Source organism: Primulina eburnea, chromosome 10 (assembly GCF_022965805.1).
Source record: "Primulina eburnea isolate SZY01 chromosome 10, ASM2296580v1, whole genome shotgun sequence".
Classification (NCBI taxonomy): Eukaryota; Viridiplantae; Streptophyta; class Magnoliopsida; order Lamiales; family Gesneriaceae; genus Primulina; species Primulina eburnea.
The window spans coordinates 32541788-32685966 of NC_133110.1; the positions used below are offsets into that span (position 1 = coordinate 32541788).

Here is a 144179-nt window from a genome sequence, read left to right on the forward strand (position 1 = left end):
TTCCAACGGTGTATGCATATGACCCCCTGTCCACAGTCAACGTCCCGGGCCGCCACTCTGATCTGCATCACATGAAATAACTGAAATGAGAATAAATCTCAGCAAGTGGAACTCTTACATAGCAATGACAATAAACTCTGTAAAACATAGCTTTGAAATCATAAATACCATCAACTTTGAATCATAAACTCTGAACATGAATATCATAGCAATAGCATATAAATGAGATGGTATTTCTCTTTACTCTGGTTGGATTGATATCAATAGTATCTCTGCTCTGGGGTGCTCGTATCCCAAATCGATATAAACCGATAACTCTGAGGGATATAAGCCTATGGTCGTTGATCAACTAATTGCATGCAATCTCTGACTATGTATCTATCAATCCAATAAAACATTTAAACTCTCTCTTGGCATTAAAAACACTTTGAAACTCTATCTTTTCTCTTGTATTCCCTTTGAACAATAATTGAGACATAAAAGTCTCCAATATGCATAGCAATGGAATCAATACATAACAATGAATCAATTGAAGGGAATAACACATTAAAACCTTTGAAACACAATACATATAACATCATGTGAGCACAAAGGATGAAATTCCACTTAAAAACCAATAGAACACCTCAATCAAAGCTCTTGAACACCACCTACAACAATAATCCATAAATAACACCAACATCAACTCTATATCCAAGAATCCAAGCAAAATAATCCATAAATCCACAAGAACAACAAACCCAAGTCAACTCTTAACTCAGAACCTTAAAAGAATCGCACCAAAAGCTTACCTTAGCTTCCTAGCACCAAGGAGAACCACGATCTCAAGTCGAATCGCCAACTAAACGCTTGAATCGAAGATAGGAAATGAAAGAAATGGATGAAAACCCTAAGAAATGGAGAGAATTTCGAAATGAAAGAGGAGGAAAAAGAGTAAAGTGAAGCCAACCACTCCAAAAAGTAACTAAATATCTCGCCCATACCTCCACCGCGGGTGCGCTGCCACTAGCACCGCGGGTGCGCCTAGCTCACGGCACAACACAAAATTCTGGAACACTCGGACCGCGGGTGCGGCGCTGCAGACACCGCGGGTGCGGTCATCACCGCGGGTGCGGTCCTTACACTACCGCGGGTGCGGTCATGCTACGGCTTCCCAACTCCAAAATCATGAATAGTACACCGCGGGGGCACTCCTCTAAGAGCGCGGGTGCACTCTGGTCACGACCAAGATCAAAACTCAACCAACTAAAATCGATCCGAAACTCTGAAACGAACAACCAACAACAACTAATACCTCAAGACAATAATAACCAATAATACTATGGCCCAAAACACAACTCTAAACATCTAATCACATAACCCAAATAACAAGCAAATCTTAAACCGTACCTCTAAACATCTAATCACATAACCCAAATAACAAGCAAATCTTAAACCGTACCGTACACCGGGCTCGGCTATTACAAGTTGCACGGACAATGAGCGGCTCCTGGCAGACTTCTAGGTGGAGGGAACATGAATGAACCGACCCACACGAGAATAAGAGGTATTTCGAGACTGTTCAATGTAATGGACTGTACAGTTGAAGAGGGCTTAAAAGATTTGATTGGTACTACTCATATCACGAAGGTGCATCTTCCTTTCGGTAGCTTATTACATAAGAACTCCGAAGTGAAGCGTGCTTGACTTGGGGCAATTTTGGGATGGGTGACCTCCTGGGAAGTTTTCTAGGGTGCGTGTGAGTGAGGACATAAGCACGCTGTAAAGACTCGTCTTGATACAGTGAGGATAGTCGTCGAATCTAGAACGTTACAAGTGGTATCAGAGCCGACCTCTCTTAGTACGGTGTGGTTCGGGGATGAACCAAGCAGAAGCTGGTGGGCATGTGAGGCCCGAAGCCGAAGAGGGCGGGGGTGATCGCCAATGCCATCAGTTGCACGGACAATGAGCGGCTCCTGGCAGGCTTCTAGGTGGAGGGAACATGAATGAACCGACCCACATAGGAATGAGAGGGATTTCGAGACTGTTCAATGTAATGGACTGTACAGTTGAAGAGGGCTTAAAAGATTTGATTGGTACTACTTATATCATGAAGGTGCATTTTCTTTTATGTAGCTCATTACATAAGAACTCCAAAGTTAAGCGTGCTTGACTTGGGGCAATTTTGGGATGGGTGACCTCCTGGGAAGTTTTCTAGGGTGCCTGTGAGTGAGGACATAAGCACGCTGGAAATACTTTGTTGGAAACCAGATTCTGGAGTTTGACAAAACATAAATCAATCGATTAACAAAATATGAATCAACTGATACGCGCAAGCAAATTCGGCAACTGAACTTATCAACTGAAGTCAGTTGATACAATGATACAAAGTAAACTGATCAGTTGGAACTGATCAGTTAAAAACATTCAGCCGAATGTCTTAAAGTCTCTCAACTGAATATGCCTCGGGAAAGAACAAAGAAGACATAACAGAGCACAAGAACGCCGCACAACAACCAAGACTACTTAAGACAATGCATTCCGGACAAAGCAATTAAGACGCCGAACTACAATGATTGAAGAGAACATTGCCCAAGGAATAATGAAGTGGCAATCAACGGATACTAGAATTCAAATGCATATCAAAGTTACCATTGAAAGAGAAGTATAAATATGACTGAAGAACAGCAGAAGAAGTAGAGTCGATCACTCAATCTTAATCTTGTTGTTACTCTACCAAAATCTCAGCTCACTTTCATTTGAATTACTCGTAGCAATCAAAGCTACAATCTGAGCTTGTTAGCACTCTCTAAAAGTTGTTAGATTCAATTGTGCTAATATCAGTTACGCACTGAGAATATTGTGTAGAACTAAGAGTTTCAGTTTTGGCAGTTGTAAGTCCAAACTGAAGTGGGTCTGTACAAGTGTTGTACTTGATCAAAGTATTTTAGTGAATATCTTATCCTTGTGATAGAAGGGTGACGTAGGAGTAATTAAATTTTTCGAACATCCAGAAACAACTCTTGCATATTTCTTTCAGTTTCGTATTCTATCTTTCAGTCAGTTACTTTCCGCAACTACTCTAGTTTAACTGATTGTTATTGACCAACAAGATTCCGAGATTCAGTTTGTCACTAAACTGAACTCAAATATTGCTAAAGAACAATTTTAAGTGTGAGTGTTTATTCAACCCCCCCTTCTAAACACTCTTGTTACGACAATCGATCCTATCAAGTGGTATCAGAGCAGTTGAATCTTGTTTTTGAATCTGGTATGTCATAACAGACAGACCCATGAAGATTCTAAAAGCAAACACAGCAATTGCATAACTGAAGGGACACCACAGAGAATTCAAAAGCCCAGAGAAGAGTGGACAATTGAGGACAAAAGAAAAGCCAATCTTGACAATGTGGCCAAAGATACTCTGTACAAAACACTGGACAAAGCAACATTCAACAAAATAAAGATGTGCAAAACAGCAAAAGAAATTTGGGAAAAGTTGATTCAGTTATATGAAGGAAATGACCAAACAAAAGAAAACAAACTCTCTGTTGCTGTTCAGAAATTTTACAATATCAAAATGAAGGTTGGAGAATCAATGAATGAGTATGATGAAAGGGTAAGCAGTATTGTAAATGAATTAAATGCACTCGGAAAAGTGTATACCAACAAAGAGGTTGCACTAAAAGTGATGAGAGGTCTTCCAAAGGAATGGGATGTCAAAACTATGGCTATGAGAGAATCTAAAGACTTGAACCAGATCGAACTTCATGAACTATTTGTTGATTTAAAAGCTTATGAATTTGAATTGCAGAATAGAGAAGGAGAACCATCTACTCCTACAACTACAACTGCTTTAGCAGCTGTCAGAACTGAACCAACTAGTTCAGCCGAGAAATCTGCTGATCAGTTAAGCAATGATGCTATGTCATTATTCATCAAAAAGTTTGGGAGGTTCATGAGAAAGAACCAAGGAAACTTTCAGAAGCAATACCAGAGAAATAATTCCAAAGAAGAAACAAATGCTTGCTACAATTGTGGCAAAACAGGTCATTACATTGCTGACTGTCCTAAACCTAAAAAGGACAGTCAAGGATCAACTGACAGAAGAAAGAAACCATATGAGCATAAGAGAAGACCCAGAGATGATAAGAAAACCTACAGAAAGAAACACGAAGTTCTATTAGCTGAAGAGAACAAATCCAAATGGGCAGAAACTGATAGTGAAGAATCAGAACCAGAAAGCTCATATAGCTCAAGTGATGAAGAGGGAGTCAAATGTCTAATGACAAATGATACTGAAGCAGAATCTACAAGTGAACAGGTATTTGATTTTAGTTCAACTGATTTTACACGAGAAGAACTCATTTTAACATTGCATGAAATGGTAAATGAGTACCAAAAACTTGCATCATCATTTGAGGAAATAAAGTCAAAGAAAAATGATCTCATGGACAACAAAACCAAAACTGATGAATCAGTTGATGGGTTGAGTCTAAAAAGGGAAATTGCTGAGCCTAAAGCAGAGAGAAAGAAAGATCAGTCACTGATCCAGAAATTGATCCTTGAAAATTCAAAACAGACTGAACTCATCCAATCTTGGAATAAGTCGTCCACTACACTGAATGAGATGCAGAATTCACAAAAATCAGTTTCTGATAAAACTGGTTTAGGGTTCAGTAATCAAGGAGAAACGTTTTCAAATGATAATCAACCAAAGCTGACAATGAACAAAGGGAAGTACATTCACTTTTTCAAATCAGCAATGGTACAAGAACAAATTGAGCCCAATAAACTGATTGAACAACCTACTGAGAAGTTGAACAAGGCTAGAAGATATGGGATTGGCTATAGTCAAAAGCTTTCAACTGATTCACAAAGCGGGTCATCAAAAAGATTTCACAAAAACTATTCGAATGGCTATATCAACTACTATAACTGCAAGCCACTTCAGAAGAGATACAGATTGAACAATCGGTTGAATAAGACTAAACCACATACTGTATCATTTGTACACTATTCACCAAGCACACAAAAACCGAGAAAAACCATTTGGAACACAGCTACTGAAAAGTCAGTTAGACTAATCTAAGTATGGGTTCCAAAGGGACTAATAATCTTTGGACCCAAATAGATATGGGTACCAAATCATATTATGTGTGTGCTTGCAGGTAACAGGTACAAATAAAAATTCAATATGGTATTTGGACAGCGGTTGCTCACGACATATGACAGGAGATGCAAGTATGCTATCTCAACTGACCAAATATAGTGGTCCAAACATCAGTTTCAAGGATAATTCCAAAGGTAAAACCGTGGGTAAGGGTAAGCTTATCCATGGTAACTTTACTATTAAAGATGTTTTATTAGTAGAAAATCTGAAGTATAACTTGATTAGCATCAGTCAGTTATGCGACAATGGATTCTCGGTACAATTTGATAAAAACTCATGCTCAGTGAAAACATCAACTGATGAAATCATACTAACTGGTAAATGATGTGGAAACACATATAAAGTCAGTTGGAATGAACAGACTCATGCACCAGTATGCTTTATTGCTTCAAAATCATCTCAAAACTGGTTATGGCATAAAGGGTTAAATCATTTAAACTTTAAATCCATTGCTTATCTGAGTAAACATGAACTTGTAACTGGTTTGCCCAAAATAAATTTTTCAAAAGAAAAACTTTGCTCAGCATGTCAGTATGGAAAACAAGTACGATCTTCTTTCAAAAACAAGGGCTGTAAATCTTCATCCCGATGCTTAGAACTATTGCACATGGATTTCTTCGGTCCAACACCAATCATGAGCTTATGGGGAATGAAATACACCTTGGTGGTCGTAGATGATTTTTCAAGATTTACTTGGGTTATATTTCTCAAATCCAAAGACCATACGGCTGCACAACTGATTAAACTCTTCAAAAGACTTTTAAATGAAAAATCAGTTGGGATTGATCGAATCAGATCTGATCGAGGAACTGAATTCATCAATCAAGCACTTTCAAGTTTTCTAGAAAATGCTGGAATCAAGCATGAGCTCTCAGCAGCAAGAACTCTCAGCAAAACGGTGTAGCTGAGAGAAGAAATCGGACCCTTAAAGAAGCTGCTAGAACAATGCTTGCTGATTCTGGCATTTCTCAAAGATTTTGGGCAGATGCAGTAAACACTGCATGATATACTCAGAACAGATCAATGATTAATAAGAATCATATGAAAATACCATATGAGATCTGGCATGGAAGAAAAAGTATAATCACTTATTTCAAAATATTCGGCTGTAGATGCTTTATTCATGATAATAGTAAAAATTACTTAAAAGCATTTGATGCCAAATCTACAGAAGGAATATTCCTTGGATATTCATCAGTTAGTATAGCTTATAGAGTCTTTAATAAGAAAACTTTAAATGTTGAAGAATCTGCGCATGTTGATTTTGATGAAACTGTACTAACTGATGAGCCAACTGATCAAGTTGAGCTAGCTGATCGATTTACAGATATAAGTTTGGAAGATGATGACAAAGATGAAAGTCATAACAATCAAGACATCTTTCAAACACCAGAACCAGATATATTGGATCAATTAAATGAGCAGGAAGTTAATGCTGACAATCAGTTATTAAAGCAAACTGATAACATTCAAATACCAGCTGACATAGCATCAACTGAAGCTGAAAATTGCATTCAGTTACCAACTGAAGAAGTTGCTGATACAACAAATGCAGAATACAGATGGAAAAAATCACATCCACCACAACTGGTAATAGGAAAACCATCTGATCCAGTAAGAACTCGCAATCAAATGATAAATTTATTTATTCATTCAGCATTTGTTTCACAACTGGAACCAAAGAAAACTGATGAAGCTCTTGCTGATCCTAACTGGGTAAATGCTATGCAAGAAGAGCTGAATCAGTTCACTCACAATAACGTCTGGAACTTAGTTCCAAGACCAACTTCAAAAACCATTATATGTACAAAATGGGTGTACAGGAATAAACTAAACGATGACGGTTCAGTTATACGCAACAAAGCAAGACTAGTAGCAAAAGGATATAGGCAAGAAGAAGGAATTGACTACGATGAGAAATATGCTCCAGTTGCAAGATTGGAAGCAATCAGAATATTTCTTGCTTATGCATCTCACAAAAACTTCAAAGTTTACCAGATGGATGTGAAGAGTGTATTCCTAAATGGTCAGTTACAAGAAGAAATATATGTCGAACAACCTCCAGGTTTTGTAAACCACAAACTTCCTGATCATGTATACTATTTGAACAAAGCATTATATGGTCTTAAACAAGCTCACAGGGCTTGGTACGAAACTCTTTCAAAATTCTTAACTGATCATGACTTTACAGTCGGATCAGTTGATAAGACCTTGTTTAAATTTACTAAAAATAATCATATTCTACTAGTTCAAATTTATGTTGATGATATAATTTTTGGGTCAACTAACCCCAAATTGTGCTAAAAATTTGCTAAGTTAATGCAGGATAAGTTTGAAATGAGCATGATGGGTGAACTGACATTCTTTCTTGGACTGCAAGTGAAGCAACTGGAAAATGGTATATTCATTAGTCAAACAAAATATACAAAGGAATTGCTAAAGAAATTTGGTATGGAATCATGTTCAGCTGCAACAACTCCCATGAGCTCATCAGTTAAACTAGACACTGATGAAGGGGGAATATCAGTGGAGGCGACATTATATAGAGGGTTAATAGGTTCATTATTATACCTAACAGCCAGTCGTCCTGATATTGTTTTTGCTGCCTGTATGTTTGCCAGATTTCAAGCAAACCCTAAGCAATCACATTTCTCAGCTGCTAAAAGAATTCTGAGATATCTTAAGGACACGCAAAATGTTGGGCTATGGTATTCCAAAGACTCCACCTTCAATTTAGTTGGATACTCAGATGCAAATTATGCAGGATGTAAGCTTGATCGCAAAAGTACAAGTGGATCTTGTCAGTTCTTAGGAGACAGACTGATCTCTTGGTTCAGCAAGAAGCAGACATCCATAGCTACCTCAACAACAGAAACAGAATATCTTGCTGCTGGTAGCTGTTGTGCACAACTGATCTGGATTCAGCAACAACTGAAGGATTATGGAGTAACATCAACTGAATCGCCCATATTTTGTGATAATACCAGCACAATCGCCATCACTTACAATCCAGTTCTTCACTCAAGGACCAAGCATATAGATGTCAGGCATCACTTCATCAGGGATCATGCGTTAAAGAAGGATATTCGACTAGAATATATTTCAACTGAACAGCAAGCAGCTGACATCTTCACAAAACCATTACCCGAGGCTAAGTTTTCTTATTTTCGAAATATTCTTGGTTTAATTGATTTATCTTAGAAATTATTAGTAAGATTGCTTCACTAACAGAATTATACGAAGAAAATAAGAACACAACAAATTGAAAATAACACTTCATTAAGAATACCAACGTTCCCATTTTACAGAAGATATCATGGAATCAAATGAATCTAGCCACGCCCTAACCCAAGCATTTAACTCATAAATTCTAACTCTAGCAAATGCCCTAGATTTCGAAATCTTATCAAAAACATGCCACTCCTTCCATAGCATCGCCTCCAAAAGACATTTGTCTTCAACCAAATCCCTAACATGTCTAACTTCAAAATGTTCAAGGTATTTCAGTGCTCTTGCCTCCTGAGCACGAGTATGAATATCACCACTGTCACTCACCCTCTTCAACTCATGAATCTTTTCCCATGTTGACTTCACCTTCTGAAAGACATATATTTCCATCTTTCTCTTGATATCTGTTAAACGAGGGGTTGACTGCTCAGTAACATGAACATGAGTGCTGCTGCATGCATCAGAATCAGACATATTGAAATATTTTTAAACTGATATTGCATCACATTTTTATCACTATCATCTTATTTATAGGAAAATGACGTTGGAGAAGTTGAAGAGTCTCAAGACAATTAATGCGTCTTTCACATTTACCAAGGACTTTAAGTTGTCAGTTGTTCATTGTCAACTGACACCAGTTTGAATTCTGTTAATAATTATTTAAATAGTCTCAGTTCATGATCAACATATGACAGTTAGTTTCTCATCAGTTTATGTCACAACTGATGAAATATATCATTTGCAGAAAAACAAAGTTAAAATCAGATAAATATTTCATTACTTATAAATGTTGGTCTGGATTACATCATCATACTTCTTCTCTACAACAATTATCCAAAATTTCAGCCAAACAGATAAAGAAGAAGGAGCAGTCATCAGAAAGCTGTGAGAATGAGCTATGCGCCTCAGGATCTTCAATTCCTTGCGGAGCATCAGCTGATACATGTGACCATCCTTGAAGACGTCCACCCACACAGCAATATTCAAGTGCTCGCGCACTTGATTCAGTTCTGCCACCAATTCAGGAGTGGTGGTCTCCCCAGAGTTATATAAGAGCTCAAGCTCCAGCAATCGCTCCCAGTAATGCAGACTTTCATAGAAGACTTCGTCTTCTATCTCAGCCTTCCTGGCCTCCAGAGAAAAGGGAGAAAAACTCGAGTCGCCCGTATCAGACATTTTTGAATATTTTTGGATGATATGTCTAAAACTAATTGAGTCATTTCTATTTACAGGAGAATATCAAGAAAGCTGAAGAGACGTCAACGGTTCAGCAAGACCAATAACTTCTCTGACTCTTAAAATTATTTTGTAGCACTACTTTAATTATTATATGCACCAATCTAGGGGGAATGTCAGTTTTTATAGAAGTTAACTGAGAAGACAATCGTTTGTGAATTCTCAACTGATTTGAATCAGTTTCCCAACTGATCGTTCAGTTTGAAAATTGTACAAATCATCTCACATAAGTTAACCAATTAAAAACTTATTATATTCCAAATCAAGTGACGTGACTAAATTCTTATGACGTGGCATATTTTAAAACTGCTCATTATTATATACACACGATTACAGCACATGTGCACACGTTTTTATTCAAAAATTTTCCCGGGCTGACACGTGTCCAGAATTTGAACAGTCACAAACAAAACCATTTTGCCCGCTCCACTTCAATTTCATTCTTCACAATTACAATCAGTTTCTAAGAGTATACAAATTTCAGAACTTATTCTCTTCAATTTGCAGATCACTACACTTTCTGAAATGGCAAACCAGATCCCAGCCCATATTTTGAATGCGATGGTCATCGATTTTAACTCGGTTCTATCAATTCAAGAAACAAACGTTAAGAATGTATTTCTAAAGCTTGAGTCAGCAGGTCTCAGGATGTTCTTAGGACAATCTTCTCAGAAGATATATCTCCAGGAGGTCAATAAATTCTATCGGAAGGGATTTATCACTGCTAATGACACTATCTCTGTGACTATCAATGATCAGTTGCTACTCCTTTCTGAAGAAGCTTTTGGAGAAATTTTTTCTTTGCCAACTGATGGTTATGTCAACTTTTCTGAAGTAAAAACTCAGGACATTGAAGAAATGCAGTCTCGATTATCTGCTTATGGACGGAAAATCAAGGTTTCCGATCCAAAGAAAGAATGAAACCAGAAATTCAGTTGTTAGCTGATATCGTGGCAAAGGGAATATTAGCAAAAGCCGGTTCTAATGTTGCTCTTACACTCGAAAAATTCCAGGTAATGACCATAATCATGGGTGAAAAGAAAGCAAATTGGAGATATATTCTTTTTAACATCTTGAAGAATATGTTCAAGTCATCCAAACAGTCATGTGGCTTTGCCATTCAAATCAGTTGTCTGTTAAAACTGAAGGGTTTAGTAGCTGAAAATGCTGAAACATCATCAAAATTCAAGGTATTTACTGCCAAAAACACCTTGCAATCAAAAACCAAACTAGAAGTTGGGCCATCACCAGTCAATAAGGCCAAAACAGTAAAAAGGAAACTGATTCTCAGTGAATCAGATTCAGAGAAAACTCCTTCCCCTAGGCTTGTCAAGAGACCAAGGACTAAAAGAACCAAACCAATAACAACAGTGGAAGTTATTCAATCAGCTGCTGAACAGCCCATTCAAGCTATCCCTTTGCAAGTAATCTCACCTGATGATTCATTTACCAAAGCAAAGACACCAGCTAAGGTAAGAGCTCCCTTGACTCTTGTAAATCACCCTACCATCTTGCCTAGAGCCAGATCTAAAGGTATAATATTAAGGGAACTAGTGCCACCTACACACTCTGGAATGGATCTTCCTCACACTCTCTTAACTGACAAAGGAAAAGGCAAGCTGGTTGAAGAACCCCGGCCATCCAATGTCATTCAAACACACATTGACCTAGTTTGGGAACAGGCCATGCATTTGCCACATCACAATCTAAATCTTTTGATTGTTGGAAAAGATTCAGAACAGAAATCTTTGCCAAAGAACTGAAGCATAAATCTCAACTGAAAAAGTTCATCAAGCTAGATGCGATTGTGATGAAAGTAGTCAAAGCTGGTACAATTCCACAGGCATTAGAAATGCAGAAATATTTCTTTGATCAGATTCGCGTCAGAAAGCTAGCAAGAATGGTAGCAAAACTGAAGTCCAACTACAATCCCTCAAGTCCAACTGCATACAATGATAGAGTTGTGTTCACTCAACTGGACACAGATCTTAGTAATCTGGAGAGGGAAATCAGATTTTGGGAAGAAGATCAGGAACTAGTTCTTCAACACAAACCACTCAACCCAAATACTGAAAAAGATTTATCCTCCTCTCCACAAAAAGAACCATCTCCACAACAGGCAACTGAAAATCCAGTTCAGGGAATACCTCAATCCTCTCAGACAGAACATCAGCTATATTCTGAAGCAGAACTATCCTTGGCAAACATTGATGAAATCATTCAAGCTGTTGCCTTGGAAGCTCAGCTAGGGGAAATACAGTATGACTCAGTTACCCATTCAGCTGAACAACCAGAGCAAGACATTAAGATATCATCTGAAGCACCAGCTGAGTCACTTATTGCTGAAAAATTTATATCTGCTCAAACTGAAGTGCCAAACCAAACTTCAGAAAAAAAATAACTGAATCGGAAAAAGCTCAAAATGAAGCACCAGTTCAGTCAGAAAGTTCTGCTGAACAAGTTATTCAAACTGATGAACAAGCAAAATCCTCAGAACAAGAAACTGCTGAACATGTAGAAGGTCAGTTGCTCACTAAATCAAATGAGCAAGAACAAATTTCAGTTAACTCTCCACAGGAAGCTCCTATGGATGAACCATCCATCTCCATCATTCAGCCAGACAGTCAAATCCTTGATCAAAACCAACCATCATCATCTCCAATTCAAGAAAACATTCCAGCTCAGCCTATGGCTGGAACAATGGAAACTGATCAAGCATTAGTCCTTTTTGAACAACCATCAAAGCATTCAGAAAAGCCCAGCCAGCGACCTCCAATTCAATCCACAGAAATGGATGTTGTTCTTGAAGAAATTCAGAACATACAGTACAGCATGCAGCAGATGCTAACTGACATCAAGAAAATTCAATTCGAACAGCTGTCACATACTGTCAAATTAGATTCTTCGATTGAATTTGACTCAGCAAAACTAAAAGCTCTTCAAGCCAACATGGACTCTCTTAGCAGAACTGTGCATGAAATAAAGAAGGGGCTAGTTAGCTCACTCTGTACAACTCAGGATGTAATCAGTCAGAGAGTTGAGCGACTGGAAACCACTGTTTCAAATCAAATAGCATTGCTACAGACCTCCCTCACAACTGTTGCCTCAAGTATCTCAGCAGATGTAAAACTTATATCCATTGACGTTCGAAAGTTATCAGACAAAATGGAGATGTTTGACAAAAAGGGGGAAGGACAGTAGCTGAAGAAGAATTAATCAGATTATTTATATTCTCAGATTTTATGTTATCTACAAGGAATCCAGATATTATATTCTCAGATTTTATGTTATCTATAAGGAACCCAGTTATTTTATGATTCAGTTGCGTAATCTACAAAGAGCTCAGTTATTCGATCTTAAATCACTTGGTTTTGTCAAACACCATAAAGGGGGAAATTGTTGGAAACCAGATTCTGGAGTTTGACAAAACATAAATCAATCGATTAACAAAATATGAATCAACTGATATGCGCAAGCAAATTCGGCAACTGAACTTATCAACTGAAGTCAGTTGATACAATAATACAAAGTAAACTGATCAGTTGGAACTGATCAATTAAAAACATTCAGCCGAATGTCTTAAAGTCTCTCAACTGAAGATGTCTCGGGAAAGAACAAAGAAGACATAACAGAGCACAAGAACGCCGCACAACAACCAAGACTACTTAAGACAACGCATTCCGGACAAAGCAGTTAAGACGCCGAACTACAATTATTGAAGAGAACATTGCCCAAGGAATAATGAAGTGGCAATCAACGGATACTAGAATTCAAATGCATATCAAAGTTACAGTTGAAAGTGAAGTATAAATATGACTGAAGAACAGCAAAAGAAGTAGAGACGATCACTCAATCTTAATCTTGCTGTTACTCTGTCAAAATCTCAGCTCACTTTCATTTGAATTACTCGTAGCAATCAAGGCTGCAATCTGAGCTTGTTAGCACTCTCTAAAAGTTGTTAGATTCAATTTTGCTAATATCAGTTACACACTGAGAATATTGTGTAGAACTAAGAGTTTCAGTTTTGGCAGTTGTAAGTCTAAACTGAAGTGGATCTGTACAAGTGTTGTACTTGATCAAAGTCTTTTAGTGAATACCCTATCCTTGTGATAGAAGGGGTGACGTAGGAGTAATTAAATTCTCCGAACATCCAAAAACAACTCTTGCATATTTCTTTCAGTTTCGTATTCTATCTTTCAGTCAGTCACTTTCCGCAACTACTCTAGTTTAACTGATTGTTATTGACCAACAAGATTCCGAGATTCGGTTTGTCACTAAACTGAACTCAAATATTGCTAAAGAACAATTTTAAGTGTGAGTGTTTATTCAACCCCCCCTCCTTCTAAACACTCTTGTTACGACAACCGATCCTATCAGACTCGTCTTGATACAGTGAGTACAGTCGTCGAATCTGGGACGTTACAATATGAATTTATTTCCTTATCAGTTTGGGAGTCGGATCCTCATTCGTTATAAGTAATGAATTTTTCTAAATAAAATTTCTAAAAAAATTGAACTTTTTTATAAATTAATTCTAATTAATTTTTTAATATTGTTCAGGGATGTGGTAATGATAATTGAAGGAAGACCTTTTGTGCTTTCACAATGTTTCAGTAGTCTCATGTTATAGTCTCTTGTTTTTTTGTTTATGTAATTGCACACCAAGACAAGACAATAGTTTCAGTAGTACCATGTTGCAACTCATGGCCATGTATTGTTTCTGTATTCTCATGTCTCTGTAATTGCACACCAAGACAATGTTTCTGAATATTTATGCAAACTTTTGGTGTGTTGTCATTTATATTCTACAAAGTTTGTTTGTGGAAGTGGTCGAGATTGTGAAATGAAATGTGTTTTGTATCCAAGGTTACTGTTTGAAATCGTGCTTGCTAGATAATTTCCCTAATATTAAGCAGTCAGTCAATTTATTTGATTGTTAGATCATATTTATTTTATTTTCATTTATGGTACAAGTATTGAAACTATGCAGACATTGTTCTTTTGATACATGTCTATTTCTGGAAATGATGAAGATATGCAGTAAGATGTAAATGGGAGAATGCATTGAGAAAAAAATATTGTTAATGAATCCATTAAAAATTTACAAGATAAATCCATTAAAATTCTTGAAGATACATAAATCTATTAAAAGTCTATGTCATATAATTATGCCATAAAACATCTAATCATCACTATTATTTTTCAAAGATTCAATTTGTTTTTTTATCTCACCGTCATCTCTACTATATTTGCAAGTGGAACTTCTCATTTAACTATCTTTTCAGCTTGAGTGAGCATTTACACTAGAAGGAGCGTACGACGTTTCTTCAACACTAGGGGTAGAGGAAGAAGCTGCAACTCGATTGTCCATATATGAACCAAAAGCTTTTAATGCATCATCCCTAGAGGAGAATGACCTGTGAGACACATCGCTAAATTTATTGATTTGTTTTTGTGTCTCTTCCCAAGTCTCCTATACACTAGGTTTACGTCCAATGAAAATTACATATGTTTTCTCCTATATCACAAGAAAAATAAAAGAACATTAAAACTTTTACACAAACAAGATAATATAATTAATAGAAAAAAAAACGAAGGCGCTCACCATTTACGGAAATAGAGGTATGCCAAAGTGATTTTTTGCTTTAATGCAACAAAAAAATAGAGAGTCACTACATATATTTCAGATCTTATACAGTGAACATCTTATAAATAAATCTTGACAACAAGTACGGGGAGAAAACACATACATTAGAAATCAATCATGTACATAAATGTTGCATATACAAAATGAGACTAGTGCAGTAAAAAATTGTTGACCTAACTACATCACAACAAGCCACAAAGCTTAAGATTGAGATCCAAGTTCGATAGATGGAGAGACACCAGTCAACAAATAAGGACTCAAAATATAATCCGCCATTTTTTGTGATACACTTCAATAGCTTTTCAATTTTCTAAAGATGTAAATGTGGTCATGCTTTGAGGGTCAAGTAATCATGTCATATATGTTACTATACACATTGGTGTTGTTTCAAGTTGAAACACAATGTAAGTAAATGGAGTTTTGTGCTTGTGGCCTTCGTTGGAATGTTAGCCTTTGTCAGAATCGGTGCGGAGAAGATACCAATCAGAACCAACTCCAATCTCTGAAAATAAGTATACAAGGGAGGAAAAGACAAACATGAGAGAATAAATCATGTAAACCAGTAGATACTGCACAGAACCAACTCCTACCATGAAAATAAACTAAGAAGAACAAAATATAACAGTAGAACAAAATAGAACTAGACCGTCGAACATATATCCATCAAGGGAGGAAAAGACTAAATTTTCAAGGTTGAGTTATATATATATATAATACTCTGAATTCCTTTCTTTTTTGTTAACAAATATTTTTTTTAACATTACCTAAATGACTAAATTCCATTTTGGTCAAATTTAACTTCAACAAAGAATTTTATTTTTCGGATGTTTGTTATAATTGAATCTTGTGTCTCGAAATAAACGGTTAACAACATGACAACCTGAAACTTCTTCAGAAACTTGAGATGTTTGTGTCATTTGAAAAGAGTTGTTATGATTTAATTGAACCTCAGATTTCGTCATAAATTTGGAATTTTTGTGTCAGATGACATAACGATCGATATATATTTTTAAACACGACTTTCCAATTCTTTTTTTTAAAATCAAATCCTAAATAAATCCAAATTTGAACTTTCAAATTCTTTTTTAAATCAAATCCTAAATAAATCCAAATTTGTGGACAAATGAAGATATTACAACAAAGAAGATAATCTAAAGTTCATCCTAAAAATAACACTTGTTAAAGTGCAAACAAGATTCCCCTGTTATCACACCACACACCACCACACCACTTGTGGGGCTCACGTAATTGACAAATCCCATGTCTCTTCTCATTCAAGTTTTTATGCTCTTCCTCCCCACTTTCTTAGTAAACTGTGTTCCGATCCTCTGACCCCATCAGATCCAAAATCTTCATTTTTTCTTCTCACTGAGCTACACTTTTCCATTGGCATTTGCGTGTTCACCAATTCAAGCCTTCTTTCATGGCCTTCTTCCCCTTTTCTTGCACCAACCAAAGCCCGGATTCTTTTTCTCTCGTTGTATGTCAGCTTTCTCGAAGCCTGTGAGCTCAATTTCTGAGGTTTTGTTTGTCATGGGCTCTCACCGTTTCACATTTTTTCTAGTTTACCTCTGAGAAGGCCACCCTTTTTGTCTTTTTGTTGGTCTAGCTTTTAATGTTCGAGGTTTCTTGAATTCCCAGTGAAAATAAGTTCTTGTTTCTGCTTGTGGTTGTGTATTCAGGTGAGATTTTTGGACTTGGACTTTTTGGTAACTCTCCAAAGTCTCTTCATTTCTCGAGTTAATGAATCGTGTGTTTCGATCTGTTTGTTTGTTTGTTTGTTTGTTCTCATCTGGAATAGAATAGTTTTTCTATTGGGATTTGTAGACAGACGTGTTTGTGGGAAAGCTTGATGCTTTTCTTCCTTTCCATTTGAATTTGATGGTCGGCTGTCGTTTTGATGATGGGATCCATCCGTTGTGACAGAAAATTTCCCCATGATGGAAAGAAAATTTATGCTAACGTCTTATTTAACTTTTTCCCATTTTATTCCATTTTTATGTAATAATTTCTATGTTCTTAGCTTGCTGATGTTTTATCTTCTCTTTTATTTTCTCAATATTGGTTGCTTCTTGCTTTAAACTTCTTTTTTGGTCATAGCTGGAAAATGCGGACTTGGTAATAAGGGGACAACAGGAATAAGAGATTCTGATCTTGAATTTGTGGATGACTATTTGTTTTGGCAGATTTGTTGTTTACATTTGAAAGATTCCCTTTCTTTAGTGTTAGTTGATCATAAAGTTGTATTTTTTATGGCCTTTTGGGCTCTATGCATTTGCGTAATCAATTGATTTTTATCTATATGTACTTTTCTCTTGTTTTGATCTTTCGGTGCTTTTGATTTCTTATGTTATTATCCTGTTTTCCTGTTGTATTCATTGACATTGAATTTCAGAGGCTGACCATGTTTCCTTGAATAGTCGGTTCACCATTTCAGCTCCCCGTTTCTTCAGTATCATACATATTTTCTTACTCCCCAAAATTACAAGGAATACACTATTATTTGTTCATGGTTATATGATAGTAAAATGATTTGAGTTCCTGGTTGCACGTAATGACTTAAAGTTTTCTTTTTGGGCAAGTAGGAGGAACTATGAATTGTACAAGCTACGTCCCTTCATGTTACCAACTGCGGGATCTTAATAAGTGTGAAAGTAGTTTTTCTTCACACCCATTCGTCTTTGATGGTAAGAATGGAGAAGAACAAGGGAATGGGATTTCTTTGCTACCGTTTAATATGGATCAACGTTTGGGTTATGACAAGGTGTTATTGAGCCAGATAATGCAGAAGCATGAAGCTACATTTAAATATCAGGTACGTATACCGTCTGAGGATTTAATCCCTATCTTTTTTGTACCGGTGACTGTGCTATCTTTTGAAATCATTATTGACCTTCATTTTGTTTTTTCAACGTGTATTTCTATTTGATTTTTTTGCATTCAACGTATCTTTTTGACAGGCTTGGTACATGGTCTGAATGTCCCTATAGAATAGATTTATCAGTTGATCTTTTATGTTGTTCTTTCAGCTCCAGGAACTACACAGATTGTATCGAAGACAGAGGGAGTTAATGGATGAAATCAAGGTGAGAAAAATGTATGCTCGGCACATACAACTGCCCACATCACAATCTAATAACTGTTTGTCTCAAACCCGGTCTGAAATTTCTCAAACATCACATACAACTAGCTGGATCCTGGGAGATGGATTCGATAATAAGCTGTCTGTGCTGAGCACAGATAATCTTCGAGGACCTTCAGATTTTGTTGCAGAGAATTTTCAAGAAACCACAACTGCACATCCTGGTTTTCTGCTGGCAAGAAACTGTTATAACAGAGTCCAAGCTCTGTCATTCACAAGTAAAGGACATGAAATGAGAATTTTGAATCTTCGACTTCCAGATTCTGTGTACCATGATAAAGAAGAGAGGGAGCGGTTTGATGAGGTAAATGTTTCTAAAAGGGATTCAGCACTTTGTCCTTTTAAGACAGGAGATTCTAATTCTTTTGATGCAAGATGCCGGAATAAAAAAAATTTGATCGACTTAAATGAACCCATACAACTTGAATCTGTGGCTTCAAGTTCAACTAGTCCTTTGGAACCTTATCCATGCAACTTGGAGTTTTCACACCAAGATCCTCATGTTTCGGCCGAAGTAGAAACAGGATGTGTTGTTCCTAAACTCTGCGGGCATGTTAGCTATGGTAGGGACTATGCTGATAGGAATTCATCCGTGGGGATCGATTTGAATTCTATGCCTCTCGGTTGTTCTTCGGAGACAGTAATTACTCAAGTAAACCTTCTTAATCCGAACCAGGAATACGAAGTAGAAGATCCAAAAGAACATTTACTTTCCTTGGTAGAAAAATCAGATTATAGTAGTGGGGTTCGTTGCTCTTTCAAAAGTAAAATATCACATGCTTCTGTTGTTGAGAAAGCTGTAATTTTGAATACTAGCTCTGTTCATCATGAACTGAGTAAAGAAAAGTGTGTCAAAGTCGACCCTGACACAAGTATGGGTGAAAAGTTAATGGAGTTTGAAACTCTCATAGACTTAAACATTGGCGTAACCGCCGATGAGACATTTCCATCTCTGTCAAGTAACAATGTTGGGATTAAATCTGCTGGAGAGACAGACATGGAGGCTCCTGTGAGTCCAGAGAACAAGGAGGGTTTTCCGCCAAGAGGAAAATCCAAGGATATGCTACTTGGTACTCCTAGTCTTTTATTTGAACGAGGAGAATCTGAACCTGATGGGATTGCTGCCGAGACTTTACTCTCGATATCCTCAGCTATAATGCAAGACTTTAACTTAATTAACTGTCTGTATTGGTTTGCTGAAATAGCTACTGGTAATGCCGAGGACCAAGAAAAGACGGTTATGAAACTGCAAAACGGTACAACCAACAAGGATGGATGCATGCTTTCGTCGGATGGGATTGATGATGAGTTTAAGGATACGACACTGAGGCTATCTCAGAAAAGGGCCCTAAATCTCTCTCACGATGTCAATAAAGAAAAAGAAAGGGTTACTTTGTCCTGTAGATCTGTGAAGGGCCGTGCAGCTAAAGACCATCACACGGTTAAACCATTCCAGAGAACATGTTCATCTAAGAGAAACGTAGGAAAGAATTCGAGCGAAAGACCCAAAACCTACTCCAGATCATGTCCTTCAAACGTCAAGAAACCGATGAGCTCCATTCTGAAAGAACCGGCGACTCGCAGTAAAGTAGGAGTTCTGCAGAGTTGGGGAAATATAAAGAAACGGCAAGGTGGTCATCGACGCCGTGCTACTAAGTTTCTTATCATTTGCTGAGTTGGTCCTAGAGGTATGAAGTGTAATTTTGTTTCTTTATAGGCGATCTCCGACATGGTAAACATCATATATGTTACTGATTAAACTGTGAGGCCTTAGAGCCATGAACAGCTTTGTATATATGAAAATTGTTGTATGAAAACTTGTTTGATCGTAGACAATTTTTATCAGATGCTTTGAAGTTTGTTCTTATTTGAAACTTGAAATGAAAATATTTGTTCAATAAACTTCGCAAGTGGGATTCCACTGTAAAAAAATTGGACTCATGCAAGTTAATTTGTTATTGTTTTCTTCATCATATAACTACTCATAATTTAGTTTAGATATTATAACATATATAAATAATTACTAAAAAACTGAAAGATTATGTAATTTATCCTCAAATATTTCATTTTATCATTTTGTTATAATAAAAATAATATCAAAAGAATCAGTTACTGTCATGAATTTGGTTACTATAATCAATGTTCTAAGACGCTCGAGTGTGAAAATGTTATAGGCTTATAGCCAAGCTTCATTATGTGAATTTAGTACAAGATTAAATATTTTTTTTAAAAAAAATGTTATTTTAGTTTTTATGGAGTGTTTACAAATTCTAAAAAATAGTTACTATAAATTTTTTTTTTCATAAATTACTTTAAGTTTCAATTATATTAAATCAATCAATAGATTGAATATATCAAATTTTTTTAAAAAAATCTATAAACTAATATTTTTGTATTATCAAAATAAATCATGGAAAAATATTTCGATGTCAAAAGGTTTTATTTAAAACTTTTATATTATCAAATATAAAAATTATCTTTTATCAAAAAATAAAATAAAAGATGTCTCAAATTTGAAAATAAAATAAAAGCTGCCTTAAAATTCTATCAAAAAACTTACAATTAATAGTACTCTTTCGCGATATAACTCCATTTTCTTTTGTTTTGGTCGGAATCAAAAAAATTTCTTTGAACATTTTTTATTCGCATTTTTTGAACGCTGACCATAATTAGTTCGTACCAACATCAAAATGGTATTCCATCATCGTCACTACCATTATTTTTATATATATATATAAAAAAAGAGACTTGAACGGACACATTCTTATTTTTATAATTAATAACACTGTTTTCTATTTTAGTATCTTGTAATAATCGTACATGATTATTACGTGCATGGATTAAAAAAAATCATAATTGCCATAAAGACCCTTGATTTTATTCAAACAATGACGTTCACAAAGTTGGCCAAAACTCTTGGAACATCTCATCAAATGATATATACATTGGTTGAGAGACACTACGCTACATGCTATACACGGGGGCTTAAATATTGTTAGAATCAAGAAATATACATAAGACTCGGAAGGAAGTTGCATAGTATCCAGGTGATTTTTTTTTATGATTCGAAGATAGTCAGGCCATACGAAAGATGCTCAACGTAGCATAGTATGAACACGCTATCTATTCCCAGTCGGTATCGAAAAAACCTGCATCTTTCATCTCCGAGTAGTATGCACTATCCAGAAGCCAATCTTCCTCCTGTAAATAAATTAATTTGATTTTAATATCATTTTCATCTGTCGAAACACCACGCTACACTATGGATCATATACAAACAAGAGCACAGTTACCTGGAAAAAGTCGGCCAGAAAAGTGGCGTACAGGAAAGGAAGATAGAGGGAATGGCGACAGATTACTATTATATTATACAACCTGGAAAAAGAGCCGCAATTTCATAAACAGAAAGGACAAGGATAAAAAAATGCAATCACATATCTGTCAAGGGGTATTGGTAGCGAGCATGCTACGTACCAAAGTCCAAAGCCAAAACCAATTCCACTGAGTCCATTTGCAAACAATCCTATAACGTTTGTTGTGAACATGACAACCACGTAGTTGTAGAATGACGGCCTTGCTGCATTTTGTTCCCATTATTTTTGGATACAGAATAGTCTAAAAGGTTAGTCCGAGGAAAGAAACAAAACTATGGAAAATAACTTATGTAGCATGGATACCCCAAAAAAAATAATTCTGAAATATCAGACACGGATACGACACGAATACAGATGTGACACGCTGATACGCGTGGCAAATATGGAAAAATCCGTGCCATTAACTTTTTGTAGGTTTGACAAATCGGATACTTCTTGGACACGGCTAAGATACAACATGAACACGGCGTGGATGCATTTTCTGTATATATTTGGGCAAATTTTCAAATAGTTAAAAGTTTTAGGGGTTAAATTGCAAAAAATGGAATGGAACTTGCCTGCTCTAACCTAGCCAGCCTCGCGACCCTAGTCTCGCAATGAAACCTAGCCACGCGCGACTCCAATCAGTGAACCCTAGCAACGCGGGCGATTCCAATGGCGAACCCTGGCCAGCGAACCTAAACCTAGCCTCGTGACCCTAGCCAAAGATGAACCCTAGCCGCATTCCCTAGCTGAGGTGAACCCCTAGACCTGCCTCTCAACCTCAAAGCTCTGTAACATCCGCTATAACTTTTAATACTAAATTTATATAAATATATAAATTATTTATATATATTTTATAATTTCCGTAACTTTGCCGTATCGTGTCGGATATTTTCGAAATTTGCCGTATCTCCGTATTCATATCTACAATACGATACCCGTATCCATGCAACATAGGAAATAACTCAATCTTGAAGTTGTTTAAACTCACGTGGCAACCTATCTTTCCACTTGGAATAGTGCACAAAGAGTATGTAACTATAGACAGCTGTAAGCATCAAAGTGTGAACAAACAGAACGGTCCATTTCCCCCAATGTGAAGCATCAGCAATATTGAAAAGTGGCACCTCAAATCCAAAGACAACTATTGCCTGTCCATTGACAAAAATGCTCACATACCATCAGGGAAAATAATCAACAGAAAGAGTGTCGAAATAAATATTTTAAGCTCATAAGATAATAAGATAAAATATTGAATCATATTTTGCATTTTGCTGAAGCGTTTGATAGTATTATTTAAATCCAAGTCAGAAGACTAAGAATCTATCAGAACTTTCTATACATGATTGGGAACATGCTATTTCCATTATTCTCCTCAACGCCAGTTCAAATTTTCCATACATTCTGCATTCTTTTCATCTTTTCTCCTCAGGATAAAAATGAAACCTTGTAAACTTTGTTCAGGTGAAAGCTTAAGAAATTAAAGAGTGAAGAAAACTGATATCTGACGTCTCCATCATGATACCTGGATGTTTCTGCCATTTCATATCACAAATGGGTAGATACTTTGGTTGCATGAATCTGACGACATTGTCGGTGCCACCACGCATTAAAGTTAACATTGCTAGAAATAAGTGTCATTCAGTATATTGCCTAAAACAAGATGTCAAAAGTACAGGAATTTTGTTGAATTTTCTTTGATGAACTTTATGCGATCATTTTTTAGGTTATGTATGAGATGTGTTGTTTTTCAATGGAAATTGGTATTGCTAAAATTTTCAAGCATTCAAATAGTTCTACGGATTCTTGTCACCACACATGTTATCGCTTTTGAATGGCCTTGAGCTAGAGGTAAAACATTAACTCGATAATCCATTGGTAGGAGACAAAAGAGATATTGTTCAAAATTAAAAGGTTGATCTGCTAGGCGTAGGAGATGCTTTCAGTTTTATGCGAAGTTGCGAACAATAAATTCCCATTTATTTGGAAATCCGTCACATGTGATATACTGTTGGGTAATTTAAAACCAAATCAATAAAATTATAGTTGGTACAATTTATCTGAATGCGGTGTGTAAATAAATGAAAAAATAAAGGCAAAATATGAGCAAAGATGCATATGGAAATGTGACAAGAATGGTCCAGAATAGAATGGTCCTGACAGATGAATAAAGTTGACAAAATGAAACAGTCGGGAAAAAATAATGGGCTGCGATGGGATGGGCCAATCATATGAGATTTGAACTTTTAGCTTTTAACTTTCAGGAAGGACATTCACAGACAAAGTAAAACCAGAGGATCCTTTGATAAACTAGGAATATGATTATGTTAGGCTGGTTTCAAATTTTAATCATTGTTTCAACACTAGCAATGATATAACGGAATATAAAAGGTCATTACACCCAAACTCAAAATAGGAATTTTAGGTTCAATATTGCTCCATCATGTAATAATCCAATTTTAGGGACCTGATTGGCTTAAGTAATCAATACGATTTCCAAAGGGTTTTATGCTGTAATAAGGTATTTTTCATTCTACTCTTTCACTTTATCTATAGAAGTATATGTATAAAATTGGAATTTCTAACAAGGAACTATATTAAGAGTCTTAGACTCTCAAAGCAATCAACCACTTTAGAAGTGATGGTCACTACCAGAAGGTTGTCATTGGCTAGAAGTATTTTGTAGCAATAAATCCTATCAAATTGTTTGAGTCATGTACCAATCAATAGATTTCCATAACTTCTAGATTAAGCTTTTTTTCAGTCAAAACAATGAATTTGGTTATTGGAGTCACATGAAACTGAAATCCATGATTCCAAATTTATTACTCAAAAACGTTTCAATCCAAACGAAACCTAACAGAATATTCAAATTCTTGAATTACGATATTAAGAGGAACAAAAATAAATTGAGCTAAGACGTGGTAAGCTAGTACAATACTATAGAATTGTGCATGAAATTGAACTCATTCCAAAAGCTTGGATCAAGGATAATAAGGAGAAGAATAAGGGGGTAACTAAGTTAACAAGGAGTGAGCTAGGAAACTGAATAATGTACATATCTATTTAACAAGTTAGTAGGCATACAATAAGACAGATGTTACCTGAATAAGTATATCAACTGCTACTATTGAACCTGAAACCATGAAAGTGTGGGCTAGGGCCTCCAATCCACTAGAATAATTTTCCTGGAGAAGAAAAGGAAGTAGGCTAATTTCTAAAGATAGCATTCCACATTCTGTGGACAAGGATAACAGGTTCCAAGCAATTGTCTTCCTAGGAGCACACTGCCATGCCTGTTCCATCACAATTCACACAAGTTAATACCATAAAAACTAGAGATTTGGTGCCTATAGTGTATCACAATTTCATTGGCTAGGTTGTACAAGAAAACTTTGCTTGGGAACAAGAATAATAATTTTATCAAAGGCAAGTTCTTTTTTATCAGGTTATATTCTATGAAACAAGTGAAACTCGGACAGGAATGTAGCTTCTAAAAGTAAAGTTTTCGGTACAGTATATTAATAGCTACGAGCGAAATATAGAACTAAACACCATTCACTCAGAAAGAACGCAAAAGCTGGATACGTAGTACTATGACAAACTTCATACCGGTGGAATTCAATTTCCCGAGAAATGAAGCTACAGAAAGGATTTTTAAAATACATAAACTACATACACCAAAGTAATCACACAAAAAATCCATGCACTTAGGTTTCCATTGCCTCAAAAGTGGAAACATTTAAGTACGAAAAAGCAAAACAAGAAAAAAAAAAAAAGACAACTTTTTTCACTGTATGCACAATTCAGTACTAATGATTCACACCAAACCCAAGGAATAGGAGCACAAACAAACAAAAATCGAAAATATACCTGAAGAATGGACCACGCCAAATTAAGAACAGCTGCGAACCAAAGGAGAGCGTAGAACGCAATCATAACGTAGGACTTCCGGTGCCTGAGTTTCTTAACACTGCGATTCGCCTGAAACCCAAGGTACAGCACCAACAAAGCGGATGGTACAACCAGAGCTGCATCGCGCCAAAACCCGCCGCATCCAGAGCTGTACCATCTGGAACCCTTCTCAGTTGGGATTGCAAAGGGAGGATCGGTGACATTTTGCGCTGATATGGTGGAATTAGGGCTCGACATTCAAATCATCCAATTTAGAAGAACGGGGGAGAATTATGATCGGAATTTATCGGAGAATTAGGTTAAAATCGCAGCTTTGATCGTAGGCTTTACAATTAACCTGATAATATTATGGGTGTTTTTTTTACCAAAATATTAATATGAAATAAAAAAAAAAATTAAACAAAATCATATGAAATAAAATAATAATGTTAAAAAATTTAAAATTAACAATTGAAATCAATTTTTAGCATAACAAATAATAAAATCAGAACCTAATAAACCGATTCAAAAATTTATTTTTAAAAAAATCAGATTTCTGAATAGTCAGACTGAATTTTTGAATTATATCGGTTTTCACCTATCATTTTGCATTAACCAAAATTTTATACATCTCTAATTTTGATAATATTTTTTTATTAATTTTTTTAACATCGTTATTATAATTTGTTTACTTCATATGTTTTACTGTCATTCTTTTTCTCAATATTATTAGGTTTTCTTGTTTAATCAATATAAAATAATTATAATGGCCTTTTTTGGAAATTAAGTATATTAGATGATAAAAAAAAGTATTAGTAACTATAATGAATTTGAGAATTTCTAGGTTAACTGATAAAAATCTTAGGCTCCATTTGTCTCGGTGGATGAGAGAGTGATTAGATGACACATACTCTCTCATCCCTTGTTCCTTTGTCTTATTGAGATAAATAAAATATCCAGGGGCCCGACATTGAAAAGTGAAATCTGAGTACAAGACATCACAGTAGACACTTGAGATGTGTTCTCACATCTGCTACAATATTCAAGATTTTCTTGCACTATCCCCATATTGCCCTCATTAAGAGACCGAATTTACATAGGAGAAAAAAACGACATATTAAAATAGGGAAAGAACCCTACATCATGAAGCTTCTCGGGGAAGGAAAAAGCTGAAGAACAAAGAATGTGGACAAAAAAATATGACTTACAGTGAGCCAAGAAGAAGATTCAATCGATTTCCGATTAACGGGTGCACCGAACCACGCGCTTTCGAACAAGACTTTGTGGAAATACAACTTGTCTCGTCATAAGTACCGGTGAGATGATCATATGTTAGAGGAACAAACTACTTTCACTGCTACGCTTTTTTATTGTCTCTGGTAAAGAATGTTATATTTGGCTTCAATTGTGAAAGTCCATGCTCCCTGTTGAAACCTTTTCTTGTATTTTTGTACCCTTTTTTTTTCTTACTCGTCCGCATCATGAATGTACAACCAGTTGTGTTCTTTCTCATGTGCCACATACTTAACCTCCACGGTTTGATAGAATTTTTGTACATTTTCGTATGTGCCGATGTGTACCTTGACTTCTTCGTTTTTACTGCATGGTTAACCAGATTTGGACCTTTCTATGGATTACATATAAACTTTATATTACTAATTTATGATGTGACAGACATCTATCTGTTATGGGAGAAGAAGATGGATACACACAAGAGTTGCTAGTCTTGCAACAAATTCTTATATTTTCCTTTGTGTTCATCACCATTGTGTCGCGTTTCTACACCAAGTTTTTGTCCATAAAAAAGTGTAGGCCACATAGAAGACGTGTAAGGCATGATGATCCTGAAAGAATAAATGCTCAAGTGAACCACTTACGTAGGATTATTGACATAGGAGATGTCCAATGTATTGTCAATTTGCGAATGACTCGTAACGCATTCGCACGTCTATGCTATCTCCTAACCCATGTGGGTGGCCTAGTGGAATCTAGGTATATACGAGTTGAGGAGAAGGTTGCCATGTTTTTGTCTATTTTAGCACACCACAAGAAAAATAGAGTTATTGGCCATGACTACCTACGTAGTGGGCATACTGTCAGCACTCATTTCCACGAAGTGCTTAGATGTGTTTTGAAACTACACCCATTACTTCTCGTGAAGCCAGATCCAGTGACAGAAGACTGCTCAAACGAAACTTGGAAGTTTTTCAAGGTACGATGATATATCCTTGTTTTTACAGTTTTTGTAGATACATGTCCTTTCCTTTGTTTTGAAACTACACCCATTATCGTTAGATATTCGAATTGTCGTCGATACTGTGTTTTCACAATCTCTGCAGAGTTGTCTTGGAGCATTGGATGGTACGTATGTTAATGTTCAAGTACCTAATAAAGACAAGCCAAGATACCGAACAAGGAAAGGAACAACAGCTGTGAACGTATTGGCCGTGTGTGACCGTAACATGAATTTCATTTATGCACTAACAGGGTGGGAAGGATCGGCGGCAGATGCCAGGGTTCTTAGAGATGCAATTCACCGAAAAGATGTTCTAAAGGTTCCGCGAGGTATGACCTCAAATTTTTTTTTGACTTGTAATATTGTATCAAGTCATTGTGCGTACGATACGATTAAAACCACAAATGGTTACTGAGCAGTGTGTATCACACTCCAAATCTTTCCTAACTTTGGGACAACCTTGCAGGTACCTACTATCTATGTGATAATGGTTATGCAAACGTCGATGGATTCTTAACACCTTACAGGAGAAAAAGGTACCATATGGACGACTGGGCAATTGGAGCTAGAGCTCCACAAAACTTCAAAGAGTATTTCAACTCAAAACATTGTCGTGCACGTAATGTTATTGAAAGAGGGTTTGGTCTGTTAAAGAGACGGTGGGCAGTACTACGCAGTCCGACATTTTATCCTTTGCAAGTTCAGAACCATATCATATTGGCATGTATGCTGCTACATAATTTCATCCGTGTTGAAATGCCTGAAGACCCACTAGAAGGGATTGATGAAGTTACTAATGTCACAACGGAAGCTGGTGAAGAGGAATTTATTGACAATATTGAGTCTTCCCCATCTTGGGATTTGTGGAGATATAACCTTGCAATCTCGATGTATAATAATTAAGTATCATCCGAATGTAGAGCATAAACTTTATTTGATTGTAATGCAATTATGTGCACCAAAAACTATTACTAATATCTGTGTTGCTTGCAATGAAGACTTCTTCAAGTGGTTGTAGTTGAGTTCTTGCACTCTTTCTGACACGAGCATTTGATATTTTTGTGTTTAATTTCATTGTGCACATGTTTATGTTATTGATAATGTCTGAGACAATCTGGTACTTTAACTTGTGAGTATGTTTCTTATTGTCAGGTACTAAATCAACACAAGTGAGTATGGACATTGGAACATGTAGCAGTACAATGGCTAACAAGGTGAAGAAATCTGAAAAAAGTCTGCGGGTGTGGAGTGCTCGTGAAGAGGAAGTATTGATACAATCATTGAAAGAAGCCATTGCAAATGGCTGGAAAAGTGAGAACGGTTTCAAGTGTGGCTACTTGAATTTCCTTGAGAAGGAAATAATGAAAATATTCCCAGCGACCGACTTACTAGGCTGTCCACACATCAACTCGAAAATTCATGTATGGAAAAAAAAATCATGGAACATTGGTTACCATGTTGAGTAGAAGTGGAATGGGGTGGAATGATACACAAAAAATGATCGAGGCGTCGGACGAAGCGTGGGACGCATTTGTCAAGGTACCGTTAACTTCAAAGTAACAACATTGTTAACTTTTAAATTTCTCATTACATATTATGTCTGTAATATAATAGATTTGGCAAAACTGAAAGTATTTTATTGAAAATCAAATTGACAGATTGATAGTAGTGTCAAAACATGGCGATTGAAGTCATGGCCACATTATACAGATTTGTGTGAAATATTTGGATTTGATCGTGCAACGGGGGGAAGAACATCGACTTTCACAACTGCAGTTCAACAAGTTCTACACATTGACGATGTCATAGGACCTGAAATGAATATAGGATTTGAAGACATACCTCTGAACATGGAGGGGGGTGGTGAAATGAATTCTGTTGCAAATACAACCTCATTCACAGCATCGGATAACCAAAAGGTTAATAAAAAGAAACGAAAAAAAGCAACACAAGGTGAAGAATTATTTGTTGATGCCATCAATAACTTTACTGCTATGACAAAAGAGGCAATAGCTGAGCTTGGTAAACATCTCAGTCACGACTACGAGATTGCGATGCCTGTTTCAAAGGATATACTGGATGTGTTAGAAAAGATTCCTGGACTGAGCAGGGATGAGAAGCAAATTGCAGCAGAGATATTGATAGAGAAACCAAAGAAGTTAGCATTGTTCTTCAGTCTTCACGATGATGACAAATTATCGTTTGTGCGAAGGATTAGTAAAACAAACTAACAGTGTTGTGTTGGTTATATCTTGTTTCTGTCAAAGTTACTTTCCCATTTTGTTGATGTGGTATTGCAGGAGATGTATTTTGCTTTGTGGAAGTAACTTTGCTATATCATGATATGTGACTTCCACTTTTGTTCAACATATGTATGGACTTATTAGGGGAAGATATGTGATATGGTATTCCAAATTAATGGGTTGTTGATATAATTTTCTGGTGCTTTGTTTATAGTAATATTTGTTTAGCTCTCATGCCGTCTTTAATTTTTGTGTTTCCCCCAACCTTAATGCATTTACTTAGACGTGCTACATTGAAGTGTTGTTTCCAAACGAACTTTATGTCCATGGTAAGCAAACTTTTAGGCTTGCACGTACTATTTCTGCAAATTGTGCTTGTCAATGTGGTTTGGAAGATTTTAATTAAATGAAGAAGAAGAAAATGAACTTGTACAAAATGTTTAAAACTGTCTTGATGATATACATTAACAACTCAATTCTTCTCACTTCAACGCACTGAATATGAATGTATAACGTTAGTCTTTTGAATCACTTGTTTTTGACCCCATGAGAAATGATAATTTCAAGGTTGCAATCAAATATACTTACATAAAAAAACATTAATGACGGCTAATGCTTAAAAAAACAGTATATCAAATACATTTATCATTAAATATTACTAAGGTGTGAACAAACCTTACCATAAGCTTCACAACAATTTGACAAAAGCAGCACATCATTCTAATTAGTGCCATCTAAGTACCATAACATATATTGTAACGACCCATTACAGGCCCAGTGGACCGCCCATACGGCACACTGCACCTCATAATTATTCACCCACAAATATTTCATCGAAATAAACAAAGACGATAAAATAAGGAATAACTCCATATTAATTTTATTTCGTGCAATTAAATTTTGAAATGATCGAATTTAAATTTCACAAATCAGAATTACGGAAATCAAAATTTAATAAAACGTCAAAATTCTGGATTTCAAAATTTCTATAACCAAACAAGTCTTTAAATCACCAAAAAAAAAAAACCAACTCCAAACCCTAAACCTAAACGCGTAAACCGGCGCCGCCACCTCCTCCGACGATACCACTCGGCGGCGACCATTACCAGAAGTCGCCTTACCACGGACGACCACCACCCTACCATCTCCGACCAAAAATCAACCATAAATCGATCAGAATCGTCCAAAAACGGATGGAATTCGCGCGGCCAAATTTTCCGAGATTCAGTCGAAAAATCAATCCTTACATAAGCTTTTACAGCTAATTAATTGAGGGTTATGGAGCGCCTGAGTGTTGCAAACAAAACGCCTAAGATTTAGTCGCCGGAAAGTGGCCGGAGAACGTCCGATTTTCCCTTAATCCGACAGCCTATCCCGAATCCGAAAATTTCGATTTTTCAATTTTCGTTTTTTTATTTAATTCAAAAATAAATCTGAGTTTGGATGAAAAATCCGAAAATTCTAGATCCAAGGAATATGAATTTATTCAGATCCATTAGAAAATTTTAAGAAAAATCAGATCTGAATCAAAAAATTTATAGATAAGAAAATCGTCTGAGATCTGAGAATAAAACATATTTTTCTGTTTTGATCCATCAAAAAAATTCTCATAATTCAACATGAACGTGGCTCTGATACCACTTGTTGGAGATTTAATAATATTAAATCTATAAATCATGTGATTAAATCCATATATCACAACACGCCAGTAATTCATGTCGAATTATCAGAAAATATGAATAACAGTAAACACGTACCATAATCCATTGATTGATTTAGCGTCAGAGTTATGGATCTTCCAAGACAACATAGAATCGACCACCTTATTCTTGCCTTTGATGGGAGAAGGAGAGAAATCTAGAATACGTGTGTCGTATGTATTCTGTGTTTATTCTCTGTGCCTTGTGGACCATAACCTTATATAACCTTAGCAGTCTTCAACCCATCATAGAAGACCTAATTGGGCTGGGATTCTACACATAAGGTGGATCATACCAATTTATTTAATACTTTTTAAACCCGTAATTAATTAGATCACTTTATTGGGTCCTTTATTAGATAGCTTGTTCATGTACAATTAATTAAATTATGTGAGCCCACAAAATAACTCCAACATTGTACACTTTCCCAATAATCCTTTCAAAATGTACATGGCTCCAATATTAGAGGTCATTATAATGACGGTGTTCATTAAGTCAATAGTTCGGCCTTGACCATCAGTCAATCTCCCGTCATCTAAAACTTGAAGTAACATGTTAAAAACAGAACGATGTGCTTTCTCTACTTCGTCAAAAAGAATGACACAGTACAGCCTTCTCACGGTTTCTATTAGTCGCCCGCATTCGCCATGCCCAACATAGCTATCAAATGACACGCACAAGAATGATAAGAAAAAATGTCATAATGATTAGGCAGACAACTGAATAAAAGGGTTCTCACTTACCACGGAGAAGCTCCTATTAGCCGAGCGACAGAGTGTTGCTCCATATGCTCGGACATGTCAATCCTCACCATTAAATTATTATCATCAAAGAGTTGTTCTGCCAGAGCTTTGGCGAGCTCCGTCTTGTCAACACCAGTTGGACCCAAGAAAAGGAAAGAGCCTATTGCTTGTTGAGGCCTTCCAAGTCCAGCTCTTGACCTTAAAACAGCCTCAGCAACAGCTGTAATGGCTTGGTCTTGTCCTACGACTTGTTGGTGCAACCTCTCAAATAGACCAATCAACCTTTCTTTTTCATTTTGTCCAAGACATGTGCAGGTATACGGTCCAACGTGCCACGATTTTGTCAATTTGATCAGGGCCTACTATCTCTGTTAGCATCACATTCTCATTTGAACTTGATTCTAGTGTTGCAATTGCAGATTCAACTTCTTGGATTGCTCCATATCTCAAGTCTGCAGCTCTAGCAAGATGGTATCTCCTTTAAGATTCTAGCAATGTATACTGAAGTTCATCTCTCTTCTGTTTGAGCCTTCGGAGCTCATCGATTCTTTCTTTTTCTTTGGTGTACCTCATTTTCAATAGTTGAAGATTAACCCTTAAGTCATCAAGCTCTTTTCTCTCATGAAAATTAGCAAGAATGTCACGTTTAGAGAGGAATTATAAACGCAGTATCACAATTTCCATAGTAAATCCATACTCATTTCAACCAGACGTGCTTTGCTAGCTTTATCTTTTTCCTTCTCAAGAGCATGCAGTTCGACGTCCAATTGAATTCTCTTTCTTTCCAAATTATCAATTTCTTCAGGTTGACTATCAAGCTGAACTCTTACATTTGCACAAGCTTCATCTACAAGGTCAATTTCCTTGTCTGGCAAATGTTTACATGTCTTCAAAAAAATCAAGAAAGACTATCAGTAAGCCAAACCATACATCGCTCACATTGGACATGTTACAATTAAGCAAAATTCATGCAACATTAAGATTTTGATGTCAAACATACCAGTAATATAACGTGCTGACACTTGAGCTGCAATTACAAGGCCTCGATCTTGAATTTTAACACCATGATGTCCTTCGTATTTATCTTTCAAACCCATCAACATGCTGATTGTATCAACGACACTTGGCTCAGCTACATAAACCTGCTGAACTCATTGTTAGAGTAAATGTCCTATAAGCCATCCGTCGGCTAGGGAATTTATTGACTCGGTTGTAATAAAAAATATTTTTTTAGTATAATACATTATTTCATGGTTTGTTATTTCTTTATCTTTATATTCATGTGATCAACATAGATAAAGACATTGATTATACTTTAATACAAATAAATCGTAACTCGATGTTGAAACTCATTTGTACACACTGTATAATCTAAATTCGTTCCTAGCCAATTCAGCCGCCTAAAACATGGATAAAGGTTTCTTGAGCTCGAGATTATCATCTGTTGTAACGTACCGTACTTTTTACTACTTAAAATTTGCGGAAAAATTAAAAATTTTCTTAAATAAACATGAACATTCAAAATTCGATAAAAGAAATAAACTGTACGTCTCACAAGTTGTTGCAACCAAAGATTTGAAATTTAAAGTTTGACCAAAGTATCGTAGGTTTTCATAAAACTTAAAACATGGCGGTCCTCGGGTTTAGCCTTCCGCTCAGTCCAAGCCTGCTTCTCGGTCCCCACCTTCAGTCTCCTCATAAACATCCTCACCTACATCGATCAAGTCAAGTGAGTCTAAAAACTCAACACGTATAAACTGGAAGTAACGAGTAGTACATAATAAAATCACATGCAACTTTAAAATAGGATATACATACTTAAAACTTGAACTTGCATGACAAAACCTGAACATACATACATACTTAGACGTGCCATCAACATAAAATTTTCTTAAACATGCTTGCATACTTGAACATACTAGAACATACATAACTTCATCACTTTGCGTAGAGATATGTTTCAATGCAAGTGAATTATAACGTAATCGCCTGATCAGACTAAACCACAATACTGGGATGACAGGGACGTATCCACTGCCACATATATGAGATCCCCGTTCATAATTTAACGGACGGATTGGTCCCTGTTCATAATTTAATGCTTTCCAATCTTGATCTAAACACGTTCATAATTTAACGGACGGGTTGGTCCTCGTTCATAATTTAACGATTTCCAATCCTAAACATAATTTGGTCACAAGACATTTAGCATACCTCAAAAACTTAAAATATTTTTTTCTGCACATCAAACATACTTACTTGACATTGAGGGATTCGTTGGATCTCACTTGGGGCCACTGCTGCACATACTAGCATGAATTTCAAAACTTAACTTGCATACTTAGACGTAGGTATTCTTGCTCACCACCGAATTAAATAGATAGCTTATGACATTCTAGATCACTCGATACTTGACCTCGTTAAATCGTCGTACTAACCCATGACATCGAACCCCGAACAATCTCTAAAATGATGTGTGAACATTTCCCAAAAAATAAAAGACATGAACTCGCTATAGAAATTGAAAAGAAGAAAGAACAAAATATTTTTACAGATGGGGCCGCGCTCGGGTGGTAAAACCTTACCGCTCGCGCGCTAGGGTCTGCGCTCGGGCGGTAATAAATTATCGCTCGAGCGCCGAGCCTTCTGGGGAAAATACTCGGACAGAAAAATGCCGCTCGAGCGGTAAAATATTACCGCTCGGGCGCCGAGTCTTCTGGACTCCGCGATACGAAGCTTAAAACTCCTACTAAATTATATGAATCATGAACCAATCTATCGAGACTCATCCTAGGACGCTATGACAGAGATTCAACTCAATCAAAAGTCCCCAAAAACGACGACTCACAACAACTACGCAAAATAATCCCTAACATGAATTTTGACACCAAAATACTTCCTACAATTTTTAATGCAACCAAGTGCCTATCGACACAAGACTAAGCACCAAAATTTATCCCAATGTCATACTCACAATACCCAAACGCAGCAGCGATCCACAAATGGTTCCCAACGAAGCCTGCAACTCAAAAACTTCAAGAACACATCAATAACACATTTTCAGAAAACGCAGTTTGAGCAGTCCCAGGAAAATCACCATAAATCGTCACCGGTCTTTTCCTCGATCCCGCCTCGAGCAATCGCCTGAAACATGAAACTCGAAAAAAAAAAACATTTTAACGTGCATCACCTAAACATGAATAATTTAAAATAATGTATTTTCATAAATCATGGACTACTAAAATCAATATAAAATTAATTAAATTATTTAATAATTAAATAAATATATGGGTTATACGTGTACTGAATTTGGGTACTACAGTTCCTCCCCCACTTATAAAAATTTTGTCCTCGAAATTAAGTCTTACCGAACAACTCCGGGTAGCGAATCCTCATATCTGCTTCTGCCTCCCAAGTGGCTTCCTCTACTGATTGATTTAGCCACCGGACTTTGACCAACTTGGTCACTTTGTTCCGAAGTCTACGCTCTTGTCTGTCTAGGATTTGGACGGGTCTTTCCTCATATGACAGATCTGGAGCGAGTTGCAACGGCTCATAACTCAGAACATGCGAAGGGTTAGCTAGATACTTCCTCAGCATCGAGGCGTGGAACATTGTGTACCCCTGCCAGATTCAGCGGAAGGGCAACACGATAAGCTAGTGTCCCAACTCTGTCAAGAATCTCGAAAGGTCCAATAAACCTTGGACTCAGCTTGCCTCTTTTCCCAAATCTCATAACACCCTTCATGGGCGCTATCTTTATAAAAACGTGACCACCTACGGCAAACTCGAGATCTATTCTCCTCTTATCGGCATAGCTCTTTTGGCGACTCTGGGCGGTCTTCATTCTGTCTCGAATCTTGACCACCACATCTGCAGTCTGTTGAACTATCTCCGGACCATGTTCTGCTCTTTCACCGACTTCATCCCAATGAATCGGCAATCTACAATTCCTTCCTTACAATGCCTTGTATGGAGCCATACCAATGGACGATTGGAAACTATTGTTGTAGGTAAACTCCATTAGAGGTATATTTGATTCCCAAGTCCCTTGGAAATCGATCATACATGCTCGCAATAAATCCTCAAAAATTTGAATCACTCACTCAGATTGGCCATCTGTCCGCGGGTGAAAAGCTGTACTGAAAAGCAACTTCGTTCCCATGGCAGCATGTAAGCTCTTCCAAAAGGACGATGTAAACCTCGGGTCCCTATTGGACACAATTGAAACTGGGATCCCATGCAATCGAACTATCTCCTTGATATAAAGCTCCGCATACTGCGTCACGGAGAAAGTCGTCTTCACTGGCAAGAAGTATGCCGACTTCGTGAGTCGATCCACTATAGCCCAGATAGAATTGGATCCCCTGACTGACCTTGGAAAACCAACCAAAAAGTCCATTGTAACATTCTCCCATTTCCACTCTGGGATGGGGAGTGGCTTAACCAATCCTCCTGGCCTCTGATGTTCTGCCTTCACATGCTGACAAGTGAGGCATTCAGACACAAATCTGCGGATGTCTCTCTTCATCCCTGGTTACCAATACAAACTCTGTAGGTCCTTGTACATCTTGGTACCTCCTGGGTGAATAGAGTACGGAGATGCGTGTGCCTCTGTCATAATATCCTCTCTGATCGAATCAACACTAGGCATCCACATTCTACCTCTGTATCTGACAATACCATCTGACACTGTGTAGAGTACACTACCCTTGGATTCATCCTTCAGCCTCCACTTCTGCAACTGTTCGTCTGAAGGCTGGCCCGCACGAATACGGTATAGCAAAGAAGATTGGACTGTCAGATTAGACAGCCTTGGAGCTCTGCCTTTGCAATAAACTTCTAAACCAAACCTCTGAATCTCAGACTGAAGAGGTCTTTGCACTGACAACTGTACTATAATTGTCACTTTCTTGCTCAAGGCGTCTGCGACAACATTAGCCTTCCCCGGATGGTAGTTAATCTCGCAGTCGTAGTCTTTCACCAACTCTAACCACCGTCTCTGTCTCATGTGCAGTTCCTTCTGCGTGAAGAAATACTTGAGACTCTTGTGATCGGTAAATATTTGACATTTCTCGCCATACAAGTAATGTCTCCAAATTTTAAATGCAAAGACAACGATGGCTAATTCTAAGTCGTGCGTCGGGTAATTCTTCTCATGCACCTTCAACTGCCTAGAAGCATAAGCTATAACCCGACCCTGCTGCGTCAATACTGCGCCTAACCCGAGCTTAGATGCATCAGTGTATAGTACAAAATCACATTGCCTTGTCGGCATGGCTAACACTGGTGCTGAGATAAGAGCTTGCTTCAACGTATCGAAGCTCTTCTGGCACTCGCCACTCCACAAGAACTTAGCATTCTTCTTGGTCAGTGAAGTGAGTGGCACTGCTATGGACGAAAACCCCTGAATAAACTTACGGTAGTAACCGGCTAAACCCAGAAAATTGTGGATCTTTGATGCATTCTTCGGTTCAACCCACTCTCTAACTGCTGCCACCTTGGCTGGATCCACTTCAATCCCATTACTAGAGATAATGTGACCCAAAAACGCCACCTTCTCCAACCAAAACTCGCACTTACTGAACTTCGCAAATAATTTGCGACTCTGCAATGTCTGTAGAACTGTCCTCAAATGCTGGTTGTGCTGCTCTTTAAGTAAATAAGGATATCATCAATGAACACTATGACAAATTGGTCTAAGTAAGGCTGGAATACTCGGTTCATGAGATCCATGAAATTTCTGGAGCGTTCGTCAGTCTGAATGGCATCACTAAGAACTCATAATGCCCATACTTGGTCCTGAACCGTCTTGTGCACATCTGCATCTTTCACCTTCAGCTAGTGTTACCCTGATCGAAGATCTATCTTAGAGAATATAGTGGCTCCCTGCAACTGATCAAACAAGTATTCGATCCCAGGAAGTGGGCGCTTGTTCTTTATCGTTACCTTGCTCAACTCTCAGTAATCGATGCAGAGTCTCATACTCACATCCTTCTTCTTTACAAAAAGTACTGGTGTTCCCCACGGTGAGAAACTAGGGCGGATGAATTCCTTATCGAGAAGCTCCTGAATCTGTTGCTTGAGTTCTAACATCTCAGCTGGAGCTAGTCGGTACGATGCCTTAGAGATTGGCACAATGCCTGGCATGAACTCAATTGCAAACTCCACCTCTCTCTCTGGTGGAAGACCTGTGACGTCGTCAGGAAAGACGTCTGGGAAGTCTCTAACTACTGGCACATCTGATACCGACAGAGTGGGTATGTCAGGTGCGAAAATAACGCTGGCCAAGAAGGCCTGACACCCCTTAGAAATAAGTCTCCGAGCCTGCATGCAAGAGATCATACGAAGGAAACTTCTCCATCTGGCTGGTTCAAACAGGAACTGCTCCATGCCCACCGGTCTAACCAAGACGGATCTCTTTTGAAAATCAATCAAGACTATGTTCCTCGTCAGCCAGTCCATTCCCAGAATGATATCGAACTCTGGCATTGGTATGACAATCAATTCGGCATACACTAGGTAGCCGTGTAATTCCAGATCAATGTCCCTGACCACACTAGTAGCTGATAATTCTTCTTCGGATGGGACTGTCACGGAATAATTCACGTCGAGTCCAATAGTCTTGATATCCAAGTGGCTAGCGAACGTTTCTGAAATAAATGAATGGGTGGCTCCTGAATCTATCAAGGCCTGAGTGGCTATTCTCTTAATGAAAATATTTCATGAGAGACGTTAGCACAACACAAACTTACATCCCAAAAATTCTTACATTAACCTCGAACATAGCATAAAATTACTATCCCAAATCACTCAAAATATTACTAGCACCTTAATAATCCCAAATAAAATTCAAAACATGCAAGGCAAAAATAATATTGAGCTTAGGTAGAAAATTTTACCTGTCAGTAAAGTTGTGTCTGGGTTCGCCTCTTGTGCGTGCATGGCGAACACTCTGCCCTGAGTTGGCTGCTTCCACTGTGGGCACTCTTTTAGCATGTGGTCAGTAGCTCCACAATTAAAACACTTGTCTGACCCATATAGGCACTGTCCCGGATGCTGGCGGTTGCACTTAGGGCATACCGAGAAAACAACTGGCCTCTGTGGCGCTCCTTGCTACTGAATTGGACCCTTGCCCTTTGGCGGTCCCTGATATGGCTTCTTCCCTGGAGGCCCCTGAAACGGCCTCTTAAACTGAGGTCGTTGTTGTTGATGCTGCGCCAGAGCCTGATAGGGCCTCTTGCCCTGCCTGTCTGCCTCAATAACTCTCTGATCATGTTCTGCCGCCAAAGCTCTTGACACGGCAACCGTGTAGGTAGTAGGACCAGCAACTCGGACGTCACGGCGCAAGACCGGTCGTAACCCATCCATAAAATGCCTCAACTTGCTCTAGGAATCATTAGCTATCAGGGGTACAAAGTGACACCCCCTCTCAAACTTCCTGACAAAGTCTACCACGCTGCTGTCTCCCTACCGTAGCGACATGAACTCCCTGGTTAGACGGGAACGTACTTTTTCAGTGAAGTACTTAGTGTAGAAAACCTCCTTGAAACCATTCCACGGCAGCACTTGCAAGTTGACTGCCACTGACGCACTCTCCCATCATAGTCTGGCGTCCCCTGTCAGAAGAAACGTGGCACACCTAACCCTATCTGCATCGATCAGTTCCATAAAATCAAAGATTACCTCGATGGACTTAATCCATCCCTCAGCTATCATCGGGACAGTGGTACCGAAAACTCCTTTGGGTTCATCCTCACCTTTCATGTACTGCCTCTGGCCTGGGCCTCGCCCCAGCGTCCACTGCAGCCTGGTTCCTCGTAAACTGCGCGAAGAACTGAGTCATTCCTGCAACATCTGTGCCAGCATATCTGGTGGTGGAGGTGGAGGAGCGTCTCTCCTCTCCTCTTGAGGCTCTCTGTCCTCATCCCTTGCTTCACTGTCGGTCACATGTCTAGGAGGCATACTGTTCCAATAATTTACCCAACACGTAAAAACCCAACATACATGAACATGATATAGACAACATAAGATGCACGTACTTGAACTTTAAAATATGCATATGCTGAAATCAGAACTCTACATAACATAAATCTGAAACCTTAAAACTTACAGACTTGAGGTGTGACTTCGTGAGCTTCTTGCGACTGGCAGTAGGCATAACCCTTTACAAGAACACGGCTCTGATACCAACTGTAACGTACCGTACTTTTTACTACTTAAAATTTGCGGAAAAATTAAAATTTTTCTTAAATAAACATGAACATTCAAAATTCGATAAAAGAAATAAACTGTACGACTCACAAGTTGTTGCAACCAAAGATTTGAAATTTAAAGTTTGACCAAAGTATCGTAGGTTTTCATAAAACTTAAAACATGGCGGTCCTCGGGTTTAGCCTCCCGCTCAGTTCAAGCCTGCTCCTCGGTCCCCACCTTCAGTCTCCTCATAAACATCCTCACCTGCATCGATCAAGTCTAGTGAGTCTAAAGACTCAACACGTATAAACTGGAAGTAACGAGTATTACATAATAAAATCACATGCAACTTTAAAATATGACATACATACCTAAAACTTGAACTTGCATGACAAAACTTGAACATACGTACATACATACTTAGACATGCCATCAACATAAACTTTTCTTAAACATGCTTGCATACTTGAACATACTAGAACATACATAACTTCATCATTTTGCGTAGAAATATGTTTCAATGCAAGTGACCCATAACTTAATCGCCTGATCAGACTAAACCACAGTACTGGGATGACAGGGACGTACCCACTGCCACATATATGAGATCCATGTTCATAATTTAACGGGAGGATTGGTCCCCGTTCATAATTTAACGATTTCCAATCCTGATCTAAACATGTTCATAATTTAACGGGCGGATTGGTCCCCGTTCATAATTTAACGCTTTCCAATCCTAAACATAATTTGGTCACAAGACATTTAGCATACCTCAAAAACTTAAAATATTTTTTCTGCACGTCAAACATACTTACTTGGCATTGAGGGATTCGTTGGATCTCGCTTGGGGCCACTGCTGCACATACTAACGTGAATTTCAAAACTTAACTTACATACTTAGACGTAGGTATTCTTGCTCACCACCGAATTAAATAGATAGCTTGTGACATTCTAGATCACTCGGGACTTGACCTCGTTAAATCGTCGTACTAAGCCATGACATCGAACCCCTAACAATCTCTAAAATGATGTGTGAACATTTCTCAAAAAAATAAAAGACATGAACTCACTATAGAACTTGAAAAGAAGAAAGAACAAAATATTTTTACAGATGGGGCCGCGCTCGGGCGGTAATAAATTACCGCTCGAGCGCCGAGCCTTCTGGGGAAAATACTCGGACAAAAAGAGTGGCGCTCGACCGGTAAAATATTACTGCTCGGGCGCCGAGTCTTCTGGACTCCGCGACGCGAAGCTTAAAACTCCTACTAAATTATATGAAGCATGAACCAATCTATAGAGACTCATACTAGGACGCTATGACAGAGATTTAACTCAAACAAAAGTCCCCAAAAATGACGACTCACAACAACTACGCAACATAATCCCTAACACGAATTTTGACACCAAAATACTTCCTACGACTTCTAATGCAACCAAGTGCCTACCGACACAAGACTAAGCACCAAAATTTATCCCAATGTCATACTCACAATACCCAAACGCAGCAGCGATCCACCAATGGTTCCCAACGAAGCCTGCAACTCAAAAACTTCAAGAACACATCAATAAAACATTTTCAGAAAACGCAGTTTGAGCAGTCCCAAGAAAATCACCATAAATCACTCAATTTTTATCCAAATAATTCAAATTTTATATCAAATCGAAGGTATCGAAAAATTTTAAAATTTTTGTGTTGAAAGTTTCTCAGAATCACGACCGAAAAATCACAGTATTTAAAAGAGACAGCAAAAACGAGTTTTAAGATCTAAAACTTATCTCAAAACTCATCCAAAAAATTTTCTGCTCAAATGACGAACGTCACACATAAATTTTTACGCATATAAATAACACGACACATAATATGACGAGATCGATGCATAAATAACAGATTATACGTGCCTTTGGATGATAAACTTTACCGAAACAGCGATATCGAAGCTCAGATGGCGTGAGGATTGATCCGGGACGAACGTGGCGCTAAAATATTTGAAGAAAACACGGGAAAGTTTGCTGGAAGATGGAGAGGGAAGGGTCGGCTGTAAGGGTTCTTAGAAACCTGGGTTTTCTCCTCTCAAAAATAATAAAATCTAAATAATGAAGTGTGTGTGTGTGTGTGTTAATCGGTTTTTAGTGTGTGTAAAAACATGTAAGTGTGTGTGAGTTTACAAAATGTGTGTGTGTGTATGTTTTTAATTAGAAGAAAGTATAGCTAAATTAATTAATTAAACTACTAATTAAAGGTTAACACACACTAATTTAATCAAACTCTTCAATTAAAATAATTACACATCAATTTTAAAAGTTTTAAACTCTTAAATCCACTAAATAAATGAATTAGGCTTTAAAATACTAACAACTAAATAAATTAGTTAAAATTCCTCAACCTCAACTTAAAATAAAATATCACATTTTAAATAGCAAAAAATCATCACCGGTGTTTTCCTCGATCCCGCCTCGAACAATCGCTTGAAACATGAAACTCGGAAAAAAAAAACATTTTAACGTGCATCACCTAAACATGAATAATTTAAAATAATGTATTTTCATAAATCATGCACTACTAAAATCAATATAAAATTAATTAAATTATTTAATAATTAAATAAAGACATGGATTATACGTGTACTGAATTTGGGCACTACATCTGTGATGTTATGTACCGCGTTTCTTGGTAAGGGCATATAGATTTCCAAACATACAGATAGATAGTCATATTATTATTATACCAAACTGTCATCCCTAAGACTTTTCAAGTGGTTATCATTCATCGAGATGATAAGTCCGTGGTTATTGTACACCATTAGTTCTTACGACCTGGGACAACATTGAGACTCTATATGCTAGGGTTGTGCTTTGACTCGTTTACTGACTCCAGAAGGGTCATCAGGAGACGAGATTAGGTACAGTTGCGACACATGTAGGAGCTGGTGCATTCTAGTCAGGAATTCACCGCTCACCTACGAATGTGGATATCCTGTGTGATCTGATGAAATAATAGTGCATGGAATCTCTAACAAAAGTATGATATGCACATTAGGGAAGGATTTCTCCAATTGTACATGCGATGCCACTATTTATTCTCAAAAATGTGTCACACAATTATCGGATTCTTATGCAACCTTTCGATGAACTAATAGTTGCAGATTCGATCGAGATATATGAGATGAAGGGACCGTACTGTACGTTAATTATAACCAACTAGTTCTTGCAGGAACTATCAATGATACCTAAGGAATCATGGGGTGATGCTACTAGACACTCTTACCATGATTCGATAGGTTTAATCAGAGATGTGATTTCTGACATTCTCATGATCAATTATTGATACATAGAATGTGGTAGATAGAATGGGGTAAATTAGGGTAAGCCCGCATAAAAGATTATGTCCTGAATTACAAAGAGTTGTGAACTCACGGCTAGCTGTATCTCTGAACTATTGAGGGTCACACAAGTACTGGATTATTTTGTCCACGTTGAGAAAATGAATTCAAGGTGTTGAATTTATATAATATTATGATTTAGTAAATCCAAGAAGTTGAATTTATGAGATAGTAAATTCAAGGAATTGAATTTATGATATTTAAAATTTGGAGAGAATAAATTCAAATAGTCGAATTTATAAAATTTGAGAATTTAATTTATTAAACTCAAAAGTTGATTTTATTAAATATTAAATTAAACATAATGGGAGGTGTGTTTAATGGGCTTGTAGGAGTACAAGCCCAATATATTAAATAATTAAAATTCTTAATGGACTTTGAATCAATTAATTAAACTAGTTGGACTAGTGTAATTAATTAATCAAGCTCATTAAAGTTAATTAATGTAATTAGGTTAAAGATTTTGTTTTTAAAGAATGATAGTCATAACCCTAGCCTCAAATAACCTTCATTCTCTTCAAGGGAATTTACGAAAATTGCTCTCCTTTTCTCTCAAAATTCTCGGCCTCCATCAAAGAAAAATTTGGTTTGAGCCGCCTCTTGATTTTTAATCTCCAACGGAAAATATCTTCTATACATTCTAGTGCAAGTTGGAAGAGTAACAAGTAATCTATTCGTGAACCGGATTAGGAGATTGAAGAAAGAAGATTTGAAGAACGTACGTGGGATTTACAACAAGAGCAACGTTCGCTTATATCGGTGTAGTTGGAGGCAAACGAAAATTCACTAAAGGTAAATATACTAAATTATCCTATGAATGTTTATTGAATTTAAACCATACGAGTGTCCAAAGAATATTTTGAATGTCAAAATAAAATTTTAAAACTTCTGCTGCGTTTGGGCACGAGAGAACACAAATCACAATAGTGGTATCAGAGCCAGGTTCTCTTTATCGTATGGTTTAAATCATGTTGAATAATATTTTCAACCACACTAGAAAATTTTTCAAAAAATTGATGCACCATAAGTTTTTTTATTTTTATCAGAAATAAAAAAAATCGAATCCGCCCGGAACTGTTCCGGACAGTCCGTGCGTGCGTGACTTCTGGCACGCCAGAGCAAAGCTCCCGCCCGGCGTCCAGCACGTCGACGCGCCACGGGTGCACGCCTATGCGAGCAGACCCACCGTGCCCGATACGATCAGGCAGCGGATGGCTGTCCGGGAATGTCTCGGGCACTGTGCTGAATAATGGGCTTGAATTGTTCGGGTCTAGGGTGCGATTTTCTTATTTTTCAAAATTTTGAACAAAATTGATATTTTATGAAAATTAATTTGCTTTTTATTTTGAAAATTAATTTTCGGAAAATTAATAATTTTATTGTAAAATAAATAATTAGAATAAGATTTTAATTATTCATGGTAAAAGTGAGTTTTGCATGAAAAACAATTATTATTGAATTAAATATAAATTAAATAAAGAATTTATTAGATACATGATTTATAAATTAATTAAATTTGTTTTATTAATTGATGTTATTATTTGATATTAAATGCATGAAGGATGATCGAGAGCCTTGACCAATATGTTAGGTGTATGTTAGGATATTTTATTTTTTTTTATTTTTTTTATTAATATTTGATATTATTAAAGTGTGTCTGGTTTATGGCTCGTTTCCACCCTATGAGATGTATCTCTTATGTAACATGTCTATTTAAATGTAATTATTAGAAATAGTGGGAGATCAGGACTGGAAGATGGTGGGCCCGATGCACAAGATGAACACATGTGAAATATTGGAAGCTCTTGTAATAAGTTGCATTTACATCCATGCATTCACCTAGGTTTTGGACCTGGATCCATGTTCGGCTCACATAGATCTAATAGTGTTGGTGATCGATCATTCTTATTTATTGTTGAATGTCATATAGTTGCCTAAATCCGGCAAACATACAAACTTGTGGCACGCGATTTTAAACTAAAATGATGAGACAATTCTAAAATAAAAATCCCTCATTTTGAATAAGATTCAAAATTTATATCAAACCACAAAATAAAAATCAAAAGATTTTAATTTATTCTTGTCTTCCATCAACCGTGGTTGTATGTTAAATGATACTCGTGGACAGTGTCTGACTCATATTATTGGGATGCATAGACTCCGGAAAGCTGTGACTTCCATTGGACATATGATGTGAATTGAGTGGAACTCACATGACTTCGGCTCATATTATTGGGGAACTCATGGTGACCGTTCACTACAATTCAATATTGATGGGTCGGTTTGACATATGAAAATATACGATGTCATATTATTGGGTCCTTATTAAACGTGAGACGGAACACTCAGATGTTGCATATGTATGCAATTAGATTCTACCTTTTAGAAATTATGATTGTCTGATATTATTCGGGATCATAATTGTCTAATTGGGCTTTACGGCCCACTAAGGAATACAATTTTCTTTTTTCATCAGAGGATGGTGGAAATGTCAAAATAGTAGGAGGTAATTTATAAAATAAAAATCCATATTTTATATCTTAAAATTATTTTAAAATAATCAACAACTATTATTCTGTTTTCATATCAGTATATTTGGGATTTCGTCACCTAATCCATTTATGTTATTAACAAGATAATCGAATCTGATTTTCAAGACAGGATGACATTTTTTTCTAAACTCGAAGAAAATGACATAAACATTCATATCAGTCTTGCTGAACTGACAATTCATGCAAGATGGTGGGACCATAGTATGTAAGCTAAAGTATAATATGATCGCTACTATGTCAAATGAACTGTAGAGATAGTTTGAGGAAATGTAGAATGTAAGGTCCAAAATTAAGACGATGTAATCCAACTGCATGCAAATATAGAGAATATGAAAAAAAATAGTTAATTAATTTATTTTAATTGCTTAATTGATTATGTGACATGTTTATATGGTGTTCTAGTATTTTTTCTACTTATATGCATTAAAATATATTTTTAAGGATTATTCAAGTTGCAATCGAGGAACGGAGACCGATGACTGAAAAATAGAAAATGTTTTTATTAGACAATTGTTTTTAATTATTTAAAATTGATGTTTTTTCATATTTTTCAAAATAATATTTTATACGCCGGGACATAAATTTTATCAGTGTTGGATTTTCAAGAAAAATGCGAACGTTTTGGCAAACTGGCTAATAAATTCACAAACTTATTTAAACAAAATTATTTTACAATTTTAATTAAGCACTAATGGGCCTAATTAACCTACCTAATGGCCCTAAGCTTAATTAGTGAGTAATTAACTATAAAATATAAAACCCTACCCTAAACCCCATAATACTCACGCCCCACTCTCTGAAAATTCTCCCAATATTCACGACTCACACACATCATATTTTTAAGAGGAAATTCGAGCTTCAAGGTAAAATTCAAGCCAAGGATCTTCGTGTCGTCGTTCTTCAATCGTCAACGAATAATCGCGCGTTAAATACGCAAAGGCATGCATAATTATTTCCTTCAAACATCATCACATCATGATATGCGTTTATGTATGAATTGTATGGAAAAACAAGTGACGTTTTTATTTATTTTCATTTTTGTATAAACATAAATTTTTAAGGCATGATTTTTGATCCAAGAGTTGTTGTTTGCAAGCAAAAAAGGACTGCCATGATTAGGAGAGGATCAAGGGTTGTTTTTACACGAGTTGAAGGAGTCCTAGACACACACGAAACCTGCTGCACGCACAAGAAAACAAGCTGGAGCCAAATTTCTGGTTGGTTAGAGAAGCATAGTTGTCATTTGAGGACATTATTGCAAGTAGTGCAAGATAGAAAGTTATATGCAAAATTCAGCAAGAATGAGTTTTGGTTTGATCGAGTGGTTTTCTTAGGCCACATAATTTCCAGTGCTGGCATTGAAGTTGATCCAAATAAAGTTGAGGCAGTGAAAGAGTGGTCAGTACCCAAAAGTGTTACCGAGATTCGCAGTTTTTGGGGGCTAGCTGGCTATTATCACAAGTTCATCAAGGGATTCTCATCTATTGTAGTACCTTTGACATCCTTAACTAAGAAGAATGCAAGGTTTATTTTGGGAGCCGAGTGTCAAGACAGTTTTGATAAGTTAAAGCAAGCCTTGATTTCAGTACCAGTGTTATCTATGTCATCGGGGCAAGGAGAGTATGTTATATATACCGACGCTTCTAAACTTGGTTTGGGCGCAGTTCTGATGCAAAATTACTGAGTTATAGCTTATGCGTCGAGACAGTTGAAAATTAATGAGAAAAACTACCCTACTCATGATCTTGAGCTTGCAGTGGTAGTTTTTGCATTGAAAATGTGGAGACATTACTTATATGGGGGAAAGTGCAAAATTTTCACCAATCGTAAAAGTTTGAAATACTTCTTTACCCCAAAAAAATTGAATACAAGACAACAAAGATGACTTGAATTAATGAAAGACTACAACTTTGAGAATTAGCTATCATCCGGGGAAATCTAATGTTGTTGTTGGATCAGGAAAATCCTCTAAAAACATAATGAGCTGCAATAGCTCATGTTCTAAGAATTTTTACATCGATGAATTAGATCGAGTTTGAAATTAAATCAAGCAAAAATATTCGAAGTAATCCTTCGTTAAGAAAACTAATCGGTAAAAGCTTTTAATCTTATATAACTAATTAACTGAAGATAAGGGGGATCGGTACTCGCATGTATCAGTTCAATTATGGTGAGAACTGAACTGGTAGATACTCGAACTGATGAAGTCAGTTTAAAGCTAGGGGTTAACAGTTAGAGTACACAAGATATGTTTATGGATATTCGGAGACTTCAACTGCTCCTACGTCACTCTTTCTACCTCCTTGGGTAGGATACACTAGAAGACTTTGATTATTTACAACAAGTGCAATAACCCTCCCAGCTTAGGACTTACCCACTGCCTAACTGAACTCATAGTCTATACTGAAGGCAGCACCTTCCAGCCAACACTTCTTTAACGTCTATGTGAGAAAGACTACATACACAAGTTTATTGTCTTTGTGCAACACTGTATTTGAGTTTTGGTGAGTGTGTGTGAGAACTGATATCTGAAAGCACCACGAAGGTGTTATCACACACTGAGGGAAATATGCTTCTAAAACTAAGCTGATAACACATTGAAGTGTTCCCTCTGGGCTGATTGCTTCTCTCTTGTAAGCTGATATGCAATATGAGTGCCCTTCTTCTTTTCACTTGTCAATTCTCATCTCGTCTTCACTGAGCTTCGGCTTCTATTTATAGGCGTTTGGCTGAACGTACAATGAGACTCAAATTATTGTGACCGTTGCATTTTGAATATGTTCCTCGAAATCCATTCCAGAACTTTTGGCTTTAAGCTCTGATGCAACGTCTCTTATTGTACATTGATCGTACAATAGCTTTTGTACATTTGTGCGTAGCTGGAATCCACTAGAATACGAAGCTTGTCTTGATCTGGAACTTATTGGTATCAGAGCAGTTGAATCTTGTCCCCGAATATTCTTATCCACAAAACTGATGACCATGTCTTCATTCAATAAAATACCAATGTTTTCCAGAGAAGATTTCGATGACTGGAAAATCAGAATGCAGGCTCATTTATCTGCACAAGACGATGACATGTGGTATGTCATTACTGAAGGACCCATGAAAATCTTAAAAGCAAATACAGCAGTTGCAATAACTGATGGGGCACCTCATCGCATTGAGAAGCCCAGCTGAAGATAAGAGGAAAGCCAGCCTTGACAATGTGGCTAAGGACATCTTATATAAAATGCTAGATAAAGTCACTTTTAGCAAAATCAAAATGTGCAAAACTTCTAAAGAGATATGGGAGAAACTGATTCAGCTTTGTGAAGGAAACGAACAAACCAAGGAGAACAAGCTATCAGTTGCTGTTCAGAAATTTGACAATATCAAGATGAAGGTTGGAGAATCCATACACGAATATGATGAGAGGGTCAGTCGTATTATAAATGAGCTGAATGCACTTGGAAAGGTGTATTCTAACAAAGAAATAGCACTGAAGGTGGTCAAAGGTCTTCCAAAAGAGTGGGACGTCAAGACCATGGCAATGCGTGAATCAAAGGACCTTAACAAGGTTGAACTTCAAGATTTGTTTGCTGATCTAAAGGCATACGAGTTTGAACTACAAACCAGAGAAGGGAAATCTTCTACATCAAATTTCACAACTGCTTTAATTGCTGGTCAAGCTGGAACCAACTGGTTCAGTTGACAAATCCACTGATCAGCCGAGCAATGACGTAATGTCATTGTTTTTCAAGAAGTTTGGAAGGTTTATGAGGAGAAATCAAGGAAATTTCCAGAAACAATATCAGAAAAATCACTACAAAGAAGAACCTTATGCTTGCTACAACTATGGCAAGACTGATCATTTCATTGCTGGCTGTCCCAAGACAAAAAAAGACAGTCGATGATCAAATGAAAAGGGAAAGAAGCCCTATGAGCACAAAAGAAGAACTAAGGATGACAAGAAATCTCTCAGAAAGAAACATGAGGTGCTTCTAGCTAAGGAGAGTAAGTCAAAGTAGGCAGAAATTGACAGTGAGGAGTCAGAACCTAAAAGCCCAATCAGTTCAAGTGATGATGAAGAAGAAGTCAAGTGATTAATGGCAGATGATGTTGAACTTGAGTCAACAAGTGAACAAGTATTTGACTTCAGCTCTACTGATTTCACTCGTGAGAAACTCGTTACCACATTGCATGACATGGTAAATGAGTATCACAAACTTGCTCGATCAAAATGATCCTAATGGAGTCAGTTGAAGTGTTGAGTCTAAAAAGAGAGATTGCAAAGCAAAAGGCTGAAATGATTGAGAACCAAACTTTGATATATCAGTTAAAAACTGAAATTTCAAAACATACTGAACTGATTCAAGGTTGGAACAAGTCTTCCGTTACATTGACTAAAATGCAGAATTTACAAAAATCAGTTGATGATAAAACTGGTTTAGGCTTTAACAGTCATGTTGAAAATTCTGCAAGTGATACAAAGCCAAGGTTGAATGAAAACAAAGGAAAGTACATTACCTTTGTAAAATAAACTATGGTAAATGAATTCTCAGAACCAAGTAAAGCAACTGTTCAATCAACTGAAAGTAAGAATAGAGCCAAACGATATGGAATTGGATATAGCTCTGAGAGTTCAACTGATTCGAAAAATTGGTCACCTAAACGATTCGGTTACAAAAATCAGCACTCAAGGAATGACTATTACAATTAATACAACTGTAAGCCAGCTCAGAAACGGTATCAAGAGAAGAGCAGTTGAAAAACTACGATTCACTATTATATCAATCTAGTTGTTACTCTGCTGACATTCTCGCTCATATTCAAAAAATTAGAAGATCACACTTATCAGATATATTCGTATCATCTAGGCTAATTTTCGAGCTTACTAGCACAAATTATTTTATTGTAAATTCGATCTTAAAAGAGATCAATTGTGTTAAGTCAAGTTGAGTACTATGATACATATTGTAAACTAAGAGTTTCAGTCTTGGCATTCTTAAGTCCAAACTTAATTGGGTTTGTACAAGTGTTTGTATCGATTAAAGTCTTTTAGTCGATATCCTATCCTTGTGATAGAAGGGGTGACGTAGGAATGATTGAAATCTCTGAGCATCCATAAAATCTCGTGTCTTCTTATTTCAGATTTTATTCTATCTATTAGTCAGTTTATTTCCGCACTTTATTGTTAACTGATTGATGTCAACTGACAAGATTCTGAGTTTCAATTGTCACTAAACTGACTCAACATTCGAAAAGATTGTGAAAATCGTGAGTGTTTATTCAACCCCCTATTCTAAACACTCTTTCACCAGTTAATCGATCATATCAGTTGTGGCGAACGCATTGAGTCGAAAAGTAGCAGTTATCACTCAATTATCACTCCAAAGACCATTGTAGTCCGAGATACAACGGTTTGAGCTTACAGTTTATGCTAGGGGCGAGGCCCCTAATCCTGCCACTTTATCAGTACAGTCGACTTTGAGAGATATAATTCATGATGGGCAGTCTACTTATGAGCTGCAAAAGTGGAGAGCAAGAGATGAAGCCAAGGGCCGGAAGCTATATTCTGAGGTGGATGGTATAGTTTGTTATCGAGATTGTTTATTGGTTCCTAATTAAGATTCTTTGAGAGATCTCATTATGAAGGAAGCTCATGACACACCTTATTCCATTCATCCGGGAAGGACAAAAATGTACAGAGATTTTCAGTTGTTATATTGGTGGCTAGGCATGAAGAGAGATATCTTGTGATTTGTGACCGAATTTTTGACATGTCAGCAAGTTAAAGCAGAGCATCATAGGCCAACGGAAAAACTTAAGCCACTTCTTATTCTCGAGTGGAAATGGGAAAATATAATTATGGAATTTGTTGTAGAATTACCAAAAACTATCAAGGGATTCAATGCTATATGGGTGATAGTCGATCGTCTTATGAAATCAGCGCATTTTTTACCTATTAAGACGACATTCACCATGATTCAGTATGCAGAGTTATATATCCGAGAGATAGTTTGTCTGCATGGGATTCCTGTATCTATTGTTTCTGACAGAGATTCGAGGTTTACATCATCTTTTTGGAAGAGTCTGCATGCAGTGATGGGGACCAAGTTATTATTCAGTACATCATTCCATCCTCAAACCAATTGTCAGTCCAAAAGAGTTATTCAAATTTTAGAAGATCTACTGCGAGCTTGTGTGATCGATTTCCAAGGCAGTTAGGAACCAAAGTTACTTTTATTGGAGTTCACCTACAATAATAGCTATCAATCATCTATGAGGATGGCTCCTTTTGAGGCACTTTATGGAAGGAAAATGTAGATTTCCTATTCATTGGAACGAGGTTGGTGAAAGAAGAAAGATTGGTCCGGATGTGATTGAAAAAATTGCCGAGCTTGTAGTCAAAATTCGAAAGAGAATAAAGACTGCAAAAAGCCGACAAAAGAGTTATGCCGACAAGAGACGAAGGGACCTAGAGTTTGCAGTGGGAGATCATGTATTTGTGAAAATAGCACCTATCAAAGGTGTTCTGCGTTTTGGCAAGAAAGACAAGCTTAGTCCGAGATTTATTTGAACGTTCGAGATTTTAGATAGGGTTGGCACACTAGCTTATAGAGTGGCATTGCCACCGATACTTTCTGGAGTTCACAGTGTGTTCCAGATTTTGATGCTGTGAAAGTACATGTCAAATCCATCACATATACTAAATTATGAACCTCTACAATTGACTCCAAACATGACATCTGAAGAATGACCTGTCCAAATCTTAGCAAGACAAGAAAGAAGACTCTGAAACAAAGTCATTCCAATGGTCAAGTGGCTGGATCACTCGGAAGAAGAAGATACTTGCGAAACCGAGAGAGACTTGAGGAATCGTTATCAAGAGCTATTCGGTAAGTTCTGATTTCGATGGCGAAATTTTATTTAAGGAGGGAGGAATTGTAAGGTCCAAAATTAAGACAACATAATCCAACTGCATTCAAATATAGGGAATATGAAAAAAAAATGGTTAATTAATTTATTTTAATTGCTTAATTGATTATGTGACATTTTTAAACGGTGTTTTAGCAGTTTTTCTACTTACATGCATTAAAATATAATTTTAAAGATTATTCGAGTTGCGATCGAAGAACGGAGACCGATGGCTGAAAAATAGAAAATGTTTTTATTAAATAATTATTTTTAATTATTTAAAATATGATTGATGCTTTTTCATATTTTTGAAAATAAGGGGTTTTGAGGTGATTTTATACGCCGGGACTTAAATTTTATCGATGTTGCATTTTCAACAAAAATGCGAATGTTTTGACAACCCGGCTAATAAATTCACAAACTTATTTAAACAAAATTATTTTTAAAATTTTAGTTAAGCACTAATGGACCTAATTAACCTACCTAATGGACCTAAGCTTATGTAGTGAGTAATTAACTATAAAATATTCAAAAACCTTACCCTAAACCCTATAATACTCACGCCCCACTCCCTGAAAACTCTCCCGATATTCACGACTCACATACATCATATTTTTAAGAGGAAATTCGAAGCTTCAATGTAAAATTCAAGCCAAGGATCTTCGTGTCGTAGTTCTTCAATCGTCAACGAATAATCGTGCGTTAAATACACAAAGACACACATAATTCTTTCCTTCAAACATCATGACACCATAATATGTGTTTATGTATGAATTGTATGGAAAAACAAGTGATGTTTTTATTTATTTTCATTTTTTCATAAACATGAATTTTTAAGGCATGATTTTTGATCCAATAATTGTTGTTTGCAAGCAAAAAGGGACTGCCATGATTAGGGGAGGATCAAGGGTTGTTTTTACACGAGTTTTAGGAGTCCTAGACACACACGAAACCTGCTTCACGCACTAGAGAACAAGCTAGAGCCAACTTTCTGGTTGGTGAACTTGTGTCTCGGTTTTATGAGATTGAGCGCTTGGCTGGGTTCGGCTAGGACCAGGGCCTAGCTAGGGTCGTGTATGAGTCATGGGCTAGGACTCGAACACCAGAGGCTTGGAGGAGTCCTAGCAAGCTAGGACTCCAACCCGAGAACCGTCAAGGGGAGCGCAGGGTTGCAGCAGCATGCAGGCATAGGGAGCTCTGGCCAGGGGGCTGTGCGCTGGGCTAGGTTGAGTGATTAGGGCTCTAGGTGGGTGCACAAGAGATTGGTTCAAGGGCTGGGTTGGTGGCTAGGTCCTAGGTGCGCATGAAGGGTCCTACGTATATAGGGAATTCTCGACCACTTCTTTAGCTGGTTGTGTGCTTTCGGTTTTCAACTGGGGTCAAGTCCTATGGGTTTCGAGCTTGGCTCGATGGAATCACAAGGTGGCTCGAGGGTGAGTGATCGAGGGTCTAGGGTTTCTCTTTTTGAAAATAATTTGAAACATGGCTCACGGGGGTCGGTTCGTGGTTCACGATGGATAAAATAATATAAAAAGTCCAAGTTTTAAATTTAGGAATGTTATATTAAAGTTTGAAATTTTTCGAGATTAAAACGCCTTAAAAATGAATAATTAAATATTAATTAAAAAGCCTAGTATTTATGCTACATAAAATTATGGGAATTTGAATTTAGGCTTAAATAATTATTTGGGACATGTTAGAGTCAATGAAATTAAGAAAAAGTCAAAAACGTGAAATTTTACGTCTAAGGGCAAAACACTAATTTTACACCCGAAAATTAGTAAACGTTGGCATTGTCATGAATGCTGTTTTATATGCTAATATGATTCTTTTAAATGTCTAAAAAAATTTATATGTTAAATCATGATTTTTAAATGGTTATGGATTTTTTATGATTTAACATTGACATTTAAAAGATATGTTGCATGCTTGTTTAAATGAAAAACGATATTATATACATGTTTTTAATAAGTGATGGAAATATGAAATGTTGAAGGACATGAAGAGATTGTGCCTAATACGATGATATGTTGGAGATATCGTGAGGGTTATGGTCCTAATGGGAGCCCGGCGATCGTGTTTCCTTGGATACGAATACGAATATGTTAATGCGTTGGCCAAGGCCCAGTTGACGGGTGAGAGTGTCGCTGGTGTCCACGCCGCCTAGTACTGTGGTTTTCTCTAGATGGATCCATCGCCCAATAGGAATACGAATACGAGTCACAATCACGATCTGAATTCAACAAACACGAATATGAATATGAATATGTTAATATGAATATGAATATGTTGATATAAAAATGTTTATGGAAATGTTTATGTTTAAAGTTTATGCATTATTATGAAAATGTTATTTTAAGTACAAGTATTTTTCACTATTGTATGTGAGCTGTATACGTATTATGTTATTATGATGTGTTGAGTCTTTAGACACACTAGGTGTGATTGATGCAGATGATATTAATAATTATGATGTGAGAGGTCTTGATGGTAGACTTTGCTGGACTGTCGGTGCACATAACCTGAGGACCATCGCTTCTATATTTGTCCACACTTATGATTTAAGTTTATGATTTATGTTAAAGATTTTTAAGACTATTTACTTGTAATTTTGAGTGGTTTTTGAGAGGACATTCGTTTAGCAATATTTGAAAAGAATATTTTTAGGTTGGGTAAAACGTTTAACGATTTCATGTTTTGACGATTTCCTTTGACTTTTCAAATACTAGTTGGTTGTTTTATTTTAAAATGGTACAAAATATTTTATATAATTAATTAAGTAGTTCGGCCGATTTAATTGGAAGAAAAAAAAAAGAATTTCTAGTACATTTTAAGTAAAACGAATAGCAAACGTTTCATAGAATGCTACTGACATTCGAATTCACATGCAAGAGTTGCATGGTGTACAATGATGTACGTCACTTTCAAAGAGCTCATGACTACACGCATGCAAAATTGGGCTCTGGCCTATAAGATGATATACATATGATTGGGCTTATTGAGAAAGTAGTGGACCTGGAATATGTGATTCCTAAGAAGTTACTTCATGACATCAATGTGTTGTCATACGCTTCCTCATTTGACGGGTTTACGATGAACTTCAATTTGAATAAGATAGATGATAGCTTTGAAGAGCTAATCAATATGCTTATAACTTATGAAACTACCATAAAGCAGGAAAATGCTATTTCCTAATGGGCTTCTTGTTAGGGACGAAAAGTGGCCTACAAGATAAAAGGAAGAAACGTTATGCCCCTCACAAGAAAAACAAACCCAATATGAGGCAAACTCCAAAGACGCTTAAAGGGACTAAAAAGCCCAATAAGTCAGAACATATTTGTTTCACTGCAAGAAGTATACACATAAGAAATTATCTGGGCCAGAAATGTTTTGGAAATGATAAGTAAATGTCAAAGTAAACAGGATTTCAACAACAAACAAAAGAAAGTTATATGATCCAAATGCACAAATACAGCACACTAGACTAGGTCACATTTCCCAAAGAAGCTGCGCAAGCTAGTGGGAGAAGGTATGTTTACCTTGTCAGACATAAATTCTCTACCTATTTGTGAGTCATGTCTAAAAAGAAAAATGATTAACACTCCATTCAATGGAAACGTGGAACGTGCGCATGGTCTACTGGATTGATCCACATAGATGTTTGTGGCCCGCCAAGTGTTAGCACAAAATGTGGGCAATCCTACTTCATTACCCTTACTGATAACTATTCGAGGTATGAGTATGTTTATTTGATGAAACACAAATTTGAAGCAATTGAAAAGTTCAAAGAATTCATATCTGAAGTAGAAAAACAGCTAGAAAAGAGTATTAAGACACTTCGATCTGATCGAGGTGGAGAATACTTGAGTACTGAATTTTAGAGTTATCCAAAAGAGAATGAGATTCTCTCACAATGGACTCCACCAGTAACACTACAATTGAATGGTGTTTTTGAGCATCGTAATCGAACCTTGATGGACATGATTCGATCCATGATGGGATCCACTGAATTGGCTACATCGTTTTGAGGCTTTGCACTTGAAACTGCGGCAATGTTGTTGAATAATGTCAATACAAAGGCAATGGCTAAAACAACATATGAGATATGGATGGAAAAAACTCTAAAATATTCTTACTTGAGAATATGGGGATGTCCTGCTTACGTGAAGCAGACTGTAATAGCCGAGCCCGGTGTACGGTATGGTTTAAGATTTTGTATGATTATTGGCTATTTGGGTAAGTTTAAGTATAGTTTGGATGTTAAGAGTTTCGAGTTATGATTTATAGTATGGTTAGTTATAGAAGATGTGCAGTGTTATTGTAGCGGCGTTACGATTAAATTCATGATAAATGGTATATTGATCCAAATGAGGTGAGGCCAATTGGAGTGGTTAGATAAGACATAAGGCTATAACTTCCTTATTTTGAGTTTTGTTCAAATCATTGCGGAAGGTAAGCCAAAAGTGTCCCGAAGAGTGTTGTGTGTTTCGACGTTCCTCCAGTGACACAGGTTGGGAGATTTAGCATAACTTTTTACTCAGAGCTACAACTTTGTAGTTTACCACTTTTTCTAATTCGGACGGGAAGAGGCGTTTCTGAGGCGATCTTTGAAGAAGCTGTGCGCAGAGTACGCTGTGGCAGGACCGATGCAGGAGCGCACCCGCGGTCATGTAAGGACCGCACCCGCGGTCCCAGTGGTCCAGGAAATGTTGGTTTGGTCGAAGGCATGGCGCACCCGCGGTCCTTGGAGTGCCGCACCCGCGGTCTTGCTTTTTGGAGGTATGGTCGAGATTTAAAGTAACTTTTTGGATGATTTGACTTCATTTCTCTTCTTCTTTCCCCTTCAATCTCGTTTTTCTCTAAGGAGCAAGGGTTTTCTTCCATTTCATCCATTTCCTACCTTTGATTCTTGGATCTAGTTCGATTTTCGACTTGAGATCGAGGTTCTCCGTGGTATAAGGAAGCTAAGGTAAGCTTTTGGTGCGATTCTTTTAAGGTTTTGGGTAAGAGTTGACTTGGGTTGTTGTTCTTGTTGGATTTATGGATTAATTAGCTTGTAATCTTGGATATTGAGTTGATGTTGGTGTTATTTATGGATTATTGTTGTAGGTGGTGAACCAAGAGCTAAGTTTGAGGTGTTCTATTGGGTTGTGAGTGGAATTTCATCCCTTGTGCTCACATGATGTTATATGTATTGTGTTTCAAAGGTTTTAATGTGTTATTCCCTTCATTTGATTCATGTTTATGTATTGATTTCATTGATATGTATATTGGAGGCATTTTATGTCTCACTATTGTTAAAATGGAATACAAAAGAAAATAAGAGATTGTGAAACGACGGCCTTAAATGCTATTCAGAGTTCAAATGTTTTATTGGATTGATTAATCATAGTCAGAGCATTGCATGCAATTAGTTGATCAACGACCATAGGCTTTTATCCCTCAGAGTTATCGGTTTATATCGATAGGGATATTAGCACCAGAGCAGAGATACTATTGATATCAATCCAACCAGAGAAAAGAGAATACCATCTTATTGCTATCTTATTGATATGCTATTGCTACAGTTATTGCTACAGTATTCATGTTTCAGAGTTGATGGTATTTATGATTTCAAAGTCATGTTTTACAGAGTATACTATGTATCATTGTTATGTAAGAGTTCCACTTGCTGAGATTTATTCTCATTTCAGTTTATTCATGTGATGCAGATCAGAGTGGAGACCCTGGACGTTGAATGTGGATAGGGGTCATATGCATACACCGTTGGAAGGATGATTTTGATGGCATGATCATAGGGATGATGTTTTGTATTTTTGTTATTTCATTTGAATGATCATGTATTACTATTTTGTAAAGATGTTTAAAGAAATGTATTTTGAAACTCCTTCCATATTTTAAAGAAAATTTTATTTCCGCTGTGTATTTTTAATGTTATGGGTCAGGGTGTCACATTTAGTGGTATCAGAGCGGTGTTCTTCGGACCAATGCATATGACTTCGTCTACTTTCAACTGTCCGGGTATGTTTTCTTGCATCTATCCATTGTTATATATTGATATGTCTTTTGTGAGCACATTGTAGAGTAGAGGATGCCACCTAAGAGGAAAGCAGTAGAGGTATGATCGCCAGTGCAGGTACTTCGCTGGTCCTTCCTTTTAGTTCTTGTCTTGAGGCTGAGAGATTGCTGTGTAGAGGTTGTGATGGGTTTTTGGCTTCTATTGTTGATTTGGATAGTATGGTTAAGTTGAATATTGGTGATATTGATGTGGTGATAGAGTTTGTTGATGTGTTTGAGCTTGATGTGCCGGGTTTGCCTCCGGACAGAGATAGGGAGTTTGTGATTGCTTTGATGGTCCCTGGAATCATTGCTCGTTTATCAGCGTTGGTTATTAGGGCTCCGGACAGAGATAGGGAGTTTGTGATTGCTTTGATGGTCCCTGGAATCATTGCTCGTTTATCAGCGTTGGTTATTAGGGCTACATTGACGGACAGGATCCGTAGAGAGCAGACTGTCGTGGTTCAGTTGATAGAGATGAGAGCTAGAGCAGAGGAGAGAGTTACCTTAGAGTTTAGAGTGTATGGTGATGGTTTGGTGACCCTTAGAGGTTGTATTTGTGTTCCTTCAGAGTTTTGGAAGAGTTTGCATAGAGCTATGGGTTCGCGGTTAGCATTTAGTACAGCTTATCACCCTCAGAGCGACGGTCAGTCAGAGAGAGTCATTCAGATTCTAGAGGATATGCTCAGAGCTTGTACTATTGATTATCCAGGTAGCTGGTATTCTATGTTGCCTTTGACAGAGTTCACAATGTGTTTCATGTTTCGATGCTCAGGAGAGTATATTGCGAATCTTTCCCATGTTCTTCGCCACGAGCCATTGGACTTGACGCCGAATTTGACATACCAAGAGATTCCGATTCAGATTTTGGATCGCAGAGTTAGAGTTTTGAGCAACAAAGAGATCGGCATTGTTAAAGTCCTTTGAAGGAATCATTTGATAGAAGAGGCTACGTGGGAACCAGAGGTTGAGATGAGAGAGAGGTATCCTGAGTTGTTCGTGTAGTGACGTCAATTTCGCGGACGAAATTCCTCTAAGGAGGGGAGATTGTAATAGCCGAGCCCGGTGTACGGTATGGTTTAAGATTTTGTATGATTATTGGCTATTTGGGTAAGTTTAAGTATAGTTTGGATGTTAAGAGTTTCGAGTTATGATTTATAGTATGGTTGGTTATAGATGATGTGCAGTGTTATTGTAGCGGCGTTACGATTAAATTCATGATAAATGGTATATTGATCCAAATGAGGTGAGGCCAATTGGAGTGGTTAGATAAGACATAAGGCTATAACTTCCTTATTTTGAGTTTTGTTCATATCATTGCGGAAGGTAAGCCAAAAGTGTCCCGAAGAGTGTTGTGTGTTTCGACGTTCCTCCAGTGACACAGGTTGGGAGATTTAGCATAACTTTTTACTCAGACCTCCAAATGATCTGAAATTTTGAGGGAGTCAAGATAAGACATAGAGCTACAACTTTGTAGTTTACCACTTTTTCTAATTCGGATGGGAAGAGGCGTTTCTGAGGCGATCTTTGAAGAAGCTGTGCGCAGAGTACGTTGTGGCAGGACCGATGCAGGAGCGCACCCGCGGTCATGTAAGGACCGCACCCGCGGTCCCAGTGGTCCAGGAAATGTTGGTTTGGTCGAAGGCATGGCGCACCCGCGGTCCTTGGAGTGCCGCACCCGCGGTCTTGCTTTTTGGAGGTATGGTCGAGATTTAAAGTAACTTTTTGGATGATTTGACTTCATTTCTCTTCTTCTTTCCCCTTCAATCTCGTTTTTCTCTCTAAGGAGCAAGGGTTTTCTTCCATTTCATCCATTTCCTACCTTTGATTCTTGGATCTAGTTCGATTTTCGACTTGAGATCGAGGTTCTCCGTGGTATAAGGAAGCTAAGGTAAGCTTTTGGTGCGATTCTTTTAAGGTTTTGGGTAAGAGTTGACTTGGGTTGTTGTTCTTGTTGGATTTATGGATTAATTAGCTTGTAATCTTGGATATTGAGTTGATGTTGGTGTTATTTATGGATTATTGTTGTAGGTGGTGAACCAAGAGCTAAGTTTGAGGTGTTCTATTGGGTTGTGAGTGGAATTTCATCCCTTGTGCTCACATGATGTTATATGTATTGTGTTTCAAAGGTTTTAATGTGTTATTCCCTTCATTTGATTCATGTTTATGTATTGATTTCATTGATATGTATATTGGAGGCATTTTATGTCTCACTATTGTTAAAAGGGAATACAAAAGAAAATAAGAGATTGTGAAACGACGGCCTTAAATGCTATTCAGAGTTCAAATGTTTTATTGGATTGATTAATCATAGTCAGAGCATTGCATGCAATTAGTTGATCAACGACCATAGGCTTTTATCCCTCAGAGTTATCGGTTTATATCGATAGGGATATTAGCACCAGAGCAGAGATACTATTGATATCAATCCAACCAGAGAAAAGAGAATACCATCTTATTGCTATCTTATTGATATGCTATTGCTACAGTTATTGCTACAGTATTCATGTTTCAGAGTTGATGGTATTTATGATTTCAAAGTCATGTTTTACAGAGTTTACTATGTATCATTGTTATGTAAGAGTTCCACTTGCTGAGATTTATTCTCATTTCAGTTTATTCATGTGATGCAGATCAGAGTGGAGACCCTGGACGTTGACTGTGGATAGGGGTCATATGCATACACCGTTGGAAGGATGATTTTGATGGCATGATCATAGGGATGATGTTTTGTATTTTTGTTATTTCATTTGAATGATCATGTATTACTATTTTGTAAACATGTTTAAAGAAATGTATTTTGAAACTCCTTCCATATTTTAAAGAAAATTTTATTTCCGCTGTGTATTTTTAATGTTATGGGTCAGGGTGTCACACAGACAGTGGAAGACAAATTGGATAGCAGATCCACTTTGTGCTACTTTGTAGGATATCCAAAAAATTCTGAAGGATCGTTTGCAGAGCACCTTGAAGTGCTTCAAACAAAATATTCTCCAAGAGCTACAATAGCCCGTGTTCAAAGAATGTATACATCGATGAATTAGATCGAGTTTAGTATAGAACCAAGCGGAAAACACATGAAATAATCATTCATTAAGAAACACTGATATATTTGTATATCCTGTGAAACTGAATAACCGAAAAATGGTAGATTATTTTTTGCATTCATCATTGCAGTTATGGTGAGAACTGAACCGACGGATGCACTAACTAGTTAAAACAGTTTGAAAACAATAGATAAAGAGTTAAATATACAAGATATGTTTATGGATGTTCAGAGACTTCAAGTGCTCCTATATCACCCCTTCTACCACCTCGGGTAGGATTCACTAGAAGACGTTGATTGATTACAGCAAGTGTAATAACCCACCCAGTTTAGGACTTACCAACTGCCTAACTGAACTCCTAGACTAGACTGAAGGCAGCACCTTCCCGTCAACACTTCTTTAACGTCTATGTGAGAAAGACTACATACACAAGTTTATTGTCTTTGTGCAAGACTGTATTTGAGTGGTGGTGTGTGTGTGAGAGAACTGATCTCTGAAAACTACCCGAAATTGTTCATATACAGTGAGGGAAATATGCTTCTAAACTAAGCTGATAACACGTTTAAGTGTTCCCTCTAGACTGATTGCTTCTTGTAAGCTGATAAGTAAATAAGCGTGCCCTTTCTTTTGTTCTTCACACACTCTAGTATGTGCCCTCACTTCTTGTTCTTGCTGATGGTCTGGAGCTTGTATATATAGAGGCATTGAGACCGTAATTCAAGACTCATCACATGTGATCGTTGCAGTTTTGAAATGCGTTCCTTGGTATATGTGTCTTGACTTTTCTGACATGCCTCAAGGAATCTCTCGGCTTTATTCTTTGCTGCAACGTCCATTATTTTTTATCGTACAGATATTTGTATCTTTGTGCGTAACTGGAGTCCACTAAGATAAGCTTGTCCTGATCTGCAACTGAATGAGTTCTAACTAGTCATCTGAATTGGTCTTCAGTTGGAGTTGAACTGATTTCACTCTTTCAGTTGAAGTAGTCAACTGGGTTCTTCATCAGTTGAATTCTTCATTAGCTGGCCAGGCTTCTGAAGCTCTTCTGCTAAACTACCTATCAGCTGGACAATCAGTTGATTGTTCTTTAATATGTCCGTTGAACTGATTCAGTTTGGTCGATCAGTTGGTATTTTCAGTTTACGTCTTGATAGCTTCAGTTTTATCTCGCTTAACTGATCAGTTCAAATACTGATGAGTTCCAGCTACCTGCGCACTAAGGTAAATCATTATAAACAAAATAACAAGTTTTATTACCATAAAAATCAAGATTTCGAACATGAAATGTTCAATCAAATTCTGTTGGATATTATTTATATCACCCCAATGAATCAAAAGTGTTTATTTCAAGAAATGTCACTTTTCTGGAAAGGGAATTTCTATTAGATAGAAAAGGCAAGATGATATAACTTGAAGAAATTCAAGACACTCCTCAACTGTAGAAGTTGAACCTAATTCCCAACAGCCAGTAGTTGAAGTGCACGCTCCAAGAAGGTCTGATAAGGTTATCAGACCACCTGCAAGATATACATTTCTTCATGAACAAGACCATGATGAGCGTTGTGTTGGATGTGATCCAATGAACTTTAAAGAAGAAATATCTGATACTGATCCATCCAAATTGCTTGAAGCCATGAGGTCCGAAATGAACTCTATGTATTCAAACCAAGTCTCGACATTGGTGGATCCACCTGAGGGAATCGTTCCCATAGGATGCAAATGGATCTACAAAAGATATCTTGGGGCGAACAAGAAGGTATTGACCTTCAAAGCAAGACTGATTTCAAAAGGTTATACTCAAAGGCAAGAAATTGACTGTGAGGAAAGTTTTTCACCATTTTCTATGTTTAAGTCCACTAGAATACTACTAGCCATACCAGCATGGTATGACTATGAGATATGACAAATGTATGTAAAGACTGCATTCCTCAATGGAGACATCAAAGAAGTAATTTATATGTCTCAACCTGAGGGATACACATCAATAGGAAGTGAACATAAGGTATGCAAACTTCAGAGATCAATATATGGTCTCAAGCAGGCGTCAAGGAGTTGGAACCTCGGATTTGATAGAACTATCAACGAATTTGGTTTTGCTAAGAATTTTCAGGAATCATGTGTGTACAAGAAAGTTAGTGGGAGTGTAGTAACATTCCTATTACTTTATGTTGATGGTATCCTATGCATTGGGAATGATCTACGATTACAGCAATCAACTAAAGTATAGTTAGCAAGTAAATTCTCCATGAAAGACATGAGTGAAGCATCCTATGTATTGAAAATACAAATCTATAGAGATAAATCAAAGAGGATGTCGGGGCTTACCCAAGCCACTTATATCGATACCATTGTGAAGCGATTCTCTGTAGAAGAGTCCAAGAGATGATACTTATCAATGTGTCATGGTGTTACTCTATATAAAGCTATGTGTTCCAAAACTGATGAAGAGATAGAGATGATGACACGTATTCCATATGCATCAGCCATTTGTAGTATCATGTATGATATGATCAACACGTCCTGATGTTGCTTACGCTCTGAGCGTTACAAGCAGATATCAGGCGAACCTTGGTCCAATGCATTGGAAGGCCGTGCAAGATATTTTTAAGTACTGAAGAAGGACTAAGAACTTGTTCATGGTCTGTGGAGGTGGAGATTGAAATTGGAAAGCTACACTAATTCTAGCTTCCAATGTGACATAGATAATTCGAAATCGACCTCTGGTTTTGTATTCATGCTAAATGGTGCGGCTGTCTCTTGGAAAAGTTCCAAGCAAGACACTGTTGCGGATTCCACCACTGAAGCTGAATATATTGTTGCATCTGCTGCAGCCAAAGATGCACTTTGGACGAGGAATCTTGTCCAAGAGTTGTGCGTTATTCCTAATGGAGTTGATACAGTCCCGGTGTACTGCGACAACACTGGTGCCGTTGCGCAAGCAAAGGAACCAAGGTCTCATCAGCGATCCAAACATATACTGGGGAAGTTCCACATCATCCAGGAGATTGTGGGAAGATGAGATATATTAGTCGAGATAATGTTGTTTATCCACTTACAAAACCCTTTCTAGGACCATTGTTTGAAAAGCATCGCAAAGCAATGTGATTAAAGTTTGTGGGTAGTTGGCTCTAGAGCAAGTGGGAGATTGTTATAGTAAATGCCCTTTAAGCCAACTGTTGGTTAGGGAGTTTATTGACTCGTTTGTAATAAACAATATTTATTTTAATATAATGCATTATTTCATGGTTTGTTATTTCTTTATATGTATACCCATGTAATCAACATAGATAAAGATCTTTATTATACTTTAATACAAATGAATCATAATTCGATGTTGAAACTCATTTGTAAACAATGTATAATCTAAATTCGTTCTTAGTCGATTCAGCCGCCTAAAACATGGATAAAGGTCGCTTTAGCTCGAGATTAGCATCTGTAATTTTGTGTGCCACGTTTCTTGGTAAGAGTATAAAAAAGATGTCCAAACATGCAGATGAGTATTCATATGATGATTATACCGAACTGCCCTCCCTAGGACTTTCCAAGTGGTTATCATTCATCGAGATGATAAGTCCGTGGTTATGATTGTACACCATTAGTTCTTACGATCCGGGAGAACACTAAGGCTCTATATGCTAAGGCTGTGCTTTGACTCGTTTACCGACTCCAGGAGGGTCATCAGGGGACGAAATTGGGTACAATTGCAACACATGTAGGAGCCAGTGCATTGTAGTAAAAATTCACCACTCACCTAAGGATGTGGATATCATGTGTGATATGATGAGATAATAGTGCATGGAATCTCTAGCCAGAGTATGAGACGCACATTAGGGAAGGAGTTCTCCAATTGTACATGTGATGCCACATTTATTCTCAAAGATGTGTCACACAATTATCGGATTCTTATGCAACATTTCGATGAACCAATGGTTGCAGATTCGATCGGATATATGAGATGAAATGATCGCACTGTACGTTAATCATAACTGACTAATTCTTTCAGGAACTATCAGTGATACCTAGGGAATCATGGGGAGATGCTACTAGACACTTTTACCATGATTCGATAGGTTTAATCAGAGATATGATTTATGACATTCTCATGATCAATTGTTGATACATAGAATGGGGTAAATTAGGGTAAACCCGAATAAAGTCTTATGTCATGAATCACAAAGAGTTGTGAACCCACGGCTAGCTGTATCCCTGAACCGTTGAGGGTCACACAAGTACTAGATTATTTTGTCTCCTTTTGAGATAATAGATTCAAGGAGTTGAATTTATATAAAAAAAAATTGAGAGAATGAATTCAAGGAGTTGAATTTATATAAAATTATGATATAATAAATTCAATGAGTTGAATTTATGATAATTAAATTTTGAGAAAATAAATGCAAGGAGTTGAATTTATGAGATAGTAAATTCAATGAGTTGAGTTTATGATATTTAAAATTTGGAGAGAATAAATTCAAAGAGTTGAATTTATAAAATTTGAGAATTTAATTTATTAAACTAAAAAGTTGAATTTATTAAATATTAAATTAAATATAATGGGATGTGTTTTTAATGGGCTTGTAGGAGTACAAGTCCAACATATTAAATAATTAAAATTCTTAATAGACTTTTATTTAATTAATTAAACTAGTTGGATTAGTCCAATTAATTAATCATGCACATTAAAGTTAATTAAAGTAATTAATTTAAAACTTTTGTTTTTAAGGAATGAAAGCCATAACACTAGCCTCAACTAGCCTCCATTCTCTTCAAGGGAATTTTCGAAAATTGCTCTCCTTTTCTCTCAAAATTCTCGGCCTCCATCAAAGAAAAATTTGGTTTGAGCCGCCTCTCGATCTTTAATCTCCAACGAAAAATATCTTCTATACTTTCTAGTGCAAGTTGGAAGAAGAACAAGTAATCCAGTCGTGGACCGGATTAGGAGATTAAAGAAAGAAGATTTGAAGAACATATGTTGGATTTACAGCAAGAGCTACGTTCGCTTATACAGACGTAGTTGGAGCCAAGTAAAATTCACTAATGTTAAACGTTCAAACATCCTATATATGTTTATTCAATCTAAACCATACGAGTGTCTAAAAATTTTGATTGTCAAAGTAAAATAAAAATTTTAAATCTTCCGCTGCGTGGGGCACGAGAGAACACGAATCACAATACTCATATCTCAAATGCAGCATCCTTTTCCAGATATTTCTTGTACTCCTCCAGAGTTGTGGCACCATACATCGCAACTGACCTCTGGAAAGCATTAGATTTAAGAGATTGACAGCACCCATTGATCCCTCTCTTCGTCCAGCACCAAGAACTGAGTGCATTTCATCAATGAACAAGATCATTTCCCCTCAGCCTCTTCAACTTCCTTTAGAACAAACTTTAACCTCTCCTCAAATTCACCTCGATATTTTGCTCCCGCGATCAACGCACTCATGTCCAATGCGATAAGCCTAACATCAGCTAGATTACTTGGAACATCACCACTTACAATTCTTTGAGCTAATCCCTCGGAAATAGCGGTTTTACCAACACTAGGCTCCCCAATAAGAATCAGGTTATTTTTAGTCCTCCTTGAAAGAATCCTCAAAACTTGCCGGATTTCTTCGTCTCTGCCAATCACAGGGTCAAGCTTGCTCGACAAGGTCATGGCCATAACTTTTCAGAGCCTGAAATGTGGTATCCCCCGAAAGCAGAAACGCTCTCCACCTTTTTCCCTTTTTTCCCCTCCATTCAACTTTTGTTTTCATCTTAGCTGGTGCAACCCTCGTCTCCTCAACAGTCCTTGAATTTGAGAATCCTTCAAAAGGCCTAGAATGAACTGATCAACAGCCAAATGAGTGTCACCACGGGACTTTTGTAAGGATTGTGCTTTATGAATGACCTTGATCAGTGATGTACTAGCTGGTATTTCATCCTGTGGAGGTGACTGAGTGGGCATCTTTTTCAAAGCTTGGTTGATAACCCTCTTTACAAAATTCGCAACTTCATCACTAACATCAGCATTGACAACGTTGTAAAAATACCATTTGTATTAGAGATTAATGTTGCAGCAAAGTAGAGAGGAGTATGTTGGGTAATTACACTGAAACGATAACGATCATGATGATAATATAGTACCGAAAATTACGAAATAAAATAATCAGCAAGAACACAAGAATTTATGTGGTTCACCAAAGATAAGTTACGTCCACGGAGCTACTGTAAATCTTTGATAATAGGAGAAATATTACAACAGTGTATAAAATAATACACTAAATATCTCACACTACCAACCCAAGTTAACCGAGAAAAATAATTTCTCCAACTCACACAATTGAACACTCAACACTCAATTGCTCTCTCTATTATACTAAGCTTTGACAGCTCTTGATTTTGGGATGCATAAATTGAGATGGAGGGAGCTCTATTTATATATCTCCCCATGCATGAAATAGCCAATCAGCTTCTAGCCTTCGCCAATCAAATTAGACAATTGTGACATTTTTGGCAAAATCAATTCGTATTCTTCCGACACCATTAAATGAATGTGATTCTTTTGCCTTCAAGGCATTTTGTATTTCATCAAACACCATATCCTCTTTCGCTTATTTCATTGTATCAAAAAATATTGAATAAGCACTTGGAAGAGAATTTAGAATTATGATGGAATTTGTCTTATTCCTCAATTTCAATTCCAACGTTTTCCAAATCAAGAATGAGTTTGTTGTATTCATCAAGATTTTAACAAATGGATTTTGAATATGTCATCTTGAAATTGAAGAATTTACTTTAAGCTAGTTCATATCCTTCAGCGATTTTTTCATATATAAGGATTCAAATTTGCCCAGATTCCCGATGCTATTTTCTTTGAGGCTACTTCTTGAAGTATTTTGTCACTCAAATGTAGAGTGAGGGAACTGAACATTGTATCATCATGGCTATCTTCTATTCCGCGGTGAGTGTATCTGGTGATTTCTTTTCACCGCCCAATTGCTTAACGACTTTTTGTTGGAAAAGAATATCTTGCATCCTTCTACTCCAAAGTGAAAATATCCAGTTCCATCAAAAAAATCAACCTCAATCTCAGAACCCACTTGCGAGTTCTTTGATAGCCATGAACCTGGCTCTAATACCAATTGTAGCGACAATCAGCATGATCCACCGAGTAATTAAACAAATATCAATCAATTATTTGTTCCAGATTTTCGATTTCAAGTTTGATTCAACACATAATGAAATCAAGAACAGTTGAATTAAAGAATGACAGAGTAAACAAATCAATAACACGAGATTTACGTGGTTCGATCAATAGTTCGATCTACATCCACGAGAGGCGCTTTCACTATATTGAATCAAAGTGTAATGAACAATTTATAACACAAATTGAATATCTCGATATTTACTCTTCATCTTCTATGGATTACAAAAAAACTCTCTTGCTCACTGCTTCAAGGATGATCAGAAAACATTATCGTGTGTGTGCTTCCACTGACTCCTGCTTATATATCAAGCCACGTCTGGAATATTCACATCCAATAGCCATAAGTTGACCTCTAGTTAATGCCAGCATTGATCTTGATCAACCGCTTCTTTCAACCAACCAACCACCTTATAGCCGTCTTATCAGATTCAACAATAGTCCAATTGGATTGCTGACTTGGATTGTTGACATATCACAAGTTAAAATATATATTGATTAAAACTATATATCCTTGATTAATCTATCAAATTATATAGTTTATCAGTAGTTCATGTGAGAGATTAATTTTTACTTATGACAAAAACTTATGTAATACGGTCTCACGGGTCGTATTTGTAAGACGGATCTCTTATTGGATCATCCATGAAAAAGTATTACTTTTTATGCTAAGAGTATTACTTTTTATTTTGAATATGGGTAAGGTTGACCTGTCTTACAGATTAAGATAATGTGAGACGGTCTCACATGAGACTCACTCTTTATTTTCGTGAGCCGAGTTAATTTTTCATTCATTAATTGTAACATCTCAAAAAACTAGAATAGGCTATATAAGCTAAATTACGAGATTTTTTTTAAAAAAAAATCGACCCATGAAACCAATATTCATAATTGGACTGGTGATCAACCGGTTCAACGATCACCGATCCACATTAAAATAGTAGTTTAACCAATCGGTCTGATTTAACCAAGCGGTCGGTCCAGAACATTGTTATATCATATAAAATATTAATATAATAAATGTTATATGTTAAATTCTAATCATCGTAAACCGGTTTGATCATCGATCCGATTATTAAAAACAATAATTTGAGATTTGAAATTTATTGTCAAATGGATTTGTCCAAACAAATAAATGAATTTATTTTTAAGGATTTGAAATCTCTGGTTATAAATTCATCAATCCAAACACAATTTAAAATACCATACAACAAACTTCTCAATATTCTCTCTAATAATATATAAGAAGGATTTTTTTTTTAAATTTTAAAAAATCAATCAAGAGCCTGCCTCTTAATCGAATGATATAGACAAACTCCACATATCAATAGCATTTCTCAATTCTCACCATCGAGAAACCAAATTTGAAGTGAAGAACCTCGAAAAAATTAAGAAATTCAATCTTCTATACAATTTTCACACAATATGGTCATATAAATACAAGAGTGAAAAATAGAGCAATGACAAATCAATGAGTAATATATAAATTGTAAATAGGTAATTAAAAATTTATTAAAAGGTATCGATTAGAAAATTAGATGCTAATTAAAATATTTGAAAGGTAGATATAACTAATTGATATTAACAAAAAAGTTGATTGTCATAATATTTTTAGGGCAAAAATTTGAGGTTTTTATTTCATTTTTGACCAATTTTTACTATATATCAATTAAGATTATATGCCATAGTTTATCTACCAAATTATTTAGTTTGTCCATAGTTCATGTGTTAAAATAACTTTTTATTTTCTTCTACCGATATAATTTTCCCTTTTTATTTAGTTATTTTATTTATTTGAAATCCATATCTAAATGATTATCTCCCCGTATTCCTGCTCATACGATCTAATATCTTACAAAGAAATACTTTGATTGTCAATTTTCTTACCATATTTGAGTTTTTTTTTTTTTAAAAAAATCTTAATCATCAACCATACCTATTAATAGAAGAGACTAATTAAAAACACACAAAAATTCTCGTGAGACTGTCAACGACGAGAAGAATATTCAATTCGACTCCACCTATGAAAAGTATTACCTTTTATGTCAAAAAATAAACGTCTCACAGATATAAATTCGTAAAAATGTGTGACACAGACCTATTCAAATCATAACGATTTTTTGTGGAAATTGATAGAGTATAATTCTTGAAATGATATATTTATTTCACTACCGAACCCGTTTATTTGCCTTAGGACCGACTCGACAGACTTGATTCTCTGATCCGACTCGACAGACTTGATTCTCTGATTGTTAAGGGAAAAAAACCATATTTGCAAGCGACGTGGCTGATTTTCATTGGGAGGGCCACCCGTTTACCGTGGAGTCCTTTCCAATCAAGAGCGGCCTTGCTTCGGCGATCCCTAGCCTCAGCCTCCGCCCGAACCTAGTCTTGTCTCGCACTGTTCGTTGAAAATTTCGCTTCACTTTATCTTTCACCTTAACACAGCGCGTTCATCTCTCCTTCTCTACGATTCAAAACCCTAGAACTTAGATTCTACCAAATCGAAGATCGCCATCGGGGCTCCAGATTTTCTCCGCTCATGCTCATCCAGATTTTCTCGTGAGTTCCGTTTTCCTCCCAATCTCGAACCCTGTTTCTCTGTTTTCTTGATATAGGTAAATGAGTGTTTGGTGGGTGGGGGGGTGGTTCAGTAACGTGTACAGTGACACGGAGATATCCTGAATATGGCAATTTTTGGGGCGTGAGCTATGTCTTTCTTGTGTTTCCAGCTTTTGTAATTGTTTTGGTTCAATTGTCTGCAATTGATGATTTGCGTTGCCTTGTTATGTTGAGTTTTTTCAATAATGTTTCTGAATTTGTATTATCATGCGCAAATTGTTATTTTTTCCTGGGTTATTTGGAATGTCATGTTTGTTTCTTGGCTAATGAAGGCCGTTTTCCAGTTATGGAATTATGACTACTTAAAATCTAGCTTAGTTTACAGTTAATCCTAATCTCTGTTGTTTCTGTATGAGTTTTTACCGTTCTTCCGCATCAATCTTTGCTTAAGGAGCAGAAACTTCTGAAAGTTTGGCTGTTTTATGTTGGCCATGTATAGTTTGTTCCCTCGTCATAATTCATTTGGCATTTTTTGGTTGAAAGATCACAGTTCATTAAAAGGTCTATGATTGAAAGGAAGCAATGAAAGTTGATAAATTCTAGTTGTAACATGAGTGTGAGTCTGTGACCATTTTGATAGGTGAAGTAAAATATGGCCCATCTATTATTGGGATAGAAAGAAACCTGTTTTGATACTTTTGCTATTTCTTTTTGTACTGGGGAGTCATTTCAGTTTTCAGAAAAAAAGTGAAAAATCTTTTGTTATTCTAAACCAAAAGTTCAAACTCCAAACTGAAGCACATTAGAAGCAAGTGAAATATTTCTCCCAGCCAAAAGTTTCTGTACTAGTGAGGGGCTCTTTAAATTTGTTGAAGAGTGTCAGTGATCCATGTTATGATAAATGTTAGAATAACTATTTAACACTGTTGTTTCTGGATCTTAGTTCTCACTGTAATGAAACGATTGCCTACGGTCATTAGTAACAAATTGTCCATTATGTCCTTGTACCCATTGGTATTATTTGGTTGGAACTTTGAAGGCTTAGTGTTTTAGAGCACACGGTCAGTTATTAGTTTGTCTACAAACTCTTGAGATCTGTATGCTCACGCAAGACCACTTTGACTGTATGAATGTAAATATTAGTGCCTGTGAGTTTTTTGTTGACGATTGTCATTTTCTTTGTTTCTGGAAGTGCATATTTTGCCATTTTCTTTCGTTTCCATTTGAGAACATTGTGAATCTATGCCTTGTTAGTGGCAGCTTTTCTCCTCTTCGATTACTTGTTCTCAAGACCACCAAGGTCCAAAACACCTAATGCACGCCCACTTGTAATTCGATTATTATTCTTTCCTTGATGATGCACAGAGCTGATATTTTGCCAACTATCATTATGGTTGTCACCCCTCAGTTAAAATTTCAACATTCATCATTCACTACTGCATATTTTTGTTCTTATAGACTGCATCTAGTTTCTAAAGTGCTATTTTGTTATTTTTGTAATGAGGTTTTATGAAGGCGTAGATGTTGGCAAGGATTGACAATTAGTTTTCAGGAGAATTTGGCGTGGCCATAAGTCTTCCATTTTCACAGCTATAAAATGGTGGCCAGTATCCACTTCTAATCTATCAATATTGTAACATACGCATACCAACACACAATATTTGAAAAAATTTGTGCAACAACCATCTATGCCTGGCAACGAATTTGGAGATAGGGTTCACAATTTTTTTGCGCAAGACAATACATTTCAGGTCCAGCCTGAATCACTGGTGGTCGAAGGGAATTGGCCAGTGTTGAGCAACAATTTTTGGATTGGCAGCCAGAGACAATCTGAAGCTCTACATTCGAATAACAAGACTTATAATATACAAGATCCAGGTATTATCAGGCTGCTTGAGCATCACTTTTTTTAACATTAATTTCCTTCGTAACCACTTCAATAATTTCTCTGTATCTCATGAACAGACATTGATAGAGGGCAAGGAAGCTACCCTTTCCATGTGACGCAGGGCTTGAACTTTGCTCAATCAAATGTGAGGGCTGATTTTAGTAAAAGTCAGTCCCTAAATGAGCAGCCAAATTTGAATGGCTACATGTTTGAAAATCAGTTTCACCTTTCTAGACAGAACGCAGCAAACTTTTTGGCAGTGGACACAGATTCTGAAACACATCATGTGATAACCTCAAGAGGATTTTCTGTTCATGAACTGCAGCAAGGGAGTGGAATTGAAAATGGGGCAAAAACTTCGCTTAGATCAGAATCATCCGTGCCTTCTGTAAGTTTGGATCTATTTGGTGGTCAGCAGCAGATGAGCCAACATCAATCAAGCATGTTACAGCCAGTACAGCACCAGAATCCTGGTATCAATAATATGCAGCAACAGCAACAGCTCATGATCCGGAAAATGCAAGATCTACAAAGGCAGCAACAATTCCATCCCCTTGAGATTAGGCAACAGAATCATATTAATCAGGTTCCGGCCTTTACTAAACAAGCATCTGGCAGCCACTCCACTCCTATTGATGGCAATCCAGTTTCTGATTTACAGCAGTATCCCTGGACAACTGAAGTTGGTACAAACTGGATGAACCGTGGTTCTCTGTCCATGCGAGGACCTCAAACTGGACAAGTTTTCCCTCCGAACCTTGGCCAGACTCAACATTTAGTGGATTTGGTGTCTCAACCTGTTGATCAATCGCTTTATGGGATTCCTGTTTCTGGTTCAAGGGGTTTGAATGCAAACCAATATCCTCACAAGGTGAATGATAGATCTCCAATTCTGCAAATGTCAACCCCTAGCAATACTCTTCAGGGTAATCATAACTTTTTTGCGGATCAGGTTGGTGTAAATGATGATGATGATTCCATCGCGAGACAAAAATTTCAGAATGAGAATATCATTGGACATACTTCTAGTCAATCTTTATTTACTGGACCGATAAATATGAGCAGTCTGCAGCAAGTGAATTCCATCCAAAGAAATGCTCCTCAGGACTTTCTGGGGAGGCAGGAGCTAACGATTCGACCTGAGACCCCGAGTGAACAATCTAGGAGGCCAGCTGTTACATCCAGCGATGAGGTTGCCCTAGATCCAGCTGAAGAAAAGATTTTGTTTGGTTCAGATGATAACATATTTGCTGCCTTTGGTAATGCTGCTAACGTCTCTGGAGTATCTGGCAATTTGTTTGATAATGGTGAAACTTTGAATGGTTTTCCTTCTATTCATAGTGGCAGCTGGAGTGCTCTTATGCAGTCAGCTGTTGCAGAAACTTCTAGCAATGATATGGTTCCCCAGGAGGAGTGGAGTGGTCTGATTTTCCACAATGTTAATGGTTCTTCAGCAAATCAGTCCCCTTCAGTTCACAACAACAATGTCAAACGACAATCAACTTTGGTTGATGATAAAACACGAATGCCTTCAGCACCTAGTCCTGGATCTATTCCCCATTCTGGTGATAGCAATGCAAATAATGTCACAGGATTCAATCTCCTTGGACACAGGTTTCTAAATGAGCCTGGTCAAAGAGTGCCAAATGATGTGTCTGAAAGAATTATTTCGTTGGAAGAAGCTAATAAGTGGTCTAACTATATTCCACCACAAAAATCACTCGCTGAAGATAGTCAAATCTATAGAGATGCCTCTCAACGTTCTCCCGAAGCTGGGATGAGCGCTATGAAAATTTCCTCACCTTGGGCGCAACAACAGAGCAGTTCTCAACGACAATCAAATGGTAGGAATACTCCCGTAGCTATACCAACTGGTGGAGATAGAGGGTTAAATGTTCATCAAGCTGAGAAGTTGTCTCAGAATTCGAAAATTAATCAATTGAGGGTGATACAAGGAGAAGCTGTTGGAGGTTCTTTATGGAAGTCAAATTCTGTTTCTAGATCTGCTACTGAATTGGGTCCTGCTAAACCAACAATTGGAAATCCCGAAACAAGTAAAGTTACACTGAGTTTAAATGATGCTGCTCCAGTTTCTAACTCATACAGTATGGGGGTAGCTGATGAAACCAATCCATTTTTTCATGACAGTCATAAAATTAATCAGTGGAAGAATATAAATTCTTCTACGATTTACCAAGGGGGTAAAGATTTGGGAAGAACGCCGCACCAGGCTATTGAACAAAATCAGGTTTTGGACTCTTTTAGCTGCGAAAAGGAGAAAGTTACAAGACGCGAGATGGAAAATTATGGCATGAAGGAAAATTCTAATGATAGCCATCGCTCCAACTTATCTGGGCACACTTCTGGTGGCTTCAGAGAGACTGGATCAGGTGCAAGTGATTCAAAATCTTTGCCCCCTGCGAATCAAAAGTCAACCAATCAGTTATTTAGGAAATTTTCTGTTCCTCGTAAATTTCAGTATCATCCTATGGGGAATTCGGATGAGGACGCAGAACCTTCCTGTCACCTGAAACAATCTACCAATTTACAGGCCATGTCGCAACCAAATTCTTATCTGGACCAGTCAAATTTTTTGGTTCAATATCCAATAAATTCTAAAGTAAATGAGAAGGTGATTTTATAAATTTTAACAATGTGTGTAGTTCACACCTCGGAAAGTAAAATTTATATGTTGTTTATTTACAGGGGCAAGGGCAATCTTCCGAGCTTCAAAAACACAATAAAGTGACGAATGAAGAACCACCTCATGGTGGTTTACCTGGTTATGCACCAACTGTATCTGTTTCCTACAGTCGACCCTTTGATTCATTCTCCCCAAACACAGTCTCTTCGTCAGGGTACTTCATTTTTTGCATTTCTTTTCATACTAACTATTTATATAGTGATCATTTTTTAACATTATCTATTCAATCTAGCCAAAACATGCTGGAGCTTCTTCCCAAGGTCGATCAAGCTAGGGGGCATGGTGACACAATGCACTTAAGTTCTGAGGGTAAGGTATCCCCTCAGTTACCTGATGCAGAAAAAGTTGATGGGACTGCTGGTTTCTTTCAGCAAAATCAATCTTCTGTTTATCAAGGTTTTGGTTTGCAACTTGGTCCTCCATCCCTTCAGCGGGGACAGATTCCTGACCACTCATCTTCTCAAAAAGCTCAAAATACGGTTAGTTCAGTGCCTATTAGTCATGCTACAGCAGAAATGGGAGAGAGAGGCCAACGGATGGTCCCTACATCTACAACTCAATCTTTGAATTTTTCTAATGGTGAATTCCAAGCTGAGTTTAAAAATAACAGACATGCAGTACCTCCACGACATGCTGGGAGTGATGATAGACATCGAAACTTTCAAGAAGCATTTAGTTCAGGTTCTCCACATGTGAGTCAACTTCAAAACCAGCAAGTAATGAGGTCAAGTGGAAAAATCATGATGAATCAGGATGTCGACTCATCTTTCAGCAGTGATGTTTCAAACAATATGCAAAGAGGATCCATGGAGACTGTTTTGCCGGATACTCCTGGAGATATTAAAAAAGCTAATGTTATGTCGTCGCGGGGTATGACCCAACAGGGTGGTCCTAATGATTCAGTGCATGAACGAGTTCCAACTTCAACTGCATCAGGCAGGGATCCATTTCATGCTTCTCAGCATTTTAGTATGCATGGTATATCTCATCAGGGAAGTCCCCTCAATGCATTACATAATTTAACGACCAATGTCTATACCAATCAACATTCTTTGGGATCACAGTACCAGAAAGCATCGTCACAATTTCCAGACTTAACCCAACCAAATACTGGGGAACCAAGTTCTGCTCCCCTGTCTCAAGGCAGTATGGATGTCAAAGTGTGTGATCTGCCTTCTGACTTAAGATCAATATATGTTAATTCTCCTGGTGTTGTTGATGGGGAAGAGCGAAGGTCGAAGGAAAGTGCTGGACAGTCATTGTCATCTGTCAGAGTTGACCCATCCAACAAGAATCATTCCGATGATTCTCCCGCTAATTTGTCTTCAACGCAGAAAAATATTGAAGCCTTCGGTCGATCCCTGAAACCTAATTCCCTCTCCCATCAAAATCATTCATCACAGAACCAAATTAATGCCTTGAAGGATGCAGGGGCTGATCCTAGCTGTAGGGTCTCAAAGAGAATGAAAGGACCTGATGATTGCTTAGATGTCGATCGAGTAGCTTCGACAGCTGGGCAGCAAAATGATCACGGTCTTGTACTTGGAGATTCTTTGGGTTCAAGTACTGGAGTTCCTTCTGATGATTTAAGGATGCCGAGTTTCCTTTTATCAGCCGATGCCTTGCACATAAACCCTTCGCAGCAGGGAAACATAGCCCCACAGGATATTTTGTCGCGTGATGCAAATGTGTCTCATAGCAACTCTTCTGCTGATTATACCACCTCAGTTAGAGCTGAGCATCCTGAGGTTAGCCCACAGATGGCGCCATCCTGGTTCAATCAGTATGGTACTTTTAAAAATGGGCAAATGTTGCACAGTTATAATGCGCATAAATTGATCCCCTCAAAGTCAAGAGAACTTGGAAAGTCTCTGAGTGTAATGGATACCCTTGGTTCAGAGGAGAAAGGTACCGATGCCCCCACAGATGCATGTCAGGTTTATACAACCCATCAAACGGCTACCTCTACATTCGTAAATGTGCCTTTGTCGTCTGGTCGCTCATATGAAGTGAATGCCACTGATCAAAATCTTGTGATATCGAGACCTAAGAAGCGTAAGACTGCTACATCTCAGCTTCAACCTTGGCACAAAGAAATAGCAGATGGTTCACAAAATCTTTCGACTCTCAGGTGGTGATCATGAATCAGTTTCTCACTCATTCTTTTATAATGTTTTTTTCTACAAAGTTGTGTTTATGATGTCAGTGAAGCATGAGGACTTTTTTATGGAATTTAATATTATGTTGGCAGACCTTTTTATTCATCAGGTGTGCCTTGCTCTATAATTTAATTTGTTAGTCTGAATAAATTTGCTGCATGCAGTGTGGCAGAAACAGTGTGGAGTCAAGTGGCAAATCGTGCAAGGGAAAAGGTGTGTTTGGATGGTTCTTACTCTGTCTTCATTCGGAGTTCAATTCTCCCACGGTTCTCTGCATTTTTCTTTTCTTTTGCTGATGGCAGGTTGATGATGATGGTGAGTTGATTGAAGATGGACCCCCTTTTCTTAGATCTAAAAGAAGGCTTATCTTGACAACTCAGCTAATGCAGCAGTTATTTTACCCTCCACCAGCAGGCATCCTGTCTGCCGATGCTAGTTTTAAATGTGAGAGTGTGGCTTATGCTGTCTCTAGAACCGTGCTGGGAAATGTCTGCAGCGCGGTTTTTTGCTCAAGTGGTTTGAACTTACCCCGTGACGGCGTGGAACTGTAAGAACTTATTTGAATATTCCTCTGGCGTTGCTGAATCAGTTTAAGCCTTGATCTTTCGATTTTGTCATGTTTTAGGATATTTTTTATGAATTGATTCTCTTTTCTGAATGACTAGCTCTTATCTCATCTGTAAACTTTGTTAGACTTTCCGCTAAGGGTAAATCATCGGAGAGAAATGTTGATCAGTATTCTGGAAAAGTTATGGAAGGTTTGATGGGAAGATTGGGGAAGCTGGAAAATGATTTCCTGAGGTAAGTTTTGCACTTATTTCTTGATTTTTCCTATGTAAGGACTTTTACTTGATCTAAATGTGCCAATGCTTTGTGCGATCAAATCTAGTACATTTTTAGATACTCGTTTCAAATATGTGTTTTTTGGGCTGAAAACCAACTTAATTGCAATTTCCTTCAGCAGATTGGTCTAGATGAACCATTCTAGTTACTTTCCTCCTGACCTATAACTTTTTTTCGTATGTTTTACTTATTGTGAATTGTAACAATGACAAGAAAATTTAAGTTCTTTAATTCTATTGATAGAATAATTTATTTTAGCTATTGCACACTGTGTGCAGAAGCAGCTAGGACTAAAAATTGCATCTCTGCTTTTGTATAAAGATCCTTTTGAAGACAGATTTTGAACTTTATCATGCATAAGGGTTAGATAAAATCAGGTGTTGCAGTCTTCACAGCTTATGGAATTTTTGTTTTTGATACTACCAGTATCTGAAGACATGTGACAATCTAAACAGATCGATAAGCAACAATACTGACTTGAAAGTATATCATTATAATTCGGGGATATAATATTTATTTAATAGTGACTTAATTAGATATCCTAATTATGTCCAGATCTTACATTGAATTGTTTCCTTTATATGTATCTGCATTTGTAGAACAAATCAATACAATTAGCTTTTCACATTGTATCTAATCTAAGTCCTAAAACTCTGAACTTAAAAGGATCAAATCCTATCAGTATAATGCTCCCACTAACTTCGAGTCACTTTTCCAGATGTATGTCGGCCACCAAATTTTGAAGAATGTGTTTGGATATATGGACTTTTCGAAACTAAAAAATAAAAAAGCACTTGTTTAAAAATGAACTCTTTGTTTTTTATAGTACTTTTGAATAATTTTGTGATGTTTTGAGTCTTTCTCGAGTGGAAATCGTTGGAGATGAGTTAGGAGGAGCCGGGTTAGAAGAATTCGAACTTTATCGAGGTCCTGTTAAAAGTGTTTGGTCTCATATTTATGTTTTGGGTAAAGACATTTTTGAGATGAATTTGTGAGATAAAAGGACATGTTTGAAATTATTTTGAGGGATAATTTTATTGTGCACATCAAATCAAATAAAGTTGGTAAATTTTAATAAATGATTGTTGAATTGATATTTGTGTGGATGATGATTAGGGGTTAGATATATTAAAAATTTGAAAATATGATATTAGGTTAAAATGTAATATGATAAGATTGTAATTTTTCCTAAGTGTTGAGAAGCTGAATTAAATATAACAATTACGTTGGAGGAGTATAAACTGATGAAAATATGTTTTGAGGGAGTAATAAAAGATCAAGCGATAGTATTTGATTTTATTGTGGGAAGGAGAAACTGGTTTTCTAAAAGAAATCAAACCAAGCTTATGGAGTTTGGGAAAGCAAGATATTAGTTAATCTGATGATTCTGCTTAACTTCTTTTTAGCAGGTAAAAAATGATTGCTTCTTAGCTATTGTATTACAATAGGAAATTGCAATAACTTTTTTAGACAAGTCTTTTAAATAAAATGAATTTTGAAGCTAGGTACCCATTTTCAAATTCGCTAAATAAAAATTTTCAAAAATATTTGATAAAAGCAACGCAAAGAATCTCTTGCCTCTTAAAAGAACATCGGTTCCATCAAGTTGTGTATTTTGGGATTTAAGCTTGTGATGATCCCTTTCATGATAGAAAATTTGACCCGACGAAAAAGGACTAGAAGTTGTGAATGACAGTCTCCATAGAGAAGAATGTTGGCAATTTCTGGAAATGTCTCAATAGGGAAATAAACTCTGGGTTATTAAGTTCAAAAGCAATTGAACCATTCTGGCTCCTATTTCTATTTCTCACGAATCTAGTGTGTCACTCTTGCCTTTTTTGCTTTCAATACATGTTATCATATGTGACTAGCGACATGAATCACCTGTTGGTATTGAAAGAGTGACTTCTTGATAATGTAAAATGTGATGGTTGGATATATTTGGGAATTTAATAGTGAAGAAGTTTGTCATATTGGTTTTTCGTGGGAGTTTGAATGGATGATAACATTTTTGACGAGTAATTGTTTCCATGCCGCCAAAACTATCATTAGTTTTTTTTAGCTTGATGATGTGACGCTTGTTTGACGGAGAATTTCAGAAAAATTATATATCTAATTTGAAAGTGTGCCGTTTTAATTTAGTTAACTGCTGATTGTTCAATATTATAATATATCTTGTATGAAACACATAATTTTAATTGGAGGTGTGTTTGTAGTGTGTTTTTCATAGCATAATACGTAGCTGACACTAACTGAGAGTTGAGAGAGGCAAAGAGCCACTAGCATGCAATAAGTCTAAGGGATGAATCTTTTTTCTGATAAAAACTTGTCACTAGTTAGTCTAGGATAATAGCAATCTAATGTCGCCTGAAATATTTTACATGGATTTTTTTTCCGGAGGGCGGAGACAATAAATGAATCAAGCTTTGCTTGCACATTTTTATTGATATATTTTAAACAAACCAGTAAATGCAAGTATAATTAATGCTTTTGAAGAATGATTTGTGATAATTGAAGTATTTTACTTAATTGAGCCTTATGCTCGAGTGTCAGACCTGATTGAGCAGGGGCCGTGCTTATTTTCATTTTCAACCGAACTCAAAACACTGAAAGCATTTAATTGAGTTCCCAGCGGATCTCAGAACCCATAAAAATTATTCAAACTTGGCTCAAACTTCAGAAACTTTTTAGATCATGCTTTGGCAGGGTCACGATTGTTCACTAATTTCACATATGCGATATATAGCTCATTTGATTTGTTCCTTTCATATTGCCAAATTTCACATGCTAATTATTTTGCTATTCAGTGAGAAAGTGGAGTCAGGTTATTGACAGCATCCATCGGGACCAGTTTACTCAAAATATAAGTGAATGTGATACACTTCACTGACGATTTGACATTATTCTGTAGTAATAACTCTGTTGTGGAAGCAGTAGATAGAAGACTATCTGGATAACTGGCGTGGATTAAAATTTTACTTGTTTTCGCTGAAGTTTTTGTGTTTTGTAGTAAATGAAAATGAAATTCAAGGGTAGTTTTGATCTTCCCTTGAAAATTATTCATCTTATTTATTTCCATTGACATAAAGAACTCTTTGTTTACTGAATTTAGCTTGACCTCATTTAAGTTTACTAAACATTTCCAAAAAGTTTCCGGAGGTTTGGTTAAATTAGTAGATTTGATCTGGCTGGTGTTGTTTCCTATCTTGTATTAGTACTTTACTTTTTCAACCTTTTCCGGTCACTGTTTTCCTTTTCTTTAACTTTCATCTCTTGTTTTTTTTTTTTTCCTTTTGCCACATTCCCACTGTATTTGGTTTCTGCTTTTCAGACTGGAGAAAAGTTCATCGATATTCGACGTGAGAATGGAATGCCAAGATTTGGAGAAATTTTCTGTCATCAACCGACTAGCTAAATTTCATGGTCGAGGGCAAACCGATGTATCTGATACAGCTCCTTCTCACAAACCTTTGCCACAAAGATATGTAGCCGCTATCCCCATGCCTAAAAGCCTCCCAGACAGGGTACAATGCCTATCACTGTAGTAACTAGTTGATTTATTTGATCATGGAATTACAGTATGTTGGCACATGATGAAATGGAGGCTGTTTAATCCATTCGATATAGGCCATTGATGTGTCGTCGAGATTTACAAGGTTAAATTTCTGTATATTTTTTGAACTGTACTACATTTGGGTACCCTGCCATTTTTTGCCAAAATGGGGTAGTGAAAATGTATTCCGGCATTATTGTTTCAAACATAGGAATACACGAAAGCTTAAGCCAATGCTTGTGCCCTTCAATTGGGTTCATTTTATATGGAACCAATTATGCAAATAAAATAGGCCAAATATCATGGATATTATTATATTCGAGTTCGAACTTGAACTAGTTACTCAAGATTCAGCTCAATTTGATGTTAGAACATTAACTATTTTGTGCATTAGATCAAGATATTGAGCTTGCTGATTGCAAGAATACTTTCCAATAATTTGAAGCCCAACTGGCGCATGATCTCAGATGCTCCTTGGCGCTTGGGTAATGAGATACTATATGTATAGATAAATATTCATTTTTAAATGCACTTTCCGTTGGTGTCGTGAAATTTTCTTTTGCGTTTAGACGTGCAAAGCCTTTTATTTTTTTTCTCGGAAAGCTTTTCTTAAAATATTTTTGCTGGTTGGATTATTACTAGTGCTTAATTTAATCAAATATCAGAAATTTAGTTTGAAATTTGGAAATTTAATAGTCATATTGTTAAAATGTAAAATTATTTTTGCTTTTTTTAAAATTAACCCTCTCAATTATATTTTGTTTTTGAAATGAGAGAAGATAGATTATTACAATCGAGTTTGAATCTGGGGTTTTGTTCCAAATTTGAAATTTTGGTGTCTAGATGAATTATAAGTCATTTATACTCTTTCAAGTATATTTGATAATACTCGAATATCTGTTACTTATCAAAAAAAACTTTGTTTATGAAGATGATTTTTTTAAAAAATCTATAGATGTCGAACATTATTTAATTATTAGATGATCATTATCATCCCTAAATTAAAAGAGTGGGTCTCATGTGAGACCGTCTTACGGATCTTAATTTGTGAGACGGACCACCCTTACCTATATTCACAATAAAAAGTAATACACCTAGCATAAAAAATAGAGTGAGTCTCATGTGAGATCGTCTCACGGATCTTAATCTGTGAAACGGCTCAACCCTACGGATTTTCACAATAAAAAGTATTACTCTTAGCATAAAGAGTAATACTTTTTCATGGATGATCCAAATAAGAGATCTGTCTCACAAATACGACCTGTGAGACCGTCTCACACAAGTTTTTGCCAAATTAAAAATAGAAAAGATTATAAGAACATGAATTTTAAAAGCAACGCTAAATTATCCTATTAAAATGATTTTCAAATTATTTGGTGTACATGATAACTTATCGATTTTTAATTTTTTACTCATAATATGTTTGATATGAATGATTAAGATTGTGACAAACTCATTTAGCTTGCAATCGGCCTGCTTGTATACATTATTATCCCCATGTGATTATACAATCCACTAGAGAGGAGTTATGATGTTTGATTTTTTTTTTTTTATATCTTCAAGTTTAAAATAATTATAGATTCAACAAATTTAGTAATATTTAAAAATAATTTATAATTTGACTAATATTATAACTAATTTAATTATTATTAATTATATTATTATTATTATTATTATTACTTGTAACCGCATAATAAATACATATTATGTTATTATTAAATTTAATTATTTTCTGTAACATTAATTGATTTTTTTAGTATAATTTATGGACCATTATAATCATATTATATAATAATAATCATATTATATAATAATAAAACCTAAAAAAGGCTTAGACCCTCAATTTCCACTTCTTTCCGGCACGATGTATCATAGGGGTGGTATATCGTACCGTACCAAAAATCTTACACCGTATACCGTATCGAAAATTTCGATATAAGAAAATTCATACCGATATCGTACCGAAAATTTCGTTATTCCGATTTTCGATATACCGAAAATTTCGGTAAATACAACTAGCATACCGATTATATCGAACTTATATGGTATACCGAGATTTAGGTATGGTACCGGTATATACCGTTTTATATCGAAAAAAACATTACATTTTAAAAAATTTATGAATTTATTGTTTTAAAATATTATATATTTTATTTTTTTTATATTTTTTCGGTATTTCGGTATTCCGGTAGATACAGAAATTTTAAAATTGCATATCGTTACCATAGCAAAAAATTCGGTATTTTTACCGTCCCGTACCGAAATCATCGGTATACCGAAAATTCGGTAAATTTGGCATATGAAAATTCGGTATTTTTTCTGACCCGTAGCAAGAATCTTTGGTATTCATGTGCGATTAATATTTATCTTGATGTTTACCCTGTAATTTAAGGGTGCGTAAATTCGATTGATGTAAAGTTTTTTTATTATTAATTTAAAAATTAAAAAAAAATTATTTTACAAAAGTACTTCAATCCGTGCCTACAAGGCGTATTATTATTATTATTATTATTATTATTATTATTATTATTATTATTATTATTATTATTATTAATTTTTAATAATTAATTTAATTCAAATAAAAAATTAATATTTAATTTTTTATTATTATTATTTATAATTTTGAATAATTAATTTAATTTAATAATATTATTTATAATTTTGAATAACTAATTTAATTCGAATAAAAAATGTAGGATCGAGTGCTTACCGCTTTACCAAAAGCTATAGCTAGTGGTAATGGTGCAACTCAAATCTTTTAAACCGCACAACAGCACAAGCACCATGGTTCGATCGCTCTACCAAGCAAGGACAATCTCCCTCCCAATAATTGCACTCCTTGCAATCAATGGGTATCGAACCCATGAGCTTGGCTCTGATACCAATTGTAGGACCGAGTGCTTACCGCTTTACCAAAAGCTATAGCTAGTGGTAATGGTGCAACTCAAATCTTTTAAACCGCACAACAGCACAAGCACCATGGTTCGATCGCTCTACCAAGCAAGGACAATTATTGCACCCAACAAAAAATATAATATTTAAGTTTTATTATTATTATAAATATTTATAATATATTATAATTATTAAATATTTTGTATTATTTGATTTGGTAATTAAAAAATTAGAGATATGAGACGATTGAAGGGAGAAAATTAAGATGAATAAAAATAATAGTCTTTCATCAATACATAAATAAGATATTTAACTTTAGCATATATTATCGATAAAACTTACACTCAATTACAATATTTTCATTCTATTCCTAAATGTTCATTGTTTATTTTCTATTTAAGCTATTATTATTAATTGAATTTCAATCACAACATTAAATTAAAATATTAATCACAACATAAAAATACAATATTAATATATTATACAAGTAATTATTAATGCTTGCTTGCTTTCTTCCCTGTTGGCATTCTCATTTTTATAGTTTGATTTATTTAATAAATCTATTATTTATAATAAACTCATTATATATAAATATATATTTACAATTAATTTTTTTTATGAAATATGTGTTTATATAATTTCGAAAGAATTCGAAATGAGTCTTCCTAAAATATCATTTTGACCAATTGATTTTATTTACGTTTTCTTGGAACAATAATTTAAAATGGAACAATAATTTAAAATAAAAAATATTTTTCAATCCTATCATATCTCTCATATTTTTAAAATGGAACAATAAATATTTTTTCAGTCCTCTCATATTTTTAAAATAGAACAATAATTTAAAATGGAACAATAAATATTTTTTCAATCATCTCATATTTTTAAAATGTTGATTTTATGTACGTTTTCACTTCAATCCTCTCGTATCTTTAATTTTTCAATCATCCAACCAAATAATACAAAATATTTAATAATTAACATATATTATAAATATTTATATTTTATATTTTTCATTCGAAATAAATTAATTATTCAAAATTATAAATAATAATAATAATAATAATAATAAAACTTAAATATTATATTTCTATTCGGATTAAATTAATTAATTAATTAATTAATAATAATAATAATAATAATAATAATAATAATAATAATAATAATAATAATAATAATAATACTACGTTGACGAGCGTCCACGCTTACGCGTCTACAAGGCACAGATTGAAGTAATTTTGCAAAATAAAATTTTTTTGAATTTTTTTTATTTTTAAATTAATAATAATAATAAAAAAAAAAACCCATTGATGCATTGGCCATGAAATTTTGATTTTGATTTTGATTTTTTGAAATTTTACTGTTCTAATTAGCGAGCTTTAGATACGCTGCTCTGATGGATAATTACGTGTTAACAGCCCTTCGTATGAATTTAATGTGATGTGATAAGAAGTTAAGAACAAAAAAAGAGTAATGATATGAAGTTAAAGTCGCGGTTTTGTCGAAATGAAGTTAATTCTGTAAATGTTCATTTGTGGCAGCATCTTTCAGTCTTTATGCTTTATTTGATTATAATGTATGTTGTGATAGGAAATGGTGGATTGGTGATTGCTAGCAGGATAGGCTGGCTTTATGTTTCTGTCAAGCAGGCTAAATAAAATATGCTGTTGATTGAGTTATTTTTCGTTGGTGATGGTTCAAGCTGGAAACTTTAGGCCTAAACTAACTAGAATAGATCAGTTCAGGAACTTTAATGGTTCTTGAAACATTTATGTGCCGAACTAAAACGGGTTTTCCCTGCCAAAAGTACACAGCCTGGTAGAGAGTGCGTGCTTTCAGCGTATACTAGTGGAAAGATTCATGTCTTTCTGTATTTTTGCTATCTGGTCTCTGCCTTTTAAATCTGCACTAGGCTTGGGTTCCATTCCGAAGAAGCCCTTGGAGAGTTTGGCTGCATGTTGCTCTGATTCCATTTTGATATCTTACCAGCTCTGGAGGGGGTTGAGTACTTGTTTGTGTGAATTAATGATTTGAATTTTACCATTCTACCACGTTTACTGGCAGATCGAGGCTTTGCTTCTTTAAACTTTTATAATATATCACCCACCCTGGGTAAATCGATTTTAGTTGCTCTGTAAATCGGAGGCAAATGAGGCTTCTGAGTGAAACATGGCTGTGGGTTCTCTTTTGGTTCTTGTTTACTTTGAAATTCTTATATATGGTAAGGTCCATGAATTTAATTCACGTAACTTGAATGTATGCAATCTAGGATTTTACTTAATATGTTTTTAATTATTTTTATGCATTTTGTGCATAATTCTTGCATGATAGTATTTATTTCATGAAATTTTAAAAGCTCGTGCATTAGGGTTTTTCTAGATGCATTTCGCGCTCGAACGAGGAACGGAGACCGATGAATTATAAGGAAAATTATTTTTATTACATTTTTAATTTTTATTACTTAATAGAAAATGATTTAAATGTATTTTTCAAGAAATGAGCTTTGTTGGGTATTTTTACCCGCCAGAGCATATTTTTCAGCGGTGCGTAAATTTTATCGAATCATGGGACTTTTTGAGGGTTTGGGTATTATTTTCAAAAACTTGCCAACACGAAATATTTTTCGGGTGTGTGTTTGGACTTAATGAGCCTACTTTTAAGCTTATTAGGTTTAAATCCCTTTTTAAACTTTTAATTGGCAATTTAGGACCCATTATCTATAAAGTTACTATTTAATTATTACCTAAACTCCAATTAACCTAAACCTAATCTTCTCACAGCCACACCCTCCCCTCAGCAACTTTTCCTCTCGTTTTTCCAGCCTCCCACAGCTGAAGGGCTTCGGCCATAGCTTTTTTTTACACAATAAATTCTTCCGGCGCTTCCCCGACACTCGTTCTTCGACGTTCTTGCATAGAAATCATCCAGGCACTCTTTATATCATCTCTTTACTCACACTCGTTCTTCGACGTTCTTGCGTAGAAATCATCCAGGCACTCTTTATATCATCTCTTTACTCATCACTCACGTTTTATATGCTGATGATTGTGTTCATGCATGAAAACTTTGGATCCAACCTTGTCCATGAAAGATTTTCGGGTTTCATGTGTTTTTCTTGCATTCCATGAATAGCCACTCACGCTTTTTCTGATTTTGTGCGAAGGGCTGCCAACCTCTGGTCACTAAGGGGCAGTACACGAGGGTTTGAAGGAGTTAAGAAGGTAGTATGGTAGGCTGGACGCTGTAGGATGGAGATCGAGAGGTGTTATCCGTAGGATGTAATGGTCGGGACCGGCGGTGAAAGGGCTGATCCAAGGCCTGGACCAGGCCATGTGGGGTCTGAGCCGTGGCTGAGAGAGGCTCGGACGCTGTTGGTGCAACCCATAAGACCGATCGAGCTGAGTTAGGAGTAGTGGCCACGGGTTGGAGTTCCTAGTGGGCTAGCGTGTGATCGCAATTCCCAGCATGCATGGGGCTAGATCCGTGGGTCTGGTAGGTCCCTTAGGGTCTGGTCTTGGTCCCTAGTGATTTGGTTTGAGGCTGGTTGGGGTGGTTAGCAAGTCAGAGCCGAGAATAGGGGAGGAGGTTCTCGAAACTTTGGTGCTGGAAATTGCAGCAGCTCGCTGGTCTATGATTCGATGGTCTAAGGATATGTTTTTTTTTGGAATTTTAGGGCCTTTTTTTATGATTTTAAGGTGTGGTAAAAAGTTGGGAGAAATTGGTTAAGTTTCGGGTCGATTCGGGTTAAAACCGGGATCCTGGTCCAAGTTTTAAAACAAAACGGTTAAGTTTGGTATTGGGCTCGAGTTTACGTCTAAGAATGATTTTAAATATGTTTTGGGACATTTTGAGGAGTTTGGTAAGCTTCGGGTCAAATTTTAGAGGTCCAGGGGTAAAACGGTAATTTTGGGTTTCTAGGGGTAAAATGATCATTTTACACCCGGAGTGAGATTTTGGTTCTGGCAATGCCCTGAGCACAAATTTATCATGTTTTAAATGTTTATGCATCATGTTTATAATTTCTATGAAATTATGATAAATTACGGTGCATGCTTGGTTTTAAGGAAAAAGTTACGTATATGCATATCTTTTTCTTAAGTGGTGAATATGATGATGTTTTTGAAGGAGGTAAATTGGTTGTGACTGACGATGTATATGTATACGATGACATGAGATATGATGAGCTGAGTCCAAGGCTCAGTGGACAGGTAATGCTATCGATGATGTCCCTGCCGCCCGGTACCGTGGTTACACGTAGATGGATCCATCGAATATAGCTGATACAATAGAGCCGATACGAAAGTCACAACTAATGAACTGAATTCAATTATGAAATGTTTACGCATATGATGACATGATGAGACATGTTTTGACACGTTACGATTTTACATGACACGTTATGTTATGCTTTTAAGTTCATGAAAGATATGTTGAGTATGGTATTTTTCACTGCTGTGTGCCATGTATATCTACTTGTTAATCCTGGTACAGGTGTGTTGAGTCTTAGACTCGAGCTTGATGATGAGTGGACTGGAGGTGCCGAACTCTGAGTAGGCATGCCTGGTGAGGCGATACGACCCGAGGACCGCATGTTTTCGCATTATGATTTACAAGTTTTGAGAGCATATGAATATTTTCATAGGTTGATGATTTTAAGATTTTTTTATTTGTTTATGTATGATTGTGGATGAATTTTGTCATTTTTAACTGCACTATTTTTTATTGTCAAATATTTAAGATCATTTTTAAATGTTATATTTTTCTGTACAAACATTTAAATGTTATTTTGAAAATGCGAGCTTTTATAAAATAAAAAAAAAATTCCGCACTTTTAAATGAGTAGACATTTCATATATCGTCCGCCCGAATTTCCCATTGGAACACTTTATAATCGGTGATATTCATTTAAAATGATATCTACAGTTTTCTAGACCCACCCGCACAATTTTACGCAATAAAGCCATAGCCATGGCAGGACGAGTCACCATAACGAAAAATGGAGAATGTTCGCGGGCTTCTTGCCCCGTGTGCTTGAATGTAATTCAGGCATCCCACGATGCCGATATTAGAATGATACTAGCGTGTCAACCAAAAATCAACCCCGACTTTTTGCCTTTAAGAGGAAAGTGCATTCCAGTATAGTCTAAATTCAAATTTCAAATACCAAATTCACTTAATGTAAGGGCCAAGATCTTGATTCTGTTAATATGATATTTTAATTATATTAACATGAGATTATTGAAGTTGAATTAATGTGATTATGGCCAGGCCATTACGAGACCAAATTGAGCCAAGTATACGAATGGCATAACTTGGGGACAGAGAGTCTGGCGCCCGAGCGGTAGTTTTTGACCGTCCGAGCGCGAGTGTTCATCAAGTAATTGTCGCGGGCAGAAGAGTTGGCGCCCGGGCGGTAGTTTTTGACCGCCCGAGCGCCAAGGGTGCATTCGAAAATGCTTTGGGCAGAGAGGGCCGCGCCCGAGCGTTATATTATCACCGCTCGAGCGCCGACCCAATTTCAAGAAAAAGAGACACGTATATTAACCATGCAACTTGTGATATATATATAATAGATTCTTTCAGAAGTTAACGAAGGAAAAAGAAAAAGGTTCAGAGAAAAGTATCGTGAAATCCTTACGCCTTTAGATTTCAATCCGTCCATCCAGATTTAAATCCAACTTCGGTACTGTGTTCCTATCAACGCAGGCTACAACTGGACGTAAGTTTTACTACGTTTTGACATGTCTTGAAATTATGATGTTGTCAGAATTGAATGGAATTCATATATGATGTTCTTGACATGTTAGACAGCGTAGAATCGAAGTCAGATTAAGAAACCGACTGATTATGGAATTTTTATGAATTTCAGAATGAAATTGACTAGAATTGATATCAGATTTGTACGGTAGTGGATTGTTAATTATTGGAACTGGTATAGACGGATATAGTATTATCAGTATCGCAAGATTGTACTGTTGTACTGTCAGAATTTGATAAAACAGAGATATTGTGATTTGATTAGAATATTGATACAGAATATTGATATTGTCATTGCCAGATTGAACAGTGACAGACTTTGAATCAATACTTTGATTGTATCAGATCGACAGCAAGAAAGGTATAAATAAATGTTGATTCGAGATTGCACAACTCGAGTTAGGTTTGACTTGAGTTTCCCTAAATCACATACTGTATTTTATTGCATTGATATTTGCAGATTATCAGATTGATATGTTAATCTATTGACTTAGAACAGAGTCAGAGTCCGAGTCTAGGGCAGATCAGCCTAGCTAGGGCAGAACCGCCGAGTCTTTCTCAGAACCGATAAGACTCTAGACTTACGGTGTATCGATGAACTTTAGATGTAGATCGACGTCTATCGTAGACACTCGATACAGAATACCAGAGTCTACATTAGATTGGGATCCCTAGATTTGAAATAAGATAAGATTAGATCACGAGTCATTGATTCATGTAGTCAGACTAGATACATGTTTTGATGTTTGTTTATGCTTTTATATACGTTTTATATGATTGCATTTAATACATTGTTTATACTGGGATATTTATATCTCACCGGAGTTATCCGGCTGTTGTCTTGTTTGTATGTGTGCATGACAACAGGTGGGACAGGTACAGGGTCACAGAGGTGGAGACTGATCGAGATTAGAGTGGTGATTCCGGACTTGGACTAGAGATAGGTGTTTAAACACTGGATAGTTAGGTGTTGAACCTGAGATGTAAATTATTGTATGATGTTTGAGATTTATACTTTCATACTGATATGTATAGGAGTTTGATTCCATTACCTTCCGCATTTAAAAAAAAAAATAGACCCTGATTACTATAATTGATTAATTAGTCCCAATGATGATTAAGAACTTGATTAGCGTCCGAGTCCCCACAACAGGTGGTATCAGAGCGATAGATCCTTTAGATTGAGATAGAAGAGGCTAGTGAGCGGGGTAGATTGAGGTTTTCTTTCCTGCTTTTGAATGCTAGCATATCTGACTGCTTTATTACATGTTACTTGTTTATCTGATTTGATATAGTAATATGTTTTGTTGAGATTGGATCAGTACTGATTCTATATCAGCAGTAAGATGATCAGAGGAGGATTGAAACAGAATTGTGGTATTTGTTGCTAATCTATTTGATTATCGGATATGCCTCCTAGACGAGTACCAGAACAGGGAAGTACATCCAATCCTACAATGGATGTCACACCGACTCCAATGGAAACGTTACTGAAACGATTTCAGTCATTTCATCCGCCAACCTTGAAAGGCACAGAGAACGCTGTGGAGTGTGAGAGTTGACTTGATGATATAGAGATGTTGTTCGAATCCTTGGAGTATACAGATGAGAAGAGGGTGAAATTAATTGGACACCAGTTACACGACGTTGCCAAGGACTGGTGGATTACGAGAAAGAGAGCCATGGAGCATAGAGGTACGATTATTACCTGGAATATATTCAGAACTGAGTTTTATCAACGATTCTTTCCAGTGTCGTACCGGAAGGATAAGGGGGCGGAGTTTGCCAACCTCAGGCAGGGACAGATGAACATAGAAGAGTACGTGTCAAAGTTCTCCTCCTTGCTGAAATTTGCTCCACATGTGGCTGACAGCGAAAAAGCTACTGCTGACCAGTTCATCAATGGCTTGAACCCCGACATTTTTACATTGGTGAACACAAGGCGACCGAATAACTTTACTGACGCCCTGAACAGAGCTAAGGGAGCAGAAGCCGGTCTGATGAGACAGAAAAGGGCTTCATTTGTGCCTCCGACACCGAGACCACAACAACCACCTCTCAGATTTGAGGGTGGCAGCAGTAGTGGAGGGAAGAAGGAATTTTTGAAAGCCAGAGGAAAGAAATTCAAGAAATCTGGCAGCAGTTCTTCCAGCTCCGTGGGACTAGACAGAGTCAGAGTTACACTGGAGTTTATTGCAAGACTTGCGGAGGAAGACATGCTACTGAGCAATACCAGGGAGTGACTGGTAGTTGCAATTTCTGTAAACAGCCGGGACACTTTGCTAAAGTGTGTCCACAGAAAGGTTTGCAGAGAGCTCAGGGGGCCGAGTCATCGGGATCAGCAGCACAGACTGAGAGACGATCCGCTGCTGTTCATACATTCCAGCCGGCGCCAGCTCAGTCACAGCAGAGGCCAGGAGGAAGCCAGACAGTTGGTCAGCCTCCGAGACAGCAGGCCAGAGTCTTTGTTTTGACAGAAGAGCAAGCCCAGGAAGCACCAGATGACGTGGTGGCAGGTAACTGTTCTTTATGTGGTTATCCTGCTTACGTATTAATTGATACCGGTGCTTCACACACAATTATTTCTGAACGATTTGCATTAAGTCATGCATTGTCTGTAGAGTCTTTAGCTACTGTAGTGTCTGTCTCTTCGTGATGCGAACATGGTAGCCTTGCACGGGCGTATGAGCGAAGAAGATGGATTTACGTGCGAGGAGCAAAGTGGTGGAGGGCTCGGGATGCATGGAAGAATGTTGGAGGGCCAAAGGAATAGGATTCAAGAATTAATCTCATCAACCGAGTCTTCACGGATCTCGACACGGACCTGCACACGGGGTCCGTGCCCTTTACATCCGGAGATAAGAAAATACAGAGCCTGCACGGACCTGGAGACGGACCCAGGCACGGGGTCCGTGCCTTGTGTTATTGGTGAAGACATTGTCTACACGGACCCGTACACGGAGGTGAGCACGGGGTCCGTGTCCTTTGCTTCCAGCTGAGAATTTTACCCGAGTGTACACGGACTCACACACGGAGGTGAGCACGGGGTCCGTGTCCTATGTTTTCTGCGAAGATTTGTTTCTTTTTCTAGAGTTTTATTATTTTGAGACACTAGATTTTGATATCTTTTTGATATGTAAACATCTTTGGACGAAATTTTAACACAATACACATATTATTTTGAGTTTATCAAATTTGTGAGATTTTTCTCTCAACTTTTCAAGGCTTTAGCTTTGTTAAATCAAATCAAACTTATCAAAGTTTATAACTTTGTGGCGTTTGTCGATCGTTCTTGTGCGGATTGTCGTAGGCATCGTTCTTCGAAGGTTCGTTCTAATTTTCGATTGTTATTCCGTGTTTATTTGTTGCTAAACTTTTCGTAGTTTAGAGGTGAATAACACAACCATACTTGATTCAAAAGATCGGGAAAACATACGAATCTTATTATCGTAATTGAATAGAGGGTGCGATTTATTTTTAATCGTGTTTGCTATTTATTTGTGTAAAGATTCACATCATTTGGTATCAGAGCTTAGGTTCTTTGAATTCAAGTAAGTTTATCTTGCTTTCTATTATCAGATCTATTTTTTTTCTGTCGTTCCTTTTCAGATCTGTTTATATCTTTTGTTCTTCGTCAGTTTCGAAATTTTGGTGATACTTTGGTTGGGATTTTCGAGATTTTCTCAGCCTTAGAAAAAAAAAAAAAAGAGTACAAAAATTCCGAAAATTCACCATTATTTCTTTTGAGTATTTTGTTCTATTTTCTTCGTAGAGTCATATTCAATTGTCTCACACAGTCAAAAAAAAAATTAATATTTATATTCGAATTTCTTGTCTACACAGTCCAATTAAGTCGATCGCATTTGTTCACAAGTTTGAAACTTGATTGTTTGATATACCCAAATACAAAGCTTGAGCACTTCTAAGATAGCCTTCAAATTCGAGTGATACACTTGAGTGTGAGTGACTTTTCCTTGGAGTGAACGGTGAGTATTTGTTGTGAGCAAATAAATAAGAGGTAAAAGATGAGTGAATTTCTTTGGAGTGATCGTGAGCATTTGGGTGAGGATTATTTTATTTCTACTAACCTTTTCTTGCAGGTACAACTTTGAAATTAAATGGAGAGGGAGGTAGGAGATAGTTCGAATTCGGGGGTATCTAAGGTCCAACTAGATGCGTTGTTTGGGGATTTTAGTAGGATGATGACGACCCAAATGGATTCGTTGCATGAGAGGATGGGTAAACTTGAGGTTAGTGTTAGTGGGGGTAAATCTAAGCCTAGAGACTTGGGTAGAGGTGAAGATGAGGAGTATGATTTGGGAGGAGACGATGAGAGCCAAAATGAGAATTGGGGTAGGAATGGAAGAGGTAGAGGATTTGGTAGAGGAAGAAGGGAAGCCATGCGGGGTAGATATGAGGAGACTAGGGAAGATGGTCATATGGGTAGCATTAAGATGAAAATCCCATCGTTCCATGGGAAATCTGACCCGGAGGCATACCTAGAGTGGGAAAAGAGGGTAGAGTTCGTATTTGAATGTCACCACTACTCCGAACAAAAGAAGGTGAGGTTGGCGGTGGTTGAATTCTTAGACTATGCTCTCATTTGGTGGGATCAATTAGTAACCACTAAAAGAAAGTATAATGAGAGACCCATTGAATCTTGGGATGAGATGAAGATGGTAATGAGGAAGAGGTTTGTGCCTAACCACTATTATAGGGAGATGTTTAAGAGGTTACAAACCTTGAGGCAAGGGTTGAAGAGTGTTGAGGACTATTATAAGGAGATGGAAGTACTCATGATTAGGGCAAATACTGAGGAGGATAATGAAGCAACCATGGCTCGTTTTCTTTGTGGCTTAAACAGGGAAATCCAAGATCAAGTTGAGCTTAGGCACTACTTGGATCTAGACGAGATGGTGCAAATGGCCATAAAGGTGGAGCAACAACTAAAAAGGCGTGGAGTTGGCCGCACCAACCAAACTGGAGGTTCGTCTTCTTCTTGAAAATCCAATGTTGTGAAGCGTGAGGAGAATAAAGTGGAGTCCTAGCCAAGATTTGACACTAAGCAAGAGGCGCCTAAACAAGGAGTCCAAGGTAAATCTGAAACTCCTTCTAATCGTTCTAGGGATACTAAATGCTTTAGATGTCAAGGTTTGGGTCATATTGCTAGTGAATGTCCTAGTAAAAAGGTGATGGTTTTGAATGCTTATGGTGAGTATGAGTCCCAAAGCGAGGGTAGTGATGATGATATGCCTGCATTGGAGGATCCCGATGAGGGATATGAGGCGGTTGTAGGAGAATCATTGGTGATTAGGCGTATCATGATTGGCCAAGTCGAGGAGGAGGAGACCAATCAAAGGGGGAACTTGTTCCATACTAGGTGCTTTGTGAACGAAAAGGTTTGCAACGTTATTATAGATGGGGGAAGTTGTACCAACGTAGCCAGTTGTGAGATGGTGGAGAAGTTGAGTTTGCCTACTTTAAAGCACCCTCAACCATATAGACTTCAATGGTTGAATGATTGTGCGGAGGTGAAAGTGAATAGGCAAGTTCTAGTGTCCTTTTCTATTGGGAAGTATGTGGATGAGGTTTTGTGTGACGTGGTGCCTATGCATGCTTGTCATATCTTGTTGGGTAGACCTTGGCAATTCGATAGGAAGGTAACACATGATGGTTTCAAGAATAGGTACTCATTTGTCCTAAACAAAGAACCAATTGTATTACTACCTTTGTCACCAAAACAAATACTTGAGGACCAATTGAACAAGAAAAAAGAGATGAGGCCGAAAAAAAGAGTGTCCAAAAGAGTGAGATGGCCTTAGAAAAAGAAAAAGAAAAATATATGGTCGAAATAAAGAATGAACAAAAGAGTGAGATGACCATAGAAAAGACAAAAGAGAGAGAAAAAGAGGCCAAAGAAGAAGAAAAGAAAAATCATTTGATGGCCCAAAGGAGTGAAAAGAGTGAGGTTGAGAGTTGTTTATTATTGCATAAACCATTACATGTACCTTTGTACAAAGTGGTTTACCCATATTGTGATGAAATCGCCGGTTCAATCCCGAGCATTGCTATTTCTTATTTACAGGGTCGTGGAGTTATCATGACAAGGAGACAAGTGAATCCTGTCGAAGGGAGAACCCAAAAGTTTGAGCCTAGAGAATGCAAGTGCAATCACGGCGAGGTAAGGTTAGTTGCCACTAAAACAACTATGAGGTATGATTTTCTTCTTTACCTTAATTCATTGTTGTCTTGTCTTCAAGAATTATGGGAGCAACTTGAAAATGTGATGTTTAGGAGATATGAAAGTGATTTAATCTTGTTGCCTAAGTGTCATAGAAATGAGGAGGGAGATGTATTGCATGAATTATATTCGAATGTTATTGATCTTGAGTGTTCAAAGTTTGTCCAATTGACACTTTGTCATGACAATGACCTATGTGCATTAGAATTAAATTCATGTGGTGAGTTAAATGAATATAATAATTTCTTTGTTCATGATGAATATAATTTTAAGGAGAGTAAATTGTTCATGTTATGCTCATTTTATGAAATAATCGTTAGTGAGGCGTATTGTTGTGATTTCATCATTGACAAAATTCATGGATTTCTATGTTGGTTGCATATGAAGAGGTATGTTAAATGGAATAGCAAAGAATGCATTGCCTATAGGGCTAGGGCACCTGAGCTTGATTTCTATAAGTTGCTTGAAGTCTTTCTTATTCCTGGTGAGCTATGGTCGTACACGTGTATGGATTTCATTTTTGTGTTGACTAGGTCTAAGAAGGGGAGGAACTTGATTTTTGTGATACGTAATGGTATTTTATCATTTGGTGCCATTTGTTATTTGTTGATTGGTAAAGTTGATGAGTTTGGAGGAAAAGCAGCGAAGGTGTTGAAATTTCCAGTGCGGTTGGAGCAAGCAAATGATAACACCTACAAACTTGAGTTTGAAGGTAAGCATATTGGTCATACAATTATTGTTATTGCTAACTTGCTTCGTTTCTGTGTAGGTAGTGAAGATTTGAGGACAAATCCTTTTCAAGAAGGGGAGGATGATGCGAACATGGTAGCCTTGCACGGGCGTATGAGCGAAGAAGATGGATTTACGTGCGAGGAGCAAAGTGGTGGAGGGCTCGGGATGCATGGAAGAATGTTGGAGGGCCAAAGGAATAGGATTCAAGCATTAATCTCATCAACCGAGTCTTCACGGACCTCGACACGGACCTGCACACGGGGTCCGTGCCCTTTACATCCGGAGATAAGAAAATACAGAGCCTGCACGGACCTGGAGACGGACCCAGGCACGGGGTCCGTGCCTTGTGTTATTGGTGAAGACATTGTCTACACGGACCCGTACACGGAGGTGAGCACGGGGTCCGTGTCCTTTGCTTCCAGCTGAGAATTTTACCCGAGTGTACACGGACCCACACACGGAGGTGAGCACGGGGTCCGTGTCCTATGTTTTCTGCGAAGATTTGTTTCCTTTTCTAGAGTTTTATTATTTTGAGACACTAGATTTTGATATCTTTTTGATATGTAAACATCTTTGGACGAAATTTTAACACAATACACATATTATTTTGAGTTTATCAAATTTGTGAGATTTTTCTCTCAACTTTTCAAGGCTTTAGCTTTGTTAAATCAAATCAAACTTATCAAAATTTATAACTTTGTGGCGTTTGTCGATCGTTCTTGTGCGGATTGTCGTAGGCATCGTTCTTCGAAGGTTCGTTCTAATTTTCGATTGTTCTTCCGTGTTTATTTGTTGCTAGACTTTTCGTAGTTTAGAGGTGAATAACACAACCATACTTGATTCAAAAGATCGGGAAAACATACGAATCTTATTATCGCAATTGAATAGAGGGTGCGATTTATTTTTAATCGTGTTTGCTATTTATTCTTGTAAAGATTCACATCACTTCGCCTTTGGGGACGGGTGTGATATCCGTGAATTCGGTTAAACATTGTATGCTACAGCATGACGGGCATGAGATTGAGTTAGATTGCATCGTACTTGGGTTGTCCGATTTTGATTGTATTATTGGTATTGATATGCTGACCAAGTACAGAGCGACAGTTGATTGTTTCCACAAGATAGTGAGATTCAGACCAGATATGGCTGAATAGTGGAAATTTTACGGTAAGGGTTCTAGATCGAGGATTCCTTTAGTATCCGTATTATCTATGACTCGATTGTTACAAAAAAGAGCAGAAGGATTCCTTGTATATTCAGTAGATTTACTGAAGTCGAGTCCAGCATTGGCAGATCTGCCAGTGGTAAGTGAGTTTGCTGACGTCTTCCCAGATGAGATTCCGAGATTACCTCCAGTTAGAGAGATAGACTTCAGCATTGAACTGATGCCAGGTACAGTACCGATTTCTAGAGCTCCGTACAGAATGACACCAGTTGAATTGAAAGAATTGAAGGATCAGTTGGAAGATTTACTGGCCAAGGGGTACATCAGACCGAGTGTGTCTCCTTGGGGTGCACCAGTACTATTCGTAAGAAAGAAAGATGGTTCGATGAGACTCTGCATCGACTATCGTCAACTGAACAAGGCAACGGTAAAGAATAAATATCCTTTGCCTCGTATAGATGATTTATTCGATCAGTTGCAGGGTTCTTCAGTATATTCCAAGATCGATTTGAGATCGGGATATCATCAGCTGAGAGTCAGAGATTCTGATATCTCAAAGACCGCATTCAGAACCAGGTATAGACACTATGAATTTATTGTCATGCCGTTTGGTCTGACGAATGCTCCAGCTGTATTCATGGGATTGATGAACCATATCTTCCATAAATATCTCGATGATTTTGTGATTATTTTCATCGATGATATTTTGATTTATTCAAAGAATATGAGTGAGCATACTGAGCATCTAAGAACTGTGTTGCGAATTCTAAGGGCTGAGAAGTTATATGCTAAACTGTCGAAATGTGAGTTTTGGCTAAGACAGGTAGTATTTCTGGGTCATATTATATCTGGAGATGGTATATCAGTTGATCCCAGTAAAGTGGAAGCCGTGATTTCTTGGCCAAGACCGACATCAGTACCTGAAATTCGCAGTTTCATGGGTTTAGCAGGATACTACCGTCGTTTCATTAAAGATTTCTCGAGTATAGCTAAACCAATTACTCAGCTGACTCAGAAGAATGCTCCGTTTGTTTGGTCTGAAGAATGTGAGACCAGTTTTCTGGAGTTGAAGAAGAGGTTGACCAGTGCACCGGTGTTGACTATTCCATCCGGTACTGGTGATTTTGTGGTTTATTGCGACGCTTCTCACAGAGGGTTGGGATGTGTGCTGATGCAACGAGGGCATGTTATCGCTTATGCTTCAAGACAGCTTAAACCACATGAGACTCGTTATCCAATTCATGATCTAGAATTGGCAGCCATTGTCTTTGCATTAAAGATATGGCGACACTATCTTTATGGTGAAAAGTTTGAGATATATTCTGATCATAAGAGTTTGAAATATCTGTTTTCACAATGTGAATTGAATATGAGGCAACGAAGATGGCTTGATTTGCTTAAAGATTTTGATTGTGAAATCAAATACTATCCAGGAAAGTCTAATGCAGCAGCTGATGCACTGAGTCGAAAGGTATGTTCTTTATCCTTATCGACGATGGGTGTTTCAAATTTGTTAGAAGGCTGCCGTTTGTCTGGATTAGCATTTGACACAGATTATAGACCGTTAAGACTTTATACGGTGCAAGTAGGACCAGAACTGATCTTAAGAATTAAGGCAGCTCAGAAAATTGATCAGAATGTGCAGAAATCAGTATCGATGGTTAGAGCAGGACATCGATCAGAGTATCAGGTACGTGATAACGTCTTGTATGTGAATAATCATCTGGTTGTGCCGAATTTTTCAGATTTGAGACGACAGATATTGTCAGAAGCGCACAACAGTCGATTCAGTATTCATCCTGGTGGCAGAAAGATGTATAACGATTTGAAAGGACAGTTCTGGTGGAAACAAATGAAGACTGATATCGCCGAATTTGTTTCCAAATGTCTGAATTGCCAGCAGGTGAAGGCAAAAAGAAAGAAACCAAGAGGATTATTACAGAGTTTGTCCATTCCTGAATGGAAATGTGATCATATTTCCATGGATTTCGTGACGCAGTTGCCACGTTCCTCCAAAGGTTGTGATGCGATTTGGGTCGTGATTGACCAAATCCGCATGTTTTATTCCGTACAAGATGACGTACAGATTTGACCAGATGGCAGAGATCTATGTCAGAGAAGTGGTCAGATTTCATGGAGTGCCGAAGTCGATTGTATCAGATCGTGATCCTCGATTTACTTCGCACTTCTGGCAGAGTTTGCAGCAAGCTCTCGGTAATAAGTTACATCTGAGTACCGCATATCATCCACAGATCGACGGGCAGTCAGAGCGAACTATCCAGACACTGGAGGATATGCTAAGAGCAGTAGTGCTATATTTTAGCACTAATTGGCAAGATGCATTGCCGCTTTGTGAGTTTTCGTACAACAACAGCTATCAGACGAGTATTGAGATGGCACCATTCGAAGCGTTGTACGGAAAGAAATGCAGATCCCCTCTCTATTGGGATGATATCTCTGAAGTGCCGGAGATTGGACCAGATATGATCAGAGATATGACAGAAAAAGTGAAGCTCATTCGAGAGAAAATGAAGGCAGCGCAAGCCAGACATGCCAAATATGCCAATATTCGACGTAGACCATTGGTATTTGAAGCAGTAGACCGAGTACTCTTGAAAATTTCACCTTTCAGAGGAGTTGTCAGATTTGGCAAGAAAGGGAAACTGTCTCCACGATACATCGGGCCTTATGAGATTCTCGAGAAGATAGGAGATCGTGCCTATAGACTCGCCTTACCGCCTTCATTATCTGGGATACATGATGTCTTTCATGTATCGTTATTAAGGAAGTACCTTCCCGATGCTTCACATGCTATTCAACCAGACGAGGCCGAACTGGATGAGACGTTGAGCTATGTGGAAAAACCGATTCAAATTATTGATCGTAAAGAAAAACAGCTCAGAACGAAGACGATTCCACTTGTGAAAGTTCAATGGACTCGTCATGGCACTGAAGAAGCAACCTGGGAAACTGAGTCAGATATGAGACAAGAATTCCCTGAGTTATTTCGATGATGTAAATTTTTGTACAGTTTGTATATATACTCCTTATTGATACGATTGATTGCCTGTGATTTCGGGGACGAAATCGTATCTTAGGGGGGGAGAAATGTAAGGGCCAAGATCTTGATTCTGTTAATATGAGATTTTAATTATATTAACATGAGATTATTGAAGTTGAATTAATGTGATTATGGCCGGGCCATTACGAGACCAAATTGAGCCAAGTATACGAATGGCATAACTTGGGGACAGAGAGTCTGGCGCCCGAGCGGTAGTTTTTGACCGCCCGAGCGCCAGTGTTCATCAAGTAATTGTCGCGGGCAGAAGAGTTGGCGCCCGGGCGGTAGTTTTTGACCGCCCGAGCGCCAAGGGTGCATTTGAAAATGCTTTGGGCAGAGAGGGCCGCGCCCGAGCAGTATATTATCACCGCTCGAGCGCCGACCCAATTTCAAGAAAAAGAGACACGTATATTAACCATGCAACTTGTGATATATATATAATAGATTCTTTCAGAAGTTAACGAAGGAAAAAGAAAAAGGTTCAGAGAAAAGTATCGTGAAATCCTTACGCCTTTAGATTTCAATCCGTCCGTCCAGATTTAAATCCAACTTCGGTACTGTGTTCCTATCAACGCAGGCTACAACTGGACGTAAGTTTTACTACGTTTTGACATGTCTTGAAATTATGATGTTGTCAGAATTGAATGGAATTCATATATGATGTTCTTGATATGTTAGACAGCGTAGAATCGAAGTCAGATTAAGAAACGGACTGATTATGGAATTTTTATGAATTTCAGAATGAAATTAACTAGAATTGATATCAGATTTGTACGGTAGTGGATTGTTAATTATTGGAACTGGTATAGACTGATATAATATTACCAGTATCGCAAGATTGTACTGTTGTACTGTCAGAATTTGATAAAACAGAGATATTGTGATTTGATTAGAATATTGATACAGAATATTGATATTGTCATTGCCAGATTGAACAGTGACAGACTTTGAATCAAGACTTTGATTGTATCAGATCGACAGCAAGAAATGTATAAATAAATGTTGATTCGGGATTGCACAACTCGAGTTAGGTTTGACTTGAGTTTCCCTAAATCACATACTGTATTTTATTGCATTGATATTTGCAGATTATCAGATTGATATGTTAATCGATTGACTTAGAACAGAGTCAGAGTCCGAGTCTAGGGCAGATCAGCCTAGCTAGGGCAGAACCGCCGAGTCTTTCTCAGAACCGATAAGACTCTAGACTTACGGTGTATCGATGAACTTTAGATGTAGATCGACGTCTATCGTAGACACTCGATACAGAATACCAGAGTCTACATTAGATTGGGATCCCTAGATTTGAAATAAGATAAGATTAGATCACGAGTCATTGATTCATGTAGTCAGACTAGATACATGTTTTGATGTTTGTTTATGCTTTTATATATGTTTTATATGATTGCATTTAATACATTGTTTATACTGGGATATTTATATCTCACCGGAGTTATCCGGCTGTTGTCTTGTTTGTATGTGTGCATGACAACAGGTGGGACAGGTACAGGGTCACAGAGGTGGAGACAGATCGAGATTAGAGTGGTGATTCCGGACTTGGACTAGAGATAGGTGTTTAAACACTGGATAGTTAGGTGTTGAACCTGAGATGTAAATTATTGTATGATGTTTGAGATTTATACTTTCATACTGATATGTATAGGAGTTTGATTCCATTACCTTCCGCATTTAAAAAAAAAAAATTAGACCCTAATTACTATAATTGATTAATTAGTCCCAATGATAATTAAGAACTTGATTAGCGTCTGGGTCCCCACACTTAATGTTTAGATGGATGAAATTTTATATTAGTATGTAAATTATCAGTAAACAGTAAACGTCACCATGATCAAGTCACCTTCATGGATTCGATCTCACTTAAAAGCGAAAAAAATCCTAAATTATTTCAATTTCGTGTCTTTTTGTTTATAAAAAGTCGTGGTGGACACATTTGTTGCAAATCAAACCAAATTTCATTATGGTCCATTGTTCCACCTAAAGAAGTTATTAGGCGTGTTCTTAAATTATTTCAATTTCGTGTCTTTTTGTTTATCTTCTGTGATATGGTACAAAATCATGACAAATATTTGTTTTTTTTTTCTTGGTATTTTACTCAATAGTCATCCAAATTGTCAATCAACTTGAGATCATATTCATTCTTGTTTTTTTGCAAGTAATATATATCATGAATAATATATACGTCATAAAAGCATAAAACTATGAGTAGGTCTCTTGTAATACAGTCTCACGAATTTTTATTTGTGGGATGAGTCAATTCTACCGATATTCACAATGAAAAGTAATAATGTTAGTATAAAAATAATACTTTTTCATTAATGACCCAAATAAATGATATGTCTCACAAAATACGATTAATGAGATCGTCTCACACAAGTTTTTGTTTAGAATTATTTGCAAGTTTTATTTTTCCTTTTTGATAAATGAGGATAAGATCTGATTCATCTATAGACATAATGACAGGTAAATTAAATAACAATTTGTATTAATATATTATAATCCTCTTTGTTATTGTTTAGCACAAAACATAAAATATTAAAGTTGAGTTTGAATAAAATTTGAAATGTATGGATTTTGATTATATTTTTATTTTTAATAATTAAACAATAATAGAATATTAAATTCATATTTTAATGATTTTAACATTATTTACACAAATTAAAATTGACTTGATTATTGAATAAACTTGAAATCTATTTTAATGAACATAAAACACTATATGAATGTAGAAATAGTGAATTTGAACTTTATATGGTGTTGTTTATCTAAAACTACGAAAATATATTTGAAACTCATCGATCTAAATACAACTTAAATTATTTCAAATAAATGGAGTTTTATATCTTTTTCTTTTCTATATATTTCAATACATTATTTCTTATATGAAACATCTTTTATTAGGTCACACGACGAATCAAGTTGTGTCAAAATTATCGAAAAAAATTTAAATTGAATTATAATAACTCAATTTTTTCACACACAAGAATTAGTTACGTTATGGGTGAAAATTTGGGGGAAAAAAGGCCTTTGGGTGTTAAGAAAATACTTTTAAGAAAAAATTTGATACTAAAACACATGAACATATTTTACGCGAGTTTAAATATTTTTATCACAATTATTCAACATGTTAATGGTAATAAATAATATTTTTTATTTACTTTTTTTTATTTTTATTTTTTATTTACTCCTTTTAAAAAAAAAATTTTTATTTACTTATTTTTATTCAATTTCGAATAAATTTTTTATAAATTTAAGTCATTTAAAATGATTTATACATTCAGCAATTAAAATACATATAAGCGGGCCGACCCGGAGTTAAAGCCCGACAAATGGAAATCGGGCTCCTAGGATCTTTTCACTAACCCCACCATTCACTTGTTCTCTTCGAACAGTTCGGACCGGCGCACCGAGTGAAGACTTTCGTTAATCGAAGCCTGTTATTCTTCTAAAATTCGAAAATTTCAGGTGATTTTCTTATTGTATCGTGTGTGTATATGTTCTCGTGGTACTTTGTATTAGTGCTAGCTTTGAAGTTGCGTATCGAGCTCAAATTTGGTTTTTGTTGTTGATTTATCGAATTGGATAGTGTGTTTGTATCATGATTGAAGCAAAACATTGATTTTCGATTGTAATTTCATATTTCCAAATTTGTGTTTTCTTGTGAGGCGGCAAGAAAGGAGTCTATAGAAGATAGATGCTACAACAATTATCAGCAGTGGTTTACTCGCCATGGATCCCACTGAGAAAGGGTAAACCCTACAGCATTTTATAAAGTTTCTGGTCATCGACCACCTTTCGATTTCGGCTATTACCTTCATTAATTGGAGTAATTAAGTGTTAAATTGCCAAATTCTGCTAATTTGATGTTATCTTTCCTCTCAGGGGCTTCATCTCGGTCGATGGAACTTAAGACATATCATTTTCCAATTCCAAGATCATCTTTCCATGGGATAAAGGTAATTTTGTGTATTCACATTCTTTGACGTGGTGTCTGCACAAATAATGGACTTTTTCCATATGAGTAGCTCAATATAAATTTGCTTTCAAGAATCTTAGTGTGAGTAGTGGAAGAATTAAGTCCCATGTCGAGATGATTTTGAATATGAAATATAAAGACATTCTGCCCATTTAACACCAATATTTCCAATTTGCTCCTTTCGATTTGCGCCATGTTAGTACCTTATCAATTAAAACTACTCTTCAGAATGTAACCGTCAGAGGTTCAGGTAGAGTATTTTTGTTAGTAGTATAAGGAATCTGATCTATTGGGGGAATAAAGGGAAGTGATTGGAACAGGGATTGGTGGTTTCAGCCTTCAGGTTTGACACCATTATAGGGTTATTTATCGTACAGGGATCAGACGTTCTGCTGTTGCAGTCTATGAGGAAGAGGGCATTTATCGTGTAAAACAGATTATTTTAAATTTTCAAGTTTTGCTATTTCTCTAGCTCCTGATGGGAGTCTGCTTGATCGAAGTGCTCCTTCTTGAAGGTCTAAGGTAGGCTAGCTCCTACCATAACATTCGTTGTAAGATAGGACTGTACTTTGAAATTTTTTTTATGAAGATGAAAAGCAGTAAATGCTTCACAATGGGTTTCTAGCTTGTTGAAATTTCATTTAGGATTTGCTATGTTTCAGAGAGACTATGACATAAGCGAACAACGGAGATTGAAGAAGGCATGTCACTGCATGATAGAACTTATAATGTTTGCGTTGTGTGAAATTTTGTTATCCTTGCAAATCCATTTCCGTTTGATGTATCAAATTTCAGTTGCACTTTCTAAGCAGCTTTGAAGTTTGGGTTTCACTGATTTGCTAGTTAGCCTTAATAATTAACTGTGGACTAATGATCTTATTGCACAAGGCTCCCTTGAGTCCTTGTCCTTATTTATTAGTAGGAATATTTAATTGTTTTCCACAGTGCATGGCAGTTGATCAATCAAATGATTTACGGTTGATCTGCAGTTCCAGGTCACCCAAGCTTACGACAATGAGAATGCTACAAGAAGACAAATAATCATCTTTTGTACAGACGGCAGGCTTACTCGTGGTCGCAAAGTGAATAAAGTTGAGGCATCGTCACAGAATGTGGAACTTCCGCCAATACTTTCAAGGAAAAAGAAGAAGCCCTATCCCATACCCATAACGAAAATTCAGCAGGCTGCCAGGGCTGATAAGAAATTGGCAGAAATGGGAATTGAGAAGCCACTCGGGCCTCCCAAAAATGGACTACTTGTACCTGAGCTAATTCCTGTTGCATATGAAGTAGTTGATGCTTGGAAAGATTTAATTAGTGGACTTGCACAACTCTTGCATGTTGTTCCTGTTCATGCTTGTAGGTAACCCAAACGTAAATTCAAAACCATTAAGACCATTCATCTTTTCTCCCACTTCATCTCTATCGATTTGGTGATGAGCATTTGATCTATATGCAATTGTGGAAGTGACATTTTTATTGTTTCCTTTGCAGTGAGTGCTCAGACATCCATGTTTCCCTAGCTGGCCACAATATTCAAGACTGTCGTGGCCGGGCTAGTGGAAACCGCAAAAGTTTCCATTCATGGGTGAAGGGTTCTATCAACGATGTGCTTCTCCCTATTGAGTCATACCATATGTTTGATCCATTTGGCCGGCGCATCAAGCATGAGACTCGTTTTAGTTACGACAGAATTCCTGCTGTGATTGAACTTTGCATCCAAGCGGGTGTTGAATTGCCTGACTACCCCTCGCGAAGGAGGACAAGACCTATCCGAATGCTAGGTAAGAAAGTGATTGATATGGGTGGGTTGATTGAAGAACCTGAACTCCATAGCTCTCATGCTTCCGGGTCATTGACTATGGAACTGGACACTTATCGGATCCAAGATCGATATTCTCCCCCCGCGGAATCAGATGTTCCTAAGATTGCCCAGCAGACTGTCAAAGCATACGAGAAAGTTAAGACGGGTGTAACAAAATTGATGAAAAAGTATACTGTGAAGGCATGTGGCTATTGCTCGGAGGTTCATGTGGGCCCCTGGGGCCACAATGCGAAGCTCTGTGGGGAATTCAAGCATCAGTGGAGAGACGGGAAACATGGTTGGCAAGATGCAACTGTAGATGAAATGTTTCCTCCCAATTACGTCTGGCATGCTGAAGATACAAAAGGACCGCCATTGAAAAACACACTCAAGAGGTTCTACGGTAAGGCACCAGCCGTGGTTGAAGTGTGTATGCATGCTGGCGCTCAAGTACCTGATAAGTACAGGTCGATGATGAGGCTTGATATCGTGGTGCCAGAAAATATGGAGGCTCGATTTGTGGCCTGACAAGTTAACGTTGTACAGATTACTTGAAGATAATTATGATTTCGATCCGAATATACTACCCGAATTGTGACTGTTATGATAATTTTATATAATATAAATTGCAAAAAGAGAACAGGAAAAGGTTTCCACTTTCAGATTATTGCTTACAGTCTCATCTTTCCTCAGGTTTTTTTTCCTTGCATCTGTTTACCTTTCCATTTGAATATTTCGTTAAATTATCTTATTTTCTGCTGAATATAGTTCTGTGCGACATTCATTACGGGTTATTTGTTGCTTTCACATTATATTACTTCCCTTGGGGGATTCTTGATTGTATTTGGGATGGAAACATGAATGGTAAATGGTTAAATAACTCGATTTCGACCTGTATGTGATATGTTTTGAAGCAATTTTCACAGTAGAGAAGTGGCAGATCAGATTTGTGACATATTTGCAATTTGCACGCACAATGTACCCTTGTAGGCTGTAGCATGATTTAAAGCATCTGAGTTCGTGTGATTCTGTAGTTGGCATCATAATCAAGATCAAATGATCAATTCCAATAAATTATAAGTCGATGAAATTACTGGGAAGCTAATTGTCGAAAAACAGCAACTACCCTCTTAAGTGATCGAGCTATGATATTTATGTTGTACCATTTTAAATAACACTATCAGAACTTATAAATAACATGTGCTGCTGCTCTAAAAATAAAGTTTTCGAGAATTCCAATGCTGGGAATTTGATGGATTCAATTGTTAACTTCTCGAGTCTAATCATGTAGCCTGTTTATCGATATCTCTCTATATATAAAAGCATAATTTCTACCAAGTATAAAAATATCTCGTCAAATTGATTACTTAAAAATGGAAATACAAGTAGTAGATTTTAATTTATCAATTTATGTTCAAATTACTGTAACTTGAGCCTTTCTGAATCAGAATAAATTACTTGTTTGTCCCATTCTTTAATAGATTAAGCGAGTATTAAATCCTACATAATGACAAAATATCTTTTTTTTTAAGAATAAATCAATAAATGATTTAAGCAGTGTAATTTCAGTCTTTTGGACTACCTTATTTGAAGCCCAAAAGATTAAATAAATGAAGAACGCACTATAAATATTTGATCCAATATTACACAAATTCATGTTTACATATTATATCAAAATCAATCTCACGATTTCAAAATCTCAAATTCAAAAATGCCTCCATTGTTCAGCTCTATCTCTGAGGTGAACCCTTCGAAAACACAATAGTCCCTTAAAGTCAGATGGGTTCGATGCTATCAAGTACCTGTATTTCAAAAGAACACATTTAGTTTAGAGTATGTTTTCCATGATCGAGAAGTAAGAATGTTTGTTTCCATACTCACCATCAATTTAACTTATTATGTATTAGCTATTATGAAAGTTTCTTATATATTACAGGGTTCTCGCATACATGGTAGCATAAAAAAAGATGAGGTGATGCAAAAGTTGAAACCAATTCTCAGAGAAGGGCATATTTTTGCCATAAAAAATATGGTTGTGGCAGAAAATGGAATAACATTCAAGACCACAAAAAACAAATACAAGATTATTTTTATTGCAAACACTAATGTCTGTAAAATTTTCGAAGATACATTTCCCAATTTGATGTATGAATTCAAGTTTTTTCCTGCACTATCCACCGCATCAGATGTAGTGGATGACACAACCCTTTTTGGTATGAGAATTTATAGATTCATTTTCTTCTTCATTTGAAATAAAATTATATTCTTACACATTGAGTTTTTTTTTTTTTTTTTTTTGGAAGATGTCATTGGACGATTGGTGGCAATAGATTTCCCACAAAATAAAGAAATCAAAGGATGTCCACGAAAGCTCATTGACATTGTTTTAGAAGACACCGAGTAAATATTAATAAAATAACTTTCATATTTATACTTTTTTCACTAACGATCTCATATGTATGTCCATTTTACTCAGGAATAATAGGTTACCATGCACTTTATGGGGAGATTTTGTGGAAAAAATCACAGCCTATGTGGAAAATGTTGATAAGGAACCTGTTATTGTTATGTTTCATTGATCTCTTTAATGGTTGATCCTCCTGCAAAGATGTCACAAACCAAGAAGCCAGTGTCAACCTTGAAACCAATGAAAAGAAAGAGAGAGTTTATCTGCCATTACTGGCATAAGCCTCGGCACATCAAACCCTTCTGCTACAAACTAAGAGATGATTACCTGCATTGACAATCAAATCGGGTGTTGCACAAGGTGTTCCACAACACCATGCACAACAACGCAGTAAAAAATTCGTCCACAAGGAAAATATGGATACCAAAAACTATTATTCCATGGAATGTCATTTATACTTCTTTAAAAACTAACATTGCAGGTGCGTGATACTTTGACAGTGGGTGCTCAAGCCACATTACCGAATCTAAAGAACACTACATGGATTATGTTGAAATAATAAGTTGGCATGTAACCTATGGTGGTGGAGCTAAAAGAGGAATAATAGGCAAATGAACCCTGAATGTTGATGGACTTCCTGAACTCCACAATGTTCTACACGTTGAAGGACTTAACTCGAACTTAATAAGTATAAGCCAACTCTGTGATGATAATTTGCATGTTAGGTTCAATAAAAATAAATGTGAAATTTTTAATGATGCAAATGTTTTGTAATGTCAGGTGCTCGATCTGCTGACAATTGCTATCATTTGGGAGAATGTGATGATTGTTGAAGTGTCAATGTGAGTGATTTGGACCTATGGTATCAGAAACTAGGACACGTGAGCTTCAAGACCTTGAAGAATCTGTGTAAGTTTGATGCTGTGAGAGGCATGCCCAATTTGAGTTCAAGTAATGCATATGTCTGTGGACCGTGTCGGAAAGGTAAGCAAACACGTGTTGTGCACCCGGTGTTGCAACACTTTGAAACAACACGGTGCCTTGAACTCTTGCACATAGATCTAATGAGTCGAATGTATATTGAAAGATTGGGTGGTAAGAAATATTCATTTGTTTGTGTTGATGATTGTTCTCGTTTTACTTGGGTAGGTTTTCTTAGAGAAAATCTGATACTTTTAATGTTTTTAAGAAATTGAATGCTAGACTCACCAATTTGCATGAAATAAGGGTGATTAAAATTAGAACTGATAATGGTATGGAGTTTGAAAATTATCATTTTACTTCTTTGTGCGATAAGAAATGTATGACTCGTGAATTTTCAGCTCTGAAGACCCCTCAACAAAACGAAATAGCTGAAAAGAAAAATCGAACCCTTCAAGAAATGGCTCGGGTAATGCTAAGTTCCAAGAATGTGTCAAAACGCTTTGGGCCGAAGCTTCAAATACGGCATGTCACATTTCCAACCGTGTATTTTTAAGGAGTGGATCTACTATGAAATTCTATAAAACCATCATGGGAAGAAACCAAACCTTAAATATTTTCATATCTTTGGTTTTGTTCGCTACGTTTTAAATGATCGAGATCATCTTGAAAAATTTTATTCCAAAAGTGATAAATGCCAATATTTTGGATACTCAATGAATAGCCGGGCTTATCGTGTGTTTAAACAAATGAATCCGGTAACATTGTTCGAAACAAAGCTCGGTTGGTAGCTCAAGGATATACGTAGATTAAGCGGGTGGATTTTGATGAAACCTTCGCTCTTGTAGATCGAATTGAGTAAGTCTGACTGTTGCTTGCCATAACATGTCATATACACATCAAATTGTATCAAATGGACGTTAAGAGCGCTTTTTAAAATGGAATTTTAAATGAGGAAGCATATGTAAGTCAATCAAAAAGATTTGAAGATCCATATCGTATGGACCATGTCTACAACTTGAAGAATGCTCTATATGGACTAAAACAGGCTCCTCGAGCATGATATGATAGGTTGGCTGATTATTTGATCAACTTGAACTTTAAACGAAGTGAGGTTGATAAAATCCGCTTTATTCAAAAATTGAAGCTTGATATTTTGATTTGCCAAGTCAATGTACATGATATTATCTTTGGTGTTTCATCACAAAAACTTGTTGATAACTTTGTTGAGTACATGTCATCACAATTTGAATGAGCATGGTAGGAGAGTTGAATTTCTTCATTGGATTGCAAGTTAAACAATTGCACGATGATATATTTCTGTGTCAATTTAAGTATGCTAAGAATTTGGTCAAAAAGTTCTCGAATGATAGTTCTAAGCATATGAAAACTCCTATGGGGTCAAATAAAAACTGTTAAAAGATGATATTGCCGACGATGTTGATAACACCATGTACCACAACATAATTGATAGTCTTTTGTACTTAATTGCTACATGCCCCAATATTATGTTTAGTGTCTGTTTGAGTGCTAGGTACCAAGCAAATCCAAAAATATCACACTTAAAATCTGTAAAACATATTCTTAGATACATTGCAGATACACTAGAGTTAGGGTTGTGGTACACACAAGAGACAAACACAAAATTTGGTAGGTTCTGATGCTGACTAGGTCGGAGACCTAGATGATAGAAAGGGCATATCGATTGGGTGTTTGTATCTAGGGAATAACCTTGTTTCTTGGTATAACAAAAAGCAAAATTATGTATCCCTATCCATAGCTGAGTCTGAGTATGTAGCATTTGATAGTTGCTGCTCAGAACTTGTTTGGATGAATCAAATGATTGAAGATTATGGTTTTCACAGTGACATCATGACTGTATATTGTGACAACTCGAGTGCTGTAGATATTTCTAAGAATCATGTTCAACACTCTCGAACAAAACACATAGACATAAGACATCAGTTTATTCGAAATTTGATTGAAAAAGGAATAATTCAACCGGATTTGTTAGGACTGAAAACCAGATGGAAAGCATGAACATCCAACATGAATAAATTAGCTAGAATGAGAGCAAACTCAAGTTTGAGGATACATTTGATATATACCCAGTATAAATTACTCACACATAATCACTCACACATATACATGAAAGTTGAGTTTCAAAGTTTAGTTGATTGACTCTTCACACAAAGATATTAAAGATTGTATTTGTAGTCTTGGGATAAGAGACGTTAAACATTATCTGGATTACAAGATATGGCCTACAATCGAGTGTGCTAGGAGTTTTAATTAGACAATGGATAAGTTCTAAATTAAAATGGGTTTATACAAGCAGTTGCATAAATCAAAGTCTTCTAGTAAATCATTCTTAAGTAAAAGAAAGGGTAACATATGAGTTGTTAATCTCCAACATCTATAAACAAATTTGTGTCCATATATTTATTGCATTTAATTATTGCTATTGTTTTTAAGACATTATGGAGCATTTATGTATTCTTTAAATACCCAAAATATTGTATTATGTGTTTGATAAAATGTTTCAATCGAAAATATTTTTACACATTTAACGGGTATATCTTTTAAATATTTTTCAAATATTTAATCATTTTTTTAGATAGATTATTTTGAGTGTCTTTCGCTTGATTTGAAAACCAAACTCGATTTAACTTTTCGATATTAAATATTTCAAAAATCAAGTTATTGTAGCAACCACTTTTACTTTAAGAAAACTATCGTTTAAAAAAATTTGACTATAATTCTGACTAGTGATAGAAACTAGGAAAGTCAAGTGCCATTGAGAATTAAGAGTCATTTTACAAAAACAATAATATTTCTACAATAATTCTTACAACATAAAAAAATTCAAAATAAAAATTTTATTTATCAAAATCTCGTATAAATTCAACATAAAATATCATTATAAAGTTGTTCTAGAATTAAACTCTTCCGTTCTAGAATTAAACTCTTACTTCTTGGAAAAAAAATTGAAGTGCGACAGTGTTCATTAAAGTAAGTATTTATAAATTCCCTTTGAATTTTACAAAACATTAGCATGAAAGAAAGAGACAGCAATCAGAATCACAAAAATTAAACATTATTTAGTTCCAAACGACTGCGGCAAGATAAATACACTATTATTGCAAAAATACTGTTGTCCTAGTTTCATAATGAATAACACAATGAGCCTGGTCGTATTCTCTAACTTTGAGTTATTGTTCCTCAATGCAGAATAATTCGGTTCCTCATGGCTCAATGATAAATAACGGCTGCGAAGGAGATACGAGAGTGTCATGTACGAATAAAAATAGACAATGACTCAGAGATATAACTTCGAAGTAATGCCTAACAGGCAGTAAATAGGAATTATATCATGTGGTGATTCTTTACAGCTCCATACCAGTATCAGAAGCACAAAATCGAATTTATAATGAAAGGGCGAACCGGAAAAGAGGGGAGAAGAGAAAAGGAGATACCAAATCCACGCTGACAGGTTTCCCATCTTCTACAAGTATGTCAACTACAGTGCCAGATTGATCGGCCTGATAATATAAGATGCACCATAAAGACTTATTAAAGACCAAAACAGTATAGTTTGCAGAGAAAGTTCAGCACTGCGTTCAAAAGTTATGAAAACTATTACATTTCAATAAAAATGCTAAATCTCCAACTTGGATAAAAATTAGACTTTCTACTCCATAGCTCAGTTATGAGTCATGATGGCACCAGTGTTAAAAGGTTTTTCTACTCCATAGCTCAATTATTTCAACCATTCAACTTCATATCAAATCACTTTCCGGTACCAGAGTAAGAATCGAACTATGACATCTACGATATTAAGCACGAGCATAAGAAATTGCTCCTGCTGAATCACCTAAGTTGAGCATTCTCTCAATTCCAACCACATATGGATTCATCATGACTACTTGAGAACAAAAAAAGGTAGAACATAAATATTAACATAATAAGAGGATAGCTGCTCACCTCAATCTCATTCATTAATTTCATCGCCTCAATGATGCAAATAACCTGTCCTTTCTGGATCTTATCCCCAACCTAGAAAAATAAATTGTAAATACAGAGACATGTGTGAATGGAAGCTATATGGAAAAACAACAATAAGACTGAACAATGTGGGGGTAAAAAAACAAGCACAGGAAATTAATTAGGTGGTGCAGTAAAGAGGTGTTGATTTGAAATATTATGCATGAGTACTAAAGCCTATAACACCAACTATACTTTTAAACATCAAAGATAATCTAGAGCTGAGGTCAACAAAGTAAGAACTGGAAAGTGGAAACAAACAAAGAATATACAATAACATTTACAGAGGCACTATTCAATTGAACAATTCAAAACCCACAGCCAACACAGGATTCTGTGAAAAACCAACATTAACCAAGCCGGCAGTACAAAAGTTCATGCATAAATACAGAACCAAAAAATAAGAACAAACCTTCACAAAAGCTGGTGCACTAGGAGCTGGAGAACGATAAAAGTTTCCAGCCATTGGACATTTGAATGGAGGATGTGATGACTTTGGTTTTGCTGGTGCGGGTGGTGCCGGCAGTGGAGCTGGAGCGGATGGAACAGAACTTGCAGAAGTAGGAGCAGGAACATTTGCAGGAGGCAGTTGTGGTGGAATCATAGCATGGTAAGAAGGAGGTGTAATAACAGGGGCTGCAACTGATGGTTGTGGCAGTGCTTCCTTTTTTCTTACGACGAGTTCACAGTCCATCTGCTTAAGCTGCAATTCCACAATATCCCTTGAATCCACAAGCCTGACCATATATAAAAAAAAAAAATCAAAATTTCAATCTATCCAGACTGAATCAGAAAGTTGTATAATGTTTACGAAAAAGGCTTTACTCACTTGACAAGGTCTGACACCTGGCTCATGAAAACTGAAAATGATGATGCATCTGGAGCTTCGATTTTCTCTCCAGGTTCTTCGACTGACAATGCCTCTGCCGCTGGAATAGAATTTGATTTCTGAACAGCAACCTTGACAAAGCGTAATCTTGGATCAAGTTCAAGGCAACATCAAGACAAATGATTAAAAAGGAGAAGAAGAATTAAAAGCTGCTTTTACTTTACCTCATTCAATTGAGCACAGACCTTAAAGGAATCTGACAGGCTCTTGCTACGCGCCTGGTGGAAAAAATGAAAGAGCAGTGAGGTAAAACTTCAGTAATACTGATAAAAAATCAGCATATGAACCATCTTTGAGTATTTCCTCACTTAATTATCAGCCATAAAGTGTAAGCTTTAATACCATATCCATTTTTTAGATGACCGGCACAAGGTAAGGTGCTCAAAGGCTTTAGTGGTATGTAAGTACAAAAATTGTACGAAAATGAGGTGATGTGCAATGCATGGTTGATGTCAAGAAAATGATTTCAAAATTTATATCGACGGATAACTTCTAACACAAGATCACAGTTTATAAATTCGAAAGGAAACAAAGTTTAGCACACGCGAGCATGCTCTGATCAATTGCGTATAATTTTTAAAACCTTCAACAAATTTTAGCACATGCAAGCAAAATAATAGCTACGAGCAACAAATCATTACCGATTAATACCCTATTATTCCAGTTAACCCAAATGATTACGATATCAAGAAAGCCAAAAAAATAAGAAAGTGCATGCTATGAAAGTAAACATAAATTCCATCAATTCGAACAACGAATAAAAAACAAGTCTTCACAAATCAACCAATAAGAATCAACAAACCTGCAATCTAGGAAGCATCGATCTGGTATCGGATCGAGAAAATAACGTAATGCGGGGAACACCGTCAGCGGCGCTCGGCTGCATTGAAGCAGCTGGCAAACCCGAGATTTTCGGACATGGGACGCCGAAAGAAGCCATCGAGTACCAATCCTACCCAAAAATGTATCAAATCTGACAATGAATTCGAGGTGAAAGATCGAGTTTTTTGTAGAGAGAAACGGACGATAAAACTGAAGAGAGAAGAAAAGGAAGTATAGGAGAGTGGGCGATGCGCACGAAGTGGAATGAAAACGACACCGTTTTAAAATCAGCCTTTTGCTGTTCCCTCTCTAACTGCTGGTTCACTAACGAAACCCATAACCTTTGTGTGAAAGAGCTCCTCGTTTGATCTCATACGTACAAGTTCTCTAAAATTTCAAACACAATAACGACATTTTAGCATTCTATTATTGTTTTTTTGCCTCGAAACTTTAATCTAATCGATTGATTTTTTTCACTTTTCTATTTGTATCCAAAAACTACTATATTGCGTTTTCGAATCATGATAAAAAATAATATAGATTTGTTGCCTTGATGATAACTTACTTTCACATGAGTGATTCCAAATGTAGCGGCCAAAATTTCTTTATCTCTTTAACATACGCCATTTTTTTATTTCACTTTTCTATTTGTATCCAAAAGCTACCATGTTATGTTTTCGAAATACGACAAAAAATAGTATAGATTTGTTGTCTTGATGATCACTTCCTTCTACACGAGTGATTCCAAATGTAGCAGCCAAAATTTCTTCATCTCTTTAACATACACCATTTTTTTAATTTTCGTTAAATTGAAAAAAAAAAAAAACAACTCGAGATCGGGCTTATAGTCCAGTGGTTTCACCTCCTGCCAGATTAGCTGGCTCTCCGAGTTCGAATCCCCCCACACGTGTTGTAATAAAAAAAAGAAAAAAAGAAAAAAAAAACAATTCTTTGAAATAATAAATTTATCAATTAATAACAGTTTTCTAAATTAATGACATTTCATTGTCTTGAATCTTTAATTTATAGAGGTTTTACTATCTATATTTCTATATTATTTTATTAAGTTTGAGACATTTAGAATAATTAACTTTGGTGTCGTGGTCTATTTCAATAATTATATATGTTAAGAAAATGTTAAAATTTTAATGCAAGTTATATGTAGTTCAGTGGATAGAGTCATTGTTTATTGGGGTTTAGTTTATATATTCAATTCTTACTAAGGTCATTATTTTATTTTTCAATTTATTTTTAAATTTATATATCAAAATCACAGTTTAGTCCCTTATATTTCTTATAATTATATTTTGATTTTCATTTAAATATAAATAAAACGAATTATAAAAATATTATAAAAACACGCAACACGTGCGTCGTGCACTAGTTTATATAAATGAGTAACATACTTTATCAAAAAAAAAATTATTTTTTATTTTAATTTTGGATATATAAATGAGTAACATACTTTATCATAAAAAAATTATTTTTTTTTATTTTTGGAAGATAATTAAATGTTTTTATTAGTTGTATTTAAATATATTTTAAATTTTATATATGTAACATTTATTATAAATATTTTAAGGGGAGCTTTAGATAATATCATATTTATACTATTTTATACTAATTTATTAAATTTGAGGCATTTAGAGTAACTAATTTTGATGTCATGGTCTATTTTAATAATTATATATATTAATAAAATGTTAAAATTTTATTGTAAGTTATATGTAGTTTAGCGGATAGAATCATTGTTTTCTGAGTTTTAAGTTATGAGTTCAATTCTTACTAAGGATATTTTTTTTTTTTATTTTTTTTTTATTTTTCAATTTACTTTTTAATTTATATATCAAAATTATAGTGTAGTCGCTCACTGTTTTTTATAATTATATTTTGATCCTCATTTAAATATAAATCAAATGAATTATAAAAAATATTATACAAACACACAATGCGTGCATCAGTGCACTAGTATATATATATATACTAGTATTTAACCCGTGCGATGCACGGTATGATATTATTAAAAATTAGTGAAAAATAAATAGATATTTAAATTTAAAAAACAATATAATTATAAAAAATAAAAATTATTTTTTCGTTAATTTAAAAAACTTTCTTAAATACAACGCATGTCGATTACTTTTATGGCTAATAATCACTATCATATATCAAAATTTTAGATTGTGTTAGCCGAAGGCAATAACATGATACTTATCGTGTTTAGTGTATTGATGTCGACCATCAACCTTAATACATATTTAATTTTTTAAATTTCGAGACGCTATATATTATTATTTTTTAACATGTGATAAAAAATATTTTTAAATCACATTTAATAAAATTAATGAGAAATATTTTTTTAAAAATTCAGTAATTTTGTCTAAATCTACATTCAGAATCGATTTTATGACATTACATGTGTTTGACACATTTGAATGATAACAATAATTGTTTCATCAATATCTTTGTCCAGATGGGTTGTGATTTTATTTACAAAATATCTTCATGATATACACAACAACATATTATTCCGAAAGAAAATGAAATTTGTGATCATAAGTAAATTATGTATAAATTAGAAAAGTTATTTTATTAACATTTACTATGTGTATTCCAAAACAATATCAATAAATTTTATAAGGTGTCTTATAATAAGTTGCTTACTTTCTTTAACATTGGTTTAATCGTTTCCATTAAGGGATATTTTATACTATCATGTATCCGTGAACTTTGTAATATAGAAGAAAATTATCACGTTAGTAATACGGAATAATTAAAATTTTGCACAAATAGAAAAATATTATTTTGTAATGTTTCGATCATGAAAGATAGATTTCAAACTTAATGTCTCGTTGTTTCCATATGTAGGTAGTTCATAACAAAGAACAATCTAAATTTAAACGAACATTACATCTTGGAAGGATTCAACTCACATATGGTGCTGAAAAGAGGAGTCGTTTCAGAATTCAATTTTGGAGTATATAAATTTAGTAAGATAAATATAATAAAATTGGCTTCTAATATAATATGCAATATTGCATTATTTATAATTTAAAATTTAAATAAGACATCCCAAGGGACAAAAATTATATATTGGATGCTTCTAACAGAATTATATCATATATTAACTCTTTCAAATTATAGAAATCTCGAATTGCATACATTTGGTGTCAAACATTTCTGATTATTGAGGGATACTATACATGTTTATTGAGAGTAATTTAATGTACATTTGAAACTTTTTGAATCTATCTAGCTCTTTTAATTTTTTTGAGCTCTCTTATTTGAATTTTTAAGAAGACAATTCAAGATAAACAATATAAATATGGTTTTGGAAGAAAACTACAATGCATGAATTCTTGCAAATTAAAGTAATTTCGAAATAATATGTATTTGGGATAAAAAAAATTATGATTATTAAATGATAATTTAATATCAATTGGAAAACTTTGTTGTAGTGATAACTTTAAACACTCAACCAATTTTATTTTTAGAAAAATTAAATAAACTAATTAAATATTATATTTCTTTTTTAATAAGTAATTTGGGCAGAAAATTATTTAAAATAGCAAAATATATTTTTGAATAAATTTACCTCACGAGTGATAACGAACATTACAATCATTTATATTTTAAATTTATTTATACAGTTTTTAATTAAACTGATTGATATAATCAATGCAAAAATGTTAGTATAGATTACATTTTCAATAAATTTTAGTTTTAATTTGACTAAAAAAATAAAAAAAACATATAATACATTTGAATTAATATAAAAATTAATTAAATTCAAAATTGAATTAAGTGAATTGATACAATCGATGCAAACAATAATTGAAGTGATAATTTATTGCAGTACACATATATCAATATTTTCCTTTTTTAAAAAGGACATTTTGGCGGGAAACTACTATTTTTGGCAAAAACTCTGCTTTTATATATATATAGATGTGTGTATGTAAAACTAGTGTGTCCAATTTATACCAACAATAAAAGTAACACAAAAATTCACGTAAGCCGGTCTCATATACAATTTCATAAGAGGGAAAAAAAATTTATGTCAAAAATATTATTTTTTATTTTAAAAATAGGTAGGATTAACCAAAAAATCCACGAGGCTGACACGAAAGTTTTAAAGTTGTTTTTATTTTTAATTTAATGAATTTCAATCAAATTCTTAAAAAAATTATTAAATAAAATTAATATGTAATATACTTCCCCTGAGAATTCGCTATTTTCCCTCTCTGAAGACCGGACGGCGGCGGAGCGGCATTACCTTTTCTCCAGTGGATAAAGGTTTAATCGACACCTTCAAATTCTTCTGTTCTTCCGGCGATTTCCTCATCTCTGTGGTTTTAATATTGTTAATTAAAATTCTCTTTTAATTGTTTTTGCATTTGTCTTCACATATTGTATGCGAATGTCTCTTCGAATCCTTGTGCATAAGCCAATATTTTGATTACGAAAAATCGATTCTCGTTCATATTCTTCATATGCGTTTTTATGATTCTATTCCAAATTCGCAAACTCCTCGGACATCAATGTTGTAAATGGCAGAAACCGCCTACGGCCTTGGTTGAATATTTTTCAGCAAATTTTTCGGGCAAAAATTTGTGTGAGACGGTCTCATGGGTCGTATTTGTGAGACGGATCTCTTATTTGGGTTATCCATAAAAAATATTATTTTTTATGCTAAGAGTATTACTTTTTAGAGTGAGTCTCATGTGAGACCGTCTCACGGATCATAATCTGTGAGACGGGTCAACCCTATCCATATTCACAATAAAAAGTAATACTCTTAACATAAAAAATTATACTTTTTCAAGGGTGACCCAAATAAGAGATCCGTCTCACAAATACGACCCATGAAACCGTCTCACACAAGTTTTTGTCTACTTTTTATTGTGAATATGGGTAGGGTTGACCCGTCTCACGGATTAATATCCGTGAGACTGTCTCACATCAGACCCACTCCTTTTTTTTTATTGATAATCATATATAATCGAGCAAATGTTTTTTTTTTTATTTAAGATGTGTAATTAAATAATATTTAAGCATGAAGAAGCTTTTTACAATATAATATAATTCAGAAGTGCAAATAAATATATAAATACAAACTAACAAGATAATTAATAAAGATTCATCATCATATTAATGCTAACAAAATAATGTAATTAATTTTACCAAAAAACTAGTTTAAAATTTAAAGTTTCAATCACTATGACAACAAGTACTAGACTAAACATAACTAATGTTCTAAATTATCTACCTATGCATCATTAACTACATTCTTAGTCCTCTCATCATTGGACTCAAAATCAACATCTTCTTCATTCTCCTCCTCCGATGTATCTAAATTCTCATCAAGTTATCTAACGGAGATGTTCCTTGCACCCGTCCTTGGTTGTAGCACTTCATCTGCCCCCAAGGCCTCCCCTAGTATTCTCCAAGTAAGTCTTGAACTTGGCTCGACCTCATCTTCGTCACCACCATCAACAAGCCAACCTTGAGCTTCGCTAGCTTGAGAGGATAAAAGTAAATCTCCACCTATTTCTTTTTTAATTTTCTTCTTCATAAGATTGACGTTGAATTTGACATATACAAGATCATTCGATCTTGATGTCTCAAGCCTATTTCTTTTCTTAGTATATATCTAAATATTTTAAACCATTGTTGTTAATAAAAAAAATGGTAAATTACATAATTTATAAATTACTACTCAATATTTACTCCTTCAAATTGGCTCCAATTTCTTTCACACCACCCCGATGAAGTACTTTTCAAATAGAGAAATCTCATGCTATTTCTTTATAAGTTTGGAGTGTGACCACCATAATTGGACCACCATCCAACTTAAAAAAGCAAAGAGACAAAAAAATAATTAAACCAAAGATTGGTATACGATAACGAATAGAAATAAAGGAAAGAGATTTACTCGGATCAAAGTCATAGTACACATCCACCTTCTCATATGCCGTGACCGCCATTTTTCTTCCAAAGTTTCCGAATTTACTCTCACACTTCAACAATTCATCATTAGCAATGGTAGATTGCATGTCCTCGTCGGTGAGAAATATTATCTCAACACAGTTCAAGAACTCATTCATAACATTGGTGTCATTTGATATGCTTGAATCTTTGAAGTAAAAAGCCGGATTCAACAAGTAAGCGGCATAATGGAAAGGACTATCAAGTCTATCCTTAGACCTCTCATCAAGATTATTCAAAATAGGGGTGACATTACCTTTTTTTGAATACTTTCTTATGTCTTCTTTGACTTGTTTAAGCGCACCCAATAAAAAAGTCATTGAGGGCTTCTTGTCACCATCAACAAGACGTAAAACTTTCACTAAAGGGGTGAAAACATTAAAAAAGCCAAAGAAACACTATTCCAAAAAGATATACTTGTTACCGTCGACTCCACGGCTTTCCCCTTCACTTTACTCCTTAACTCTGTTTTGCTCCACTCCTTGGATGTAAACATAAGGGGGGTGTATTCAACGTGAGAAATTTATTGACTTTTAATAACTTTTGTAGATTTTAAAAATCTAGAGGTATTCAATCAAGACTTTTGCATACTTTATAGAAGTCTTGTGGTATTCAAAATAGACTTTCATGGAGTTTTAAAAAGTCAAGTGGTATTCAACATTGACTTTTATAAACTCTATAAAAGTCTACAGGTATTCAAATTTTCCATGGACTTTTAATAACTCCATGGAATTCATTGACATACAAACATTAAAGCCTAAGGTACAACTACAAATTGTAAAAAAATGTATTTGGTTCACCCCAAAGATTTGAATGGATTTTTAAAACTTCTAACTCTCTCTCTGTCGCTTCACATCACATATCTTCATATCTTCTCTCCTCTCATCTATTTCTATTACTCTCAAATTTTCGAAGTGTATCTCTATATATATTTTCATCTTTCTTTTTCAAATTTTTCATTTTTTGGCTGATTGTTCATTTAATAATTTTTTATTTTAATAACAAGGGGAAATTTTGTATTATAGAATTGATTTTGTGATTTTTAATTTATGATTTATACAAATTAATGTAATATTCAATAATAATAAAAGATGATAAAAAAAATTTTGTTTAATTCTTAATAATTGAATAGTTTCGTAACAACAATGATTTTTTAAATTCATTTTCGTTTTTTTAATTAATATGTAAGCTATGATATTTTTATACAAAATTATATTCACACAATAATAAATAATATTATTTTTACATTTATTATCAATTTAAAAATAAGATTACATGTTAATCAATTGATGTATTTTAAAAAATTTACAAACATGCATATAAACCCACATATATATATATGTAAGGATTAAACGATTTAACTTTTAAATAAGTAAATTTATTTATTAATATAAATATTAAAAATAATTTCAAATTGAATATGTTATATATGTCAATTAATTATTGGTTCAAAGAAATTAATAAAAAATCACATGTTATAGTTAAGTACAAAATTTATAAAATTCTATAAAAAAAAATCTACAAAAGTCTATAAAAATCTTGCAAAAAAGTCTACATATATCCACATAAATCTGTTTATAAATCTGTGAGATTCCATAAAAGTCAATAAAAATTTATCAAATCCATAAAAGTCTATCATTTAAAAAAGTCATTAAAAGTCATCAAAACTCTGAATTGAATACACCCCACTAAGTCTCAACTGATCTTTCTTGTCTTTGAGACTTTCCAAAGTAAAAAATGAAGTAGCAAATCTAGTCACCTCGGGCTTCATAATATCCCTCTTCTTGGTATATTTCCTCATTAGAGTTCTATGATGTGCATAGACGAATATGGTTAAGGACTTACATTGGCCAACAGCCTCTACAAGTTGTCTAAGCTTTGATTGTTAACTGCATGAAAAGGAATCCCCGCTTCATAAATCCATCTAGCAACGTACTCATGCACATCATTTGTAAACTTAACTTCAAGGCATCATTTATGTTTTGTTGTCTTGCCTTTTTGGATTGATTGAGGATGTCCACTTATCAATAGGCGTGGGGTTCTTTGACTTCTTTTTTGAAGAATCTCCAACCACTTGACAATCATCCTCATCTCCATCAACACCTATGTTCACTTCCGCTCTCTCTTCTATCTTATTTTAGTTCTTCTACCCTTTTCCCTTCTTATTCTTGCTATTTTCAATTTAGGCTCTCATTTTTTTTGTCCTTGTCGGATGCTTTAGGACATGCTTCAACTTGTCATACAATACCCACAATGTTATGTTTCATCTTGTAAACTCCTCCTCTAATAAGCTTCTTACAAAACTTGTATGTGATCCAATCTTTTTTATCTTTATCATACAACACCCCCTAATCTCAAAAAATATCATTAGACTTTGGCCTTAATTCCAACTCTGGTTGTTTATCTTTTTCCGCTATTAATCTTCAACAATTAATAAAAGGAAAAAACAACAAATTCAAATTTTGAAATAACAAATTATGGAATATTATGTAGAAGTATGTTAATATACAATACTTAACCTAAAGGCTTGTTGGCGGCAGCTGGGGCTGGCAGTTTGAGGCGTGTGGTGGGCCTAGTGGTTGATGGTGAGAACACTTGAAAGTGGAGCCAAAAGTAAAAACAAAAGAAAGTGAACTGTGTTTATATTATAACTAAAATTGATTGATTTTGACTAATTTTTAAAATTAATTGACTTTGACTAGGTTTTTAAAATTAATTGACTTTGATAGTTGAATAGAATTTTAAAATTGTTGACCGCCTAGCCCGCCCGTCGGATAACTTAGGGCCGTCTGATGCAAAGGCCGGGTGATCGAGGCCTAGAGCAGCGGCCTTGACTGACTTTTAGAACACTGTCGTGCATAAACCCATGAGCACAATTTTCTGTGCTGCTTGTGAAATTGCAGGCTAGAAAATCAACCACCGTTGCCTAGGAGGCCGCCTCGACCGACATTTAGAACATTGTCGGACGAAACCCATGAGCATAATTTTATGTGCTGCTTGTGAAATTGCAGGCTAGAAAAATCAACCACCATATGGCTTCAGAAGATTTGAAACATTCCTTTTTGGATTGCCGTTCTTCCTAGGCTTCAATTCTTCCACATTTGTGGTTGAAGCACTAGTACACTCCAACCAAGTTGACGTATCTCTCTTACTTTTAGTAAGAATTCACGATGCCTTTTAGTTTTTGATGGAAAGTGTTATTGGTAATTTTTGTCACGAGTAATTGACAATCTAAAGAGTTTTATGTCAGTTGTGCCATAGATTAGGTTAAGAATACCCCAGAAATACTTGAGGATTATAATGAGTCGAATCCTTATTTGAGTGAATTACTAATTAAGACATGATTAAATAGTTGTTGATTAAGCATTATTAAAGAATTGATTAATTGAGGATCAAAATGTTGGATCCATCGAATTTAAAATGGACCACCTAATCTATTTTAGATCACCTTATCCCGAGAAATCCAACTAGACGAATGAGATTATGACACGTGACAGATAAGATTGAGTTCGGATCTTTTGAACTAGTCTGGATGCAACCTATAAATAGAAGTTGATTTCATTTATTTACTACACCACTTTCCCTCAGCTTATCTCTCGAGTTCTAACATTATACCTTAGGTTTTCTAGCCGGTTTTTAGGGCAGTTCAGTGTCGGGAAGCTTCGGAGCTAGTGTCGGCTCAAGAAAGGGTCAGTGACCGAGGACACGCAAATCGAGTCGCCATCAGCGGGCTGATGATGGACGCATGAATAATCTTATAGCCTTAAATAGTTATTTAAAGATCATTGGGAAGAACTTTGAAACATATTTACCGATTCTTGATCTAACATGATAGTGGTTTCAGTATGTTTGTATGGTCTAAGTTCAGACGAATAGACTTTTTGTTAGATTGTTTTAGTGAGGTACATGATGTATTGACTGAGATATCCAAGTGTAGTATACATATTTATATTCTGCATAATTATCTATTTCACGACATTTTATTGATTTGACATATTATTGATAAGATATTACGTCGTACTTGATATCTTTTGAGATATACTTCGTTTTTTTGGGCCGCTCAACCATGTTCTGTTTTGTGGACGGTTGGGTATCGAGAGCTACAATGTCCGGCTGGACTTGCGGGCTCTGATGACCCTGGACATTGTAGGTTTACATCTTGATCATAGTTATTTAGGGGGCAAGGCGCACTAAAGCGCTAGCGTACCCTGGAGCCCGAGGCACAAGACGAACTGCAGACTTTATCGAAGTAAAGCGTATTTGGCATAAATTTTAAAATTCAATATATATAAATTGATTTATATTATAAATCTATAATATTATGTAAATTAAATATTTTTAACAAAGATAGCAAACATTATAAATAAAATTCATTAATAGACAATGTACCATATATCATAACCAGAAAAAACTTTAATCATCTAAAATTCATTAATAAGTTATCGATTCATAATATTTTAAGAAAAAACTTCAAATATTTAAATCATCAAATTCATCTTCCTCCTATTCAACTATATCATCATTTTCCAAAACCATCACGAGTTATGAATGTAGAAGAAATTAGAGAAAAAGTTTGCATAAATGATTACAGTATCATCTAAATCATCAAAATTTTCTTCATCTTCCTCAATTATATCATCATCATTATAGGAAAAGATGACAGTAAAAGTTTGCACAGAGGACTTCTAAACTTTCTGATAAAAGAGTCTTGCATAAATGAATGAGTTTTTTTAATCATTAAATAGCCACGAGCTTTGCTAATTTTCTTCAAAATTGGTTGGGTTCGAGTTAATTTTTATTTATTTACAAAATATCAGCTTACTTCTTTAAAGCGCACACTTTTGTGCCTCCCGGATGCCTAGGCGCACGCTTTAAGCGCACTTGTTTCAAGTGTTGCACCTGGCTGGGCCCATCGCCTAGTTGCAGCCAGACGTACGTTTTTAATAACTATGGTCTTGATGATGATCTAGTGGAGGTTTTATTTGATTTCTCGCATTTCTCGTGCATGATTATGATTTCGATGTGGTTGTATTAACGTTTAAGACTGAGATTATTATTCTGTTTTCGTTTTGGTTGTAAGATGATTAATTTATTTGATTTTCGTTGTTTAATTGTTGTTATTAAGTTTATTTATGCGTGGTTATTAGTTTGTTTAGTAAAGGCTCGGGTGAGGGCACTACAAGGATATTGGTAAAAACGCGAGAGAATGGGTATCCTTGAGAATTTTGGAGAGTTTATATGATCAAGGAATTCGTGCAAATTCTGTAACTTTAACTCCAGCCTATAGAATTGGATTTGATCCGTCTGAGCAATGTGAAGATGTCCTGAGACGAATGTTACCAGAGGTTTTAGTTTATACACAAAATTTTTCTAGAAATTCTACTTCTCAATTGCCTTATCAATTAGTGCTAGCAGTATTGATAATCCCAGAATTGTTGACAGACTTCTATGTCAGATTTGAAAACAGCTGGACTAGAGATGTTGAAATGGGACTTTCAGCCTTTATTGTGCATAAAAGATCTAGCTTGGCTAAATGTTCGATACAAAAGGTGAATGTGACTCTTTGACCCTGGTCTACATTAAATTAATTGAGGTACTCTGACTCACCTATGCTTCTAAGTTTCCTCGTGTTTCTTGTAAAACAGCAGAAGGATGCAATTCTTATAGGTAATCATTCTCTCTCTGCATCTCTAAAGGAACAAAGTGGTTTGTTAGGTGGAAACCAATCTGAAGATAAAGACCCAGTGGAAGAAAGTAACAACAATGATATGACAACTAAACCCAAGGGACGTAATACAAACACTCAAATTGGTGCAGCAAATTATCAATTGCGTTCTTCCACTCTTGCAAATTGCAGCAACCCCTTCTACAAAAATATACCCGATCAAAACTCGTTACTTTCTAAGAGGAAAAGAAGTTCCATTATCGAGAGTATGCAGTTGACAGATACATCTATGGTAATTTTGCAAAACAGTGAAGGAGAACTATGCACATTAGGAAAGAAAGCTCATGTTGTGGGCACAGAGGACAACGGTTCCTTCAGGGATGATAATAATGAGAATACTTCATTGAAGAGGCATGCTGATCCTGATGAAGTTTTGCTTTGTCAAGAGCAGGTTTATAATTTAGTGCCAGATGACACATCTAAAGAGGACGTTGGAGGTTTACATCTGTTGGCAAATGCATTGTCAATAATCTTGCAAAACAGTGAAGGAGATGTCAGTGGCTCATGGGAAAAAATTAATGTAAGAGCCATGGGGACTAATTCACCTTCTAGAGTCTGTACTAACAATCAAACTTCAATAAAAAATGTTATTGGTTTGGATGAAATTTCGCCTTGTGAAAAGCATGCTCATCATTGTGACGCTGACAGTCCAAATGAAGCACTTGATGAGGAACAGGAGCAAGATCATGATGTTAAGTATATGGAAGGTGATAAAGAAGGTGCCTCTGAGCTAAAAACATCTGAGAAATGCATGGAACCTCGGCAAAATATTCAGAGAAATGTTTGTGAAACCGAAGATGGAAACGTTTTCTGCGGTAATGATGTATATTCTGATGATATGACCGATATCGCCAGACAAAAGAATGCTTTTTTGCCCTCACAATTCACACACGGTCAGGATTCTTTGGATAAAGTTGATTGGAGAGAGTTAAATCATTGCATCAAATGTAATGAGAGTGGGAAATTGTTGATCTGTAGTTCTAACTCCTGCTTTTCAGCAATTCATGAGAGCTGTTTGGGTTCTGATGCAATATTTGATAAAATGGAAGAATTTCACTGCCCATTTTGTGCATACTCGCTGGCACTCTCAAAGTACTTGGAAGTTAAGGGAAAGGTCTCTTTGGCAAGAAAGGACTTGGCTTCCTTTTTGTCTAGGGGAAGCAGAAAACAATCAAAGGGAAAGTTTTGTGTGTCACGTCGGATGGTTCAAAATAATTTAGAACAGGACGAGGATTCACATAAAAGTGAACTACAGACCAGGGGGGGTAAAGTCAATATGCATCATAGCAGGAAAAACATTGAATGCAAAGAGGTAGGTCCTTCAGTGTTCAGTTTTGGTGACAATTCCCATCGAAAAGGTTTAGCATCAACCAATGAGCTGACTAAAGGTTTTAATAAAGACAAACAAGGAGAAGGAATGAGGCAAGAATCCCAATCACCTGGAGTTCATGGACAAAGTCAAGTGGCTGCAATGGCAGATCATATATTCCAGGGTGAAAATACCAGGTGCAGATCAAAGAAGGAAGTTCTGTGTCCTCCTGACTCAGATACTGAAAGCACATCCTCACCAATTAACGAGTATACTGATGAAGATGATTTATCTCGAGAAGAAAGCGGGGATTCTGATGTATCCAAGTACATCATAAGCATCCGAAAGCACAAAAGACAAAGGTTAATTTTTCCTGAAACTATTACAATGAGCAGCCGAGGCTCTTATTTAAGTAGTCTTTTATGAGTAATTGTTATTTGCACTATGTTACTTGTTCTAATTAGAAATTAGTTGGTGATTAAATTTTAAAATCGATGTTACATTAACTGCAAGTCCTCTCTATTTGATCCAAGTTTTGCTTGTGATATTATGTCTATATTCCACATCAATGACCGCAGTTTTTATTCACTGAATCTTGGAATTTATTTAGTTTTTATTCTAGATAAGTTCTTTATCTGCTAAGCTATTTTCTTTGAAAGAAAAACTGTAAGAAATGCTTAGCAAGGAAACTCGAAAACCAAAAAAAGTGGACATATTATGAAACTTCATTGATAACGTAATGGCTTCAATTTAGCTGAAACAGATAATTTTTATTGCCATCTGCAGTTCAAATCCTGGAACACCTCAATTGAGGCGGAAAAGAGTCCCATGGACGATCGACGAGGAACTGACATTGAAGGTCAGATTTCCATTTTCCTCTATCTGAATGCTGATTCTAATATTGATGCCTATCTTCGAAAAAATCAAACACGGAAGTGAAAGAGAGGGGGAGAGTAAATATTTTAATGGAAGTAAAAAGTGAGCTATATTTCCATTTTAATATCACTAGAAGCAAAGTCGTGTGGTCTCAACTGGAATACGTTACCAAGTATGACCAAATCTCAATGGGAATGGTATCAGGAATAAAATATCAAAGCTCTGGTATCTCCTCACCAGTTGTTTTGTGTCATAATCTAGGTTTTTGCAGAAGAAAAAATCTGGAACGTTGCTGCTAGAACTTCAGTTTTAGATAGGTTAAAATTTGTTGTTTTTGTCCTCGTCCTAACACGCAAGCTTTTTGTTCTTGTTCTTTTTTTAAGTAGTAGTTGAAGTATCTTGCTTGTTTTCTCTGCAACAGAATGGGATGCAGAGATTTTGTGGAGATCAAGATAAAAGTATTCCATGGAAGAAAATTTTGGACTATGGGGAAAATGTTTTCCATGAACACCGTACTACAGTAGACCTTAAAGATAAATGGAGGAACATCAAGAAGCTCTTGGAAAAGCTCTATCCATCTAATGAGGATGCACGGGTGACATAATTATTGGGTCGAGCCCACTGACGAAATCACAGAAGGAAACTTCACCGAGCTTGTAGTTTTGTTATAAGCAATTGTTACCATGGCATATGGCTTTTTGGTGCTCTCTAACTGTATAATTCGAATTTATTGATGCTCCGAGGTTATTTATGTTTGCGAGGTATTGTATATTGACTAAAACTGGCTGTAAGAATGTTGTGTGTGAAACTTATGCAGCACCCCTTTTATGTTAATCTTAGTATTCAAATGTTAGTATGGAAGCTCTGAACTGTAAATGTCAGTATGGAAGCTAACTCAGTAAATTTGTGGCATGGGTTTTTTCATATATAAAGGTGCCTGACATGTATTTACAATGTGCATATATTGTTCAGTGAGATATATCAAACAGAATTGCTGCAGTGTGTCTTAAACCTTTAACAACTGGATTTCTTCCCTCTTATCAGTCCCCTCTTCACTTTCTGCCAAAGCTTTAGCATAAACCCTTTTGACCCTTTACTCTGCTTTGTACTTTCTCGCGCACCACTGCTTGTTTGGGCAAGAAATCTTCTTCATCTTTGTGTTGTCTTTACACACTTGTTTCAAACTGACAAACTGTTAACATGGAAAGGCGACTTAAGGTAAAATGAACGGGGAGATGAAGCACAATTTGATGCACGAATGACTCGGTTAAGCTGTCTGGTGATGGCATTGAGTTTTAACGAGTTGAGGAGGTTGCTGCCATTGTAATTTGGGCTTAGTTTGTAGATGGGAGTGAGCCTATATGCTGGAGAATTGGTTGCTTTGAAATACATTGAAACTCCTCTTTTCATTGTTTTGACTACGTTTTGTGTTGTTTTTTGGCTCTATTTTGAATGGGACGCACTTTGTAAATACCGTTACTGTCCCTAGATTGTGTCTCGAGTAGGGGTGTTCAAACTTCGGATAAAACCGAAAAAACCGAAAATCCAAACCGAAAAAACCGAACACTAAACCGAACCGAAAACCGAATTTTATAATTCGGATATAAATGTTAAAACCGAAATTAATTTGGTTCGGTTTCGGATTATAAATGTCAAAACCGAACCGACCGAAAAACCGAAATTTAATTAAATTAATAATGTTATTTTTATTTTATATTATTTATTGAGATGATATTAGTGAATGAAGAATTATTTTGAATAATACTTAGTTGATTGTTGTTTATGTAATTCATTTGTACTTTATATTTAAATATTTTACTAAGAAATCATTTTAAAAAATAACATATTATATTTTATAATATATTTATATTATTAATTTAAATAATTGTATCAAAACCGAAATAACTGACCGAAATAATCGAACCATTTCGGTAGAAAACCGAACCGAACCGAATAAAAATGGTTCAGATATCGGATTATATATTTGTAAAACCGAAAACCGAAAAAACCGAAATAAAAAACCGAAAACCGAACCGAACCGACAGATGAACACCCCTAGTCTCGAGTCTAACCATGCTCGCATTGTTTTTAACGATGTGTTGGTGATTTAGACGGTCTCTGCTAGGGGCCTAAATGGATAACTAGTTCAGATTGAGCGCGAATCTGGTTAGCCTGATCGATTTTGATCCTTTAAAAAACACAACTGGAAATAAAATCTTACAAAACTAGGAATTCTTTTATGAGAAGCGTCTAAAAAAGTAATTTTCTTTAAAAACAAAATCTGAAATCCATTTTATAGTAGGGAAAACAGAGCATTATGGCCACATCAAATTCTGCTCGAAACTAATGGTCAATCCATGCCGACTTCCACAACGTGAAAAATTTCTGGTGATAATTGAATTTTTGTGAAAACAAATTAAGTTTTGATAAATTATTGATAGTTTTGATCTCACAAATTGATTTCAAGAAATATGTTGATTTGAGGCGAATAGATCCGCTATAACATAGTGATGACTTTCATTGTTGCAACTGCATCAACTTTAGCCATATATGTACGAGATATTTTTGAATGAAGAATCAATTTTATGGTGCAGTCTATGTTGCATAAGTTTAGTTTTGAAAGATATTCTCTTTAATCAAATGTGGTAGGTCTCTTAGTTTTGGTGATGACAAACAATAATTTGTTGCATTAGATCAAGCTATCGTTTGCTCTATATTACATACATTCAACCACTTCAGTAGAATTCTTTCAACAGGCTCGCAATACTAAGCTACTCGACCGTCTCCTGCGTATTAATCTGTGGAAAACTACTCAACCATTCAATATATCCGAGAATATTTATAAACGGCCGAGACAGTACATCTTACAAGAATCTTACCTACTTTTTCAGAAACGTTGGTAGACTGACCTTACCTAATAATCAAGATGTCAGAAGATCAGAAAGCTTTCCAAAAATGTTTACGTAAAGAGCTAGTTACTTTATGTTGTCGGAGCCATTTTCTATTTCATTTGGTATATGTCAATCTTTTCATTAAATGAAAGGTACGATAAAGCAAGAAAGGATGGCAACAACAATGTCCTTGCATTAATGCTCATTTAATGAGTTACAGTCGAACATTGAACGGAAAAATACATAAGATAATATATAGAGAGAATGCTAATAAGAGAAAATCAGACAGAGGATTCAAGCTTGCATTCTTAAAAAGAATTCCGAGAACTTATCACTTTGATACTTACTCATAGCTCATCAGAACTCGCTCCAAAGAATATTCAGATCTTCAAGGATTTTCAAGGGTGTCTGTCAAACTAATCGACCGTTTCTTAAGAAGTTTAGAAAATATTATCTTGATATTTAACACCATCAAGACCAGTCTCACTTCTTGATATACGTGTACAAGATATTTTTGAATGAAAAATAAATTTTTTATAGTTCATTCTATGTGGCATAAGTTTAGTTTTTAAAGATCTTAACTCTTTAACCAAATGTGGTAGGTCCCTTAGTTTTGGAGATAACAAACAATAACTTATTGCATTAGATCAAATTATCGTTTGCTCTGTATTACAAACAATCAACCACTTCAGAAGAATCCTTTCAACTGGCTTGTAATACTAAGCTACTCGACCGCCTCATGCGCATTAGTCTATGGCAAACTACACAACCATTCAATGTATCCGAGAATATCTATAAACGGCCGAGTCAATACATCTTACAAGGATCTTACATACTTTTTCAGAAACATTGGAAGACTAACCTTATCTAATAAACATGATGTCAGAAGATCAGAATGCTTTCCAAAAAATTCTATGTAAAGAGCTAGTTACTTTATGTTGTAGTTGCCCGTTTTGTATCACATTTGGTATATGTCTATCTGCTCATTAAATGAAAGGTATGATAAAGCAAGAAAGGACGACAACAACAATGTTTTTGCACTAATGCTCATTTAATGAGTTACAATCAAACGTTGAACGGAAAAGTACATAAGATAATATAATTAGAGAATGCCAAGATGAGTGAATCAGACAGAAGATTCAAGCTTGCATTCTTAAAAAGACTTCTGAGCACTTGTCACTTTGATACTTACTCAATGCTTATCACCGCTTGCTCTAAGGAATATTCAGATCATCAAGATTCTTCTAACATTTGTCGCCAAATATCTTGAAATATGAAATATCCGGTTTTATGTCATTTTAGATCTCATAAGGAGTCATGTTATGTCTTTTGTTAATCATATATCTGTTTTGAGTGTAACAAGCTATATGACTGCTTCTTCCCGAGCATCAATCTCATCTCGAAGTACAAGACGAACACCAACAAATAAAAATTTCAGAAGAGCTCAAACCCGAGCTAGTGAAAGTTTTAAAGATTGTAATTATTGTGCATGTAGAGCAAGATGTCATATTTCAACCAACTTTCCAGAAAATGATATAAAAAGAATAAACGCTTCGAACCAACTCAAGATATTGAAGAATCGATTTATTACCAATATCTAGCTTAAGTATACCAGTTTGAAGATATTACTTCAAACGAGAGTATATATGAAGAATAATAAATCTTGAATCACGAAGAATTTGATGGAACATAATCAAAATCTGACTAAAAACGAAGTGTTTTGACACGAAACACATGACGACTTGTTTATTTTCTTTATTCAGACAAAAACTATCTCATAACATGGTCCTCCAAAAGATCATGAGGAAAAATACTAGCTTACAGAGATATCAAAGATTCTCTACACGATATTTAGAAATTTTTTTAGGAAATCTTAGCCTAAGAAACAAAAAGCATCTTATCTATAAGATCTTAGAAAGGGAAATGACTATCCAATGGAACTTATGAGAAATCGAATGGAGATGAAATTAATTCCTTCTGAAGAAATTAAGAGGGAATTTCAAAAACTCAAGATAGAGTGTCACAGATCATGTCTTGGATTCGTAATCCATATTATGATAAAAGCAACATTTAAGAAGGAATATATTCACCCATTGACATAGTAATCTTCAAGATTCAATACTGGGAATAATTTCAAGGAATCTACGTGCAGGAAAAATTGTAGGAGTGATTTACCCAAAAATCGCCAACAACCTGGCAGCTCAAGATTTCAGCCAAACTTTAACATTGCATCCAAGTCAAAGAAAAGAGGCGATGAAATATGGTAATAGACGATATTCTATTACCTATAAAATCTCATATGCTTTATCTAATGCACATCACTTAGAATTGTTTATTAAAAATGAATTTATTGAAATACCAGAAATATTTGGAAAGTTGTTCAGTCAATTTATCCTAAAAAAATCGAGTTTCCTTTAATACAGGAAACAAATATATAGATCCAAGATAAATCGGTTCTACAAAGGAATCAAAGTTTTAGATTGGAAGTAAGAAGACTATCTTTTTAAGGAGATATAATAACAAGTCACAGGTGGGAAAAAAACATGTCCATGAAGCTCAACAAGTACTAAAAAAAGATTTTCGACAATAGGAAAGTTTAGATGTCCAAAAAGATGGAGAGAATTCGAAATAGTATTTGATATTATAATCAAAGAAATTAATTCCTTTGTAATAGTATGTACTATTTATATCAATATATGATAAGAACTTACCAATGAGTGATCAATATTGGTGATTTGAAAGTTTATATCAAAGGAATCCCAGGAAAAAAACTAGACCAATTGGTTCTTGGGTTAGAGTTTTTTGAGGAACACAAATCTTGGAAATATCTAGAGAATGTAATGAAATTTATGACAGATGATAGTATATGAAAATCCAATGACCACGAGCCATTCTCGATATACACCCCAGTAGGACGTTATATTATCAATACAAGGCATAATATTTTGTTGTTTATATTGATTCAGGGGCTGCAATATATAAAACAAAAGATGAGTTTTTCCAAAAGAATTGGAAGAAGAATTACCCCATATTGCTAGACGAGATTTTTCCAATCAATTCTTCATCTTATGTAAAGAGATCTAGATGAAAGAAATATTAATAGGAGGTGCTGGACAAACAGTTGATATTAGGTGTACACATTTTGATAGAAAATAATTTCATGCAGATGTTTAATCCTATACACAAGAAAATTAGACTAAAAGATTATTGTTCATAAAGTCATGGTCTAGAGACTAAGAGATATATTTTACAAAAAAATTTCAATCCAATTTCATTGCAAGCGTGATGATGAAAGAAAACTTCTGAACCCAAAACTAAAGGATTCTAAATGGTTTGGAAAAACAATGCTTCAATTAAGAGCAGATCAAAACCGTCGACCAGAAGAAATAGAATTCCTCAAAATAACTCTACACCATAAGGATGTAGAGTTTGAATAAAAATATCCCTAAAAGATGTTAATAAACGATCAAACAAAACTACAAGTAATATCCCTTGGCATGGTAGGACAAGAACTAACTCCAATTTAACCTTAAAAATAAGGAAAACGGAGAATATGAGTTTGTCATATGTAAGCATATCAAAATTAACATAGTATATCAAATGGATATCATATTATTATCAAGGAATATTTAAACCTTGATTTAATCAAAACAGGAATATAAGCATATAATAATCCATGTTTTTTGGTAAAAAAATCATGGTGATATATTAAAAGAAATTAACCCAAATTAGTAATTAATTATCAAGAAATTATTAAAATTCTGGAGTTTGATGGGTATTTTATGTCCAGCGGAGAACATTTAATCAATTATATATGCAACACCAAAATATTCTCTAAATTCGATTATAAGTCCATATTCTATCAAATTCTAATGAAAGAATAAATCAAGAAATTTACAACTTTCTCCATACCACAAAGTCACTACATTTGGAAAGTATTGTCAATGACATTGACTAATTCACCCAAGATATTTCAAATAAACATGGATAAATTATTTAAAAAATAGTTTAAATTTATGTTTATTTATATTGATGGTGTTTTAATAGTACCTAAAAATATAGATGAACATATTAAAAAATTAGAGATTTTCTTTAATGTGTGTAAAAAAGAAGGATTAATATTATCAGAAAAGAAGGCAGTCATCGCAACAAGAAAAATTTAATTCCTTAGAATAGAATTGGATGAGTCGTGAACAATTTTACAAGAACAAACTATGGAAAATGTGCAGAATTTCACAGAAAAACTCAAAGACGATAAAAAACTTCAAAGAGTTTTAGAATTTGTTAACTTTACTGGAATGTTAATAAAAAATCTAGCAAAACAAAAAAAAAAGTGTTCAATCTATTACTAAAGATGGATGCAATATTCTTGTAGACAGGAGAACAAACAAAAAAACTAAGCCAATTTAAATAGATTTGAAAAAAATCTCCTGAAAATGGATATTTCTCAAGATGAAGATGATATGATATTATATACAGATGTCAGTGATTATTGGTGGCAAGGGTACTTACAAAGCTCACAGAAAATGGAAAACAACCATGCATGTATGGACTATTCTCATATGCAGAACCCGTAAGATGACGTATCAACGAAAATGAATTTTATGTAGTAAAAAATGCTTTTGAAAAATGTTCATTATTTTTACTCTCAAATAAAATTACGTTAAAGGTTGACAATACACAGGTAAAATCTTTTTTGAAAAATAGAATTGAAGCTAAACCCAAGAAAGCTAGATTATTGAGATGACATACTTTGTGTCAAAATTATATTTTTGATATTATTATTGAGATGACATACTTTGTGAGGCCCTGGGCCGAAGAGGGCAGGGGTTGATTGCCGGTGCCATGAGGTTGCACGGATAATGAGCGGCTCCTGGCAGGCTTCTAGGCGGAGGGAACATGAATGAACCGATCTTACACCAGAAGGAGAGGGCTTCTGAAACTGTTCAGGTATGAGACTGTGTAGTTGAGGAGGGCTTAAAAGATTTGATATGTACTACTCATATCAAAAAGTTGCATCTTCTTTTCGGTAGCTCATCACATAAGAACTCCAAATTGAAGCGTGCTTGGCTTGGGGAAATTTTGCGATGAGTGACCCCTGGGAAACTTCTTAGGGTGCTTGTGAGCGAGGAAATAAACACGCTGAAAAGACCTGTCTTGATACAATGATGATAGTCGTCAAATCTGGGGAGTTACAGTTGGTATAAGAGCGTAACTGGGGTATGCTCGAATTAGAGTCTAGGACACTCGAGTTTAGACACAAATGAAATGATCGCGTATTTGATTTACTATTTGCTCTTATTTGATTTTCTTGTTATGACTATTTAACTTAGCTGAGTTAGAGCTAGTAGTGAAATAAGTTTTAACTTTCCTTAAAAACTTTCAACACTTATTATTAGTTTTCTGCCTGTGGTGTAATCCTTGTGTCATGTAGAATTGCACCTAGTGGAAGAGGCAGAAAGTTGAAAGAAGTTATCCAAGAGTCTGGAGCTCAGAACGTAAGAATAACTAAGGGTATTGGTAGAGGTAGACGTGGCCACCCTAGAAGAAGGGCAAATCAAAACATGAATATAGAGGTTGAGGTGGAGTAGAGCCACCAATTCGTCCAGAAAGGCATGTGGCAAGGAATGTGGAAGTGGATCGTGAAGTTCAGCAGTTGACCCAAATAATGAGAGAAATGGAATTAGTGATTGCTAAATTCCAAGATATGCGTCCTTCAAAATTCTTAGGAATTGAAGGTGGTGAAAAGGCAACGACATGGCTGAAGAGCATGAATTATTTATTTAATTTGGTGGAGTACACTCCCGAACTGAGACTCAAGTTAGTTGTTTACCAACTCAAGGATCGAGCACAAGTGAGGTGGGAAGCCACAAAGGAAGCAATCTGAGAATCTGGCCAGATAATTTCTTGGGAGGTATTTCGTAATTATTTTATTCAAGAATACTCGCCCCCATCTTATTATTCTGCTAAAGAAGTCAAGTTCAATAAGTTTGTTCAGAGAAATAGATTTCAGTACTGAGTTAATGTCAGGGACGAACCCTATTTCTAGAGCACCATATCGTTTGGCTCTAGAGGAGTTGAAAGAACTCAAGGAACAATTACGAGACTTACTGAATAAAGGTTATATTAAACCAAGTATATCACCTTGGTGAGCTCCAGTATTGTTTGTAAATAAGAAAGACGGGATGATGAGGATGTATATTGATTACCGGCAATTGAATGAAGCTACAGTGAAGAATAAATATCCTCTACCACATATCGATGACTTGTTTGATCAATTTCAGGGTACATCCGTGTATTCCAAGATCAATCTTCGTTCTGTATATCATCACCTTACAGTTAGAGATAAAGATTTTCATAAAAATACATTTCGAACACGTTATGGGCATTATGAACTCTTAGCCATGCCTTTCGGATTGACTAAAGCTCCAGCGGTTTTCATGGATTTGATTAACCGTGTTTTTTCGAGAATTTTTAGACAAATTTGTTATTGTCTTTATAGATGACATTTTGATTTATTCAAAAATAAAAAAAGGTACATCTTCTTTTCGGTAGCTCATCACATAAGAACTCCAAAATAAAATATGCTTGACTTGGGGCAATTTTGAGATGGGTGACCCCCTGGGAAACTTTCCAGGGTACGTGTGAGTGAGGACATAAGTACGCTGGAAATACCCTTCTTGATACAATGAGGACAGTCGTCGAATCTGGGATGTTACAATTGGTATCAGAGCCGACCTCTCCTAGTACGGTGTGGTTCGGGGACGAACCAAGCTGAAGCTGGTGGGCATGTGAGGCCCTGGGCCAAAGAGGGTGGGGGTGATCGTCAGTGCCATGAGGTTTCACGGACAATGAGAGGCTCCTGGCAGGCTTCTATACGGAGAGAACATGAATGAACCAATCTTACACCGGAAGGAGAGGGATTCCGAAACTGTTCAGGTATGTGACTGTGTAGTTGAGGAGGGCTTAAAAGATTTGATATGTACTACTCATATCAAGAAGGTGCATCTTATTTTCGGTAGCTCGTCACATAAGAACTCAAAAGTTAAGCGTGCTTTACTTGGGGCAATTTTGTGATGAGTGATCCCCTGAGAAACTTCCCAGGGTGCGTGTGATTGAGAACATAAGCATGCTGGAAAGACCCGTCTTGATACAGTGAGGGCAGTCGTCGAATCTGGGGTGTTACCGTTTGTAAGGCCATGGGCCTGGCATTTATGGGCCCTGCAATCACAATCCCTGGACCCGACCCAGCTTGGCCTGGCATTTATGGGCCCTGCAATCACAATCCCTGGACCCGACCCAGCTTGCACTTACTCATAGGACTGACCACCCCTGGCAGTGGTGTACGTGCCTCCCCAAGTTTCGATCCCATGACCTCCAGGCTAAGTATATGGATCATTGAAACCTGGTACCCACTTATGGGCCCTGCAATCTCAGTCCCTGGACCCAGCCCAAATTGCACTTACTCACAGGACTCACCACCCCTGGCAGTGGTGTATGTGCTTCCCCAGGTTTCGATCCCATGACCTCCAAGCTAAGTACATAGATCTTTGAAAACTTGCAAGCTTACTCACAAGACTAACAACCCCTGACAGCGGTGTATGTGCCTCCCCAGGTTTCGATCCCATGGCCTTCAGGCTAAGTACATGGATCTTTGAAACTCGATACCAAAGTTTCAAAGATCCATGTACTTAGCCTGGAGGTCATGGAATCGAAACCTGGGGAGGCACGTACACCACTGCTAGGGGTGGTGAGTTTTGTGAGTAAGTGCAAGTTGGGCCTGGTCCAGGGACTTTGATTGCAGGGCCCAGGGACTTACAATAAAAGGTGCGATTCGGCCCAGCTTGAACTTACTCACAGGACTCACCACCCCTGGCAGGGAAGTCTATGCCTCCCCAGGTTTCGATCACATGACCTCCAGGCTAAGTACATGGATAATTGAAACCTGGTACCACCAGAGACTGTGATTGCAAGGCTTATAAGTGGCAAGCCAGGGCCTTACAATACGCCGCCCCTTGCTACCAGTTAGTAGGTCGTTGGAGTTCTCCCAAGTAATTCTAGTAGTTCTTCAGCTCTCCTTGCCCATAATCATTTTAAAAAAACGTGTTCCTACTGCTACCATGTTTCTGTCGAGCTGTTGCTTCGTTTTTCAGCTTCTTGCTAACCATTTTTCTTGGTTCCTTAGAGTGTGTAAAAGCCGATTCTAGCTTCATCTCAGTTCACATGAAGCTTTTGAAGGTAATCCCTAAGCCTAGGTTTTCAATTTTATTCATGGAAGAAGATGTTGGTTTCTATTTTGAATTACAGATTTTGATTCTGATTTTTGGGTTTGTGTGTGTTGTGCACTAAGATTCTTGACTTGTGGAGCTTAATTGGTACCAATGATTGCTTTTCCAAGACCTTTATGTCTAGGAGGTCTTGGGTTCGAATTCTGGGAAAGTACAAGCTCCAGTACCTGGGCCGAAGAAGTCTTATGAGTAATGATCGTGGGTGAGTGTGTCGGGTCATTACAATAAAAGACGCCTTTTATTGTAAGGCCCTGGGCCTGCCACTTATAAGCCCTGCAATCACAGTCCCTGGACCCTGCCCAACTTCTAGCTAAATTGGTACCAGGTTTCAATGATCCATATACTTAGCTTGGAGGTCATGGGATCGAAACCTGGGGGAGGATTCCTGTGAGTAAGTGCAAGCTGGGCCGGGTCCAGAGACTATGATTTCAGGGCCCATAAGTGGCAGGCTCAGGGCCTTACATTAAATCTCATTAAAATATTCTTGCAGATTTTTTAACAAGATATGGATAACACTAATGTCAATGCAATTGTGAAAATGCTGAGGCATTTGTGAGAACCCCTAAAATGCTTCAGACCGAGTTCAATAAGCTTGCCCGGAATTTTGAAATTGCGAGTAGGCTACAAAAATTTGATAAGAACAATTTCTCTGATCGAATAACAAGTTGTTTATATGTTTATACTCAGCTATGGTCAGTATTGCAAAAGCTGGTCCTCTAGGCTTTTGAGAAGCCACTGGTTTACCAAATGGAGAATTTTCGAGTAC

At 36.1% G+C, this 144179-nt stretch overlaps 8 protein-coding genes and 1 pseudogene across 14 annotated transcripts; 6 read left to right on the forward strand and 3 right to left on the reverse strand.

Moving 5' to 3' along the window:
• The first annotated feature begins 16487 nt into the window (after positions 1 to 16487).
• Positions 16488 to 20241, forward strand: LOC140803281 (uncharacterized). 2 transcript variants are annotated; one of them, XM_073159087.1, is made up of 3 exons: positions 16488 to 16972; positions 17849 to 18078; positions 18293 to 20241. In XM_073159087.1, exons 2-3 carry the CDS (start codon positions 17857 to 17859, stop codon positions 20078 to 20080), a joined length of 2010 nt encoding a protein of 669 aa, XP_073015188.1. In that variant the 5' UTR covers positions 16488 to 16972; positions 17849 to 17856; the 3' UTR covers positions 20081 to 20241. The 2 variants fall into 2 exon arrangements, with proteins under 2 accessions (XP_073015188.1, XP_073015187.1); XM_073159086.1 differs by having other exon boundaries at positions 16489 to 16945.
• A 1020-nt stretch (positions 20242 to 21261) lies between these two features.
• On the reverse strand, positions 21262 to 26018 carry LOC140803282 (protein CANDIDATE G-PROTEIN COUPLED RECEPTOR 2-like). Its single transcript, XM_073159088.1, has 6 exons — positions 25635 to 26018; positions 24866 to 25057; positions 22753 to 22912; positions 21880 to 21982; positions 21699 to 21780; positions 21262 to 21606 (listed from the first exon to the last, which is right to left on the reverse strand). Exons 1-6 carry the CDS (start codon positions 25911 to 25913, stop codon positions 21529 to 21531), a joined length of 894 nt encoding a protein of 297 aa, XP_073015189.1. The 5' UTR covers positions 25914 to 26018; the 3' UTR covers positions 21262 to 21528.
• Positions 26019 to 26557: 539 nt separating this feature from the next.
• LOC140803899 (uncharacterized) lies at positions 26558 to 30240 on the forward strand. Its single transcript, XM_073159740.1, has 3 exons — positions 26558 to 26971; positions 29044 to 29430; positions 29550 to 30240. The coding sequence occupies exons 2-3, from the start codon at positions 29311 to 29313 to the stop codon at positions 30120 to 30122; spliced, it is 693 nt and encodes a 230-aa protein (XP_073015841.1). The 5' UTR covers positions 26558 to 26971; positions 29044 to 29310; the 3' UTR covers positions 30123 to 30240.
• On the forward strand, positions 27141 to 28795 carry LOC140803898 (uncharacterized). Its single transcript, XM_073159739.1, has 3 exons — positions 27141 to 27867; positions 27995 to 28220; positions 28358 to 28795. Exons 1-3 carry the CDS (start codon positions 27343 to 27345, stop codon positions 28792 to 28794), a joined length of 1188 nt encoding a protein of 395 aa, XP_073015840.1. The 5' UTR covers positions 27141 to 27342; the 3' UTR covers position 28795.
• A 1980-nt stretch (positions 30241 to 32220) lies between the features above and the next one.
• LOC140802852 (chaperone protein ClpB1-like) lies at positions 32221 to 69855 on the reverse strand (annotated as a pseudogene).
• Positions 69856 to 72310: 2455 nt separating this feature from the next.
• On the forward strand, positions 72311 to 83841 carry LOC140803283 (uncharacterized). 4 transcript variants are annotated; one of them, XM_073159089.1, is made up of 9 exons: positions 72311 to 72460; positions 73965 to 74338; positions 74426 to 76980; positions 77055 to 77206; positions 77285 to 79183; positions 79376 to 79424; positions 79514 to 79758; positions 79905 to 80012; positions 83386 to 83841. In XM_073159089.1, exons 2-9 carry the CDS (start codon positions 74149 to 74151, stop codon positions 83597 to 83599), a joined length of 5412 nt encoding a protein of 1803 aa, XP_073015190.1. In that variant the 5' UTR covers positions 72311 to 72460; positions 73965 to 74148; the 3' UTR covers positions 83600 to 83841. The 4 variants fall into 4 exon arrangements, with proteins under 4 accessions (XP_073015190.1, XP_073015193.1, XP_073015191.1 ...); XM_073159092.1 differs by having other exon boundaries at positions 74426 to 76968; XM_073159090.1 differs by having other exon boundaries at positions 72317 to 72460; positions 73976 to 74338.
• Positions 83842 to 106782: 22941 nt separating this feature from the next.
• LOC140803284 (APO protein 1, chloroplastic) lies at positions 106783 to 109938 on the forward strand. Of its 3 annotated transcripts, none has more exons than XM_073159093.1 (5): positions 106783 to 106938; positions 107139 to 107222; positions 107356 to 107429; positions 108439 to 108812; positions 108944 to 109938. In XM_073159093.1, the coding sequence occupies exons 2-5, from the start codon at positions 107168 to 107170 to the stop codon at positions 109779 to 109781; spliced, it is 1341 nt and encodes a 446-aa protein (XP_073015194.1). In that variant the 5' UTR covers positions 106783 to 106938; positions 107139 to 107167; the 3' UTR covers positions 109782 to 109938. The 3 variants fall into 3 exon arrangements, with proteins under 3 accessions (XP_073015194.1, XP_073015195.1, XP_073015196.1); XM_073159094.1 differs by having other exon boundaries at positions 106786 to 106938; positions 107147 to 107222; XM_073159095.1 differs by lacking the exon at positions 106783 to 106938 and having other exon boundaries at positions 106955 to 107222; positions 108445 to 108812.
• Positions 109939 to 115584: 5646 nt separating this feature from the next.
• Positions 115585 to 118658, reverse strand: LOC140803285 (biotin carboxyl carrier protein of acetyl-CoA carboxylase, chloroplastic-like). The gene is made up of 7 exons (XM_073159096.1): positions 118317 to 118658; positions 117679 to 117732; positions 117455 to 117585; positions 117038 to 117362; positions 116566 to 116637; positions 116058 to 116123; positions 115585 to 115850 (listed from the first exon to the last, which is right to left on the reverse strand). Exons 1-7 carry the CDS (start codon positions 118452 to 118454, stop codon positions 115827 to 115829), a joined length of 810 nt encoding a protein of 269 aa, XP_073015197.1. The 5' UTR covers positions 118455 to 118658; the 3' UTR covers positions 115585 to 115826.
• Positions 118659 to 122611: 3953 nt separating this feature from the next.
• LOC140803286 (uncharacterized) lies at positions 122612 to 133087 on the forward strand. Its single transcript, XM_073159098.1, has 5 exons — positions 122612 to 122632; positions 129767 to 129873; positions 129970 to 131720; positions 132145 to 132217; positions 132656 to 133087. Exons 2-5 carry the CDS (start codon positions 129811 to 129813, stop codon positions 132836 to 132838), a joined length of 2070 nt encoding a protein of 689 aa, XP_073015199.1. The 5' UTR covers positions 122612 to 122632; positions 129767 to 129810; the 3' UTR covers positions 132839 to 133087.
• The last annotated feature ends 11092 nt before the right edge of the window (positions 133088 to 144179 follow it).

Excerpts from the sequence above, each read along its gene's own strand:
- LOC140803281 (XM_073159087.1), top strand. The coding sequence starts at position 17,857 with ATGAATTGTACAAGCTACGTCCCTTCATGTTACCAACTGCGGGATCTT. Across the intron at positions 18,079-18,292 it reads AAGCTACATTTAAATATCAG|CTCCAGGAACTACACAGATT; the intron begins GTACGTATACCG and ends TTGTTCTTTCAG.
- LOC140803285 (XM_073159096.1), bottom strand. The coding sequence starts at position 118,454 with ATGGCTTCTTTCGGCGTCCCATGTCCGAAAATCTCGGGTTTGCCAGCT. Across the intron at positions 117,363-117,454 it reads CAGGTGTCAGACCTTGTCAA|GCTTGTGGATTCAAGGGATA; the intron begins GTGAGTAAAGCC and ends ATATATGGTCAG. Across the intron at positions 116,124-116,565 it reads AATTAATGAATGAGATTGAG|GCCGATCAATCTGGCACTGT; the intron begins GTGAGCAGCTAT and ends TTATATTATCAG.
- LOC140803283 (XM_073159089.1), top strand. The coding sequence starts at position 74,149 with ATGCCTGGCAACGAATTTGGAGATAGGGTTCACAATTTTTTTGCGCAA. Across the intron at positions 76,981-77,054 it reads ATTCTAAAGTAAATGAGAAG|GGGCAAGGGCAATCTTCCGA; the intron begins GTGATTTTATAA and ends GTTTATTTACAG. Across the intron at positions 80,013-83,385 it reads CTGGAAAATGATTTCCTGAG|ACTGGAGAAAAGTTCATCGA; the intron begins GTAAGTTTTGCA and ends TCTGCTTTTCAG.
- LOC140803898 (XM_073159739.1), top strand. The coding sequence starts at position 27,343 with ATGGGAGAAGAAGATGGATACACACAAGAGTTGCTAGTCTTGCAACAA. Across the intron at positions 27,868-27,994 it reads AAACTTGGAAGTTTTTCAAG|AGTTGTCTTGGAGCATTGGA; the intron begins GTACGATGATAT and ends CAATCTCTGCAG. Across the intron at positions 28,221-28,357 it reads TGTTCTAAAGGTTCCGCGAG|GTACCTACTATCTATGTGAT; the intron begins GTATGACCTCAA and ends ACAACCTTGCAG.
- LOC140803899 (XM_073159740.1), top strand. The coding sequence starts at position 29,311 with ATGTATGGAAAAAAAAATCATGGAACATTGGTTACCATGTTGAGTAGA. Across the intron at positions 29,431-29,549 it reads CGTGGGACGCATTTGTCAAG|ATTGATAGTAGTGTCAAAAC; the intron begins GTACCGTTAACT and ends TCAAATTGACAG.
- LOC140803284 (XM_073159093.1), top strand. The coding sequence starts at position 107,168 with ATGCTACAACAATTATCAGCAGTGGTTTACTCGCCATGGATCCCACTG. Across the intron at positions 107,430-108,438 it reads CATCTTTCCATGGGATAAAG|TTCCAGGTCACCCAAGCTTA; the intron begins GTAATTTTGTGT and ends GTTGATCTGCAG. Across the intron at positions 108,813-108,943 it reads GTTCCTGTTCATGCTTGTAG|TGAGTGCTCAGACATCCATG; the intron begins GTAACCCAAACG and ends TTTCCTTTGCAG.
- LOC140803282 (XM_073159088.1), bottom strand. The coding sequence starts at position 25,913 with ATGTCGAGCCCTAATTCCACCATATCAGCGCAAAATGTCACCGATCCT. Across the intron at positions 22,913-24,865 it reads CAGTTGATATACTTATTCAG|GCAATAGTTGTCTTTGGATT; the intron begins GTAACATCTGTC and ends GTCAATGGACAG. Across the intron at positions 21,607-21,698 it reads TTCTGGCCGACTTTTTCCAG|GAGGAAGATTGGCTTCTGGA; the intron begins GTAACTGTGCTC and ends ATTTATTTACAG.
- LOC140803286 (XM_073159098.1), top strand. The coding sequence starts at position 129,811 with ATGGGACTTTCAGCCTTTATTGTGCATAAAAGATCTAGCTTGGCTAAA. Across the intron at positions 129,874-129,969 it reads CTAAATGTTCGATACAAAAG|CAGAAGGATGCAATTCTTAT; the intron begins GTGAATGTGACT and ends CTTGTAAAACAG. Across the intron at positions 131,721-132,144 it reads CGAAAGCACAAAAGACAAAG|TTCAAATCCTGGAACACCTC; the intron begins GTTAATTTTTCC and ends TGCCATCTGCAG.